The following is a 115,374-nucleotide window of genomic DNA, read 5'->3' as shown; positions in this document are numbered from 1 at the left end:
CTGCTGCCTGTGCGTTATGTGTGTTATAATGAAAAACTAAGATGATAAATATACTTCAATGACCCTTTTTCATGATGAAAACAAGACTGCAACTAAATAAGAAGTAGTCTTGGTAAGAGAATAATGAGGAAATGTATTGTTTTTATTAAATGTGAAAGATGGACGAATTAGGACAAATTATCTTAACGATCATTCAGCATATAGGACCACATTGTTTCCTCCTGACTAGTAAAACAGAATCCTTCACCTCAAAAAAATATTCTGAAGTTTATTTAGCTGCTTGACTTTTTTCACTATTGCATTTATCAACGTTGTATTTGCGGATGTTTGGAGACACAGCGGGCGTGGAGACCAGTGTTGGGACTAACGTTATTTAGTAACGGGTTACAGTAACGCCGTTAGTTTTGCGAAAACTAAAACTCTAACGCATTACTTTTTAAATTCAGTAACGCAGTTACCGTTACCAAACGGTGTGTTACTCCGTTATTTCTGGATACAGTGAAGCCTTTTTCCCCACACTCGGAGACCGGAGGAAACTTAGTGGGCGTGTGTTCTTTCTAAAACATGACGGTCATGAGCCAAAAGAAGGCGAGTTTTGCAACGTGGAATTACAGCAATCCCTGGTTTTTAGCAGGGGTTATGTTCCAAAAAGAACCCGTGATAAGTTAAATTCTTTTTACAATTATAGAGGGCTTCAAATTGCAGAGATCAGCACCGCCTCGCACGTATTCCACTGCTCTTCTGATGCTGCTGCATCCCGACTCTGTAGCGTCTTTTTATCCTAAACCCCGCGGTGCAGCTGTGTTTTTACCAGAGAAGAAAATAGTTATGAGTTGTTGTCTTCGCTATTTTTTCTTCTGGGCAAAAAGATTCTTATAAACCGACATGCCACCATTGGTTATTATATCTGAGACTGTAATGAACGATTCATCAAAGGTTCTTCAGCTGCTGCTGAAGCTCATTGGCCGTTCTCAGCTTGTTGTTAAGCGACCAACGTTATTGATACAGGAAGTGAAGAAGCGGGGAGACTGTTTAGCCAATCAGAATGTAGAACAAGATGCACAATGTAAATCCATACAGAACCTGCTGAAATGAAGGCTAGAGGGGCATTAATGGGAGCATTTAAAAGAACGTTTTTATTTAAAGTAACTAAAAAGTTACTTTTCATAGTAACGCATTACTTTTTGGTCTAAGTAGCTGAGTTACTGAGTTACTTTTTAATGAAGTAACTAGTAACGGTAACTAGTTACTATTTTTCAGTAACTAATACAACACTGGTGGAGACACGCAGCGCTGCTCGTCAATGCACTAATTCCCTGTCATCACACATGTAGGTGCTCGGGCTCGGGCAGGAGGATCGGTGTCACGGCTGCCTGGACAGCCCGGTCTGACAGCACGTCCAGGGGACTGAAGTGCTGACGCACGAATGCGTTCATGTAAACAGTTCTGCTTCACGCACGGCGACGTGGTTGATTTGCAGCGAGAACATGCTGTATAGCAGCCAAATTATCAAATAAATGATATTCATGATGATCGTTTTATTTGTGCGTAATGCATAAAGCATATACAGGAACACACTTGTTATTCCTTATTTTTCTTTTTTTCCCCCCTTTGCTGTGTTGAGGAATTTATCAAAACCAGCTCAGAAGTCCGCTTGTGAGTAGTGAGTTTTATTCAGTAGCCGGCGGTGAGCAGGACCAGCACAGATCGTGTCTGAGTTGGTGTGCCGACCCAGAGAGATTTTACAACAGGGTTTTTATACAAGAAGTTCAATCAACCAAAGACAGGAATAAACAAGCCAAGTGAGAGACAAAAAGTAATTTACAGTCAGGTGTGATCTTTCAGTTTGGGACTACCCCCTGAGGAGTCAGGAAGTCCATATATGGTATCCTCCGTGGATCAGGTCCTCGTCTCTGCAGGAGCTGGAAGTCAAAGCCACTTCCACGGTGCCATCTCAGCAGGGATTCAGGACGCCGGAACTTGCGTGACAATTAGGGATGCCCCGATACTGATACTGGTATTGGTATCGGGGCCGATATTGCCCTCATATACTCATACTCGTACTCGCAAAAATTCTCCGATACCAAACACCGATACTTGTAGTTACTGGTTAGCGCCGCTAGGGGGAGACGTTGAGCCGCCCCGCGGGTCCCCGGGCCTGGCAGCCTGGCTGAGCAGCTGCTCTGTGGCTGTAGCTGCTGTTCCATGTTTCAGTAAATTCTATCTTCCTTAATTATACAAACTGGACAAACCTTACTCACAGGGAACTTTATTAAACACTCCACGTAACTCACAGTACAACATAAACAATCCCATTGTTACATTCCAGTTAGCCGTTAGCCGCGTTAGCCGCGTTAGCCGCACCGACAGCCTGCAGTCTGTCTTGCTTCTGTCGTCGTCCCTTATTTTGAAATATTTCCACCTGCTGACGTCCTGCTTACATTAATTGTCACTATCTTGCCTGAAACGGCACTCTATATAACCGGACTGTAAGAATGAGATTGTTTATGTTCTTCTTCTTCTCTGTTTTATTGGCGGATCGTAACCAACTTTAAGGTTTATACCGCCCCCTACTGTACAAGAGTGTGTAACATCATTTCATTTAGCCTGTTTTTTAAATTCTATTTGATTGTTTATGTTGTTTCCAGAGGTGGGTAGAGTAGCCAAAAATTGTACTCAAGTAAAAGTACTGTTACTTCAGAATAATATGACTCAAGTAGAAGTAAAAAGTATCATCCAAATAATTACTTGAGTAAAAGTAAAAAAAGTACTTGGTGAAAAAACTACTCAAGTACTGAGTAACTGTTGAGTAACGTCTGAAGTACAAAATAATCATTTTCAGGCAAATTAAATCAATAAAATAAATAAAAAATAAAGAATAGCTAAATTAAATTAATCTTAAAGTAAATTCAAGAACTTTAATAAATAATAAAATAATAACAGAATAAAAAAAAAAAAATTAAGCACAAGTAGCACAAAATGTCCAGCCTTTGTACTTTTCTTTTTTAACCAGAACTAGAACAAACATGAACTCATAGAAACTCTGTGTGTGTTTGAGTCTGTTTAAATGTGACAAAACATGCAAAAACAAACATTTTTCCCAAAGAATCACTCAGTGATGTCATGAGATTGACGCGTACGTGGATAAAAGGGATAAAAGAAAAGTAACAGCTCGATGTAGCCTAGCTGGCCGAGTTTTGTTTAAAATTGAATTTCTGTCGCAAATAAAACCTGTCTTCCAATTCATTGCATTTTCCCTGCAGGGGCTGGAAGTCAAAGCCACTTCCAGGGTGCCTGTCTCAGCCGGGATGCAAGACGCAGGAACATGTGTGACAATGGGTCAAGCGGGGGTATGAGGCTGGGGCAACCTGCAAGGCATCGTTCCCCTGCAGGGTTTTCAGGAAACTGGAACTTGCATGACATTGCGTCTCGACAATTCACATTATTTCTTTCTTTTTTTTTGTGATGTTCAATTACAATCAATCTCAATTTTGAACAGAAAGTCTGAATTTTCCTCCTCCACTGATGGTACAGGTGGAGTTACCGTGGAGTACATAATTTTAGTAGTAGTTTGATTCATACATATTTTGACCATAAACATGTGATCAGAAGCCAAATAACAACATGCCAACAAAGCAAATTCAAATATCAAGTAGTATAATTGTCTCGTTTGTGGTATTTGTAAGGTTATCTGTCTTGTTCCTGTGACAGATGTGAGTGTCTTGGCATGTACAATGCTTCTGCTTCTGGGCCTCTTGTGGCCTGCGCTGCTCCTCTGCTCCTCTGCCAGTCGTGGATGTCTTGGGGTGTTGAAGTTCAGCTACTTCTGGGCTTTCCGAGTCTGCGTTGTTTCTTTCCCTGGCTCCGACGGTGGTGAGGACGAGGACCCCCAGGAAGAAGAGGGAACCAGCTGGTTTCCGGTGCATGGTGGAGGTGTTGTTTTCTTACAGTGGGATGCGTGGAACCAGGTTAGACGCCCTTCACACTTGACTCCAGTGTCGGTGGTGCAGGACGTGTTGAGCCTTGGACCAGCAAGGTTTTCTCTGACACAAAGTCTCCGGGTGGCATGGTTTGCCACTAGGAAGAGACTGGACAGCTTTTACTTTTCTGTGGATTGACTGAACAGCAGAGGTAAGAGCAGAGCGAAATGATATCATGGATTCATCCATGGCATGGAAGCCCATCTTCTTCATATATAGAACTGAATCGCTTGGTATAGTCATAAGTCTACCCGTAATCCTTTCATGAGGCGTGAGTTTGTGCTTCCTAATGGGTCTTGATGGGTGTTGACCTCATCGACATTAGGACCAAAGGCAACGACATTGTCAATTTAAGTCTGGTTAAAAATTATCTATACATACAAGAATATTTTCATTTTCATTTCATTTCATTTTCATATCCATATTCATTTTGGTATAGGAATAAAGTCTATTTGCAGAGCTTCAAAAAAAGTCACAGTGAGGGGAAGTGTTGATAATGTTTGCAATATTTTTTTATAGGATGCAAATCTTGGAGCTTATTATGTGTAAGCTTGTATGCTTACACATTCCATTTGCTCACATGTGATCAACTATGTGACATCCGTGCTAGTCACGAGTACAAGAATGTGGGTTTCACAACGCGGCCGCCGTTGCTGACCCACAAATTATTTACATTTTTACAACCATGGGAAAGCTACAATCTGTGCTTCTTCACATCAGTAGTCTCTTGTAGGAGGGCTACATCATTAGGAGAAACCAGGGGCCTCATCTATAAAGCTTGCTTGCGCAGAAAAGGCGCCTGAAAGTTGCGGAAGCCACCATCTACGCAAAGCCTCGGATCTAAAAAGAAAAAACTAACCGAAAAATCTGCGTATCCCTACGGCAACTCGGACCCTCCCGTAAGAATTTACTTAAGACACGGGGAACTGGCGACGCAGGCTGTGAGGTGGTGAAATGAAGCCAGATTCATGTCATACTCTTAATAATGTCATCACATATCACAACATATATCAGACTTATAATAATAAAATAATAAAATAAAATAAAATAAAATAGCTCTGATCGTGTCCTCTGTGTGTGAAGCTCAGTCAGTCAGGACTCTGGTGCTGCTGGAGCTGCAGCTGCAGTGACACGCCGGGAACCTCCTCACACCCACCGCTTTAGGACAGAACAAATGAGGGGCTGCGTTTAGGGAGCCCCACGGAGCCCCTAAAGGGACTCAGATTTTTTTTCATATGAGTTTTACGCGCGCGTGAAACCTTTAGGTGCGGGTGTATGGTGCCTAAATTAGGGTCCCGCGTTAAAACGACGCAGAGCCTACGGCGTAGGGTACGCGGCGACGCGCACCTACGCCGCGCACCTACACCTACACCTACACCTACACCTACACCTACACCTACGCCGTAGGCTCAGACGCAGAACCATAAACCCGCCCTGAGCAGCTCTGAGGGGAGGGAGGAGGAGGGGGAGCGGGGGGTGAAGCGGGGCTGCGGGTCCGTTCTCGTATCGCTTTCATACAGTGTGTTGATAATTTGCAATTTAAGGCTGAGCCTACCGTTAGTTTTTAAACTGTAAAAAGTAAGGGGAAAAAAACATGATTTTGAAAAGACGGGGGGACGTGTGTCCCCCTGTTGCGCCGGGGAACTCACGGCGTTTAGCGCAGCAACGGCGTGCTGCCACTCACTCGCTTTATTTTATTGTATACTATTTATATACTTATTCTTACTTTTACTGTGACCACCAAATAATGTGGTTTTCCTGTCCTCCACATCATTTACAACATCTCTTTCTCCGTGAAAGTCAGTGTCTGTTTGGCGTCATTCTGACGCCAAACAGGCTGCAGGAAGCCACTGCGCATGCTCAGTAGGCTCATCCATATGCATTTATGGGCGTGTAGAGGGCGGGATTAGAGGCGGATTCAGCTGCGCAGGTCTGTGATTCATAAAGGAACGTTGCGTGCAAATCTGCGTGCACATGGTTTTATTGATCCGGATATTTTTTTGCGCCCGGCATTTTCGGCTTTTGAGCGTACGTGCACTTTTAGTATGACTCCTACGCAGTCCATTTTAAATGAGGCCCCAGGTCGTTAGCGGGTATAGAAGGGCAGAGCTTTACAGGGACAGGTAAGCCAAATTTGGCAGTTTCCTTTGCTGCATGGTCAACTGAAGCATTGCCTAGTGACACAGGATATTTGGATTCGGCGTGGTTTTCACATTTAACAAAGCAATAAATGAAGGTAGTTGACAGGCTTCTAACAGTTCACCAATCAATTTACCACGTTTAACGGGTGTCTCCGAGGATGGGATAAATCCTCGGTTCACCCACAATATATAAATCGTGTACACAACCAAAAGCATATCTGGAATCTGTATAGATTGTAACAGTTTTACCTTTTGATCAGTGTATATAGTTTCATCTACTTGGGTGGAGCTGGAGGAGGGCAAGGCGGCGCTTTCCACAATTAAGAATTATCACAAATTGTATAACCTGCGTATGGTATTCCATTTTTATAAGCAGAGCCGTCAGTGAAGAAAACAGGAAAGTCAGGACGAGTAGTGTTAAAGACAGAGGTGTCAAAAGTATTCACATTCATTACTCAGGTAGAGGTATAGATATTAGAGTTCAAAAATACTCCTGTAGAAGTTGGTAGTTGATGTATCAACTCAAGTTTTTTTCCAGTAAAAGTATAAAGTACTGGTTTCATAACTACTTAAAGTATAAAATTAAAAGTAATATAAGGGGGGGAAAAGTCATTAAGGCTAAAAGCCATTGAAAATGAATGCGTCTTAGTATAATGCAAATATATTAAAGAACCGTATATGTGTACTATTGAGCATTAACATGTGTTTCAGAGAGCAGACACGTACAAACCAATAGGGTGTGGGAGTGGTATTATGTTTATACTTCTCATCCAACCACAACCAAATTCACTCTATCCGGATGGAGCAATTTAACTGGATAGTTTTTTAAAAAGGCCGAAATGAAATAGAGTAAGGCTGTTTTTAATATGTAAGGAGTAAAAAGTAAAGATAGTTGCTTGAAAATGTAAGGAGTAAAAGTAAAAAGTCGTCTGAAAAATAATTACTCCAGTGAAGTATAGATAACCAAAACTTCTACTTAAGTAAGGTAATTAAGTATTTTTACTTTGTTACTTGACACCTCTAGTTAAAGATTAGTTACTATAGTTGGCTCACAGACAGATTTCCATGCAATTACATGATGAAGTTACCATAGGCAGGAGAGAGATTATGTGGGCTCACCAGCAGTTCTCCTTTGTTTGAGAGGTGTGATGTGGGGCCTTTTGTTGATTGGTGTGAATTAATTAATTGGCTGGTTCCGCTGCGCCTCCCCTTTGTACTTAACCTGCTGTAAACACTTTTGACAAACATTAGTATTTTCATACATTTCAGATTCCCTTTTTTTACGTTATCCAGCCCTACCCTTTGTTGAGGGCAATTAGCAAATATATATTTTGCATGTACCCTGGAAGAAATCCATCAATCTGATCTTGTGACAGACCACAATTCTCTTTTGCTGTCAACATTATTTTAGCATAAAGTTCCCTGGGATTATCATCTACTTCCCTTTGAACTGTTAAGGCAATAAATATTGTAAAAAGGTCTGAGCTTGCTCTGGTGTGATTTTGGCAACAGCTGTGGGATTAAAGGGAATTCTACAAGCATCAAGTACTTTGCGCATCAAGTACTTTACTTTTCAAATCATGTGGCAAAGTTAGTTTAACAGCTGTTTCCTCTAGCCATTTTTGTTTATTTATTTAAAATCTCTTACTATTATTTGGCTCCAAATTTTGCAGGCAACAGATCTTGGATTTTTGTCAAATCTAGTCGTCATCAGAAGTGTCATCGTCACTTGATTCTTTAATCTGTTTCACCGGATAAAGGTTTTGATTTAATCATTTAACTGGTTCTCTAATTTCATCAGCGTTGTGTTTTAAAATCCTTCTAGTTGAGCCATCAGCTTTTTATTTTGATCAGTAAGCGAAGCTATTTGGGATTCTGCATTACGGCGTCTACTTTCATCCCTCCAAAAATCTGAGGGAGTTTGAAGTGCTTTTAGTTATTTTAACCATATTTAATACTAACTAAGTAACTAATAAAGCTAACAAATAAAACTATCGGTACCGTGATTACCATACATGTATTTAAAAGGACCAGTCAACTATTTCTCTGACTCTCTTACTGAAAAACTTCCCAAAAACTTTCAATTTTCTTTCTGTAAGATCCCTCCAAAAAAACTTTCAATTACACTTACTTTTACCCACAAATCACTTGCTAATTCTTCCAAATATCAGTCTACTTCAGAGCATTCAAATCATTCCTGTTGTTGCAAGGAGAGCGCATCAGATCCTTACTGAAATGAAATATACCTCAAGTATTTGGGAGAGTGAGTCATCCCCATTTATAAAATTTTAAAAAACAGTTCCTCTACATATATGTCCGTTTCCCACAAATATCTCAGTGTTCCAACACTTCTTTATGGACCTCAAGTTCTGCATATGCTTATAAGTCCCACTGGACTATTCTTTTGGTACTCAGACCAACCATGGCGTTCTGGCCATTTCTCTCTTTAATGTTACCCGAGATATTAAACCTTTTTAGGAGAGCGAGTCAAATTCTAAGATAAGCAAAGCATTCTCACAACACAATCAAATTCAAGTTTCATGAAATTGTCAGCATTCCTAAACATCTCTACAATAAGTTTTCCGAAAACCCCTTGCTCACAACCACACACAGCGGACTTACCTAAATTTCAGGATGATGTAAACCTTTTCTCTGGTACTCCAGTCCACAGACTTTCGACAACAACTCAGCAACAATAATTTGGGATTTTGCAAATGGATCCCTTACCTCTAAAATTTTAGATAGAGTCGCTGATTGTACCGTTCGTCTGGAAAAGGAGTTCCCTTCGAAGGTCTATTGTCATCCGGGTCACGGCACCAAATTGTTGAGGAATTTATCAAACCAGTTCAGAAGTCCGCTTTGTGGTATAGTGAGTTTTTATTCAGCAAGCCGGCGGTCAGCAGACCTACACAGATCGTGTCTGAGTTGGTGATTGTGTCATGACTTTTTATACAGTAAGCTTCAAGGTACAGAAGGCAGGAAATACACAAACCAAGTGAGAGACAAAAGTAATTTACAATCAGATGTGATCTGTGGCCAAATGTCATTATCTGACATTTGGCCTGACTGTCACTAACTTCTAAATTACCCCATAGGGTGTTCTCGTGATTCAAGTCTGTTTGAACCAACTTCCAGGTGTCGTCTGCAGGGGGGTGGGTAGGGAGCTGGGTAGGAAGTTGAAGCTAACACAAAGGTGTTGGGTCCTAGTGCAAAGCCCTGCAGGGGGCCACGTGCTGTCACAATGCTTCATCAAGTACAATCAATCAATCAATCAAAACTTTATTCATAAACTCTTTAACAAGCCTATAATAAGGCAACCAAAGTGCTGTATAGGTAAATTATAGATACAACAAATGAAACCACAAGATACAAATAAAAGCAGCAGAATCATCGTACTAATTTATTTATTTATTTATTTATTTATTTATTTATTTATTTATTTATTTATTTATTTATTTATTCTTTATTTCATTCATTGATAAAATAAAACGACAAACAATTTAATATAAACACAAACGTTCCTAAATTCTGAATGAAAGGGAGCAGAAAGAAGAAGAATCTTATTCCCAAGAAATCAATTTACAAAGAACTTAAATTAAAAAACAACAACAAGGTAAACTAAAAACTAAACTAAAATAACTGCCGGCGACACATTCCTTTTTAGTTTGCAAGTTACATTTCAGTTAATACTATTCAACAACAACAAAACAATGTTTAACCTTTCATGAAGATGGGGATGTCAATCAAACTAACTAACATATTTCATTATATTTCCTTAACATTCTGGCTTTCATTGTTCTTTTGAATGTAATTTTTGATTTGGATTCTTTGGTTTTTTGTTCAGATTGTTTCATAAACTGATTCCTTTCGCAGAAACACAACGTTCAGAAACGTGGGAACTATAGAACCCGGAGACGGTTCTCACACGAACCAGAACCGGTACCAGCCGGTACCAGCCGTTACCAGCCGGTACCAGAACCGGTACCAGAACCGGTACCAGCCGGTACCAGAACTGGTACCAGCCGGTACCAGCCGGTACCAGAACCGGTACCAGAACAGGTACCAGCCGTCCAAGCTTCATTCTGATTGGATGATCGCTGAAATGACGTGGGTTTGTAAACTGTCCATTGATTGTGTTGGTTGAGGTTGAGTGACAGCTGTCAATCATCCAGATGTTCCTGAGAATCGTCCACAGCTCAGCAACGGCTCCACATGAGACGCTAGAAAGTCCTGACGATGTCACTGATGCAAACTCACCCAAAGCTGTTCTATGAAGGTAATTAATACATTTGTATCAAACAAAAGCAGTTTTATCTTTTGCTACCTGAAAAACCTCAATGACACAAGTATGACCAAATGTACCAAAACATTCATCTTCAAAAAACCTCTAAAACCTCTCTGTTCCACATCAGGAACATCAGCAACATCAGTTCAGTCCAGTCGATGTTGTAGACGGATTTCTAGAGCGTTTTGGTTTAAAATACATGAATCTATAGAGATTTGAGCTCCAAAAGTGGAAGATTTACTCAGACGTCTGCTGTTTATCTTCATTTATTCTGATCTGATGGTATTTATACTTGATTTTACTCTTCTGGTGGAGTCTCACCTGTTTCCTTTAGGTAGACACCAGATTAGATTAGAACAGTATATACATTGGAATGAAAATAAAAGTAGTGCAGTACGGGAAAGAAAGAAAAAACTGTTTATTAAGATAAGATGAATCTTTATTGTCTCCCTTAGGAGAAATGTGTCTTGGACACGAGAGGCACAGGCGACAATCACACTCCAATAAACATAGAAACACAACCCCGAAGTCTTTACCCACATATACAATAAAACCACACTACAGTTAACACACATCAGTTCCCACTCCCAGTTCCCAGAAAACCTATTACACACTAACCCCTGAGAAGAAGAGAAAATTATTGCACAGAGACCAGTTTATTCACAGAAACCTGCAGGTGGAGATCAGGTTTTAAAGCGGGAACCTCAGAAACAGACCTGTACTTGTGATTACATCCATCTCGTCCGGGCTGGACTTGTATCTTACGAGCTCCTCTAAACATGAACGTTTACGTCTTTGGACGTACGTCTTCTAAGCACTTTGTGTGATACATCCTTTCTTCACTGAGAGGATGAAGAACGGAGAGAGGGGAGACAAATGCATCGTCAAAGGTACAAAAGACAAGATATATTAGTATTAATGATCCGTTAACTGGAGAACTAAGAGTCCTATGTACATGTGACTGATGCATGATTAGTTGGACTACAGAGGTGGAAACAGCAGACTTGTTTCATAAAAAAAACATATTTGATCTGTGAGTATTAATCAATTACAGTCTGAAACTATCTTCATACCAAATACACCACTCAGAAGTTATGCTGGTAAACCTCCGAGCCTGGGAATTATAGTGTTTCTCTCACTAAATATCAAATCCAGCCATGAACATGTGGTGTTATATTTTTGTCTGATATTCGCTTATATTGCTGTACAAAGAGAAACGTAATCAGTAAAGTTCATGTATATCTTGAAATATATTTGGATTGGCAACGCGGTGAAACAGCTGCTGTAACTCCAGTCGGCCACCAGATGTCGCTGTTCACCATCCAGACCGAGAAAACAATGTTTGAGGACCTTTATTGTTGTTTGTCCACAAACAGCTGACTCAAAAACACGTCCAAAGACGACTGAAATCAAACTTAATACAAACTATTTCTGTTTCCGGAAGTGTAGCGTCTGCAGACAATCAGAGACAAAGCTGTTATTTTTAACGAGAATTATAACCTGAGTTAATTTAAACATCCAGTGTTCATCAGTGTCTATGAAAGAGAGGGGGGGGGAGGGGGGTTAGCGATAAAAAAGGGAAAAAATAGGCTTTCTAAAAAGGGTTTCTTACATGAAGGAAAGGTTTGCAAAGGGACGGTAGGGACATAACACTACCAACTTTTCAGGAGGCTCAAATTGTCCCCACCAACTTTTAAGCAACCTTATTTGCATTATATAATGAGTTCAGATATAAAGGTAATTTAGATTGTCTTCCCAAATGCTTTAAGGATAGAATTGACCATTATTAAGTGAATTATTTTCATTATGTTCAGACTTACATTTACCCCTTTTCACTTGCTGAATTTGCCGGTACATTTTTTTTCCTCAATGGCACGTTTGATTGGCTGATGACTTGACCCCCGCCGGCGTAGGGTACGCGGAGACGTGCACCTACGGTGTAGGCTCTGCGTTGGTGTAACGCGGAACCATAAATCAGCCTTCAGTGTACGTCACTCATCTGCGTCCAGCGTTCCAGTACCTGGGGCCTTGAGTGGTCTTAAGACAAATGTTTATTTTTTGCATTCTGGATAGTTAAGAGACTGTAACAGCCCTTGGAATGACGATGCGTGAGATCGACTGATGCATAAGGTCCTTTATTTGTTTCCTCTCAGATGATCCTTATGGCACCGTGAAACTGTTTGTTTTTACAAAAAACACACATATACAAAACAGACATCAAGATACCATTTACACAACGAATTCATAAATCTTTACATTATTAAAACATTCCGTGCATACCTCGCTGCGCTCTCCAAGGAATGCAACTAAATCCATGAATGAATTGCACGCTCCGGTGATTGTCTACAAACAGCCCATGAATGAAACACACACTCCTGCGATTATCCATAAACAGCCCGGCCAGAGCGATGCGGCACCCAGCCGCAGCTGTCTTAGTGAGTGTGTAAACTACAGCTCACCTGTGCAGGAAACACTTAAACTCTCGGTGCGCACATACCTTCCGGGCCAGTTTACGTTTATAGAAAAAATAAATCCCATAACACAAACAAAACAAACAAAACAACAAAAAGAAAGCTTTACAACAATCCAGAACAAATTTGCCCCTTTGAATTTACCTTTTTAATTTGTTCTCTTTTTTCCACTTTACCTTTTGGATATTCACACACAACTCACATTATGGCCTTTTACAGAGACTATTAATAATTTTGTATTTATTGTGTATGTTAATATAATTTAAATTATGTTCAAATATTGCAATTTAAATTGCAATATTTCTTCTTTCTTCTTCTTCTTCCGGCTCTCGGCGAAGGCGGACGCTTCTCTGCTCCTCTCCCTTATCTATCTTCCCTGCTACTGCTTTTGTCCTGTCTCGTCTTCAGATTCTCTCCTTTTCACTCCTCCCAAACTCTACAATCATGGAATTGATTAACTGGTCTCTCAGCACAATTGACCACATTTTTGCGACCAGAAGTCAGGGGGTAAGGGAGCCCTCCTGCCCCGATGGGACATTTATTGCCTGATACACAATGGATTCCTGGAAACATTGGAAACCGTTGTGTTTGGTGATTCTGTCTGTCGAGGATGTTGAAGATGCTTCATAATTGGATTTATGATAGCAAGATTTCTGCTAATTGGAGGAGGGGGATTCCTGGTCTACCGACAAACGCGTAAGTGGTCGACAGCTGTTCTGGCTCTTTCAGAGCTGCCGGACGTGGCTGAAGGATCAAGCAAGGTGATCAACACTCAGACTTTAACGCTGGGGGAGCAAAACCGTAAACTGGATGTGATTCTTGAACAGAATCTCAGGCTGGCGGCGGTCTTTGAGCTCATTGGCAAGATGGATAAGACCTTGGAGAAGTTGGAAGCTCGGCTTGGCGGGAATTGATCACAAATTCGTCTGATTGGAGTCGCCATTGATGAATCAGAGACTAAAGGCAGACGGAAAATTACTGAGGCTGCCTGTTTTCAATATAATTGTTGATCCTATAATCTGACCTTGACAGAGCAGCCTAGCCGGCTGCTCCAGTCACAATCTCCCTGGTGGAATGTAAACAAGGGGCTCAGCCCCCACTAGCCCTCCCCTCTCAGGAACACCTGTGGACCTGGATCAGAACTGTACCGGGTCCTCTGATAACATCAAGGATATTGGCTGAGGAGCAGCTCTGAGCGAAGTTCACAGACTTACCGCTACACACACACTTGCTGATAACCACACCCCCCATCTCAACGCCTTCCCCGCCCCCCCTCTTATCAGCCCCCCCAGCGCAGTCTCCCGGTTTCGAGCGCCACGAAGCTGCGGCGATCACTTGGATGCACCGTGCCGGGACCCCTCCCCCTAGTAACCCACCCCCACACCCACATGCAAGTCTTGTTATGATGTTTGTTGCTTTGTGTGCCGAGGTGTTTTTGCACCTTGACACTGCGTATTGTACTCAGTGTGAAGATGTGTTTTCTCCTCCCCCCCCCTATCCCAGTGTTAACCTTGGAAAAATAGGCGCATAATACCATCGTGTCGTCGCCGGTGTATCCGAAGTCAAATACGTGTTTTTCGAAACTGCCAATAAAACCTGATTCGGATTCGGATTCTAATAAAATCCTGGAATATTCTGGAAGTTTTCCAAATGTTTCTTTAGTAGTTCTTGAAAACAAAGGTTTGAATGGAACCCTGTATCAGGTGAACCAATACACATTCAATTCAATTCAATTCAATTTTATTTATATAGCGTCTAATACAACAGAGTTGTCTCTAGACGCTTTACAGAGACCCATACCCAGAACATAAACCCCCGAGCAGTTATTACATAAACAATGGCAGGTAAAAACTCCCCTAGTGGGAGAAAAACCTTAAGCCAAACAGTGGCAAGAAAAACTCCCCTTTAGGAGGGAAGAAACCTTGAGCAGGACCAGGCTCGTAAGGGGGGACCCTCCTGCCGAGGGCCAGACTGGTGGGTCAGGGACGGCAACAGCACAGCAGGCAGGTGGAAGCAGCAACGGGATGACCGGGGGTGGGGACCGCAGGCCAGCACGCAGCTCCCGAAGCTCCGGCCCAATCAGCAAGTCCCAGGTTGGGGTGCAGGGTCAGGAAAAGACTTGTGCTCCGTAATGCAAGCTACAAGCCACCCACGACCACCTGCAGGACAAAAGAGAGAAAAGGGAGGAGAAGGGGGGGCCAGCAACGGGATGACCAGGGGTGGGGACCGCAGGCCAGCACGCAGCTCCCGAAGCTCCGGCCCAATCAGCAAGTCCCAGGTTGGGGTGCAGGGTCGGGGAAAGACTTGTGCTCCGTAATGCAAGCTACAAGCCACCCACGACCACCTGCAGGTTCCGGTGTCCGGCAAAGGATGCTGCAACATGGACAAAAGAGAGAAAAGGGAGGAGAAGGGGGGGGCCAGCACAAGAAACCACAGAAGCGACTCTGACACACTAAAGTTTACACTACCTAGAGATTTACCAACACCAGCTAGAGGTTTACTAAACACTAACTATAGGCTTTACTAAACAGAAAGGTTTTAAGTTTAGTTTTAAAGGTGGAGGTGGTGTCAGCCTCCTTAACCCAGATTGGAAGTTGGTTCCATAGTAGTGGTGCCTGATAGCAGAACGCCCGCCCTCCAAATCTACATTTAGATACTCTAGGAACTACGAGTAAACCTGCACTCTGAGAACGGAGAGCTCTGACAGGAACATAAGGCACTATCAGGTCTAATAATAATGCGGAGCTAAGCCGTTTTGGGCTTTATACGCAAGTAATAAAATTTTAAATTGGATTCTGAATTTTACAGGTAGCCAATGGAGCGACGCTAACACTGGAGAGACGTGGTCTCTCCTGCTAATTCCTGTCAGTACTCGTGCTGCTGCATTTTGGATCAGCTGGAGCCTATTCAGCAAATTACTTGGACATCCTGCTAACAACACATTACAGTAATCTAGTCTAGAAGATACAAACGCATGAACTAGTTTTTCTGCATCACTCTGTGAGAGGATTTTCCTAATCTTTGCAATATTACGGAGATGGAAAAAGGCTATTTTACAAACCTGATTGACATATGGTTTAAACGACAAATCCTGATCGAAAACAACACCAAGGTTTCTCACAGTTGCACTGGAAGCCATCACAACACCATCTAATCCCTTCCTAAGATGCTCTGGACCAAGAATGATAACCTCTGTTTTATCTGAATTTAGAAGCAGGAAATTTCTGGACATCCAGTCCTTGATGTCCCTAAGACATGCCTGAAGTTTAACTAACGGTTCTGTTTCATCCGGCTTCATAGACAAGTAGAGCTGCGTATCATCAGCATAACAATGAAAGTGTATGCCGTGATTCTGGATTATACTTCCCAACGGCTGCATGTATAAACTGAACAAGATTGGCCCTAGCACTGAACCCTGCGGAACACCATAACAGACCCTTGACTGTTCTGAAGAAACCTCATGTACATGAACAAACTGGAACCTGTCAGATAGATATGATTTAAACCAACGTAGAGCTGTCCCTTTAATCCCAACAACATGCTCTAACCTGTGCAGTAAAATGCCATGATCTATAGTGTCAAAAGCAGCACTGAGGTCCAGTAGAACCAGTATGGATACTAATCCCTTATCTGAGGTCCAGTAGAACCAGTATGGACACTAATCCCTTATCTGAGGTCCAGTAGAACCAGTATGGATACTAATCCCTTATCTGAGGTCCAGTAGAACCAGTATGGACACTAATCCCTTATCTGAGGTCCAGTAGAACCAGTATGGACACTCATCCCTTATCTGAGGTCCAGTAGAACCAGTATGGACACTAATCCCTTATCTGAGGTCCAGTAGAACCAGTATGGACACTAATCCCTTATCTGAGGTCCAGTAGAACCAGTATGGACACTAATCCCTTATCTGAGGTCCAGTATTTATTTATTTTTTTTATTTATTGGCTTTGTCTCGAACACAACAAAACCCAATCAAATTAAAAGCATCAGAATAAAAATAAATAAATAAAAGCAAAACAATTTAACAGTCTCATTCAAAAATAAAACACACAGCAAAACAATGTGTTCGAGAGGGAACAGGAGGAAGCAGAACGCTTATTTAGTCCTGTCCCTTCCTCACAATATCATATATAAACTATAAAAATTAAATAAAATTAAAAGAAAAGAAAAAGAAGAAAAGAAAAGAAAGTAAGGAAAAAAAACAAAATAACAAAAAATAAATAAATACAACACAAACAACCAATAAGCAATATCAGTAATTATAATCATAATTGAACCGGTCTCCTCAATATCCTAAATTCCAGAGTCCATCTCCCAGTCACCTCTACACTGATCCACAAACAGCCTTGAATGCTGGCAGTTATATTTGTATCATATATAATCCATTCACAATAAAACAAAATAATAATCAAAGAAATAAATATGTAATGTGAATTACTTTCCTTAGAGGTCCCCATTATTATACTTGTCAAGAATTGCTTTCTTGTATGTGTTTTTAAACTGTATAGAGTTAGTACTATGTTTGATTTTATCATCAAGACCATTCCACAAAGTTACCCCACAAACTGATATGCACATGGTTTTAAGAGTAGTGCGTACACATGGTTGTTTAAAATGTAATTTTCCTCTCAGACTATATTGTCCTTCTTTAGCTTGAAACATTTTTTGAATGTTTTCAGGCAGTGAATTATTTCTTGCTTTGAACATTATTATTGCTGTTCTAATTTTCACTAAGTCCATAAATTTCAAAGTCTGTAATTTAAGAAATAGAGGATTGGTGTGATCGAGATACCCAGCATGATTTATTATCCTTACTGCTCTTTTTTGCAATGTGCATATCCTTTGTAAGGTGCTCTTGTAAGTATTACCCCAGATTTCAACACAATATATCAGATATGGTAATATGAGTGCACAGTACAGATTGTATAGTGTTGTTTGGTTCAAGATGTCTCTACATTTATTCAGCACTCCAATACTCCTTGCCATCTTAGAACACAGATACCTAATGTGGGCCTTCCAGCATAACTTGTGGTCTATTAAGACACCCAAAAATTTGTTTTCATAAACTCTTTCTTATACAACATTATTCATTTCTATTTGAACATCTTCATTCATTTTACGATTTCCAAATAACATAAATTTAGTTTTCTTCAAATTCAATGATAACTTATTTGTATCAAACCAACTTTTTAATTTAACCAATTCTTTCGTGACCACTTCCACGAGCTGCGGCAAGTCTTCTCCAGAACAAAAAATATTTGTGTCACCCGCAAATACAACAAACTTAAGTACATTTGAAAGTTTACAAATATCATTGATATACAAAATAAAAAGTTTTGGGCCTAAGACTGACCCTTGTGGGACACCACAGGTAATATTAAGACTCTTAGACTTATGCTGACCCATCTGCACAAATTGACGCCTGTTTTTAATGTAGCTCTTAATCCAATCAAATGCAACCCCTCTTATGCCATGCCGCTCCAGTTTTTTTAGTAGTATCTCATGATCAATTGTGTCAAATGCTTTTTTTAGGTCAACAAATATTCCCATAGCATATTTCTTATCCTCTATACAGTTTGTTATTTCCTCTACCAACTCAATTAATGCCATGGAAGTTGATCTGCCTGACCTAAACCCATACTGACTGTCCATTAATATATTGTTTTTTTCAATGAAATTATCCAGTCTTGTAACAAAAAGTTTTTCGATTATTTTTGAGAACTGAGAAAGCAAGGATACAGGTCTATAGTTGGTGAACAGGTGTTTGTCACCATCTTTATACAACGGAATTACTTTAGCCACTTTCATTTTTTCTGGAAATGTTCCTGTTTTAAATGATAAATTACATAAGTGAGTTAGCGGTTTCACAATTCCATGTATTATTTTCTTTACAAGAAACATATCAATATCATTCCAATCTTTTGATGTCTTACTTGTACACTTATTTACAATATCTATAATTTCCTTACTTTCTACAGTTCCCAGTATGATTGAGTTTGGATTTCTCTCCACCCATTTTTCCTCAACAAATTTCTTCCCGGAGTTTTTTATTTCTTTGGCCAGTTCAGGACCCACATTAACAAAGAAATTGTTAAATCTATCAACCACTTCATTCCTATTGGTAATTGTTATGTCTTTGTCCGTAAACCATTCAGGGTAGTCTGGTTTGTTTTGTTTTTTTCTAATAATATTATTTAATATAGTCCATGTACTTTTTATGTTATTTTTATTATTATCTAATAATTTATTATAATAATCCTTCTTACATACCCTCATAATATTAGTTAATTTGTTTTTATGTTTCTTATATTTAACCTCCGCCTCTTTTGTTCTATATTTTATAAAATGCCTATACAGAGTATTCTTTTTCTTACAGGCATTTTGCAGTCCCTTCGTCATCCAGGGGTTTTCAGAATACTTTTTGTTACTAGTACATTGTTTGATTGGACAGTTTTTGTCATATGCATTTTTGAATATGTCTAAAAATAATTCATACGCTTTGTTAACATCAGTTTCTTCACAAAGTACTTTCCAATTATAATTCATTAAGTCATTTCTAAATGCTGTTATCGATTCCTCAGATCTTACTCTCCTGTACTCAACTTCTTTACACGACCAGTTCCTTTTGTAGCTACATTCATGAATCACAAAGACAGGCAGGTGATCACTAATATCATTAACTAATACTCCGCTTACAGTATTGTCCATATTGTTTGTAAAAATGTTGTCAATCAAAGTGGCAGAGTGAGATGTTATTCTGGTTGGTTTTATGATTGTTGGAAATAAACCCATACTGTACATTGCCTCAACAAAGTCATCTGTCATTTTATGCCTGCTGGGATTCAACAAGTCTATGTTAAAATCCCCACAGACATATTTGACTTTTTGCTTTTCTTTAGTGAACACCTTTTCCATATTTTCTATAAAGATTCCAATGTTTGACCCAGGTTTCCTATACACACAACTGACAATTACATTTTTAATTTTTTCCATGCATATTTCAATAGTAATGCACTCCATTACATCATCAATGGTAACCGACATATTGTCCACAACCTTATATCTGAGGCCTTTATCAACAAATAGAGCCACACCTCCTCCAACTTTGCTTTCTCTACTAATGTAATTCAGCTCATATCCCTGCAAAACAAAATCTGTGCCTCTTCCTTCGTTAAGCCATGTTTCTGAGACGGCGATAATATTAAAATGCGTTTTGAACTGTGATAAATATTCTTTTATACTTTGGAAGTTTGTATATAAACTTCTGCTGTTGAAATGAATAATATGTATCCCATGTTCAATAGTAATATTATTGTTAAACTGCTTCTCTGTATAATAACAGCAACTGGTGTTTATATTTTTAAAAAGATTATATTCTGGATCTATATCCTGTTCATATTCTATTAAGTTTTGTCCCAGGTTGAGATGTTCAATATACTGAAAATCATTTATGTTATCAGACATGTTTGTGGTAAAGATGAGAACAATAGCAAAACAAACAAAAAGAACATTTAAAAATATCTAAACTAAACATTACTACCTATTCACTAGGTTGTTCGGAATCATGAACATATTTGAACTAATGGTTACATAACTTATCCAGCTGCTCAGTGCTCCTAATACATATCACTTTGGCCTGTTCAGGACTACCATTTAATTTAACGAACACCTTGCAATTTGCAGTCCACGTGGACTGAATTTTCCCCTTCTTTTTCAGGAACCGTGCTTGTTTTGCTATATCAGCATTTACTTTAGTGAGATGCTCGTTAATATACACATTTGTGCCCTTCAATTTCCTGCCCTGCTTAAGCAGGTCAGTTTTGTTCTTTCTGTTAGCAAAACGGACAATGACAACTTGTTTGCCTTTTTGGACCTTTGATGGTATAATGTGACATGCTTCAATGTCCACCCTGTTTACCGAGATGTCATTGTCATGAAGGAAAGTTGTTACCTGTGCCTCTGTTGATTCATCATGTTCATCAGTGTCCTCTCGTTGCACTCCTTTCAGGGCCTTGGCATAAGATCGTGGCTTGATCGACAGTAGACAGTAGAACCAGTATGGACACTAATCCCTTATCTGAGGTCCAGTAGAACCAGTATGGACACTAGTCCCTTATCTGAGGTCCAGTAGAACCAGTATGGACACTAATCCCTTATCTGAGGCCATAAGAAGGTCATTCGTGACTCGAACAAGTGCTGTTTCTGTGCTATGATGCATTCTGAACCCTGACTGAAAGACTTCAAACAGATCATTTCTATACAAATAGTCACATAACTGGCTTGAAACTGCCTTTTCCAGAATTTTAGACACAAATGGAAGGTTGGAAATTGGTCTATAATTAGCTAAGGTGTCTGGGTCAAGAGAAGGTTTTTTAAGTAAAGGTTTAATTACTGCCACTTTGAAAACCTGTGGTACATATCCTAAACTTAGGGATAGGTTGATTTGGTCCAGTATTGTCGTACCAATAAGAGAAAAAATATGTTTGAATAGACGAGTCGGGATGGGGTCTAACATACATGTGGTAGACTTATCTCTATTAACGAGTGAAGTCAGCTCAGGGAGGTCTATAGGATCAAAACAGTCTAGAGTCAAGTCAGAGCCTAGGGAAGTCGCTAAAGCTGAAGAAACGCCCACAACCGGCTGGTTGATTTCTTCTCTAATTCTCGTGATTTTACTGTTAAAGAAGCTCATAAAGTCCTCACTACTGAGAGCTGAAGGAATGCACGGCTCAAGTTGTGACTCTTTGTCAGCCTGGCTACAGTGCTGAACAGAAAACGTGGGTTACTTTTATTATCCTCTATCAACGTTGAATAATAAGCTGTTCTTGCTTTGCGAATGGCTTTTTTATATACTATTAGAATATCTTTCCATTCACGATAAGAGTCTACAGACCTACAAGAATACCACTTCCTTTCCATTTTACGCACGCTTCGTTTCAACATGCGAATATCTGAATTATACCAGGGAGTTAAGCTCCTGTGGCTAGAAACCCTCCTTTTCAAAGGAGCAACTTCATCTAAAGCTGAATGCAACAAATTAGCAGTGTTACTAGCAAGAAAATCAACATCAACATCAGAGGGAGAACCCAGGTCACTGGCCTCTATTGCTTCAGTAGAGGCTTCACTATTTTCCACTGTCGCAAGATAAGCAATGGTCTCCTTAAATTTAGCAATAACTTCATCAGACAAACATCTGCTAAAATAATACCTCCTATTTTGCACTTCAACATCAACAACATTCAATTCAAACGTTATTAAGTAATGGTCGGATAAAAGGGAGTTTACAGGTGACACCAACAGACCATCAGTTTCAACACCGTAGGTGAGAACGAGATCGAGAGTATGATTAAAACAGTGCGTCGGTTTGTCCACTTTTTGTGAGATACCCATTGATTCTAGAAGAGAATTGAAAGCTAATTTAAGATTATCGCTTTCAACATCCATATGAATGTTAAAATCACCCACTATGATGAATTTATCTGTACTGATCAATAATCCAGAAAGGAAATCTGAAAATTCAGACAGAAACTCTAGATAAGCACCAGCAGGGGGCCGGTACACTACCACTAACACAACTGGCTTCTCTGATTTCCAGCTCGGAAATTTCAGACCAAGCATGAGGCTTTCAAATGTATTATAATTGCACTTAGGTTCAATTTTTGTTTGGAGACCGGAGTTATAAATTGCTGCGACTCCTCCGCCCGTTTTTCTAGGAATGTGATGATTAGAGGAGCCGGGCGGAGTTGATTCATTCAAACTAACATACTCTTCCTCCTGTAACCATGTTTCTGTTAAGCAGAAAACATCACTCCTGCTCTCTGTGATTATATCGTTTACTAACAGAGACTTGGAGCTTAATGATCGTATATTTAGTAGTCCGCATCTAATTTTTTGGTCTCTTACTGGTACCAAATGTGCATTGGTTTTAATTTTTACAAAATTATTTTGGTTAACGCCTCTATAACGCCGCACCTGGTGAACTTGTGGAGGGCGGGGAACTGCAACCACTTCTATTTTGCTAGGCACCTGGTTAGAGTTACCAGTTACATAATGCAATCCTACAGTTTTGTTGGCAGGCGTTGGTCCTCGAGAAGCAGCAGAGAAGTGTGTTAAACTACAGCTCTGCATCCTGGCCTGGACCCTGCAATGTCAGGGAGAGGGTCTAATGAAACAGGCCAAATTACTAGAGACAAGAGCAGCACCAGCCCGGGTGGGATGAATGCCGTCTCTTCTAATCAGACCGGGCTTTCCCATGAACGTTTCCCAATTGTCAATAAAGGCCACGTCGTTTTCTGAACACCACCGATACAACCAGCGACGGAGCGAGAGCACGCGACTAAACATGTCATCGCTGGTCAGATTGGGGAGGGGGCCATACTCTCACTTGTCATTTTATTTCTTTTATACCTTTGCTCCGTTTTGACTGTCATGTGAACCTCGCCTCAGCTACTCAGCCTTGTCCTCGATGTTTTTCATTCTTTTAGGGAGATTGTGGCAGCAGCATGGCAGGCCGCTCCGTCACCTCCTCATAGATCGTATTCGGGACAGGCAGACGCCAGTAGTTTTCCAACTGCCTTAACATTTCAACTATGTGATGCTGTGGTCCACACCACACCGACACCCCGCCTACTCACACCCTTTTCTTCTGTAATTCCACACCCACTTTCTATGTCTTAAATAAACCCTGCTGGGGGCGGACCGGTTGTAGTTCCTGGTGTCTACTCTTGCAAGAAATAAGTTTAGTCTCAGCGTCTTTCTTCAGATCACTGAGTGTTTTTCTCTCTAGCATCCATCCTCTGATCTGGGCTGTAGATGAAGCTGTGAGAGGAAGCTGGAGTTCCTGCAGAAACCATCAGCAGAACCAGGAGGTCATGTGACCTCCACCCAGGAGTTGGAGGTCAGAGAGGAAGAGGAGTCACCACTTCATCTTCACTCTGTTTCTAAAACAGATGGAGTTGGAGGTCAGAGAGGAAGAGGAGTCACCACTTCATCTTCACTCTGTTTCTAAAACAGATGGAGTTTGAGGTCAGAGAGGAAGAGGAGTCACCACTGTTGTGCTCGCCCATATGCCCATGTGAACTCTGGACTTATAAATGTATGAACATTTTGTGATTATGAAGACCAGTAAAGCCAGAGTTTGGCCTTTCTTCCTGAACTCAAAGTTTATGACCCCTAGAGGGGGGATCAAAACAGATCAAAGCAAGCAAGGAAAGTTTCTGCCAGGGAAACAGACTCCCTGGGGATTTACGACACCCCCTTGGGGGGGGTGCCGGACGCAGCGGAGCCCGAAAACCAGGCCTCAAATTGGTACTGCTTCTTAAATACCAGCAACCCCCCCAGCCTGAAACCCGCTTTAATGTGCCTCCTAAAATGGCCACCTCGCCACGAACTACAACCCCCAGCATGCCCTGCGTGGGGGGGCGGCGCCTACAAGCGGCGCGCATCCAATCACAAACGAGGCACTGATGACGTAATCGCAGCGCGCGGAAATACAAAACTCCGTGCTGCACCGAGATTTTGCCTCTTCTCTTCTCTTCAGCCACCGAGCCGGGACGCGCTTTGCTGTCCAGCAGCTTTTAAGAGCTGTGGGGGGGGGGTTTCAAGGAGCCGTCGGGGCCCGCACTGACCGGGCGCAAGGTCCGATCCCAAGGTCCGATCCCAGAGCACTGCGCTCTGGACTCTCTCTCCCTGTCTTAACTCCTTTCTTTTTTCTCCGAGCCCTGTCCTCCATTCAGGACGACCGCTCCGGGAGCCAAAACCCGCCAGAAGCTCCAGCCTTTGGACCGCGAGACCCTCCAGCAGCCCGGCGACACAACACAGGACGAGCCGACGTTCCGAAGGGAGGAACCGGCCCCCGTGCGCAGCGAGGCGGTGTGCTGAGGACGCGGTCAGGACCAGAGAGCCGGTGTGAGGTTACTCCAGCCACTGTTCACTTTTTCTGTGAAGTTAGGAGAGGAGAGAGACCGAGCGGCCGCAGAGATTGGGGATCCCCACCAGGAAACTCCTGCAGGACCGCACCCGCAGGCGAGGAGCCTGCAGCTTCAGATCCGGACATTCGAGGACGCGTGAGCTGCGGTCTGGGCGATCAGTCACTGGTGTAGACCTGAATTTATGTTTAATGAAATTACTGTGTGCATATTACGGTTATTTGTTCATTTGGTGGCGCCGTTTCGCCAGTTGATCACAGTTTAAAACACCGGGAGTAACATCCGGTCTAGATTTGCACGTGGCTTAAGAGGGTTTCGCAATCTTTAAATACCCCGGCTTCGTTAAACATTGCAGCCACGTTTGAACTGTAGAGGTTCTGTATCATCGTTATTATTGCTTTGATTTCTTTTTTTTCCATTCCATGCATTTAACTTTCATTTCATTTTTATTGATTGTTGTTTTTCTAGTTAGTTAATGGTTTTATAATACGTAGTGTGCCATCAGAATTATTTGGGTGTTGCGTTTATCATCTTTTGACACCTGTATGTAAATAAATTCTGATTGATTTTTAATGAGTGGTTTCAGTTGTTTCATGCAGTTTGGTCACAATTGATTTGTTTGACAGAGCCTAGAGTTCGGATTTCACGCCTTCAATTGTTATTCTGTAAGTGATAGTGAGATTTACTGTTATGCAGGATAATCCTAAATCATATGATACTGATTTTCTGCTGTTTAGTTATCATTTCTCCCCGGATTAAGGCCCTGGGGTGGTGCCCCTACAAGAATTATTATCATTTTGATAATTCAATTTGATAAATAGTCGACTTTATTAATTATTAATAATTCTTTAATAGAATTATCATTAGCCTTTGATAACTGGACAGCCAAGCTACCTGAGTTGCACAACACCACTTCATCTTCACTCTGTTTCTAAAACAGATGGAGTTGGAGGTCAGAGAGGAAGAGGAGTCACCACTTCATCTTCACTCTGTTTCTAAAACAGATGGAGTTGGAGGTCAGAGAGGAAGAGGAGTCACCACTTCATCTTCACTCTGTTTATAAAACCGATGGAGTTGGAGGTCAGAGAGGAAGAGGAGTCACCACTTCATCTTCACTCTGTTTCTAACACCGATGGAGTTGGAGGTCAGAGAAGAAGAGGAGTCACCACTTCATCTTCACTCTGTTTCTAGCACCGATGGAGTTGGAGGTCAGAGAGGAAGAGGAGTCACCACTTCATCTTCACTCTGTTTCTAAAACAGATGGAGTTGGAGGTCAGAGAGGAAGAGGAGTCACCACTTCATCTTCACTTTCTAACACCGATGTTGGTTTATTTCAAGAGTACTTGAATACTTTTAGACATGTTGTTGTTGAAGTTGTTTATTTATAGTAGGATAAACCCCTTGAGTTGTAACAACTCGTTTACGAGGGGGTCCTACACAAAACACATCAAGACATAACACAACTCAGCACAATACAGTGAAAGGAGACAAGGGTTAACCCTAACCCTTGAATACTTTTACACATGTTGCTGATGTTTTTACATGTTGGATGTTACATGAATATTTCTATCTTCTCACTTCATTTTTACATCAACAACTTTGAAAACTGAAGGAATCAAATTAAAACAATCAGATAAAGCAATCAAATATTATACAAACTGGAAAAGTTGAATGTAAAATGGAAATGTTTAGATTTGAAGCTCAAACTTTCCTTCAGTAAAGAAACAAGACTTTAAGAATCTAAACGTGAAGTCAAACATGAAAACATTTAGAGACAGAATCCAGAATAAAACAAGAATAATGAGATAAAAATCTAATTTATGATCAATCGTCAACAATCCAGTAAATGAAATGAAATGAAATGAAATGAAAATATATTTATTTCGGTCAGGTCATTCTTAATGTAGACACCAACTGAAAGCATTAGTTCACATAAAAAAAAACAGACCTAACCGAAAAGGAATAGGCTGAAGCTATTGCTTATTTACACCTACCCTTCTCACATGATCAACTTTTTCAGATCAAACATACAAAACATAATAAAATAAATCATATTGTTTACACAATCCCGTACATAATTCCGTAATAGTTTCATCTACTGGATCCTCATATTTTTCAAACACATTAAACTTAAACAAACGTTTGAAAGCATGAATCGACTGGCACATCTTCAATTTGTCATCAAGTGCATTCCATATATTTACAGCCCTGACAGTAATATTTACAGTAATACATTGATCTTTAATTTTAGTCCTAGACTTTGGTTTTTCAATCATACGTTTCCCTCGAAGCTCAAATCTACTTACCCTTATTTTAAACATGCTTACAATTTTACTAGGTAACAATCTGTTGAACACTTTGTACATTATCAATGCTATTTTGTATTCCACTAAATCCATGAACTTAAATGCCCTTAATTTAATAAATAATTCATTTGATGGTTCTCTATAAGTTGATTTTGTGATAATCCTTACCGCTCTTTTTTGAAGAATAAAGATCGGTTTAGTTTGGGTCAGATATGCACTCCCCCATATTTCTAAACAGTATGTAATGTAGGGAATAAACATAGTACAATACAAAATATATAAAGCACGCTGGTTCAACATATCTTTTACCTTGTATAATATGGCTATCGATTTAGCTAATTTAGATTTGACATGATTAATATGCATCTTCCAATTTAATTTATGCTCCATGATGACACCTAAAAATTTTGTCTCAAACACCCTTTCTATTTCTGTATCTTCTATTCTCTATTATTTAACTACCTTATCTATTTTACGGTTCCCAAATATCATAAACTTTGTTTTACTTATATTTAAAGATAACTTATTTACATCAAACCATTTCTTTACAAGTTTCATCTCATTTTCAACAGTAGCTATAATTTCAGTTAACTGGTCCCCAAAACAAAAAAAATTTGTATCATCTGCAAAAACGATACAGTTCATATTTTTTGACACTTTACAAAGCTCGTTCAGATACAAAATAAATAATTTTGGCCCCAGCACAGACCCTTGCGGGACCCCGCATGTAACCCTCAATAACACAGAATCAGTTTTATCACAAGATACATATTGCCATCTGTTACTTAGATAAGAACACAACCAGGAGTAAGCTACCCCTCTGACGCCATACTTATACATCTTTTGCATTAGTAATTCATAATCGATCGTATGAAAGGCCTTTTTAAGGTCAATAAAAATTCCTATCGTGTGTAATTTATTATCAATGGCGGTAGTTATTTCATCCATGAGTTTCATAAGTGCTAATCCAGTAGACTGATTTGCTCTAAAACCGTACTGATTCTCACTCATGATGTTATGCTTTTCTATAAAACTATCCAATCTTGTGACAAATATTTTCTCCAAAATGTTTGAAAATTGCGGAAGTAAAGACACTGGTCTATAGTTTGACGATAGTTCTTTTCCACCAGACTTATATAAAGGAATTACTTTTGCTGTTTTCATTTCATTTGGAAAGATTCCAGTTCTGAATGAAAGATTAAAGATATAGGTCAGAGGTTTAACCACACCTAAAGTAAAGTAAATTAGTCAATGTTTAAATGTGAAAAAGATCAAATAAAAATACAATAAACCAAAAAACTAAGAATAAATGGTGATCATCTCTTCATCATCATCATCATCATCATCATCATCATCATGGAGACACTGAGGAACCAGAACCAGAGTCCAAGTCCAGGATCCAGCAGAGACAGTTTCTCTGACAGGAGACTCTGGAGACTAAACTGGACACAGAGACACTGAGGAACCAGGACTGGACGTAAACCTAAACCCAGACCAGGACCAGAATCCAAATCCAGCACAGAGAGGTTCAGTGAAGGTGGTGTTGACGGTGTGGAGGTGGATCAGTCTGTCAGAGACAGAGACTTCATAGAAGGACAGAGTTCCAGCAGGAACGTCCACGTACACTGCTACTCTGTTAGAGCCTGGACGTGGAGATGAGGAGGTGATGAGTGTTCCTATGTTATTGTGACAGACATGGTACTGATGACCAGGAGAACAGTCCAGACTCCAGGAATGATCGTTTCCTCCAAACCAACAGTCACCAGAGTCTCCTTTCCTGCTGATTCTTCTGTAACTCACTGATACATGAACATGTCCGCTCCACTGGACCTCCCAGTAACAGCGACCCGTCAGAACTTCTCTACACAGAAGCTGCTCCCAGTAATCAAACCTGTCTGGATGATCAGGATATGACTGATACCCCCAATACGTCATCTTCCTGTTGTCATCAGACAGTTTGATCTTGTTGTTGACTGTGTTTATGTCGACGGTGAGTTGACAGGAATCTGATGGAGAGAACAAACAAGCAGCTGCAGTTATTATTGATCAGTTATTGATCACTGATGGACTCATGAACGAGTGAAGATGGTTGAATAAAAACACACTTACACTTCCTCAGACCTGGTGTCAGCCATCGTTGTCCAGCAGGCTCCACCCTGGAAGGAGGAGGAGGGTCAGACCAGCTCAGTCTCTCTCAGGGGAAGCAGCGATGTCAGAGCCCCCCCCCCCCCCCCATCACCTGTTGGACACTCCCGTATCCACTACACCCCCCCATCACCTGTTGGACACTCCCGTATCCACTACACCCCCCCATCACCTGTTGGACACTCCTGTATCCACTACACCCCCCCCCCCATCACCTGTTGGACACTCCTGTATCCACTACACCCCCCCATCACCTGTTGGACACTCCCGTATCCACTACACCCCCCCCCCCCATCACCTGTTGGACACTCCTGTATCCACTACACCCCCCCCATCACCTGTTGGACACTCCCGTATCCACTACATTCCACCACAGCCCTTATCAACCACCTGAGGTGGAGGAAGACCCCCACACCACCATGACCACCACCATATACCCCCCCCCCCAGCAGTGTGTCCTACCTGAGAGTGTCCTACCTGAGAGTGTCCTACCTGAGAGTGTCCTACCTGAGGGTGTCCTACCTGAGGGTGTCCTACCTGAGAGTGTCCTACCTGAGGGTGTCCTACCTGAGAGTGTCCTACCTGAGAGTGTCCTACCTGAGAGTGTCCTACCTGAGAGTGTCCTACCTGAGGGTGTCCTACCTGAGAGTGTCCTACCTGAGGGTGTCCTACCTGAGGGTGTCCTACCTGAGAGTATCCTACCTGAGGGTGTCCTACCTGAGAGTGTCCTACCTGAGGGTGTCCTACCTGAGAGTGTCCTACCTGAGGGTGTCCTACCTGAGGGTGTCCTACCTGAGAGTGTCCTACCTGAGGGTGTCCTACCTGAGAGTGTCCTACCTGAGGGTGTCCTACCTGAGGGTGTCCTACCTGAGAGTGTCCTACCTGAGGGTGTCCTACCTGAGGGTGTCCTACCTGAGAGTGTCCTACCTGAGAGTGTCCTACCTGAGAGTGTCCAGTCTCCAGCGGGGATCCTCCAGTCTAGACAGAAGCTTCCCTGCTGACTCTCCTGGATGGTTGTAGCTCAGGTCCAGCTCTCTCAGGTGGGAGGGGTTGGAGGTCAGAGCTGAGACCAGAGAAGAACTTCCTTCCTCTGAGATCAGACAGCCTGACAGCCTGCAGACACACAACACAGGTCTATGCATGTCCTCTGCTCAAGTGTCATGCTGCAGACACACAACACAGGTCTGCTGCATGTCCTCTGCTCAAGTGTCCTGTTGCAGACACACAACACAGGTCTATGCATGTTCTCTGCTCAGGTGTCCTGCTGCAGACACGTTTAGCAGCAGGTTCTCTGGACCTGAAGAAGACTTGAATGAATCCTGACCTGAGAGACTCCAGGTGACAGTGTGGACTCTCCAGTCCAGGACAAAGGTGCTCCAGTCCAGAATCCTGCAGGTCGTTGTTGCTCAGGTCCAGTTCTGTCAGACTGGAGGACTGAGAGCTGAGAACTGAGGACAGAAGTGGACAGATGTCCTCTGAGAGGTTACAGCCACTCAGTCTGCAGACGGAAGAAAAGAACAAAAACCAGGTTAATTCACTGTTGTGGAAGAAAATGCAGTTGTGTCTCCAACTGTTCTGCTACTGTCTCCAGCTCATCCTGCCCCCCCAGTACAAACAGATATGAAAGTGTTTTCTTGTCAGAGTTCATGCTTGTGTGTGATTTTAGGTCCAATCTGTCATTAAAGTCTCTGGAAATGAAAGAACCAGCGTAAACTCACTCATGTGAGGTTGTGCTGAAAAAAAGACCCAAACAAGTGAAGAAAACATGAAATGTGGAGGCCAGCTGACAGTCCTGCCGGGGCCCCGGACAAAATAATCTAAGATGGGCCCCCCTGCACCCGGATCTCTCCTTCTCCCTCTTCTTCTCCTCTCGCTCTGCTCTTCAGGTTTTTATACAAGCTAATGGAAGTTAACATTAGAGCTAGCCAGTTAGGTTAAGTTACAAGGTTGGTAAACGTAACTGTTTCTTGCCTTGCTCTACGCTGACTTTATTAATTCCAGCTTCACCGTCACCACCTTTTTAAAATATTGGTGTAGAGAATCTATGAGGCCTCTATTTTCTTCTTCTCTTCTTCTCTTTTCTCTTCTTTTCTGAGCACCAGACTTGTGCTGACCGGACATTTTGACCATTCTAATGGTTGAATTAAATGATAATATAAAATTTTGATCAGCGGCCAAACCATTTTAGTGTTGGGGGTTCTTGACCACTATTTTCAAGGACAATTAGGAAGAAAACAAATAACAATCTTTTATGTAACTTAAATACTACATATTTTTTCCACAAATAGGCATATTTTGAAACATTTTGAAAAATGATTCCATAATTTAATGAGAATTAAAAAAAGAAAAAATTGAGGGGCCAGTTCTGCCCCCCCCCTACCCTGGGCCCGGGACAATAGACCCGTTTGTCTCCCCCTATCGGCGGGCGTGTGTGGAGGTAAAACCAGACTTAATCAGAAACTAGCCTCCACTCCAGAGGTCCAACATGTGTCTGTTGGTACTTACAGAACTTTCTTGGAGGCTTTGACCACCGGCAGCAGCCTCCGTAGAGCCTCCTCTGAAGCTGAGAACTTCTTCAGGTCAAACACCTCCAGATCTTCTCCTGATGACAGTAAGATGAAGACCAGAGCCGACCACTGAGCAGGAGACAGTTTATCTGTGGAGAGACGTCCAGACCTCAGGAACCATTGGACCTCCTTCACCAGAGAACCATCGTTCAGTTCATTCAGACAGTGGAACAGGTTGATGCTTCTCTCTGCAGACAGATCCTCACTGATTTTCTTATTGATGTATTCAACTGTTTCCTGATTGTTCTGTGAACTTCTTTGTTTTGGTTCCAACAGACCTTGTAGGAGGTTCTGATTGGTCTCCAGTGAAAGACCCAGGAGGAAACGGAGGAACAAGTCCAGGTGTCCGTTAGGACTCTGTAAGGCCTTGTCCACAGCTGTCCGATAGAAATCAGTTGAAGAACGGTGAGTTGTTCGTTGATCCTCCAGCAGGTTGACCCCAGAGCTGTTGAAGGTCTGATGGACATGAAGAGCAGCCAGAAACTCCTGAACACTCAGATGGATGAAGCAGAAGACCTGGTCCTCGTACAGGTCGCTCTCCTCTCTAAAGATCTGGGTGAACACTCCTGAGTACACTGAGGCCTCTCTGACATCGATACCACACTCTCTCAGGTCTGATTCATAGAAGATCAGGTTTCCTTTCTGCAGCTGCTCAAAAGCCAGTTTTCCCAGAGACTCCACCATCTTCCTGTTCTCTGGACTCCAGTGTGAATCCGTCCCAGTTCCTCCATCATACTTGACCTTCTTCAGTTTGACCTGGACCACCAGGAAGTGGATGTACATCTCAGTCAGGGTGTTGGGCAGCTTCCTTCTCTCTCTGGTCTCCAGGACGTTCTCCAGGACGTTCTCCAGGACCGTAGCAGTGATCCAGCAGAAGACTGGGATATGGCACATGATGTGGAGGCTCCGTGATGTCTTGATGTGGGAGACGATCCTGCTGGTCTGCTCCTCTCCTCTGAACCTCTTCCTGAAGTATTCCTCCTTCTGTGGGTCAGTGAACCCTCTGACCTCCGTCACCATGGAGACACACTCAGGAGGGATCTGATTGGCTGCTGCGGGTCGTGTGGTGATCCAGAGACGAGCAGAAGGAAGCAGGTTCCCCCTGATGAGGTTTGTCAGCAGCACGTCCACTGAGGTGGACTCTGTAACATCAGTCAGGACCTCATTGTTGTGGAAGTCCAGAGGAGGTCGACACTCATCCAAACCGTCAAAGATGAACACGACCTGGAACTCTTCAAAGCTGCAGATTCCTCTGGTTTCGGAGAAGAATCGATGAATTAGTTCCACCAAGCTGAACTTCTCCTCTCTCAGCACATTCAGCTGTCTGAAGGTGAATGGAAGCAGGAACTGGATGTCCTGGTTGGTTCTGCCTTCAGCCCAGTCCAGACTGAACTTCTGGGTTAGGACTGTTTTCCCGATGCCGGCCACTCCCTTCGTCATCACCGTTCTGATTGGTCCTCCTCTTCCAGGTGGGGGTTTAAAGATGTCTTCCTGTCTGATGGCTGTTTCTGCTCCGTCTGGTTTCCTGGAAGCTGCTTCAATCTGTCTGACTTCATGTTCATCGTTGACCTCTCCGGTCCCTCCCTCTGTGATGTAGAGCTCCGTGTAGATCTGCTCTAGAAGGATTGTCTTTCCTGCTTTAATGATCCCCTCAAACACATGCTGGTGCTTCTTCTGCAGCCGAACTTTGAGTTTGGATTGACAAACAGCAGCGACGGTCTCTAAATAAAGATAAAGAAAACCACTTAATGCTTTAAAACCAGTCCACAACAAGTTCTACTTCCTCTAAAGAATCAACATTTCAACATTCACTGATCAGCTGTTCAATGAGGAGTATTGAAGCGTTTTCCTTCCAAAAACCCTCCGATCAATCAGAGGAACAACAACAGTGTTTCCTCTACGACTCACTTCAGACACACCAGTTGTGTTTGTTTTGTGTTTGCTGGAACTGAATATTGAATCCACGCGGTTCAACTCTTTAGAATAAAACTTTAATTTACTGGGATATTAATGACCCTATTAATGAGATGTTCCTAACAGAAGATGAGCTGAGTTGCTCCACCTTCCAGTGGGTTTAATGTTGTGTCTGATCTGTGAATGTTGGTCCTCTACTGAGACATTGGGTGTGGTTTATCCAGCAGCTCAGATGTTCAGAGAAACGTCTTACTGCTCTGCACGAGGTCGGCCAGCTCCTCCTGCTTCCTCCTCCTCAACAACTTCACTGTGATCTTCACAAGTGCCTCTCTGATGCTCTTCTGCTCTTCATCTTCATCTTCATCCTCCTCCAGACTCTCTAAGGATTCTGGGTAATCTGGACTCAGAACCTTCAGGATCTTCTTCAGCTCGTCCTTTACAAACATGATGATGTCGTCCTCCAGCAGCTGGAACAGAAGACCAAATGAAGGACACAACCAGACTGAAACCATGGAGACAAACATCAGGTCCATGATGGACAGACTGACAGTCCACTGGTCTCCAGAGACCAGCATGGAGACAAACATCAGTCCATGATGGACAGACTGACAGTCCACTGGTCTCCAGAGACCAGCATGGAGACAAACATCAGGTCCATGATGGACAGACTGACAGTCCACTGGTCTCCAGAGACCAGCATGGGGACAAACATCAGGTCCATGATGGACAGACTGACAGTCCACTGGTCTCCAGAGACCAGCATGGAGACAAACATCAGGTCCATGTTGGACAGACTGACAGTCCACTGGTCTCCAGAGACCAGCATGGAGACAAACATCAGGTCCATGTTGGACAGACTGACAGTCCACTGGGCTCCAGAGACCGGCATAGAGACAAACATCAGGTCCATGATGGACAGACTGACAGTCCACTGGTCTCCAGAGACCAGCATGGAGACAAACATCAGATCCATGTTGGACAGACTGACAGTCCACTGGTCTCCAGAGACCAGCATGGAGACAAACATCAGGTCCATGTTGGACAGACTGACAGTCCACTGGTCTCCAGAGACCAGCATGGAGACAAACATCAGGTCCATGTTGGACAGACTGACAGTCCACTGGTCTCCAGAGACCAGCATGGAGACAAACATCAGGTCCATGATGGACAGACTGACAGTCCACTGGTCTCCAGAGACCAGCATGCAGATGGACATCAGGACATATGGAGACAGTTGTTGTTCATGTACAGACCTGAAAGACGGAGTCCAGCTGGGTCTGATGCTGCTGGACAGACGGACCACTGGGGGACTCTGAGATCTGCAACCATCTAACAACGGCAGCAAAACAGAGAAATGTTCACTATAAACATGTTACCATGGAAACGTTTCAGTCTCAGTTACGTTTTTCAGAAACATTTATGTAAAACTCACCTCACTGAGGAAAATCGTTGGGTATCTTTAAAATCCCAAATGAAATCCTTGGATCTGTCACTCTTCAAGGACACACAGCTGGGACCAGATCCAGATCCAGATCCAGGTCCAGGTCGTCTCCTGTAATAAAGGTGTTTGGTGATGTGAGGTCATGTTCTGGTCTCTGGAAAGATCCTAGACACAACTTGTATTGTAATAGATGCTTTATATATAAAACTGAACTGAAAATGATAAAGACACATATTTTTAAAACAAAAATAATCATGTTACGATAAAAACATTTCAGTCTCAGTTACGTTTTTCAGAAACATTTATGTAAAACTCACCTCACTGAGGGAGAACGTTGGGTATCTTTAAACTCCCAAATGAAATCCTTGGATCTGTCACTCTTCAAGGACACACAGCTGGGACCAGGTCCAGGTCCAGGTCCAGGTCCAGGTTCAGGACCAGGACCAGGTCCAGGTCCAGGTCCAGGTCCAGGTCCAGGTCCTGGTCCAGGTCCAGGTCCAGGTCCAAGTCCAGGTCCAGGTCCAGGTCCAGGTCCAGGTCCAGGTCTCCTGTAATAAAGGTGTTTGGTGAGGTGAGGGCTGAACTCTGACGTGCAGAAGAGTCATGGACAGTTAGATCATCTCACCTCTCTTCTTCTCTCTCAGGGTTTCCCCTTGGGGAGGTTCTGGAGGGAAGGACTACCTCCTCTCTGCTCTGACCCAGACCCATGCTGCTGGATTCACATCAGCTCACACACCTTCTACCTTCACCTGCAGAGGAAACACACGTCATTGTAGATGTACAACCACCAGCTCTGACTGATCTTCTCTTCAGATTCATGTCTGACAGCAGTGAGGAAGCTGCTGCACTTCTACTATCCCACCACTAGATGGAGTCATGGAGCTGCAGCTCAGCTCACACCCTCAACCCACATTTACACTCCATTTAATCACACGTTTGCTCTTAGTTTCTGTCTCTGGGACAGAAGATCATCTTTGACTCTGAATTACTGAAACACCTTAGACCCTGTAAGTAAGAACAAACACAAAGGGCAGATGTTTATCCGTTTTAGGAGTAAAACTGTGGAACTCATTAGACCACGACCTTAAATTAGCAAACTCAATAAAAGCATACAAGATATTATTCAAAACAATTCAATTCAATTCAATTTTATTTATATAGCGTCTAATACAACAGAGTTGTCTCTAGACGCTTTACAGAGACCCATACCCAGAACATGACCCCCGAGCAGTTATTACATAAACAATGGCAGGTAAAAACTCCCCTAGTGGGAGAAAAACCTTAAGCCAAACAGTGGCAAGGAAAAACTCCCCTTTAGGAGGGAAGAAACCTTGAGCAGGACCAGGCTCATCAGGGGGGACCCTCCTGCCGAGGGCCAGACTGGTGGGTCAGGGACGGCAACAGCACAGCAGGCAGGTGGAAGCAGCAACGGGATGACCGGGGGTGGGGACCGCAGGCCAGCACACAGCTCCCGAAGCTCCGGCCCATTCAGCAAGTCCCAGGTTGGGGTGCAGGGTCAGGAAAAGACTTGTGCTCCGTAATGCAAGCTACAAGCCACCCATGGCCACCTGCAGGACAAAAGAGAGAAAAGGGAGGAGAAGGGGGGGGCAGCAACGGGATGACCAGGGGTGGGGACCGCAGGCCAGCACGCAACTCCCGAAGCTCCGGCCCAATCAGCAAGTCCCAGGTTGGGGTGCAGGGTCGGGGAAAGACTTGTGCTCCGTAATGCAAGCTACAAGCCACCCACGACCACCTGCAGGTTCCGGTGTCCGGCAAAGGATGCTGCAACATGGACAAAAGAGAGAAAAGGGAGGAGAAGGGGGGGGGCCAGCACAAGAAACCACAGGAGCGACTCTGACACACTAAAGTTTACACTACCTAGAGATTTACCAACACCAGCTAGAGGTTTACTAAACACTAACTATAGGCTTTACTAAACAGAAATGTTTTAAGTTTAGTTTTAAAGGTGGAGGTGGTGTCAGCCCCCTTAACCCAGATTGGAAGTTGGTTCCATAGTAGTGGCGCCTGATAGCAGAACGCCCGCCCTCCAAATCTACATTTAGATACTCTAGGAACTACAAGTAAACCTGCACTCTGAGAACGGAGAGCTCTGACAGGAACATAAGGCACTATCAGGTCTTGCAAATAATGCGGAGCTAAGCCGTTTTGGGCTTTATACGCAAGTAATAAAATTTTAAATTGGATTCTGAATTTTACAGGTAGCCAATGGAGCGACGCTAACACTGGAGAGACGTGGTCTCTCCTGCTAATTCCTGTCAGTACTCGTGCTGCTGCATTTTGGATCAGCTGGAGCCTATTCAGCAAATTACTTGGACATCCTGCTAATAACACATTACAGTAATCCAGTCTAGAAGATACAAACGCATGAACTAGTTTTTCTGCATCACTCTGTGAGAGGATTTTCCTAATCTTTGCAATATTACGGAGATGGAAAAAGGCTATTTTACAAACCTGATTGACATATGGTTTAAACGACAAATCCTGATCGAAAATAACACCAAGGTTTCTCACAGTTGCACTGGAAGCCATCGCAACACCATCTAATCCCTTCCTAAGATGCTCTGGACCAAGAATGATAACCTCTGTTTTATCTGAATTTAGAAGCAGGAAATTTCTGGACATCCAGTCCTTGATGTCCCTAAGACATGCCTGAAGTTTAACTAACGGTTCTGTTTCATCCGGCTTCATAGACAAATAGAGCTGCGTATCATCAGCATAACAATGAAAGTGTATGCCGTGATTCTGGATTATACTTCCCAACGGCTGCATGTATAAACTGAACAAGATTGGCCCTAGCACTGAACCCTGCGGAACACCATAACAGACCCTTGACTGTTCTGAAGAAACCTCATGTACATGAACAAACTGGAACCTGTCAGATAGGTATGATTTAAACCAACATAGAGCTGTCCCTTTAATCCCAACAACATGCTCTAACCTGTGCAGTAAAATGCCATGATCTATAGTGTCAAAAGCAGCACTGAGGTCCAGTAGAACCAGTATGGACACTAATCCCTTATCTGAGGCCATAAGGAGGTCATTCGTGACTCGAACAAGTGCTGTCTCTGTGCTATGATGCATTCTGAACCCTGACTGAAAGACTTCAAACAGATCATTTCTATACAAATAGTCACATAACTGGCTTGAAACTGCCTTTTCCAGAATTTTAGACACAAATGGAAGGTTGGAAATTGGTCTATAATTAGCTAAGGTGTCTGGGTCAAGAGAAGGTTTTTTCCAAAACAAAGGTAATGGACACATTTATAGAAGCGGAATTAGAAAACAAAGAAGAATGTACACGTGTGTGTGTGTGTGTGTGTGTGTGTGTGTGTGTGTGTGTGTGTGTGTGTGTGTGTGTGACTGCCCTGCACTGCTTGATTCAAATTTTAAATTGATATTCATTAACAGCAATACTGCTCAAAATTCTGATAATGAAACATGTACGAGCTCTTTATATGAAGATAGAAGTGGATCCTCCATAGAGAAGACTATTCAATGTAATATTCCGTTTCCCCACGATATGTTGTCAAAATCTACAAACTGCTCCTTTAATGTAATATACAGTATAATTATAATATAAGCGCTGGGAAAGTTCCACGATACTAAGCAGACCACAGCCTATCCATGCTCTACAAGTCGGAAGTTGTAATGGGAAATTTTGGGATAACAATGTTTTTATTCTTTTTTTTTTTTTTTTTTTTTTTTTTTTTACCTTGTCTGCACACATATTATTGTGTGTGTGTAAATGCATGTGACTAAGTGACTATATGTGTGTGTGTGTGTATGTGTGTGTGTGTGTGTGTGCGTGTGTGTGTGTGTGTGTGTGTGTGTGTGTGTGTGTGTGTGTGTGTGTGTGTGTGTGTTTGTGTGTGTGTGTGTGTGTGTGTGTGTAATAAAGTGTATCTATAGTGGGGGAGGGGGGGGAGCAACCCCGCCACCCGCGAGACCAGAGGCCGACACGGAAGAGCCCGGAACCCAGGCCACCGGCAACCCCACAGAGGGGAGAAGTAGGAGGAGGCAACCCACCGCCTGCGAGGCCCCCCCCCCCCCCGGCGGCGGCCGAGGGGGCCCGCGGGCGGGGCCCCCACAGCGCGGGAAGAAGCAGCCAGGGATCCCGCGGCGCCGGACCGCGACCCAGGCAATCCCCGGCCACCCGGTCCGGGCCGGACACGTGGCCAGGAGGCCCTCACCCTTCAGGCCAACGACCCCCACCGGGCAGGGGGCCAGCCTGCCCGGAGAGACAGAGCCGCCCCGGCCGCCGACGCGGGCAGGCGCACCCGTCCCCCACGAAAGTGGCCCTCCAAGACCAGAGGGGCGCTCCGCCGCAGAGGCAGCGGGGGGGACCGGAGACGGGCCCGGAGAGAGGGAACCCCCCAACAAGGCGACCCCCGTGCAGGCCCGACAACGGAGGGCCCCAGACCCAGGCATCCCATTCATTCATCCATTCACCTATCAGATACCTATACTAATAATAATATAATATACAATACATAATAATAATACTAATAATAATAATAATAATAATAATAATAATAATAACCATCTTTGTATAATATAATATTCATAAATTATTAAGTTTTGATGTCCTGCCAATGGAGGCTCAAATCCTCCATGGCAGGACCCTTCCATACCGCATTCTCACCGACACAGACATACAATCACGCAACGTTTCCCCCTCCCCGGGGGGGTCCAGCACCGCCAGAAGGCACCCCAGGCTGCACGGCGGGCCCCGCCAGGCCCGGGTAACCCGACCCACCTGTCCCAGGCCAGTGAGGGAACGCGGGTGATGTGGGACCCCCTCCCGCCCCTGGTGTTGAGTGCGTGTGATTAATGCCATAAAAACAGGGAGGGGGGAGGGCCAAGTATCGATTGACACCGACCCCCCCCCCTCCCGAACTACGTGTCCTTGTCAAATGTATTTATTAAGTGTTGAATGTGCAGTGTCTATTTTGCTGTTAAAACCGTGAGGCGGGGAGTGCCGGGCCCCGCAGGACAGTGCCCCCCACGACCCGGACCCCCCGCCCTTCGCCTATGTGCGTATGAATCGTGTAGGGGGGAAGGAGAGGGAGCGGAGGCCGAAGCCAGGAGGCAGGACCAGCAAAGCCGGCCCTGGTAAGACACCCGCGTCCCCCCACCGGCCGTCCAGTAGACGGGGGCCGGCCCTCCGAGCCGGGCCAGGGCCCCACCGTACCTCCAAGGGCGCCCCCGGCGCCGCCAGAGCCCCCAGACGGAGGGGGAAACGGTCCAACATCCTCCCATTCATACTGACAACATAAGACATAGATACCTGGGAATGGTGCCACCCCGCCGTTGCGCCCGCCCGTGCACCCCCCGGTCAGGGGAGGCCCCCCCCCCGCCCCCACTAGGTAACGAGGCCAATAATCGGGGACCACAGAGAGTGCAATTCAGCCAAATGTTGTTCAGTGGAGGCAGACATTATCTCACTACTAATATGATCTGATAAAAGACTCCTAAAATGGTTGATACATAAACTGGATTTTTGTTTCCAATTTACTAGAATGGTTTTCTTTGCGATACATAAGGCAGTGAGAACCCGGTGTGTCCAATTAGGATCTATTTGAGTGTCTCCCAGGTGACCTAATATACATACCGTGGGGCACACTGGGATTCTGTGGTTGATCCATGTGGATAAATCCTCCCAAATCTCCTTCCAGAACCTCTGTACCGGTGTACAGAACCATAAAGCATGCATATAATTATCAGGAGTGTTCTCTGTGCACTGTGAACAGATATTAGAGGTGACAAAGCCCATCTGGAACATCCTTTGTCCAGTATAATGTATTCTATGAAGAACTTTGTACTGTATAAGTTGTAAGTTTGGGTTCTTAGTCATAGTAAACGTATTTAAGCATATTTGTGACCAAGAAAACTGGTCGGTATTAAGAGAGAGATCCGCCTCCCACTTAGAGATCGGGAGAGAGACTGAATCGTCCAGTTTAGACACTAACCTGTAGAGTTTTGATAACAACTTTAAAGTGCTTAGATTCAATAAATCTATTATCTTAGCGGGAAGTTGTAAATCTAATTGGCTAATTTTGTATGTTTTATTTATTATTGCCTTAAGTTGTTGATACTCTAAAAATGTATTCCTGCTAACTCCGTATTGAACAATAAGTGTATTGAAAGGTACAAACTGTCCTCCTACAATTACGTGCTGTAAGTACCGTATTCCTGTTAATGTATTCCGTATTAATGTTTTTATTCTTTAACACTAATGTACAAATCATTTTGGTATAACAATGTTTTTTGCTTTAACACTAATGCACAAATCCTGTTTTCAAGTGAACATTCCTTGGCGAGGTCATGCTCCTTTGACACAGAGTCTAGCACGGTTGCCAGGGTGATATTTTGTCTAGTTGTTCCCGGCATGGCCACTATAAGATAGCGTGTGCTTAAACATTGCTAGGGCATTACTGGCTGACTGAGCGTCTGATCAGATCGGCACTGTGTGACCCTCCATTCATTGAATGTTTTTTCTTTTCATTAGAACTCCAGAAAGACAGCTGAGTGTGTCCTGACATTCATTTAGGGTATACAGTACAACAGTACATACAGTACAAGATCAAATAATGTAATATGTAATCATTTAAAACATGCTATATGTGTACATTTATGTATAAAGAAAACCCTGAAATAATATTTTAATTATTTACTATGTTCACAAATTATACTAAATTAGCATATTAAGAGGTTATAGGTGGATTTTTCAACTCTGTCAGCTTACGTGTCAACTCCGTCAGGTGTAGAACCTGGCAGAGTTAAAGTCTGACAGAGTTGACGTCTGACGGAGTTGACGTCTGACAGAGTTGACGCTGACGGAGTCGACGTCTGACGGAGTTGACAAAAGGGCATGTATTTTCCCGCCAAAACATGTATTGTTCACTGCAGCTAGCTGGTTTTTCCTCAGTTGCCAGCTGTCTCAATAACCTTACTAATATAATGACTTGGATTTATATAGCTCCTTCAAGGCACCGAGAGCTTTACAGAGATCATTATTCATTCATACACATTCTCACCGGTGGTGGTAGCTACGTTTGTAGCCACAGCTGCCCTGGGGCAGACTGACGGAAGCGTGGCTACCATATCACGCCTAACGGCAAAATACCTTAATTCAATCCACTTCTGTTTAAAAACATGAACATAACAGAGAGACGGGGTTGACATGTTCCAGCTGTGACCAGGGGAATAGCAACATTGTTTGTCTAAAATATCAAAAAATCTAGTATAGTATAGTATACTAAAAGCTACCAGAGTATGAGTGTTAGCGTAGCATTAAAGCTACCAGATTATGAGTGTTAGCGTAGCATTCAGAACAGGCAGGGAGAGAAAAGTCCTCAGGGAAATAGCTGATCATTCTATTTCCTGATTTAGTGAGGATTGTAAAAGAATCTGACGGAGTTGACACAAACTGAGGACAGAACTTTGATTGATTTTAGGGAAAATATTGTTTGAAGTTCACTTCATGTATTGTTTTATTTATTTAAGACCACTCTTTGTTATTTAATATATATATTTGCACACTCATAGAGTTTTTTAAAGGTTTTTAGGGTGGGTCAAACGCGTTATAAAAGAACATAGGTATACGGCTTCCGGTGTGAGAGGACGCTGGCGTGTATGTCGCCGCTTCTCCGCCGGTCTATTTTCTATTTTAACGTCTATTTTTAACGCTGTTTTTATTCGACATCGTTTCCACAATCCTGCCACAACAACTTGCAGATTGTGCATCTCAGTCTTTTTATTGTGCTACTCACGCTCCGGAGATCGAGGACTCTCTCATCTTCACGGGTCTCGGATTGGATTTCCTCCCTCCCTGCCACTCTGATTGCGCCCTAGGGGGCTGCCTGCGCCCTTTCTCCGGTCATTGCACCGCTGGCTGGCTTTATCCGTGGCGGGGCTCTCTGCTCTCTGCTCTCTGCTCCCGGCGCCCGGCTAGCTGGCTAGATCTCTCCATCAACATGGTGCTCAGATCTTACTCTTGTGTTCCGCGGGAGCTTTCAAGCTCCGCGGCTCTCATCTGTCTTGATGCCATCCGATCACTCGGTCTCCTAAAGCGCCCCCGCTACATACACAGAGCATCCCGGCACAAGTTTAGTCCCACTGCCATGAACGCCGTCCCGGTGTTGACATCCGCGGCGCACTTCCGTGTTGTGGGGCGACGTCATCACAACAACATGCGCGCGCAGCCGCGTGCCGGCTGTCTCAGGCCACTGGTCTGTGTTGACAGTGTCAGTTCTGTCACTCTGTCTTCTCCCTCTACTGCCTCATTCATGTTGCTTAACACTCGCTCTCTCAATAACAAAGCATTATTGATTAATGACATCATAACTGACCGAAAATTGGATTTTCTGTGCTTGACAGAGACTTGGCAAAATCAGCAGGATTTTTTGACTCTGAACCAAGCTACTCCCCCTGGTTACACTTATCTCCAGAAACCCCGCTCTGTTGGCCGGGGCGGGGGTCTGGCTGTCATCCACCGTGCTGATATCCGGGTTAAGGAAACTCCTACACCCAAGACCACTTCTTTTGAGTGTATTACATTTACACTCACTGGTTCTGCACAACAACAGTGTGTCCTCATTTACCGCCCCCCCAAGGCCTCCACCACCTTCATTGCTGAGCTTACAGAGCTACTGACCTCTGTTTGCTCCAAGGCTTCATCCACCCTGCTGTTGGGTGACTTCAACATTCATGTTGACTCCTCCAACTGCAGCTTTGCTGCAGAGTTCCTGTCAGTTCTGGACTGTCTTAACTTCACCCAGCATGTACGAGGCTCCACCCATGTCAAAGGTCACACACTGGACCTAGTGTGTTCCACTGGCACCCCTCCCTCCCATCTGCAGTGTCTGGATCTGGCAGTATCTGACCATCATGCTGTCCTGTTCGACATCCCGGTCTCCTCACCTGCACTGCATACCAGACGGACGATCTCCTTCAGGAGTGTCAAGTCGGTGAGTCCACCAGCTCTGTCTGACCTGCTTGAGGCCCACTTGGCCCGGGCCCCATCCGACACTTCGGCGGAGGACCTGGTCAACCACTACAATGTGGCTCTATCCAGCTGCCTGGACTCTCTGGCCCCCCTCAAACACCGGTCTGTCTCCTATGCCCGTCCAGCCCCCTGGTTCACCTCAGACCTCCGCATCTCTAAGACCACCTGTCGCCGGTTGGAGCAGCTCCACAAAAGAACTGGCCTGACCGTCCACCGGCTGGCTTTTGAAGAGCATGTGAGGTCATACAAGGACGAACTAGCCAGAACCAAGGTGAGGTATTACTCCACCCTCATTGGCTCTCAACAAAATCACCCCCGGACACTGTTCTCCACCATCAATCGCCTGCTCCGCCCCCCTGCTGCCCCCCCTACCACAGAGAACCAGGAGCGCTGCTCCAAGTTCCTGGAGTTCTTCGGTGCTAAGGTGGACACCATTCACCAGCAACTCCTCACACCTGACCCTCCCTCCCCCGGCGGTTCACTAAGTGGTGCGCCCCTGGAGCTTCCCTGCCCCCCCCACTGCTCTCTCTCTTCTTTCTCCCCTGTCACCACCACACTGGTCACCAAACTGGTCTCCAAAGCCAAAGCTTCCTCCTGCTCTCTGGACCCCATGCCAACTGCTTTGGTGAAAGCCTGCCTTCCTACCCTCTGTCCCGTCATCACCGACATAATTAACTCCTCCATAGGCTCCGGTTCAGTGCCCCCCAGTCTCAAAATCGCCTCCATCACTCCCATCCTGAAAAAGCCTGGTTTGGACCCGGAGGACCTCAATAACTTCCGGCCGATCTCCAACCTTCCTTTCCTCAGTAAGATCCTGGAAAGAGCAGTGGCGGCCCAGCTCCACCAGCATATGTCCAACCATGAGCTCTATGAACCCTTCCAGTCAGCCTACAGAACCCACCACAGTACTGAGACCGCTCTCATCAAGATCACCAACGACCTCCTCACTGCTGCAGACAATGGTAAAATCAGCATCCTCATCCTTCTCGACCTCTCCGCTGCCTTTGACACCATCTCCCACACCATCCTCCTCGAACGCCTGTCTGCTCTCCTTGGTATCTCTGGCTCTGCTTTATCTTGGTTCCAATCTTACCTCACCAACAGAACTCAGTTTGTCACCATCCTTGGCTCCTCCTCCCACCCTGCCCCAGTCAACCATGGTGTCCCCCAAGGCTCTGTGCTCGGTCCAACCCTCTTCACCACCTACCTGCTCCCCCTTGGCCAGATCATACGCCACTATGGTCTCAGTTTTCACTGCTACGCTGACGATACCCAGCTCCATCTCAGCACCTCACCATCCTCCCAGCTCCCCCCACAGTCTTTGGTTAACTGCCTCTCAGCCATAAAATCTTGGATGACAACTAACTTCCTCAAACTGAACAGCAATAAGACGGAGCTCATGGTTGTGGCCCCCAAGTCACTGCTCCGGAAGGTTGGAGATCTGCTCATCCGGGTGGACGGCTGCACCATTACACCATCCTCCGAGGTCCGTAATCTGGGCGTCATCTTGGACTCCACCCTCTCCTTCCAGTCACATATCAAGTCGGTCACCAAATCTGCCTTCTATCACCTCAGGAACATCGCACGTCTCTGTCCCTCACTCTCTGACTCTGTGGCAGAAACACTCATCCATGTTTTCATCACCTCCCGACTGGATTATTGTAATGGAGTCCTGTCTGGGGTTCCAAATAAAACCCTGGACAGGCTCCAGTATGTGCAGAATTCAGCTGCCAGGGTTCTCACCCACACCAAGCCCTGGCAGCACATCACCCCCACCCTCATCCACCTCCACCCTCATCACCCCCACCCTCATCACCCCCACCCTCATCCACCTCCACTGGCTACCTGTTAAGTTCCGCATTCAGTACAAACTCCTCCTACTCACCTACAAATCCCTTCACACTCTGGCCCCCCAGTACCTGTCCGACCTCCTTCATCACCACACTCCCTCCCGGAACCTGCGGTCTTCAGACACTGGTCTGCTCTCCATCCCCCGGACCAGACTGAAGACGTTTGGGGACAGAGCCTTCAGTGTTGCTGCCCCCACCCTTTGGAACTCTCTCCCCGCTGTAATCCGTGACTCCCCTTCTCTGGACAGTTTCAAAACCCAACTCAAAACCCACCTTTTCACCCTGGCTTTTCCCCATTAGTGCCCCCCCCCCCCCTTGTCGTTTTGTCCCGATGGTGTTTTGTTTTGTTTGTTCTTCCTTGGTTTTCCTTTTTCAAGGCATCCCTTGAAAAGGCCTATGATTTGTAAAGCGACCTTGGGTTCTTTGAAAGGCGCTATATAAATGCAAGTTATTATTATTATTATTATTATACACAGTTCCTTTAGATTTAACTTTGTAAGTTTGTAAACCATGATGAATTTCTTCATTTTTATAGATTATAAATTAGACTTTTCTATGTAGGACATGTTTTATCCCAACTCTCAAGAATCAATGAACAAATATTCTCGCTTAAAATGATCTTAAGACAACATTCTGTTCACATAAATGAAGTTATAACTTTATATTTACTCCTCTCTCTTCTTTTACTTTGGCTTGTTGGTGCAAAATGCATTCTGGGATACTGTGACGTCTCAGGCGCCCACGTCTCCCCGAGCACCAACCATCCGACCTCCAGGTTAAACTCATTAACCCTCCGAGACCAAAACCCACTGATTCCTCTGATAAATGTGATGAATTTACATTATACTTCAAATCTAAAATCCTGAACATTAGGAATAGTATTGCGTCTTCCTCTGCTGGGGGACGTGACGTCTCTCCCTCTGCTCAGCACCGTAGCGCCAGCACTCTTTCCAACTTCACCCTTACTCAGTGAAATTCAGGTAATAGTGCAGCAGCTGAGCTCTGCACTGCAAAAACTCAAAATCTTACAAGGAATATTTGTCTTATTTCTAGTTAAAATGTCTCATTTTTAGTCAAAAAATCTCATTACACTTAAAACAAGACTCATTACCAGAAAAATAACTTGTTATTCGACAATTTTCACCTGTTTCAAGTCAATTTTCGCTTGAAATAAGTAGAAAAATCTGCCAGTGGGACAAGATTTATCTTCTCATTACAAGCAAAAAAATCTTGTTCCTCTACTTGAAACAGGAGAAGATTGTTTTTTTCCCAGTGATGAGTCTTGTTTTAAAGGGGACATATTATGAAAAACAAGTTTTTTCTTGTTTTAACATATATAAAGTGTTCTCCCCTCACCCTGTCAGCAGAGGGGAGACACAATCCCATGAATTTCTGCAAGCTCTCTGACCCCCGCCGGACAGAATCCCCCAGTGTCACGTGATTTTTTTTGAGCCGATGAGAATCTGCGCCTAGGGTGACGTCACCCGAGGCGCAGAGGTTCGGCCTCCACTGCTGAAACCACGCCCACAACCAGCTCAGCCGGCCGGGGCTCCGCCATTGTTCAGCAGCGGTGGCTGTTTGAACAGCGAGGGAGAGTAGAAATGAGGTTTTGCATCGACATTTACCCTCATAAAAGGATCAGATCCCACAGCACGGACCCGGCAACTGCACACGAGTCAGAGGTAAGTTCCTTTTTTTTATGTTATTTATATTTGTATGATCTTTGCCTGGGCTAAGTATTTAGCTTAGCTCCGGAGCCCCGGCGCCGCATACGGAGCTACGGGGGCTGCTCACGGACCGGACCGCCGAGGAGCCCCGGGCTCGGGGCTCTATTAGTACTGTAATACATTTTTATTCTGTGGTTTCAGATCTTTCAAGCACCTGGAGCTGTTCACATTCAGAAGACGCGCGGTCCTTCCTGAGCCAGCAATAGTGCATACATTTTATTGATATATTTTAACAATAAAGTTGCCATTTGTGAAAATTCAGTGTTGTGATTTCTTTACCGTTAACATGATTCATTTGTCTTGTAACATAAGAAGTGAAATGATGAGGAATCGGAGTAAATAACCGTGGTGTAACTGTTTAGAATTAAATTCAATCTTCCTGTGTGAAGACGAGGTGACTAAAGGCTGATTTATGGTTCCGCGTTACACCAACGCAGAGCCTACGGCGTAGGGTACGCGTCGATTTAACGCAGAACTGTGGACACGCAGCAGCTGCTCTTCTCCCCGGAGCGACGCTTTGTTCCCTCCCCTGCTACACGTTATTCAGGCAGCCAATCAGCGCAGAGCCTCATTATCATAGCCCCCCCTTCCCTTAGAATGGAGCACAGAAAAAGGCTTTAGAAGCGGAAAAAATAAAAACATGGCCCAGAGACTGAATTTTTGATTTATGTAGAAAAAACAAGCTTTAGATTGTTTTTAAGACATTCAAGGCCTGTTTAAAATATACATTAAATGCCATAATATGTCCCCTTTAAGTGTAATGAGATTTTTTTGACTAAAAGTGAGACATTTTAACTAGAAATAAGACAAATATTCTTGTTAAGATTTTGAGTTTTTGCAGTGTGCGACCTGCCCTCTTGATCCCACTAAACTGTTCAAAGATGTTTTTAACTGTATCGGTGATGATGTACTCAAAATTGTGAATACCTCCCTACAGTCTGGGATCTTCTCCTCAGGTCTCAAACATGCTATTATAACACCATTGATAAAAAAGAGTAAGCTTGATCCATTCACTGTTGAGAACTACAGGCCCATTTCAAACCTTCCACTCCTGGGGAAGATTCTGGAGAAGGTTTTTTTTACCAGCAATTACACAGGTATCTGTCATATAATAGCCTGTTTGATGTTTACTAGTCTGGTTTTAGAAAAAACCGCAGTAAAGAAACTGCCCTGGTCAGAGTTATCAATGATCTGAAGATTAACACCGACAACCACAAAGTCTCTATTGTTACTTCTGGACGTTAGTGCAGCTTTTGATGCTGTGGAACTTGTCATTCTACTTCAGCACCTGGAACAGTGTTTGGGCCTCAGAGGAAACAGTTCTTAACTGGTTTTCTTCATATCTAAGTGGTAGATCTTTCTCTGTCTCGGTTGGCAGCTATGAATCTGATAATGTCAGCATTCAATATGGAGTCCCACAAGGGTCAATTCTAGGTCCTCTACTTTTCAATTTGTATATGTTACCACTTGGGTCCATCATTTGGCATCTTAATATTCAATATCATTCATTATGCTGATGACACACAATTATATGTATCTGTTACTGCAGATCATTTGAGCCAAAATGACCTCATTCAGTGCAGATATCTAGTATTGGATGGAAACTAACTTTTTACAGCTTGTTAGGATTTCATAAAATTGTTAAAGCTTAAAGAATTTAACACCCGCGGGCTCTCTCTTCATATTCAAAGTAACCTCGTATTGATTAAGCCACGGAGCCCCCTCTGGTGATTCGGGTAGACTAGATCAGATTGGAGGTTAAATACAATACAAATACGATTGTTGAAGAGGAGACAGTGGGGAAAAGCTGATTGTTTAGCTTTGGGGGGTCTGATCTGTGATCTAGGCTTGACCTCCAGGGAAAGCAAATGTAGAGTTGGAAGTGACACGTTAAGGTGTCTTCCCCGTAGCTGGATCCACCAATGAGATTCACGTGTAAAGAACACCCCCCTTTCTAGTATAAAAATGAACTGGATCGATGACCACGTGTGCATTTCTCTCCTACTCACCGAGGTCTGAGACAAATGAACCTTGTACTTTACAAATTAAAAGTTTGTATTAACCTGTGATTCTATTCCACTAGTTTTTCTTTTGGTTCACCAGACAAACGAACACGAATCTTTACAGCTGAATGAGGATAAAACAGAGATTCTTTTAGTTGGTCCGAGTCTCTGAGGAAACATATTCTCCCTTTGTTAACTCCTCTGTCAGTAAAAGACTGATAAAGCAAGTGTTACATAAACTCCAGCTTATACAAAATGCTGCAGCCAGAATTCTAACCAGAACCAGGAGGTTTGAACACATAGTTAGTTAGTTAGTTAGTTAGTTAGTTAGTTAGTTAGTTAGTTAGTTAGTTAGTTAGTTAGTTAGTTAGTTAGTTAGTTAGTCCACAAGTGTAGATTTGTCTTTTGTCTCATAATACAAAAACACCAGCAACAAACACTTAACATTTAAACGTAAAAACATCTTAGTGGCAGAAAAGGAGGAACAACAAGGACATGTAAATAAAAGACAGGTTTATCTACGAGACGTCCCTCATTCAGAGACTTAATGGCGTTGTTGGGAATGAATGAGTTTTTAAATATGTTACGTTAGCCTTCGGTCCACGGTACCGTCTACCTGAGGGAAGTATTTAAACATTTAAACTCTGCAGAGGCTGAGGACGATCATTTACTATCCTGGCAGCTTTGTTTCCAATCACTTCCTTATAAAAACCCACTATCACTATTCTTTGTACTTTTTTGTGTTAATGTTGCCGTACCACATGTTAAAGGTTCAGATTCCCTCTATGAGGTTCTTATAAAGTCTCCAGAATCTGCTTGATCACAGTTATTAAACTATTGACATTAAAAAGTAGAAAAAGGGAAATAAAACTCACACAGTCAGAAACACTTCATCCAGATGAGTCCTTGCTCCATTCTGAGTTGTATTCATGTACAGATGGTTTATTTTATGTTAGATAAATGTAATGTTTCTGGATGAGAGTTAGCCTGTAATCTGAGCTGTGAGGTCATAAAGTAGACTGATGTCTGCAACGGCAGAGACACTGAACTTTGTCCTCCAGAATACTGCAGTAAAACTTGTTAGATTAGATTAATATTTAACTCCCAGCAGGCATAAGCTGCTGCCACCACCTTTAGCTAACCGCTAACCGCTAAGGTCCCGGGTCAGGACTCTGAGATCACGGTTCAGAAAGAGATTTACAATATATGTGTTAGAAACTACTGAAGACAACAGCAGCTACTTCGTAGGCCAAAGAGAGGACTGGCCCTTTAACAGACCCTCATCACACAAATCTGCCCCAAATCTGCCCCCAAATCTGCCCTAAATCTGCCCCCAAATCTGCCCCCAAATCTGCCCTAAATCTGCCCCCAAATCTGCCCCAAATCTGGATCAAAGTCTGCCCCCAAATCTGCCCCCAAATCTGCCTCCAAATCTGCCCTAAATCTGCCCCCAAATCTGCCCTAAATCTGCCCCCAAATCTGCCCCAAATCTGCCCCAAATCTGCCTCCAAATCTGCCCTAAATCTGCCCCCAAATCTGCCTCCAAATCTGCCCTAAATCTGCCCCAAATCTGCCCCAAATCTGCCCCAAATCTGCCTCCAAATCTGCCCTAAATCTGCCCCCAAATCTGCCTCCAAATCTGCCCCCAAATCTGTCCCTAAATCTGTCCCTAAATCTGCCCCCAAATCTGTCCCTAAATCTGCCCCCAAATCTGCCCTAAATCTGCCCCCAAATCTGCCCCAAAATCTGCCTCCAAATCTGCCCCAAATCTGCCTCCAAATCTGCCCTAAATCTTCCCCAAAATCTGCCCCAAATGTGCCCCCAAATCTGCCTCCAAATCTGCCCCAAATCTGCCTCCAAATCTGCCCTAAATCTGCCCCAAAATCTGCCACAAATGTGACCCCAAATCTGCCTCCAAATCTGCCCCCAAATCTGCCCTAAATCTGCCCCAAAATTTGCCCCCAAATCTGCCTCCAAATCTGCCCTAAATCTGCCCCAAAATCTGCCCCAAATGTGCCCCCAAATCTACCCCCAAATCTGCCCCCAAATCTGCCCCCAAATCTGCCCCAAATCTGCCCCAAAATCTGCCCCAAATGTGCCCCCAAATCTACCCCTAAATCTGCCCCTAAATCTGCCCTAAATCCGCCCCCAAATCTGCCCTAAATCTGCCCCCAAATCTGACCCCTAAATCTGCCCCAAATCTGCCTCTAAATCTGCCCCAAATCTGCCCCAAATCTGCCCCCAAATCTGCCCCCAAATCCGCCCCAAATCTGCCCTCAAATCTGCCCTAAATCTGCCCAAAATCTGCCCCAAATCTGCCCCCAAATCTGCCCCAAATCTGCCCCAAATCTGCCCCAAATCTGCCCTAAATCTGCCCCCAAATCTGCCCCAAATCTGCCCCAAATCTGCCCCAAATCTGCCCTAAATCTGTCCCCAAATCTGCCCCAAATCTGTCCCCAAATCTGCCCCAAATCTGCCCCAAATCTGTCCCCAAATCTGCCCCAAATCTGCCCCAAATCTGCCCCCAAATCCGCCCCAAATCTGCCCTCAAATCTGCCCCAAATCTGCCCCCAAATCCGCCCCAAATCTGCCCTCAAATCTGCCCCAAATCTGCCCCCAAATCTGTCCCCAAATCTGCCCCAAATCTGCCCCCAAATCTGCCCCAAATCTGCCCCAAATCTGCCCCCAAATCTGCCTCTAAATCTGCCCCAAATCTGCCCTAAATCTGCCCCAAATCTGCCTCCAAATCTGCCCCAAATCTGCCCCAAATCTGCCCCAAATCTGCCCAAAATCTGCCCCGAATCTGCCCCCAAATCTGCCTCTAAATCTGCCCCAAATCTGCCCTAAATCTGCCCCAAATCTGCCCCAAATCTGCCCCCAAATCTGCCCTCAAATCTGCCCCCAAATCTGCCCCAAATCTGCCCCCAAATCTGCCCCCAAATCCGCCCCAAATCTGCCCCAAATCTGCCCCAAATCTGCCCTAAATCTGCCCCAAATCTGCCCCCAAATCTGCCCTCAAATCTGCCCCCAAATCTGCCCTAAATCTGCCCCAAATCTGCCCCAAATCTGCCCCAAATCTGCCCTAAATCTGCCTCCAAATCTGCCCCCAAATCTGCCTCCAAATCTGACCCAAAATCTGCCCCCAAATCTGCCCCAAATCTGCCCCAAATCTGCTCCAAATCTGGCCGCATCTGGTCAGATGAAACAGCGTCAAACTGATTTCCTCTCCACGTGTCATCACGCTCAGCCGTGCCCTCTCTAAAACTCCCCTTGTGGAGCAGCATATATTCGTCTGCTGATACAGCAGCGTCCGCAGCAGTGGTGACCTACTGCCCCCAAATCTGCCCCAAAATCTGCCTCCAAATCTGCCCCAAATCTGCCTCCAAATCTGCCCTAAATCTGCCCCAAAATCTGCCCCAAATGTGCCCCCAAATCTGCCTCCAAATCTGCCCCAAATCTGCCTCCAAATCTGCCCTAAATCTGCCCCAAAATCTGCCACAAATGTGACCCCAAATCTGCCTCCAAATCTGCCCCCAAATCTGCCCTAAATCTGCCCCAAAATTTGCCCCCAAATCTGCCTCCAAATCTGCCCTAAATCTGCCCCAAAATCTGCCCCAAATGTGCCCCCAAATCTACCCCCAAATCTGCCCCCAAATCTGCCCCCAAATCTGCCCCAAATCTGCCCCAAAATCTGCCCCAAATGTGCCCCCAAATCTACCCCTAAATCTGCCCCTAAATCTGCCCTAAATCCGCCCCCAAATCTGCCCTAAATCTGCCCCCAAATCTGACCCCTAAATCTGCCCCAAATCTGCCTCTAAATCTGCCCCAAATCTGCCCCAAATCTGCCCCCAAATCTGCCCCCAAATCCGCCCCAAATCTGCCCTCAAATCTGCCCTAAATCTGCCCAAAATCTGCCCCAAATCTGTCCCCAAATCTGCCCCAAATCTGCCCCAAATCTGCCCCAAATCTGCCCCAAATCTGCCCTAAATCTGCCCCCAAATCTGCCCCAAATCTGCCCCAAATCTGCCCCAAATCTGCCCTAAATCTGTCCCCAAATCTGCCCCAAATCTGTCCCCAAATCTGCCCCAAATCTGCCCCAAATCTGTCCCCAAATCTGCCCCAAATCTGCCCCAAATCTGCCCCCAAATCCGCCCCAAATCTGCCCTCAAATCTGCCCCAAATCTGCCCCCAAATCCGCCCCAAATCTGCCCTCAAATCTGCCCCAAATCTGCCCCCAAATCTGTCCCCAAATCTGCCCCAAATCTGCCCCCAAATCTGCCCCAAATCTGCCCCAAATCTGCCCCCAAATCTGCCTCTAAATCTGCCCCAAATCTGCCCTAAATCTGCCCCAAATCTGCCTCCAAATCTGCCCCAAATCTGCCCCAAATCTGCCCCAAATCTGCCCAAAATCTGCCCCGAATCTGCCCCCAAATCTGCCTCTAAATCTGCCCCAAATCTGCCCTAAATCTGCCCCAAATCTGCCTCCAAATCTGCCCCAAATCTGCCCCAAATCTGCCCTAAATCTGCCCCAAATCTGCCCCCAAATCTGCCCTCAAATCTGCCCCCAAATCTGCCCCAAATCTGCCCCCAAATCTGCCCCCAAATCCGCCCCAAATCTGCCCCAAATCTGCCCCAAATCTGCCCTAAATCTGCCCCAAATCTGCCCCCAAATCTGCCCTCAAATCTGCCCCCAAATCTGCCCTAAATCTGCCCCAAATCTGCCCCAAATCTGCCCCAAATCTGCCCTAAATCTGCCTCCAAATCTGCCCCCAAATCTGCCTCCAAATCTGACCCAAAATCTGCCCCCAAATCTGCCCCAAATCTGCCCCAAATCTGCTCCAAATCTGGCCGCATCTGGTCAGATGAAACAGCGTCAAACTGATTTCCTCTCCACGTGTCATCACGCTCAGCCGTGCCCTCTCTAAAACTCCCCTTGTGGAGCAGCATATATTCGTCTGCTGATACAGCAGCGTCCGCAGCAGTGGTGACCTACTTTTCATTATTGTATGTTGCCATTTGACCAGGGAGCACATTTTTGAACTGCTCCAAAATAACCAAATCACACAAGTCATCAAAAGTGGTTATCTCAAGTGCAGTTATCCAGCGCTTAAAATGACTAGCCAAGTCCCTAGCAAATTCAACATACGTCTGGCCATTTCTCCTCTCCCACGACCTGAATCGCTGACGATATGCCTCTGGCACAAGCTCATAAATCCTGAGCACAGCAGACTTTATCTTCTGATAGCTAGCGCTATCTTCAGAGCTCAAAGAAGAATATGCTTCTTGTGCCTTACCCGTTAGAACGGAGCAGTAATGCACAGTCCGCATCAGACCAGCTCCTCGCCTTGGCAACACGTTCAAACAACGCGAAAAAAACATCTGGGTCTCTCTCACTGAATTTTGGCACCAATCGCAGATTATTAATATCAAAAGGACGCACCTGTCTGCCCTGAACTCCAGACCCCTCACTATCTTTACCCAGAGACAGACGCTGTACCTCCAGATCTAATTTGATCTTTTCTGTTTGTTGGCGGATCACCTCCACCTCAATCTGCCTTTTCACCTCCAATTCATGTTTACGCTCATCAAATTGCAGTTGCAGCAAAAGAAGCTCTTTTTGTTGTTCAAAAGTTAGCCCATGCGTCTGGATAGGCATAGTAGTGGAAACTGGAGGAAATGCCCCAGGATCAAAAGTCATCACTCCTATCTCAACTAACTTCGCCTTCACAGCCGCTTTAATATTCTCCTTGAGACGTTTATCCCCAACAATAACCACTGAATAATGCTCAGCAATTCCAAGCAACTGCTCCTTTGTGCATTTTTCTAAGACGTCCTCAGACGGAGCAGCAAAAACCGCCTTAATTTCAGCCATTTCAACCCTGAATTCACAACTACGACCAGTCCACCAAACAACTCTATACGTAACAGGTGCAGCAAGCCAGTGAAATTATCTGTGCGCGCCGAGCAATCACATCCCCAGCTGGGTTTGGAGCTTCCCCGCTATTTTTTCAAAAACAAAGGGAAAAGGTTAACCCAAAAGTAATGAAACAAAAGGAGATGGAGATCCCGGCCAAAAAGAACAAAAGAAGGGTCAGCACAGGGCCAGCCACACAATGGGCGGTCGGACCATGCACTTTCCCCACTAAATAAGAAAACCCAGGTAAACCTATAACAAAACAAAACCGATAACAGGACCACCGGCAATCTCCAAACATGGTGCATTATGTAATAACAATTCTAAAGCATTTGTTATTGGCCTATATAATTCCAAACTTCAAATAGGCAACTAAAGTTATATTTGCAGTTTTATACATAGATTTATAGGGCTACATAGCTCTAAGGGCAATTGCATAAAAAACAACATAAGTCACTCTTGTATGAATTCATTGTTAAACAAACAACAATAATAGGTTTTATTACATAATGCACCATGTTATTACATTTCCTAGAAAATAAAAAAGTTGCAAGTGCATTTTATAATAATCTTCTCAAAATGCAATAACTTATATATATATAACACATAACGTGGCAAATTCTATTACAAGATGGGGCAGTTTATTACAAAATGAAATGAAAAAGTTATTACATTTTGGACATTTATTACAAAAAAATAAAATTATTACAAAATGTGGCTCAACACCACTTCACACCGTAGGCTAGCCAGCACAGGCATTAGCCTGCAGGTAAACACACCTTGATCCCTCCCAGCCTCCTCCCTGAGAGCAAACAACCATCCTGATGGATCTCCATGGTCCTGATGGATCTCCATGGTTCTGATGGATCTCTCCATGGTCCTGATGGATCTCTCCATGGTCCTGATGGATCTCTCCATGGTTCTCATGGATCTCCATGGTCCTGATGGATCTCTCCATGGTTCTGATGGATCTCTCCATGGTTCTGATGGATCTCCATGGTTCTGATGGATCTCTCCATGGTTCTGATGGATCTCTCCATGGTTCTGATGGATCTCCATGGTTCTGATGGATCTACATGGTTCTGATGGATCTCTCCATGGATCTGATGGATCTCCATGGTCCTGATTGATCTCTCCATGGTCCTGATGGATCTCTCCATGGTCCTGATGGATCTCTCCATGGTCCTGATGGATCTCCATGGTTCTGATGGATCTCTCCATGGTTCTGATGGATCTCCATGGTCCTGATGGATCTCCATGGTCCTGATGGATCTCTCCATGGTTCTGATGGATCTCCATGGTCCTGATGGATCTCCATGGTCCTGATGGATCTCCATGGTCCGTCCCTCACTCTCTGACTCTGAGGCAGAAACACTCATCCATGTTTTCATCACCTCCCGACTGGATTATTGTAATGGAGTCCTGTCTGGGGTTCCAAGTAAAACCCTGGACAGGCTCCAGTATGTGCAGAATTCAGCTGCCAGGGTTCTCACCCACACCAAGCCCTGGCAGCACATCACCCCCACCCTCATCCACCTCCACCCTCATCACCCCCACCCTCATCACCCCCACCCTCATCCACCTCCACTGGCTACCTGTTAAGTTCCGCATTCAGTACAAACTCCTCCTACTCACCTACAAATCCCTTCACACTCTGGCCCCCCAGTACCTGTCCGACCTCCTTCATCACCACACTCCCTCCCGGAACCTGCGGTCTTCAGACACTGGTCTGCTCTCCATCCCCCGGACCAGACTGAAGACGTTTGGGGACAGAGCCTTCAGTGTTGCTGCCCCCACCCTTTGGAACTCTCTCCCCGCTGTAATCCGTGACTCCCCTTCTCTGGACAGTTTCAAAACCCAACTCAAAACCCACCTTTTCACCCTGGCTTTTCCCCATTAGTGCCCCCCCCCCCCCTTGTCGTTTTGTCCCGATGGTGTTTTGTTTTGTTTGTTCTTCCTTGGTTTTCCTTTTTCAAGGCATCCCTTGAAAAGGCCTATGATTTGTAAAGCGACCTTGGGTTCTTTGAAAGGCGCTATATAAATGCAAGTTATTATTATTATTATTATTATACACAGTTCCTTTAGATTTAACTTTGTAAGTTTGTAAACCATGATGAATTTCTTCATTTTTATAGATTATAAATTAGACTTTTCTATGTAGGACATGTTTTATCCCAACTCTCAAGAATCAATGAACAAATATTCTCGCTTAAAATGATCTTAAGACAACATTCTGTTCACATAAATGAAGTTATAACTTTATATTTACTCCTCTCTCTTCTTTTACTTTGGCTTGTTGGTGCAAAATGCATTCTGGGATACTGTGACGTCTCAGGCGCCCACGTCTCCCCCGAGCACCAACCATCCCAGATCCCAGCTCCAGGTTAAACTCATTAACCCTCCGAGACCAAAACCCACTGATTCCTCTGATAAATGTGATGAATTTACATTATACTTCAAATCTAAAATCCTGAACATTAGGAATAGTATTGCGTCTTCCTCTGCTGGGGGACGTGACGTCTCTCCCTCTGCTCAGCACCGTAGCGCCAGCACTCTTTCCAACTTCACCCTGACTCAGTGAAATTCAGGTAATAGTGCAGCAGCTGAGCTCTGCACTGCAAAAACTCAAAATCTTACAAGGAATATTTGTCTTATTTCTAGTTAAAATGTCTCATTTTTAGTCAAAAAATCTCATTACACTTAAAACAAGACTCATTACCAGAAAAATAACTTGTTATTCGACAATTTTCACCTGTTTCAAGTCAATTTTCGCTTGAAATAAGTAGAAAAATCTGCCAGTGGGACAAGATTTATCTTCTCATTACAAGCAAAAAAATCTTGTTCCTCTACTTGAAACAGGAGAAGATTGTTTTTTTTCCCAGTGATGAGTCTTGTTTTAAAGGGGACATATTATGAAAAACAAGTTTTTTCTTGTTTTAACATATATAAAGTGTTCTCCCCTCACCCTGTCAGCAGAGGGGAGACACAATCCCATGAATTTCTGCAAGCTCTCTGACCCCCGCCGGACAGAATCCCCCAGTGTCACGTGATTTTTTTTGAGCCGATGAGAATCTGCGCCTAGGGTGACGTCACCCGAGGCGCAGAGGTTCGGCCTCCACTGCTGAAACCACGCCCACAACCAGCTCAGCCGGCCGGGGCTCCGCCATTGTTCAGCAGCGGTGGCTGTTTGAACAGCGAGGGAGAGTAGAAATGAGGTTTTGCATCGACATTTACCCTCATAAAAGGATCAGATCCCACAGCACGGACCCGGCAACTGCACACGAGTCAGAGGTAAGTTCCTTTTTTTTATGTTATTTATATTTGTATTATCTTTGCATGGGCTAAGTATTTAGCTTAGCTCCGGAGCCCCGGCGCCGCATACGGAGCTGCGGGGGCTGCTCACGGACCGGACCGTCGAGGAGCCCCGGGCTCGGGGCTCTATTAGTACTGTAATACATTTTTATTCTGTGGTTTCAGATCTTTCAAGCACCTGGAGCTGTTCACATTCAGAAGACGCGCGGTCCTTCCTGAGCCAGCAATAGTGCATACATTTTATTGATATATTTTAACAATAAAGTTGCCATTTGTGAAAATTCAGTGTTGTGATTTCTTTACCGTTAACATGATTCATTTGTCTTGTAACATAAGAAGTGAAATGATGAGGAATCGGAGTAAATAACCGTGGTGTAACTGTTTAGAATTAAATTCAATCTTCCTGTGTGAAGACGAGGTGACTAAAGGCTGATTTATGGTTCCGCGTTACACCAACGCAGAGCCTACGGCGTAGGGTACGCGTCGATTTAACGCAGAACTGTGGACACGCAGCAGCTGCTCTTCTCCCCGGAGCGACGCTTTGTTCCCTCCCCTGCTACACGTTATTCAGGCAGCCAATCAGCGCAGAGCCTCATTATCATAGCCCCCCCTTCCCTTAGAATGGAGCACAGAAAAAGGCTTTAGAAGCGGAAAAAATAAAAACATGGCCCAGAGACTGAATTTTTGATTTATGTAGAAAAAACAAGCTTTAGATTGTTTTTAAGACATTCAAGGCCTGTTTAAAATATACATTAAATGCCATAATATGTCCCCTTTAAGTGTAATGAGATTTTTTTGACTAAAAGTGAGACATTTTAACTAGAAATAAGACAAATATTCTTGTTAAGATTTTGAGTTTTTGCAGTGTGCGACCTGCCCTCTTGATCCCACTAAACTGTTCAAAGATGTTTTTAACTGTATCGGTGATGATGTACTCAAAATTGTGAATACCTCCCTACAGTCTGGGATCTTCTCCTCAGGTCTCAAACATGCTATTATAACACCATTGATAAAAAAGAGTAAGCTTGATCCATTCACTGTTGAGAACTACAGGCCCATTTCAAACCTTCCACTCCTGGGGAAGATTCTGGAGAAGGTTTTTTTTACCAGCAATTACACAGGTATCTGTCATATAATAGCCTGTTTGATGTTTACTAGTCTGGTTTTAGAAAATCTGCTCCAAATCTGCCCTAAATCTGCCCCCAAATCTGCCCCCAAATCTGCCCCCAAATCTGCCCCAAATCTGCCCCAAATCTACCCCAAGTCTGCCCCCAAATCTGCCCCCAAATCTGCCCCCAAATCTGCCCCAAATCTGCCCCCAAATCTGCCCCCAAATCTGCCCCAAATCTGCCCCAAATCTGCCCTAAATCTGCCCCCAAATCTGCCCCAAATCTGCCCTAAATCTGCCTCCAAATCTGCCCCCAAATCTGCCCCCAAATCTGCCCCAAATCTGCCCCAAATCTGCCCTAAATCTGCCCCCAAATCTGCCCCAAATCTGCCCCCAAATCTGCCCTAAATCTGCCCCCAAATCTGCCCCAAATCTGCCCCAAATCTGCCCTAAATCTGCCCCCAAATCTGCCCCAAATCTGCCTCCAAATCTGCCCCAAATCTGCCCCCAAATCTGCCCCAAATCTGCCCCAAATCTGCCCTAAATCTGCCTCCAAATCTGCTCCAAATCTGCTCCAAATCTGCCCCAAATCTGCCCCCAAATCTGCCCCAAATCTGCCCCAAATCTGCCCCAAATCTGCCTCCAAATCTGCTCCAAATCTGCCCCCAAATCTGCCCCAAATCTGCCCCAAATCTGCCCTAAATCTGCCCCCAAATCTGCCCCAAATCTGCCTCCAAATCTGCCCCAAATCTGCCCCCAAATCTGCCCCAAATCTGCCCCAAATCTGCCCTAAATCTGCTCCAAATCTGCTCCAAATCTGCCCTAAATCTGCCCCCAAATCTGCCCCAAATCTGCCCCAAAATCTGCCCCAAATGTGCCCCCAAATCTACCCCTAAATCTGCCCCTAAATCTGCCCTAAATCCGCCCCCAAATCTGCCCTAAATCTGCCCCCAAATCTGCCCTAAATCTGCCCTAAATCTGCCTCCAAATCTGCCTTAAATCTGCCCCCAAATATGCCTCCAAATCTGCCCCAAATCTGCCCTAAATCTGCCCCAAATCTGCCCCAAATCTGCCCCAAATCTGCCCCAAATCTGCCCTAAATCTGCCCCCAAATCTGCCCCAAATCTGCCCTAAATCTGCCCCAAATCTGCCCCAAATCTGCCCTAAATCTGCCTCCAAATCTGCTCCAAATCTGCCCTAAATCTGCCCCCAAATCTGCCCTAAATCTGCCCTAAATCTGCCTCCAAATCTGCCTTAAATCTGCCCCCAAATATGCCCCCAAATCTGCCCCAAATCTGCCCCAAATCTGCCAATTATATGTATCTGTTACTGTCAATCATTTGAGCCCAAATGACCTCATTCAGTGCAGATATCAAGTATTGGATGGAAACTAAGTTTTTACAGCTGAATGAGGATAAAACAGAGATTCTTTTAGTTGGTCCGAGTCTCTGAGGAAACATATTCTCCCTTTGTTAACTCCTCTGTCAGTAAAACCTGGTGAACTTGTCAAAAACTTGGGTGTTATTTTAGATGCTGATCTTAACTTCCAGAAACACATAGCTAATGTTTCCAGGAACTGCCTTCTATCATCTCAGAAATATATCTAAAGATGCTTTCTGTCACAATCAGACTCTGAAAAGCTGCTTCATGATTTTATCTCCAGTAGATCAGATTATTGCACTTTTTGCAGGACTGATAAAGCAAGTGTTACATAAACTCCAGCTTATTCAAAATGCTGCAGCCAGAATTCTAACCAGAACCAAGAGGTATGAACACATAGTTAGTTAGTTAGTTAGTTAGTTAGTTAGTTAGTTAGTTAGTTAGTTAGTTAGTTAGTTAGTTAGTTAGTTAGTTAGTTAGTTAGTTAGTTAGTTAGTCAGTTAGTTAGTTAGTTAGTTAGTTAGTTAGTTAGTTAGTTAGTTAGTCCATAAGTGGAGATTTGTCTTTTGTCTCATAATACAAAAACAACAGCAACAAACACTTAACATTTAAACGTAAAAACATCTTAGTGGCAGAAAAGGAGGAACAACAAGGACATGTAAATAAAAGACAGGTTTATCTATGAGACGTCCCTCATTCAGAGACTTAATGGCGTTATTGGGAATGAATGAGTTTTTAAATATGTTACGTTAGCCTTTGGTCCACGGTACCGTCTACCTGAGGGAAGTATTTAAACATTTAAACTCATTTTAACATTTAAACTCTGCAGAGGTTGAGTAGATCATTTACTATCCTGGCAGCTTTTTTCCCAATTACTTCCTTATAAATACCACTTAAGTTTCTCTGTGTCTTCCCTATTATTTTTGAGGCTAGATTCACTATTCTTTGTACTTTTCATCTATTTTTTGTGTTAATGTTGCCGTACCACATGATAAAGGTTCAGATTCCCTCTATGAGCTTCTTATAAAGTCTCCAGAATCTGCTTGATCACAGTTATTAAACTACTGACATTCAAAAGTAGAAAAAGGGAAATAAAACTCACACAGTCAGAAACTCTTCATCCAGATGAGTCCTCGCTCCAATCTGAGTTGTATTCATGTACAGATGGTTTATTTTATGTTAAGTTAATGTAATGTTTCTGGGTGAGAGTTAGCCTGTAATCTGAGCTGTGAGGTCATAAAATAGACTGATGTCTCCAACTGCAGAATCACTGAACTTTGTCCTACAGAATACTGCAGTAAAACTTGTTATTAGATTAATATTTAACACCCAGCAGGCACAAGTTGCCACCTTTAGCTAGCCGCTAACCGCTAAAGGTACCGGGTCAGGACTCTGAGATCACGGTTCAGAAAGAGATTTACAATATATGTGTTAGCAACTACTGAAGACAGCCGCAGCTACTTCGTAGGCCAAAGAGAGGACTGGCCCCTTAACGGACCCTCATCACACTAATCTGCCCCCAAATCTGCCCCAAATCTGCCCCAAATCTGCCCCAAATCTGCCCCAAATCTGACCTAAATCTGCCCCCAAATCTGTATCAAAGTCTGCCCCCAAATCTGCCCCAAATCTGCCCAAAATCTGCCCCCAAATCTGCCCCAAATCTGCCCCAAATCTGCCCCCAAATCTGCCCCAAATCTGCCCCCAAATCTGCCCCAAATCTGCCCCCAAATCTGCCCCCAAATCTCCCCCCAAATCTGCCCCCAAATCTGCCTCCAAATCTGCCTCCAAATCTGCCCTCAAATCTGCCCCCAAATCTGCCCCCAAATCTCCCCCCAAATCTGCCCTCAAATCTGCCCCCAAATCTGCCCCAAATCTGCCCCCAAATCTGCCCCAAATCTGCCCCCAAATCTCCCCCCAAATCTGCCCTCAAATCTGCCCCCAAATCTGCCCCAAATCTGCCCCCAAATCTGCCCCAAATCTGCCCCAAATCTGACCTAAATCTGCCCCCAAATCTGCCCCAAATCTGCCCCAAATCTGCCCCAAATCTGCCCCCAAATCTGTATCAAAGTCTGCCCCCAAATCTGCCCCAAATCTGCCCAAAATCTGCCCCAAATCTGCCCCCAAATCTGTATCAAAGTCTGCCCCCAAATCTGCCCCAAATCTGCCCAAAATCTGCCCCCAAATCTGCCCTAAATCTGCCCCCAAATCTGCCCCAAATCTGCCCCAAATCTGCCCCCAAATCTGCCCCCAAATCTGCCCCCAAATCTGCCCCAAATCTGCCCCCAAATCTGCCCCCAAATCTGCCCCCAAATCTGCCCCAAATCTGCCCCAAATCTGCCCCCAAATCTGCCCCAAATCTGCCCCCAAATCTGCCCCCAAATCTGCCCCAAATCTGCCCCAAATCTGACCTAAATCTGCCCCCAAATCTGCCCCAAATCTGCCCCAAATCTGACCTAAATCTGCCCCCAAATCTGTATCAAAGTCTGCCCCCAAATCTGCCCCAAATCTGCCCAAAATCTGCCCCAAATCTGCCCCCAAATCTGTATCAAAGTCTGCCCCCAAATCTGCCCCAAATCTGCCCAAAATCTGCCCCCAAATCTGCCCCAAATCTGCCCCAAATCTGCCCCCAAATCTGCCCCCAAATCTGCCCCCAAATCTGCCCCAAATCTGCCCCCAAATCTGCCCCCAAATCTGCCTCCAATCTGCCCCAAATCTGCCCCCAAATCTGCCCCAAATCTGCCCCCAAATCTGCCCCCAATCTGCCCCAAATCTGCCCCCAAATCTGCCCCCAAATCTGCCTCCAAATCTGCCCCAAATCTGCCCCCAAATCTGCCCCAAATCTGCCCCCAAATCTGCCCCAAATCTGCCTCCAAATCTGCCTCCAAATCTGCCCTAAATCTGCCTCCAATCTGCCCCCAAATCTGCCCCAAATCTGCCCCAAATCTGCCTCCAAATCTGCCCCCAAATCTGCCCCAAATCTGCCTCCAATCTGCCCCAAATCTGCCCCCAAATCTGCCCCAAATCTGCCTCCAATCTGCCCCAAATCTGCCCCCAAATCTGCCCCAAATCTGCCCCCAAATCTGCCCCAAATATGCCCCCAAATCTGCCCCCAAATCTGCCTCCAATCTGCCCCAAATCTGCCCCCAAATCTGCCCCAAATATGCCCCCAAATCTGCCCCCAAATCTGCCCCAAAATCTGCATGTTTTAGATGTTTCCCTGCTTCAGCGCACCGTGATACAAGTGCCTGTGTCATCAACAGACTTGTGCAGACCTTGGTGACGAGCTAATGAGGACCTTTAATTAGAATCAGGTGTGTTGGTGCAGGGAAACATCTAAAACATGCAGGACAGGGAACACGAGCACCAGGATTGAGAAACACTCTAGTCTGCTTTTAAATCTCATCTTTCGCTGTCGTTTTGGTGCCAGATGCATTCTGGGATACACTGTAGCACACTGCTGTGTGAACGGTCTGCTGGAGCAGCGTACTCAATCGTTCATTCAGTAGGCAGTATTCAGTGCATACTTTGCAGTATGTAGCATGTAGTGCGGTAGTGTCTGAATTCGGAAACGGCCAGTATATACAGTACATTGCCATGGAAATATATGGGCTTTTATTTTGAAAATATATCATGTTTCAGACTTCTTTTTCAACTGACATCTGGTTTTTTATTTTTTTTCCCCATAACATCATACTTTCTAAATAATTTATAAACTTTCTGTAAGTTCCATATGCTTTTATTTTGAAAATCCAATCTAGAAGCTGATCCTGTTAGCCTTAAATAGTGAATAGTGACAACTGTGAATTCAGCTTCTCTTCCTCCCAGCCGGTCTCATTTATGAGTTTGGGGAGGGATGACGGCCATGACATTCATATATGACCTTTCTAAGGAAAAGATAAGATAAAAAAAACACCATATTTCCCTCTTTTACTTCTTTAGTTTTTTAGCAACTAATCTAACTTAGTCTTTTAGTATTTTAGTTGTAACAGTGAAGAGAGAAACCACGGATGTCAATCATTGTAAGACATTAATGTCCCAGGAAACAGAGGAACGCAGCAATGTGTGTTTTATCTTTTACTTGTAAAAAATGAGGGCACAGCGCTGAGATTTAAACAAAAGTCTAATTCAGGATTTGTACAACTTTCTTTGTTTTGTGTGTTTGGACGTTTGTGAGTTACAGAGTTCTGGTAGTTACATTCTCAGGTAAAACTCACGCTTTATGTTTTAAGATACTGAAGCAACTTAGAATATGTTTTTATAGATTTTAGAGGAATTATGAATGTGGCAGGAATAAAGGGACCTGAAATTAAAGAATAAAATAAAATAAATGAAAATCTCCATTTTAAAAATTCATTAAATCCCTTATCCCTTAAAAATTCAACTTTTAGATCACAATATTTAGAAAACAACTAAAGTTCCCAAACCTTCCTTCCGAACTCGATAATTTCACAGAGTTCCTCACAAGCTTGATACGTCACAGTTTGATGAGAAAACAGTTTCAGAATGAGTTTCTCCTAAAAGGACCCGCGTTATCTGGTTTGTTATTAACTCATTAAGTCACATAAAACAAAGTGAAGGTTGGAAAGTACCAGAAAAACCCGACTCACATGTACACATGCACTCACACCTGTATATATATATATATATATATATATATATATATATATATATATATATATATATATATATATATATATATATATATATATATATATATATATATAAATGTTTGACTGTCAAAGAGGAGACACACACTCCTTCACCCAGGTACAGAGCAGTAACGTCTGTGTAACTCAAACACAAAGTTGTAAAGAAAAGAAACAGAACAGTGAAAAGTTTCCTGAAACAGATAATCAGGCGAGGAAGGTTCTTACCTGTTTGGAAGCGTTGCCGATGAGTTTGATGAGAAAATGATTTCTGGATGAAGGTTTTATAGTTACAGCATGTTTTATAGTGATCACACATGACGAGTTATCTGGTCTGTGATTGGCTAATTCAATCAAAACAAACTATTCAACGTGAAAGTGAAAGCCATGTACCATGTAATAAATTACCAATAATGTAATAAGGTATTACGTTATCGGTAAAAATTATATTACACTATCCGTCAGGATATTTTATTACATTATTGGTGAAGTTATTACATTATTGGGTTTTATTACATTTTCGATTGAGTTAAGTGCAAATTTTATTACATTTTCAGGAAATTATTACATTATAGGAAATTAATACATTATAGGAGATTATTACATTATAAGAAATTATTACATTATAGGAAATTATTACATTATAGGGTGAAATTATTACATTATAGGAGATTATTACATTATATGAAATTATTACATTATAGGAAATTATTACATTATAGGAGATTATTACATTATAGGAGATTATTACATTATAGGAAATTATTACATTATAGGAAATTATTACATTATAGGAGATTATTACATTATAAGAAATTATTACATTATAGGAAATTATTACATTATAGGAGATTATTACATTATAGGGTGAAATTATTACATTATAGGAGATTATTACATTATAGGAAATTATTACATTATAGGAAATTATTACATTATAGGAGATTATTACATTATAGGAGATTATTACATTATAGGAAATTATTACATTATAGGAAATTATTACATTATAGGAAATTATTACATTATAGGAGATTATTACATTATAGGAGATTATTACATTATAGGAAATTATTACATTATAGGAGATTATTACATTATAGGAAATTATTACATTATAGGAAATTATTACATTATAGGAGATTATTACATTATAGGAAATTATTACATTATAGGAAATTATTACTGTGGCAGGGTGGAGGAGCTGCAGCCACTCAGGTTGATTGGGGCACAGGTGGCCCCAATCAACCTCTCCACCCTGCCTGGCTTGATAAGTCATGGCTGCACAGCAGAAAGGGGCTGCTGCTGCTGGGAGAAGGTTCTGCACGTGTGTCTTGGGTGTGTCTGGAGAAAATAAACAGAGTTCCTGCACTGAAACCTGTGTCCTCTGTCCTGTCGGTCGGCCCCGTAGCACTCGCCGTGCTACACTGGCGCCCAACGTGGGGCGCGAAGGATGGAGGAGAGAGGCATGGAGCGGGCCCTGGACACGCTCGCCCGGGCCATGGCGGGCATGGCGGCCGCCTTCCGGGACCAGGGCGAGCGGCAGATGGCCGCCATAGAAGCCCTGGTGGCCGCGGGGCGACCCACCCCTGCACCCGGTCTGAGGGCCGCCGCAGCAACGCGGGAGGAGCTGGCGGCGCCGCAGCTGAGAGGCCGGGAGGCAGAAGCTGCGGGCCGCCAAGCGACGGCTCCCGAGGCGGCGGGACCCGCGGAGCGACCCATCCCTGCACCCCGTCTGAGGTTTGCCGCGGCAGCGCTGGTGGCGCTGCAGCCGACCGGCCGTGAGGCAGTGGCTGCAGGCCGCCAGGCGACAGCTCCCGAGGCGGAGTTGGCGGGGAAGGCGGCTTCGGAGGCGCAGCCGCCAGCGACGGCGGGTCCCGCGGAGACAGGGCCGGACCTGCGGCCAGAGCAGAGTGTGGGGGAAGAGGCGGTCCTGGAGGCGAACCAGCAGCCCGCGCAGGGCTGCGTCGCGGAGGTGAAGGAGGCAGTCGTGCGCGCACCGGGTGGCCCGAGGCCACAATGGGCCCGGCCCCGAGCGCATCCTCCACGGCGGGCGGGCCGACGCCGGGGGCGACCACCCCGACCATTCTGCGGCTCAGGCCGACGCCGGGGACGACCTCCCGACCGGTCTCTGTGGTCGGCCCGTCGCCGAGGGCGACCTCCCGACCAGCCTCGTCAGCCGGCCAAACCGGGAAGGCCCGGAGGCGCAGTCTGCGGTTCCTGGCTTCCTCTCCCGCTCCGAGGGGGGCGGGGGGGAGTTGGCTCGGCCGGATGGTCCCCGGCCTGAGGTTGACGATGGGGGTGTGTGGCAGGGTGGAGGAGCTGCAGCCACTCAGGTTGATTGGGGCACAGGTGGCCCCAATCAACCTCTCCACCCTGCCTGGCTTGATAAGTCATGGCTGCACAGCAGAAAGGGGCTGCTGCTGCTGGGAGAAGGTTCTGCACGTGTGTCTTGGGTGTGTCTGGAGAAAATAAACGGAGTTCCTGCACTGAAACCTGTGTCCTCTGTCCTGTCGGTCGGCCCCGTAGCACTCGCCGTGCTACAATTACATTATAGGAAATTATTACATTATAAGAAATTATTACATTATAGGAAATTATTACATTATAGGAAATTATTACATTATAGGAAATTATTACATTATAGGAGATTATTACATTATAGGAGCAACATTAAAGGACCCAAATACATGAGAGACTTGTTGCCACAGAAACCGTCCAGACCGCTCAGGTCTCCTGGTTCCAGTCTGCTCTCTGTGCCCAGAACCAGAACCAGAACCAGAACCAGAACCAGGACCAGGACCAGGACCAGAACCAGAACCAGAACCTGAACCTGAACCAGAACCAGAACCAGAACCTGAACCTGAACCTGAACCTGAACCAGAACCAGAACCAGAACCAGAACCAGGACCAGGACCAGAACCAGAACCAGAACCTGAACCAGAACCAGGAACCAGAACCAGGAACCAGAACCAGAACCAGGAACCAGAACCAGAACCAGGAACCAGAACCAGAACCAGGAACCAGAACCAGGACCAGAACCAGGACCAGGACCAGGAACCAGAACCAGAACCAGAACCTGAACCAGAACCAGAACCAGAACCAGGAACCAGAACCAGAACCAGAACCAGGACCAGGACCAGAACCAGGACCAGAACCAGAACCAGGACCAGGACCAGAACCAGAACCAGAACCTGAACCAGAACCAGAACCAGAACCAGAACCAGAACCAGGAACCAGAACCAGAACCAGAACCAGGACCAGGACCAGAACCAGGACCAGAACTAGAACCAGAACCAGGACCAGAACCAGAACCAGAACCAGAACCAGAACCAGAACCAAACACGGAGAACTATCGTTCAGCTTTTATTCTCCAGAGATCTGAAACAAACTACCAGAAGAACTCAGAAGAAAAAAAGCAGGCACTCTGGTGGATTGAAAAAAGTTAAAAACAACTTTATTTTACATGCGTTACGTCTAGAAAAACCAAAGCGTGTCGGCTCGCTCCGTCCTCAGGGCGTTTGGAGACAAGAGACAAAAACAAACATAATTCTAGGGGATTCAGTTCAGCTGTGGCTCCTCAGGTTGGTGCAGTTCTCCTCCAGGCCTGAAGGGGGCGCTGCCAGAAACACCCCCGTATTCTGCTGAGTTCAGCACTCCTCAGGTCAGTGCAGTTCTCCTCCAGGCCTGAAGGGGGCGCTGCCAGAAACACCCATATATTCTGCTGAGTTCAGCACTCCTCAGGTCAGTGCAGTTCTCCTCCAGGCCTGAAGGGGGCGCTGCCAGAAACACCCCCGTATTCTACTGAGTTCAGCTGTGGCTCCTCGGGTGGTGCAGTTCTCCTCCAGACCTGAAGGGGGCGCTGCCAGAAACACCCCCGTATTCTGCTGAGTTCAGCACTCCTCAGGTCAGTGCAGTTCTCCTCCAGGCCTGAAGGGGGCGCTGCCAGAAACACCCCCGTATTCTGCTGAGTTCAGCACTCCTCAGGTTGGTGCAGTTCTCCTCCAGGCCTGAAGGGGGCGCTGCCAGAAACACCCCCGTATTCTGCTGAGTTCAGCACTCCTCAGGTTGGTGCAGTTCTCCTCCAGGCCTGAAGGGGGCGCTGCCAGAAACACCCCCGTATTCTGCTTCCTGAACAATGAAACACAATCAATTGACTGTTATGAAGATACACAGTGTAGCAGTATAACGTAAATCATGGGTGCCAAAATGAAAACCACACAAAGAATAATAAAACTAAAGCTAAAGCTGTTGTTATTACGGCCTTCACACTTACAGTGCTAGGGCCCTAATGTATCTGTAGAAATTATTCTTTCTTTATTCTTTCTTCTGACGAAATTAGGGCCTTTTTTCCCCTAAACGTGCCCCAAAAGGCACCAAATTCTGCACCAATCCAGTCCTGGTGATAAATGTGATATTTAATGGTTTGCATTAATGGGCGTGGCCTAACGACTCAACAGCGCCCAGTGTCGCTACCTGATTTGAGTCCCTACCCTATTTGAGTCACACATGCGCAGTCGCGTCCAACATCGTCGGCCATCTTGGAAAGCCAAATACGGCAACACCACTTGGACAAACTATGTACATAAAAATAAATGGAAAAACAGCAAACCCTCCATAGTATGTTTTAAAAACGAAATAAAAAAATATATAACATCTATAAAGGTACTATCAAAAGAAAATCAGTCTAAGTTACAATCTTGCTACGCTTAAACACTTTTGTTGAAATGTCAACCCCTGTGATTAATTTATTTTGTGATTATTTTATTTTATTTTTTATTTTTTTATTTAATCTTAGACTCTACTCACAATAAGTTAGGGATATAGCTATACATTTTTTCCGAGATAATCTTCTAAGATTAAATAAAAAATAAATAAATAAATAAATAAATAAAATAGTCACAAAATAAAATAATCACAGGCATTGACATTTTAAAACATAAATGGTTTCACATAAATCATTTATAGACTGATTTCCTTTTGATAGTACCTTTATAGATGTTATATAATTATTTATTTCGTTTTTAAAACATACTATGGAGGGTTTGCTGTTTTTCCATTTATTTTTATGTATATAGTTTGTCCAAGTGGTGTTGCCGTATTTTGCTTTCCAAGATGGCCGACGATGTTGGACGCGACTGCGCATGTGTGACTCAAATCGGGTAGGGACTCAAATCAGGTAGCGACACCCCCTAGAAAACTTTGTTCCTCAAGCCCCATAATACGGTTTGACGTACATGCACGAAAATCACTACACACCTGTATCATGTCACAACTTAAAGAATGGGGTTTCTTCTGATTGGTTGTCCCTATTTTCTGTTATAATTTTTGAATGGTTTGACGCGAGGCCGGTTCTAGGGGGGGGGGGGGGGGGGCTGTGCCCATCCAAACGTGCGTCCTGCCCACCCAATCAAAGTTATGGGGATCCTTTATTTTTTTTATAAATTTATTTTTTTTATATATAAAAAAATATCACAAAATATCTGTACCGTTTCTGATTGGGTCGGCATTGCGCATCATTTTTAGACAGAACAATGAACGCATACCGCAAAAGTTGTGTCTCGGCGACGTGAGACGTGTTCAGAACAGCAGACACACTGAAGGCTGATTTATGGTTCCGCGTTACACCAACGCAGAGCCTATGGCGTAGGGTACGCGGCGACGTGCACCGTTCTTTGCGCGTCGCCGCGTAACCTACGCCGTAAGGCTGATTTATGGTTCCGCGTTACACCAACGCAGAGCGGTGCGCGTCGCCGCGTACCCCGAGACGCATCTCTCCATCCCGGCGAGGGCGGAGAGCGCCGGTGCAGGTGGCGGTGCTGCAGTGCCCTACAGGCTCTGGAGCCGCCAGCCTGCCGCGGGACCTTTTAAATCGACACAGAGCCTACGCCGTAGGGTACGATTGATTGATAAAAAAAAAAGAAAAAAACATTAAATAAATGCAGCCTCAACAGGGCACAAGCCAGTGTCCTGTTTGTGCCGGTGTTCTGCCATTTTTTGCTGCTTTGCCAAAAAATGCTACCTAATGGTTTTCTACCTTTGTAGAGCTACAATTTTACTGTGTTTTACTCCCTAAACCACTTCCTTTCCCCCCAAGTGGTCCTTGTCTCTTGCCAGGCCGTCATTGTAAATAAGAATGTTCTTAATGACCTGCCTGGTTAAAGGAGCTTGAGGCAGGATTGTGGCAGGATTTATGAAAAAAATTCGTATACGTTTTAAGTTTTCTAGTAATAATGTCAGATGAAGCGTTCCAAACCCAAAAGAATGTTTCCTCTAGTGTATCTCTCCTTTGCCTTGAACAGGCTGTTGCTGCAAAATGTGCTGCAATTCGGTCCCGAATTTCCCGCTCTGTCCTGCGGATGTGACGTCACATGACGCTGCATGCGCGTTCTCCCCGTTCTCCCGTGCCGGCTTCGCTGTTGGCTGCAGTACCCCCGACGGCCGTCGTGGTGAAGGGCGGCGCTAGAGAGTCTCATTTCTTAAAAGGAGCCTCAAGCTCCTTTAAATAAAGGCGAATGACTGAATGAATATCAAATAAAGTGGTATATTTATTTTTTTTGTCTCTCTTTATCGTATAATTTTCACAAAGTGTAATGCAATTCATGTCATGGGTCGTGTATTTTGAAGGATCAAATACTCAACATCCCATATTATCATCGTTCTACATCGTGCAAGAAATGATTGACGTGGCAATCAAACTTTGAAAATGGACTGTGCGCATGCGCAGAACCACAGAGTAGCATTTCTCTAACAAGGATTGGCAGAACACCGATCCCAATCCTGGGTAAATGCAGAGGGAAGTGTCAGGAAGGGCAATTGGGTTAGCATACTGTGGAGAAGATAGATGAACTGATATGATGATGGCATAGTTTTCTATGCATTTCGGGGGTTTGACCCCCCAAAATGTTTTCGCCCGCACCACGTTGCAGGAGATCCATCAGCACCATGGAGATCCACCCTACATTTCAGTCTGCCCACCATAGTGGGCCTCGCTAAATCCGGCCCTGGTTTGACATAGGAAGTCGTGGGTGGTGTCATTTCTGATATGCTTATGGGGGACGGTGGCCGTGAGTGCGAGGGCCCGTTCATCGCTGCTTGCAGCTTTAATTGTTGTTGCTGTGGATTTGGATCCAGGAAGAAGAAGCAGAAATGAGGAGAATTGTGTCATGACGTTCTCCGTGCCTCGCTGGTTTGATCCAGATAAATGATTAATCACCATGGATACAGGGATAACCCTGTTACCATGGATACAGGATAACCCTGTTACCATGGATACAGGGATAACCCTGTTACCATGGATACATGGATAACCCTGTTACCATGGATACAGGGATAACCCTGTTACCATGGATAAAGGGATAACCCTGTTACCATGGATACAGGGATAACCCTGTTACCATGGATACAGGGATAACCCCGTTACCATGGATACAGGGATAACCCCGTTACCATGGATACAGGGATAACCCTGTTACCATGGATACAGGGATAACCCCGTTACCATGGATACAGGGATAACCCCGTTACCATGGATACAGGGATAACCCCGTTACCATGGATACAGGGATAACCCTGTTACCATGGATACAGGGATAAGCCTGTTACCATGGATACAGGGATAACCCTGTTGCCATGGATACAGGGATAACCCTACCACCTGAGGGTCTGACTAATACCTGGAACAATCACTACCGTCCCATAAGAATACCGTCCCGGTCCAACCAGGACCGGGACTAGACTGGTAAGATTAGACCGGCCCCAGGATCTAGACCGTTCCCAGGATCCAACCAGGAACTAGACCAGTCCAACCAGGAACTAGACCGTTCCCGGGATCCAACCAGGAACTAGACCTAGTACTATAATTGGTACCCCCCTTCATGAGACTGTCAGGACCATGGAGAGATCCATCAGAACCATGGAGAGATCCATCAGGACCATCAGAACCATGGAGAGATCCATCAGAACCATGGAGAGATCCATCAGAACCATGGAGATTCATCAGAACCATGGAGATCCATGAGAACCATGGAGATCCATCAGAACCATGGAGATCCATCAGGACCACGGAGATCCATCAGGACCATGGAGATCCATCAGGACCATGGAGATCCATCAGAACCATGGAGATCCATCAGAACCATGGAGATCCATCAGGATGGTTGTTTGCTCTCAGGGAGGAGGCTGTGAGGGATCAAGGTGTGTTTACCTGCAGGCTAATGCCTGTGTTGGCTAGCCTACGGTGTGAAGTGGTGTTGAGCCACATTTTGTAATAATTTTAATTTTTTGTAATAAATGTCCAAAATGTAATAACTTTTTCATTTCATTTTGTAATAAATTGCCCCATCTTGTAATGAAATTTGCCACGTTATGTAATAAGTTATTGCATTTTGAGAAGATTATTATAAAATGCACTTGCAACTTTTTTATTTTCTAGGAAATGTAATAACATGGTGCATTATGTAATAAAACCTATTATTGTTGTTTGTTTAACAATGAATTCATACAAGAGTGACTTTTGTTGTTTTTTATGCAATTGCCCTTAGAGCTATGTAGCCAATAAATCTATGTATAAAACTCCAAATATAACTTTAGTTGCCTATTTGAAGTTTGGAATTATATAGGCCAATAACAAATGCTTTAGAATTGTTATTACATAATGCACCATGTTTGGAGATTGCCGGTAGTCCTGTTATCGGTTTTGTTTTGTTATAGGTTTACCTAGGTTTTCTTATTTAGTGGGGAAAGTGCGTGGTCCGACGGCCCATTGCGTGGCTGGCCCTGTGCTGACCCTTCTTTTGTTCTTTTTGGCTGGGATCTCCATCTCCTTTTGTTTCATTACTTTTGGGTTAACCTTTTCCCTTTGTTTTTGAAAAAATAGCGGGGAAGCTCCAAACCCAGCTGGGGATGTGATTGCTCGGCGCGCACAGATAATTTCACTGGCTTGCTGCACCTGTTACGTATAGAGTTGTTTGGTGGACTGGTCGTAGTTGTGAATTCAGGGTTGAAATGGCTGAAATTAAGGCGTTTTTTGCTGCTCCGTCTGAGGACGCCTTAGAAAAATGCACAAAGGAGCAGTTGCTTGGAATTGCTGAGCATTATTCAGTGGTTATTGTTGGGGATAAACGTCTCAAGGAGAATATTAAAGCGGCTGTGAAGGCGAAGTTAGTTGAGATAGGAGTGATGACTTTTGATCCTGGGGCATTTCCTCCAGTTTCCACTACTATGCCTATCCAGACGCATGGGCTAACTTTTGAACAACAAAAGGAGCTTCTTTTGCTGCAACTGCAATTTGATGAGCGTAAACATGAGTTGGAGGTGAAAAAGCAGATTGAGGTGGAGGTGATCCGCCAACAAACAGAAAAGATCAAATTAGATCTGGAGGTACAGCGTCTGTCTCTGGGTAAAGATAGTGAGGGGTCTGAAGATCAGGGCAGACAGGTGCGTCCTTTTGATATTAATAATCTGCGATTGGTGCCACAATTCAGTGAGAGAGACCCAGATGTTTTTTTTTGCGTTGTTTGAACGTGTTGCCAAGGCGAGGAGCTGGTCTGATGTGGACTGTGCATTACTGCTCCGTTCTAACGGGTAAGGCACAAGAAGCATATTCTTCTTTGAGCTCTGAAGATAGCGCTAGCTATCAGAAGATAAAGACCCCGTCCACACGTAGCCGGATATCTGCGGATATCTGCTAAACCGGAGATATTTTCCTACGTTTGGACCTGTCATCCACACGAAAACGCAAATAAACGAAGGTTTAAAAAAACTCCGGGCAAAGTGAAGATTTTTGAAAACTCCGTTTATGTAGATGCGTGTAGACAGAGACAACCGGAGTTTTGCGTTTTCGAACGTCACATTATGCGCCAAAACAACAACAAATCTGCTCTGACGTGCGACTTTTGTTTACTACAGAACTACAGATGATCCAGCATCTGTTCTCCAAGCTATTTATTAAATAAATTGTCTCTGGTCTTGACCACCACTTACTGCGTTACACCGACGCAGAGCCTACGCCGTAGGGTACGCGGCGACGCGCACCCTGCGGAGCCGCGGAGGCGCAGCTTCCCCGGGAGCCGCAGATGATTTACAGGTTAGAATGCTTATGAATGTGGTCGAAAACGCAGATCTTCGGTTATGTGTGGAAGGGTTTTTTTTTTAAAACGATGTAATGTGGATACAAATTTTTTTATAAACGGAGGGGGGAAATATTCGTTTTAAAAAATACCCGGCTACGTGTGGACGGGGTCAAAGTCTGCTGTGCTCAGGATTAATGAGCTTGTGCCAGAGGCATATCGTCAGCGATTCAGGTCGTGGGAGAGGAGAAATGGCCAGACGTATGTTGAATTTGCTAGGGACTTGGCTAGTCATTTTAAGCGCTGGATAACTGCACTTGAGATAACCACTTTTGATGACTTGTGTGATTTGGTTATTTTGGAGCAGTTCAAAAATGTGCTCCCTGGCCAAATGGCAACATACATTAATGAAAAGTAGGTCACCACTGCTGCGAACGCTGCTGTGTCAGCAGATGAATATATGCTGCTCCACAAGGGGAGTTTTAGAGAGCGCACGGCTGTGCATGATGACACGTGGAGAGGAAATCAGTTTGACGCTGTTTCGTCTGACCAGAGGCGGCCAGGGAAAGCTGGCTCGTTGAAGTTTGACCCTAAACCACGAGGTAATGTCAATAAGGGTACAAGCTGTAACTGTTGCCACAAGACAGGCCACTGGAAAGCTGAGTGTCCTGTGTTACAGACTAGGAAAGAGGGGGTGAAGCCTAATATTAAACCAGCTGCGGCTGCTGCACCTGTTGCTACAGGCGGTGTCTCTGATGCGCTTCTCTCTGGTTGTGAACCTGAGGTTCTAGCTGCCTATCATCCTTTTATAAGAGATGGTTTTGTGTCACTAGTTGGAAGCAAGGCAAAAGTTCCCGTAAAAATCTTGAGGGATACAGGTGCTTACGACTCGTACATAGTGGACTCTGTGTTGCCTTTTTCAGGAGAAACTGACACCGGTGACCGCATCCTCAGTCGGGGGATGGGTTTAACCATTCTGCCTATTCCCTTGCACAAAATTATCCTTGACTGTGAGCTGGTGCAAGGCGAGGTGGCTGTAGGGGTGCGGCCGAGGCTGCCCATTGAAGGGGTGCAAGTTATATTGGGCAATGGCTCGGCTGGTAGCCGTATTTGGGCTGACACTCCCCCATCACCGGTAGTTACACTTTGTCCGATTGACTCTGTTCCTGATGGCTCCAGGGAGGTCTCTTCACATGAGGTCTCTTCTGCTTGTGTTGTCACACGTGCCATGGCTAAATTTTCCACTGTCTGTGTCACACAGTGAACTGCTGCAGGAGCAGCAGGGTGATTCATCCTTAAAAGAAATTCGTGATCATACTTCATCTGTTTCTGTGATAAGTAGTGTGGCAAGTGGCTACTTCTTGCAAAATGGACTGTTGTTCAGAAGATGGGTCGATCTGGGTGATGACGCTGTGGGTGGTGCCGTTTACCAGTTGGTTGTGCCAGCTAAATTTCGTCCCTTGGTTTTAAAAATGGCCCATGATGAGAGTGGACACTTTGGTGTGAGAAAGACTTATCTCAACATCTTGACGCATTTTTTTTGGCCGCGCGTTAAAAGGGATGTCGCAGGTTTCATAAAAACTTGTCATGTGTGTCAGTTAACTGGAAAACCAAACCAGAGTATCAAACTTGCTCCACTGCAGCCTATTCCTGCTGTAGGAATAGGCTGACCTTCTTACAATCCCTAAGATGCCCGGATAAAAGGCTACTGAGGTGGTGCCTGTGTTTGCAGGCCTATGATCTTGACATCAGCTGAATTATTGAGCTAGTGTATACTGCTTCATACTGCATGCTAGACTTGTTTTTGCTCTGCCTATCGTCTTAAATTGCTTCCTCAGGTACCGAGGTTGCTGAGGATGGGTGGGGGGAGTAGCAGGTTGGGGTTGCAGGGGGAAGTTAAGTGTACATTTGTTTTGTTTTTTTTCCCTTTTGATGTTTTGAGTAATTTAAATTGTTTATATTTTGTATTTTAGGAGCGGGTGTTGGAGTGCCGGTGATCCCTTTGGGACCCCGACTTTATGGGGGGGGTGTGACGACCCTGTCTAATTGTGGGCATGCCTGACTTTCTCTCTGTTTTGTTTTGAGGAGTCTGGAGTGAGCTGAGCTGATTGGGCTGATTTGGAGCACCTGGGCCCAGTACTACAGTAATACAGTACTACAGTACTACAGTACTACAGTACTACAGTACTCAAGTACTACAGTACTACAGTGTTCCAGTACTACATTACTACAGTACTACAGTACTACAGTACTACAGTACTACAGTACTACAGTGTTCCAGGCTATAAAACCTCCCTGCCTTCAGTGTGGCTCTCTCTTCCCTGCCAGCCCCATTCATTTGTTTGGTTTTGATTCTATTTTTCTTAACAACACACACCACACATTTTCCACATTCACACACACTGACACTACTGATGCTGACCTCCACACCTCACAAGTTGGTTTGTTTTGCATTTGCCGTATTTTTCTTTAAAATAAATAGCATATTTTTATTTGCACTGTGTTGTTGTCCATTTTTGTCATGGCCTACGGGCCAGGTTATGACAATAACTAATAATAATGTCATAATCCGTGTATATATCACGACCACGGATCCCATTGACTTTGCATGGTACAATATCCGTGGTGCTCACACGGAATTATACAATTTTCCGTGTTTATACCACGGAAAATAGTGGTGAGAGGTCGTGGGCATTTCACGGATTTTTGTGGGATCAGGTTGCCTTGTTGTTCCTCCTTTTTTGCCACTAAGATTTTTTTGCGTGTAAATGTTAAGTGTTTGTTGCTGTGTCATGTTACTGTTGTTAGGAGACAAAAGACAAATCTATACTTGTGGACAAACTAACTAACTAAGTAACTAAGTAACTAACTAACTAACTAACTAACTAACTAACTAACTAACTATATGTTCAAACCTCTTGGTTCTGGTTAGAATTCTGGCTGCAGCATTTTGAATAAGCTGGAGTTTATGTAACATTTGCTTTATCAGTCCTGCAAAAAGTGCAATAATCTGATCTACTGGAGATAAAATCATGAAGCAGCTTTTCAGAGTCTGATTGTGACAGAAAGCATCTTTAGATATATTTCTGAGATGATAGCAGGGACGGACTGGGACTAAAAAACGGCCCTGGACTTTGACTACGCCCGGCCCAAAGCAATCGGCGTGTGGAAACTCAACAAAAACAACAACAATAACGCCTGGCATGAGTGTCACAATACTTAATTGTGGCTCATGATACTATACCAGGGGTCGGCAACCCGCGGCTCTAGAGCCGCATGCGGCTCTTTAGCGCCGCCCTAGTGGCTCCTGGAGCTTTTTCAAAAATGTTTGACCTTTTTTTCATCTTTCTTTCTTTTTCTTTTTTTCTCTTTTTTTCTTCCTTTTTTAATCTCGACATTTTGACTTTTTTCTCGACATTTCGACTTTTTTTTCGAGATTGTACTTCAACATTAATCTCGAAATTTCGACTTTTTTCTCGACATTTCAACTTTTTTCTTGAAATTCTGACTATTTCCTCGACATTTCGATTTTTTTTCTCAGCATTTCGACTTTTTTCTCGACATTTCGCCTCCGCCATTTGCCTTCATTCTTATACTAGACTTTTAATTTTTTGCGGCTCCAGACATATTTGTTTTTTGTGTTTTTGGTCCAATACGACTCTTTCAACATTTTGGGTTGCCGACCGCTGTACTATACCATCCAAATTATAGCAATAGCACTGATTTGAGTAGATGTGTTAAGAGCATAGTATTCTAGTTTAACTTGAATACTCTCACATAGAAATGAAGGTCTCACTGCAGTCCCTCTGGTTGAACCAATACAAAACACCTATCTGAAATACACAACACTGTATGACTTATGATAAATCACAATGTAAAGAGGGTGTAAATATACAGTTTAACTTGAATACTCAATGCTAACCTAAAAAAACAAACCAGCAATGCCATTTTTCCGCGTTAAATCGACGCGGAGCCTACGGTTACGCGGAGACGCGCGCCGTACGTGCGCGTCGCCGCGTGACCTACGGCGTAGGCTCTGCGTCGATTTAACGCAGAACCATAAATCAGGCTTCACAGCGCGACTCACTGTCAGCCGCGCAGCTTCTCACCACGCCGACTCCACGCTCATATATTTAATACATTTGTAAAGCCCATATATTTATAAATATTTATAAAGCCCCGCCTGGCCGAGCCCTAACTGTGACCGGCCGCCGTTCTGTGATTCTCCAGATCACACAGATGGCCAGTCCGCCCCTGGATGATAGAAGGCAGTTCCTGGAAACATTAGCTATGTGTCTCTGGAAGTTAAGATCAGCATCTAAAATAACACCCACGTTTTTGACAAGTTCACCAGGTTTTACTGACAGAGGAGTTAACAAAGGGAGAATATGTTTCCTCAGAGACTCGGACCAACTAAAAGAATCTCTGTTTTATCCTCATTCAGCTGTAAAAACTTAGTTTCCATCCAATTCTTGATATCTGCACTGAATGAGGTAATTTGGGCTCAAATGATTGACAGTAACAGATACATATAATTGGCAGATTTGGGGCAGATTTTGGGGCAGATTTGGGGCAGATTTGGGGCAGATTTGGGGCAGATTTGGGGCAGATTTGGGGCAGATTTGGGGGCAGATTTGGGGCAGATTTGGGGCAGATTTGGGGGCAGATTTGGAGGCAGATTTAGGGCAGATTTGGGGCAGATTTGGGGCAGATTTGGGGGCAGATTTGGGGCAGATTTGTGTGATGAGGGTCTGTTAAAGGGCCAGTCCTCTCTTTGGCCTACGAAGTAGCTGCTGTTGTCTTCAGTAGTTTCTAACACATATATTGTAAATCTCTTTCTGAACCGTGATCTCAGAGTCCTGACCCGGTACCTTTAGCGGTTAGCGGCTAGCTAAAGGTGGCAGCAGCTTGTGCCTGCTGGGTGTTAAATATTAATCTAATAACAAGTTTTACTGCAGTATTCTGGAGAACAAAGTTCAGTGTTTCTGCAGTTGGAGATATCAGTCTACTTTATGACATCACAGCTCAGATTACAGGCTAACTCTCATCCAGAAACATTACATTAACTGAACATAAAATTAACCATCTGTACATGAATACAACTCAGAATGGAGCGAGGACTCATCTGGATGAAGTGTTTCTGACTGTGTGAGTTTTATTTCTCTTTTTCTACTTTTTAATGTCAGTAGTTTAATAACTGTGATCAAGCAGATTCTGGAGACTTTATAAGAACCTCATAGAGGGAATCTGAACCTTTAACATGTGGTACGGCAACATTAACACAAAAAATAGATGAAAAGTACAAAGAATAGTGAATCTAGCCTCAAAAACAATAGGAAAGACACAGAGAAACTTAAGTGGTATTTATAAGGAAGTGATCGGAAACAAAGCTGCCAGGATAGTAAATGATCGTCCTCAACCTCTGCAGAGTTTAAATGTTTAAATACTTCCCTTAGGTAGACGGTACCGTGGACCAAAGACTAACTGTAACATATTTAAAAACTCATTCATTCCCAATAACGCCATTAAGTCTCTGAATGAGGGACGTCTCGTAGATAAACCTGTCTTTTATTTACATGTCCTTGTTGTTCCTCCTTTTCTGCCACTAAGATGTTTTTACGTTTAAATGTTAAGGGTTTGTTGCTGTTGTTTTTGTATTATGAGACCAACTAAAAGAATCTCTGTTTTATCCTCATTCAGCTTTAAAGATTCACGTTCATTTGTCTGGTGAACAAAAATAAAAACTAGTGGAATAAAATTACAGGTCAATACAAGCTTTTAATTTGTAAAGTACAAGATTTGGGGCAGATTTGAGGGCAGATTTAGGGAAGATATGGGGGCAGATTTAGGGCAGATTTGGAGGCAGATTTGGGGCAGATTTGGGGGCAGATTTGGGGCAGATTTGGGGGCAGATTTGGGACAGATTTGGGGGCAGATTTGGAGGCAGATTTGGGGGCAGATTTGGGGACAGATTTGGGGGCAGATTTGGGGGCAGATTTGGAGGCAGATTTGGGGGCAGATTTGGGGCAGATTTGGGGGCAGATTTGGGGCAGATTTGGAGGCAGATTTGGGGGCAGATTTAGGGCAGATTTAGGGCAGATTTGGGAGCAGATTTGGGGCAGATTTGGAGGCAGATTTGGGGGCAGATTTAGGGCAGATTTAGGGCAGATTTGGGGGCAGATTTGGGGCAGATTTGGAGGCAGATTTGGGGCAGATTTAGGGCAGATTTAGGGCAGATTTGGGGGCAGATTTGGGGCAGATTTAGGGCAGATTTGGAGGCAGATTTAGGGCAGATTTGAAGGCAGATTTAGGGCAGATTTGGAGGCAGATTTGGGGGCAGATTTGGAGGCAGATTTAGGGCAGATTTGGAGGCAGATTTGGGGCAGATTTGGAGGCAGATTTGGGGGCAGATTTGGAGGCAGATTTGGGGGCAGATTTGGAGGCAGATTTGGGGGCAGATTTGGGGCAGATTTGGGGGCAGATTTGGGGGCAGATTTGGGGGCAGATTTGGAGGCAGATTTGGGGGCAGATTTGGGGGCAGATTTAGGGCAGATTAGGGGCAGATTTGGGGCAGATTTGGGGGCAGATTTAGGGCAGATTAGGGGCAGATTTGGGGGCAGATTTGGGGGCAGATTTGGGGCAGATTTAGGGCAGATTTGGAGGCAGATTTAGGGCAGATTTGGAGGCAGATTTAGGGCAGATTTGGAGGCAGATTTGGGGGCAGATTTGGGGGCAGATTTAGGGGCAGATTTGGGGGCAGATTTAGGGCAGATTTGAGGGCAGATTTGGGGCAGATTTGGGGCAGATTTGGGGGCAGATTTGGGGGCAGATTTGGGGGCAGATTTGGGGCAGATTTAGGGCAGATTTGGAGGCAGATTTGGGGCAGATTTGGAGGCAGATTTGGGGGCAGATTTAGGGCAGATTTGGAGGCAGATTTAGGGCAGATTTAGGGCAGATTTGGGGGCAGATTTGGGGCAGATTTGGGGGCAGATTTAGGGCAGATTTAGGGCAGATTTGGGGGCAGATTTGGGAGCAGATTTGGGGCAGATTTGGAGGCAGATTTGGGGGCAGATTTGGGGCAGATTTAGGGCAGATTTGGAGGCAGATTTGGGGCAGATTTGGAGGCAGATTTGGGGGCAGATTTAGGGCAGATTTAGGGCAGATTTGGGAGCAGATTTGGGGCAGATTTGGAGGCAGATTTGGGGGCAGATTTAGGGCAGATTTAGGGCAGATTTGGGGGCAGATTTGGGGCAGATTTGGAGGCAGATTTGGGGCAGATTTAGGGCAGATTTAGGGCAGATTTGGGGGCAGATTTGGGGCAGATTTAGGGCAGATTTGGAGGCAGATTTAGGGCAGATTTGAAGGCAGATTTGGGGGCAGATTTGGAGGCAGATTTAGGGCAGATTTGGAGGCAGATTTGGGGCAGATTTGGAGGCAGATTTGGGGGCAGATTTGGAGGCAGATTTGGGGGCAGATTTGGAGGCAGATTTGGGGGCAGATTTGGGGCAGATTTGGGGGCAGATTTGGGGGCAGATTTGGGGGCAGATTTGGAGGCAGATTTGGGGGCAGATTTGGGGGCAGATTTGGAGGCAGATTTGGGGGCAGATTTGGAGGCAGATTTAGGGCAGATTTGGAGGCAGATTTGGGGCAGATTTGGAGGCAGATTTGGGGGCAGATTTGGAGGCAGATTTGGGGGCAGATTTGGAGGCAGATTTGGGGGCAGATTTGGGGCAGATTTGGGGGCAGATTTGGGGGCAGATTTGGGGGCAGATTTGGAGGCAGATTTGGGGGCAGATTTGGGGGCAGATTTAGGGCAGATTTAGGGCAGATTAGGGGCAGATTTGGGGCAGATTTGGGGGCAGATTTAGGGCAGATTAGGGGCAGATTTGGGGGCAGATTTGGGGGCAGATTTGGGGCAGATTTAGGGCAGATTTGGAGGCAGATTTAGGGCAGATTTGGAGGCAGATTTAGGGCAGATTTGGAGGCAGATTTGGGGGCAGATTTGGGGGCAGATTTAGGGCAGATTTGGAGGCAGATTTGGGGCAGATTTAGGGGCAGATTTGGGGGCAGATTTAGGGCAGATTTGAGGGCAGATTTGGGGCAGATTTGGGGCAGATTTGGGGGCAGATTTGGGGGCAGATTTGGGGGCAGATTTGGGGCAGATTTAGGGCAGATTTGGAGGCAGATTTGGGGCAGATTTGGAGGCAGATTTGGGGGCAGATTTAGGGCAGATTTAGGGCAGATTTGGGGGCAGATTTGGGGGCAGATTTGGGGCAGATTTGGAGGCAGATTTGGGGGCAGATTTGGGGCAGATTTGGAGGCAGATTTAGGGCAGATTTGGGGGCAGATTTGGGGCAGATTTGGAGGCAGATTTGGGGCAGATTTAGGGCAGATTTAGGGCAGATTTAGGGCAGATTTGGGGGCAGATTTGGGGCAGATTTAGGGCAGATTTAGGGCAGATTTGGGGGCAGATTTGGGGCAGATTTGGGGACAGATTTGGGGGCAGATTTGGGGCAGATTTGGGGGCAGATTTGGGGCAGATTTGGGGCAGATTTAGGGGCAGATTTTTAGGCAGATTTGGGGCAGATTTTTAGGCAGATTTGGGGGCAGATTTGGAGGCAGATTTGGGGGCGGATTTGGAGGCAGATTTGGGGCAGATTTGGAGGCAGATTTGGGGGCAGATTTAGGGCAGATTTAGGGCAGATTTGGGCCAGATTTGGGGGCAGATTTGGGGGCAGATTTGGGGGTAGATTTGGAGGCAGATTTGGGGCAGATTTGGGGCAGATTTGGGGGCAGATTTGGGGGCAGATTTGGGGGTAGATTTGGGGCAGATTTGTGTGATGAGGGTCCGTTAAAGGGCCAGTCCTCTCTTTGGCCTACGAAGTAGCTGCTGTTGTCTTCAGTAGTTGCTAACACATATATTGTAAATCTCTCTCTGAACCGTGATCTCAGAGTTCTGACCCGGGACCTTAGCGGTTAGCGGCTAGCTAAAGGTGGTGGCAGCTTGTGCCTGCTGGGTGTTGAATATTAATGTAATAATAAGTTTTACTGCAGTATTCTGGAGGACAAAGTTCAGTGATTCTGCAGTTGCAGACATCAGTCTACTTTATGACATCACAGCTCAGATTACAGGCTAACTCTCATCCAGAAACATCACATTTACTAAACATAAAATAAACCATCTGTACATGAATTAAACTCAGATTGGAGCGAGGACTCATCTGGATGAAGTGTTTCTGACTGTGTGAGTTTTATTTCCCTTTTTCTACTTTTGAATGTCAGTAGTTTAATAACTGTGATCAAGCAGATTCTGGAGACTTTATAAGAAACTCATAGAGGGAATCTGAACCTTTAACATGTGGTACGGCAACATTAACACAAAAAATAGATGAAAAGTACAAAGAATAGTGAATCTAGCCTCAAAAACAATAGGAAAGACACAGAGAAACTTAAGTGGTATTTATAAGGAAGTGATTGGAAACAAAGCTGCTAGGATACTAAATGATCTATTCAACCTCTGCAGAGTTTAAATGTTTAAATGAGTTTAAATGTTTAAATACTTCCCTCAGGTAGACGGTACCGTGGACCAAAGACTAACGTAACATATTTAAAAACTCATTCATTCCCAATAACGCCATTAAGTCTCTGAATGAGGGACGTCTCGTAGATAAACCTGTCTTTTATTTACATGTCCTTGTTGTTCCTCCTTTTCTGCCACTAAGATGTTTTTACGTTTAAATGTTAAGTGTTTGTTGCTGTTGTTTTTGTATTATGAGACAAAAGACAAATCTACACTTGTGGACAAATAAACTATCTATCTAACTAACTAACTAACTAACTAACTAACTAACTAACTAACTAACTAACTAACTAACTAACTAACTAACTAACTAACTAACTAACTAACTAACTGGCTAACTAACTAACTAACTAACTAACTAACTAACTAACTAACTATGTGTTCAAACCTCCTGGTTCTGGTTAGAATTCTGGCTGCAGCATTTTGAATAAGCTGGAGTTTATGTAACACTTGCTTTATCAGTCCTGCAAAAAGTGCAATAATCTGATCTACTGGAGATAAAATCATGAAGCAGCTTTTCAGAGTCTGATTGTGACAGAAAGCATCTTTAGATATATTTCTGAGATGATAGAAGGCAGTTCCTGGAAACATTAGCTATGTGTCTCTGGAAGTTAAGATCAGCATCTAAAATAACACCCAAGTTTTTGACAAGTTCACCAGGTTTTACTGACAGAGGAGTTACCAAAGGGAGAATATGTTTCCTCAGAGACTCGGACCAACTAAAAGAATCTCTGTTTTATCCTCATTCAGCTGTAAAGATTCATGTTCGTTTGTCTGGTGAACCAAAAGAAAAACTAGTGGAATAGAATCACAGGTTAATACAAACTTTTAATTTGTAAAGTACAAGGTTTTCCGGCCGGAAGTTCATTTGTCTCAGACCTCGGTGAGTAGGAGAGAAATGCACACGTGGTCATCGATCCAGTTCATTTTTATACTAGAAAGGGGGGTGTTCTTTACACCTGAATCTCATTGGTGGACCCAGCTACGGGGAAGACACCTTAACGTGTCACTTCCAACTCTACATTTCCTTTCCCTGGGGGTCAAGCCTAGATCACAGATCAGACCCCCCAAAGCTAAGCAATCAGCTTTTCCCCACTGTCTCCTCTTCAACAATCGTATTTGTATTGTATTTAACCTCCAATCTGATCTAGTCTACCCGAATCACCAGAGGGGGCTCCGTGTCTTAATCAATACGAGGTTACTTTGAATATGAAGAGAGAGCCCGCAGGTGTTAAATTCTTTAAGCTTTAACAATTTTATGAAATCCTAACAAGCTGTAAAAAGTTAGTTTCCATCCAATACTAGATATCTGCACTGAATGAGGTCATTTTGGCTCAAATGATCTGCAGTAACAGATACATATAGTTGTGTGTCATTACCATAATGAATGATATTGAATATTAAGATGCCGAATGATGGAGTTTTGCGTTTTCGAACGTCACATTATGCGCCAAAACAACAACAAATCTGCTCTGACGTGCGACCTTTGTTTACTACAGAACTACAGATGATCCAGCATCTGTTCTCCAAGCTATTTATTAAATAAATGGTCTCTGCTCTTGACCACCGTTTACTGCATTACACCGACACAGAGCCTACGCCGTAGGGTACGCGGCGACGCGGCGACGCGGCAACACCGTAGGGTACGCCGTATTACTACTACTCCGGCGTACCCTACGGAGTAGGCTACGGCGTACCCTACGGAGTAGGCTACGGCGTAGGGCTGCGTCAATAACGCGGCAGCTCCGTGGCGGGACACGGGGGGACTCGGGCTCGTTACTTACCAAGACTACTTCTTATTTAGTTGCCGTCTTGTTTTCATCATGAAAAAGGGTCATTGAAGTATATTTATCAACTTAGTTTTTCATTATAACACACATAACGCGCAGGCAGCAGGGAATTAGTGCATTAGGTAGCAGTGCTGCGTGTGAAAATGCGCTGATAGTGATCGGTGATCGATTTGCCTGGCATCGATTGATTTGGTTTCAGAACCGGACAGCTCCTCCAAAGAGCTTCTGAAAGAGCGAAACTAAAGAGCGGTGTTAAGAAGTCATCTGAGAAACACCCGTATCTAAGGGCCCCTTCTTAGTTGAAACCTTCTTTGAACCTCTCTTAAATCCTTAAGAGAGGTCGGATCTGGGAAACCCGGCCAATGTTTTTAACAGTAGTGGATTGAATTAAGGTATTTTGCCGTTTGACGCGATATGGCAGCCACACTTCTGTCAGTCTGCCCCAGGGCAGCTGTGGCTACAAACGTAGCAGCTGTGGCTACAAACGTAGCTACCACCACCAGTGAGAATGTGTATGAATGAATAATGGTCTCTGTAAAGCTCTCTGTGCCTTGAAGGAGCTACATAAATCCAAGTCATTATATTAGTAAGGTTATTGAGACAGCTGGCAACTGAGGAAAAACCAGCTAGCTGCAGTGAACAATACATGTTTTGGCGGGAAAATACATGCCCTTTTGTCGACTCCGTCAGCGTCAACTCCGTCAGACGTCAACTCCGTCAGGTTCTACACCTGACGGAGTTGACATGTAAGCTGACAGAGTTGAAAAATCCACCTATAACCTCTTATTATGCTAATTTAATATCATTTGTGAACATAGTAAATAATTAAAATATTATTTCAGGGTTTTCTTTCTACATAAATGTACACATATAGCATGTTTTAAATGATTACATATTACATTATTTGATCTTGTACTGTATGTACTGTTGTACTGTATACCCTAAATGGATGTCAGGACACACTCAGCCGTCTTTCTGGAGTTTTAATGAAAAGAAAAAACATTCAATGAATGGAGGATCACACAGTGCCGATCTGATCAGACGCTCAGTCAGCCAGTAATGCCCTAGCAATGTTTAAGCACACGCTATCTTATAGTGGCCATGCCAGGACAACTAGACAAAATATCACCCTGGCAACCGTGCTAGACTCTGTGTCAAAGAGCATGACCTCGCCAAGGAATGTTCACTTGAAAACAGGATTTGTGCATTAGTGTTAAAGCAAAAAACATTGTTATACCAAAATGATTTGTACATTAGTGTTAAAGAATAAAAACATTGTTATCCCAAAATTTCCCATTACAACTTGTGACTTGTAGAGCATGGATAGGCTGTGTCTGCTTAGTATCGTGGAACTTTCCCAGCGCTTATATGATAATTATACTATATATTACATTAAAGGAGCAGTTTGTAGATTTTGACAACATATCGTGGGGAAACGGAATGTTACATTGAATAGTCGTCTCTATGGAGGATCCACTTCTATGTTCAAATAAAGAGCTCGTACATGTTTCATTATCAGAATTTTGAGCAGTATTGCTGTTAATGAATATCAATTTAAAATTTGAATCAAGCAGTGCAGGGCACATACACACACACACACGCACACGCACACGCACACGCACACGCACACGCACACACACACACACACACATGCACACGCACACGCACACGCACACGCACACGCACACACGCACGCACGCACGCACGCACGCACGCACGCACGCACACGCACACGCACACACGCACGCACGCACGCACGCACGCACGCACGCACGCGCACGCGCACGCACACGCACACGCACACGCACACGCACACGCACACACACACACACGTGTGTCATTCTTCTCTGTTTTCTAATTCTGCTTCTATAAATGTGTCCATTACCTTTGTTTTGAATAATATCTTGTATGCTTTTATTGAGTTTGCTAATTTAAGGTCGTGGTCTAATGCAGTGGTCCCCAACCCCCGGGCCGCGGCCCGGTACCGGGCCGTGGGTCATTTGGTACCGGGCCGCACAGAGAGAAAAAAAAAAAAAATATATATTTTTTTTTTTTATTAAAAATTAATTTCTGTAGCATCCCCGACTGATGATGGATGACTCTCAAACTGATGGTTCACAATGTTTTTATTCCTTGGATGTAAATACACTGCAAACACACCGTAAGAGCTATAAAGGAATAAAATAAAATAAAATAGTTAGTCTTTCTACATTCATATAAGTTTAACTTAAATACAGACCGACGCAGCTGCTCGCTCGGTTGGCAATAAAGCTACCACAATACATGAGCGACCAAACTCAAGCTGGACATAAATACGGTATAAAATTTGCACAAATCCTGATCAGCAGGTGCTTTTTGTGTCAGTTAGGCTCCACTTCAGCATTCCTGATACTAGTTTAGTCTTTCAGACAAACTTTCTACTGCCGTTAAACTTTTACCGTTAAAGTCCGAAGCGCCGGATGTTTACGAGGTCTCGGTGAGACGCCTTCAAAATAAAAGCACTAAATATCGGTCTACTTAATATATAACAATAAAATAAAAGCCTGGCTTTAAATAACGTTAATGAGAAAACAAACATAAAAACACATTTATAGAAACACTGATATTATAGGTAATTTACAATTTCCATTATTTCCTTTTATTTCTTCAAAAATGATGTTTTTTATTATTATTATTAATTATTATTAATATTATTATCATTACTACTACTATAGCGAAAATACCACAGTTTTTAATGCCGGTCATTTTATTTAGTTTTTATCAGCTACATCTTTACATTGGGCCGTGAAAATATTGTCAGACATTAAACCGGTCCGCGGTACAGAAAAGGTTGGGGACCACTGGTCTAATGAGTTCTACAGTTTTACTCCTAAAATGGATAAACATCTGCCCTTTGTGTTTGTTCTTACTTACAGGGTCTAAGGTGTTTCAGTAATTCAGAATCAATGATGATCTTTTGTCCTGGAGACAGAAACTAAGAGCAATCGTGTGATTAAATGGAGTGTAAATGTGGGTTGAGGGTGTGAGCTGAGCTGCAGCTCCATGACTCCATCTAGTGGTCGGATAGTAGAAGTGCAGCAGCTTCCTCACTGCTGTCGGACATGAAGCTGAAGAGAAGATCAGTCAGAGCTGCTCGTTGTACATCTACCATGACGTGTGTTTCCTCTGCAGGTGAAGGTAGAAGGTGTGTGTGAGCTGATGTGAATCCAGCAGCATGGGTCTGGGTCAGAGCAGAGAGGAGGGAGTCCTTCCCTCCAGAACCTCCCCGAGGGGAAAACCTGGGAGAGAAGAAGAGAGGTGAGATGATCTAACTGTCCATGACTCTTCTGCACGTCAGAGTTCAGCCCTCACATCACCAAACACCTTTATTACAGGAGACCTGGACCTGGACCTGGACCTGGACCTGGACCTGGACCTGGACCTGGACCTGGACCTGAATCTGAACCTGAATCTGAACCTGAATCTGAACCTGGACCTGGACCTGAATCTGAACCTGAACCTGGACCTGGACCTGGACCTGGACCTGGACCTGGATCTGGTCCCAGCTGTGTGTCCTTGAAGAGTGACAGATCCAAGGATTTAATTATTCATTTTAAAGATACCCAACGATCTCCCTCAGTGAGGTGAGTTTTACATAAATGTTTCTGAAAAGCGTAAAAGAGACTGAAATGTTTTTATCGTAACATGATTATTTTTGTTTTAAAAATATGCGTCTTTATAATTTTCAGTTCAGTTTTATCTATAAAGCATCTATTACAATAAAAGTTGTGTCTAGGATCTTTCCAGAGACCAGAACATGACCTGACGTCACCAAACACCTTTATTACAGGAGACAATCTGGACCTGGTCCTGGACCTGGACCTGGACCTGGACCTGGACCTGGACCTGGACCTGGACCTGGACCTGGACCCAGCTGTGTGTCCTTGAAGAGTGATGCATCAAAGGATTTAATTTGGGAGTTTAAAGATACCCAACGATCTTCCTCAGTGAGGTGAGTTTTACATAAATGTTTCTGAAAAACGTAACTGAGACTGAAACGTTTCCATGGTAACATGTTTAAAGTGAACATTTCTCTGTTTTGCTGCCATTCTTAGATGGTTGTTGATGTTTCCAGAAACACAGCAGATTATAAAGGGGGTGTTGGAGTCTCTTCTGAGTGACTGTAGTTCAGCGGTTTGTCCAGCAGGGGCATCTTTCTGCTGAGGTTGCAACATCATTTAGGGAGGAAGTTCTCCTCAGGTGGACGGTGTTGCTGGATGCAGGAGGACAGATGGTTCCTGGAACCATGTGGACATTGATCTGTTGAGAATAGAATAGAATAGAATAGAATAGAATAGAATAGAATAGAATAGAATAGAATACTTTATTGTCAATGTACCTGGTACAGTGAGATTGAAAGCAGCATCACTTCTCCAGTGCAAGACAAATAAGAAATAATAGTGCAAACAATAAGAAATATAAGAATATAAGAAATATAAATAATATAAAAAAGGTTAAGGTGCATTTGAATAATGAAGACCAAAGATTCTATTTACAGATGATAGTATATAGTTACACATGTAGTGGATTATTGCACAGATAGAAGTTTTGCACGGTAAAAACAGTAACGAAGACATTCACATGTTGTTCAGGGTGATTATGGCTTTGGGGGAAAAGCTGTTTTTAAGTCTGTTAGTTTTTGACCTGATGACTCTGTAGCGTCTACCTGAAGGTCAAACAGGTCGGAGCCGGGGTGGGAGCTGTCTTTGATGATGTTAGTGGCTCTGCTGAGGCAGCGGGAGGTGTAAATGTCCGTGAGGGGGGGAGGGGGCATTCGATGATCCTCTGCGCTGCTTTCACCTCTGCAGCCTTCCTCTGTCCGCAGCAGTGCAGCTGCCGTACCAGACTGTAATGCAGTAAAGCAGGCTCTGGATGGATGAGAGGTAGAAGGTCAGCAGCAGGCTGGGGTCCAGCTTGTATCTCCATAGAACTCTCAGGAAGAGCAGCCGCTGCTGAGCCTTTTTGGTGATGGCGGTGATGTTCTCAGACCAGGAGATGCTCTCAGAGATGAGGAGACCAAGAAACCGTAAGGAGTGGACCCTTTCCACTCTCTGGCCGTTGATGTAGAGGGGGGCTGGGTCGGTGTTCTTGTTCCTGAAGTTGACAATGTTCTTGTGGCAGGGTGGAGGAGCAGCAGCCACTCAGGTGATGGGTCACAGGTGTGTCCCATCAACCTCTCTACCCTGCCTGCCTTAATAAGGTGTGGCTGCTCCTGGAGAAGGGGTTGGTCTGCTGTGAAGGAGCCGAAGCACGTGTGTCCTGGGTGTTCTGGTCAATAAAGAGGTTTTTGCACTGAAACTCCGTGTCCTCTCTGTCCTATCGGTCGGGCCCCCATAGCACTCGCCCTGCTACACTGGCACCGGGGTGGGTCGCTCCGCGGGTCCCGCAGCCTCTGCCTCCCGCCCTGCCGGCTGCGGTGCCACCAGCGCTTCCAGCGCCGCGAGCTGCTGCTCCCCTGGCCCTGAAGCACGGCTGCCAGGTCCGCCAGGGCATGGGCCAGCGCCTCCAGGGCCCGCTCCGTGCCTCCCTCCTCCATCCTGTCGGGCCCCACGTTGGGCGCCAATGTAGCAGGGCGAGTGCTACGGGGGCCCGACCGACAGGACAGAGAGGACACGGAGTTTCAGTGCAAAACCTCTTTATTCACCAGAACACCCAGGACACACGTGCTTCGGCTTCAGCAGCCTCTCCAACAGCGCTTGCTGCTGTGCAGCCACGCCTTATGAAGGCAGGCAGGGTGGAGAGGTTGATGGGACACACCTGTCCCCAATCAACCTGAGTGGCTGCTCCTCCACCCTGCCACAGTTCTCCTTGGTTTTCCCGGTGTTCAGAGTGAGGTTGTTCTCTGAGCACCAGGCTGTCAACTTCAGGACCTCCTCTCTGTAGGCTCCTCGTCCCCCTTTGAGATGAGTCCAACCACCGTAGTGTCGTCAGCAAACTTCACTATCAGGTTGTTGTGGGTCGGACTGCAGTCATTGGTGTAGAGGCTGAACAGGAGGGGGCTCAGCACACAGCCCTGTGGGGAGCCGGTGCTCAGCATGTGGGTGGAGGACAGGTGGGGGCAGAGTCTCACAGTCTGGGGTCGGTTGGTGAGAAAGTTTTTGATCTAGGCACATGTGAGAGGGGGCAGGCCGATGGAGGTCAGTTTTGTGATGAGGATGTCTGGGATTATCGTGTTGAAGGCGGAGCTATAGTCCACGAAAAGCATCCGGACGTAGCTCTGCTGCTGCTCCAGGTGAGTCAAAGCAGAGTGTAGAGCTACGGCGATGGCGTCCTCAGTGGATCTATTAGCTCGAGCTGGTGGGCGGAAGCTGGTCTTTGTGGACACTTGCTGGACCTTCTTGTACCACCAGATTGAGAGCTGGTACTGGGAGAAAGATGTGGACGTCCTCAGTCTCAGGAGGACCAGAGAACCTTTACCAGGACAGGAAGTCCTCTGGTGGACTGTCCTCTTCCAAACATGACTCCATGGACCTTCAGACATCATGTGACCTAGTTCTTCATGATTCCTCCACAGAGTGGACCAGCAGATCTCAGAGTCCCCCAGTGGTCCGTCTGTCCAGCAGCATCAGACCCAGCTGGACTCCGTCTTTCAGGTCTGTACATGAACAACAACTGTCTCCACCTGTTGTCCTGATGTCCATCTGCATGCTGGTCTCTGGAGACCAGTGGACTGTCAGTCTGTCCATCATGGACCTGATGTCCATCTGCATGCTGGTCTCTGGAGACCAGTGGACTGTCAGTCTGTCCAACATGGACCTGATGTTTGTCTCCATGCTGGTCTCTGGAGACCAGTGGACTGTCAGTCTGTCCAACATGGACCTGATGTCCATCTGCATGCTGGTCTCTGGAGACCAGTGGACTGTCAGTCTGTCCATCATGGACCTGATGTCCATCTGCATGCTGGTCTCTGGAGACCAGTGGACTGTCAGTCTGTCCATCATGGACCAGATGTTTGTCTCCATGCTGGTCTCTGGAGACCAGTGGACTGTCAGTCTGTCCATCATGGACCTGATGTTTGTCTCCATGCTGGTCTCTGGAGACCAGTGGACTGTCAGTCTGTCCATCATGGACCTGATGTTTGTCTCCATGCTGGTCTCTGGAGACCAGTGGACTGTCAGTCTGTCCATCATGGACCTGATGTTTGTCTCCATGCTGGTCTCTGGAGACCAGTGGACTGTCAGTCTGTCCATCATGGACCTGATGTTTGTCTCCATGCTGGTCTCTGGAGACCAGTGGACTGTCAGTCTGTCCATCATGGACCTGATGTTTGTCATGGTTTCAGTCTGGTTGTGTCCTTCATGTGGTCTTCTGTTCCAGCTGCTGGAGGACGACATGAAGGTTGAGCTGAAGAAGATCCAGAAGGTTTTGAGTCCAGATTACCCAGAATCCTCAGAGAGTCTGGAGGAGGATGAAGATGAAGAGCAGAAGAGCATCAGAGAGACATTCATGAAGATCACAGTGAAGTTCTTGAGGAGGAGGAAGCAGGAGAAGCTGGCCGACCTCCTGCAGAGCAGTAAGACGTTTCTCTGAACATCTGAGCTGCTGGATAAACCACACCCAATGTCTCAGTAGAGGACCGACATTCACAGATCAGACACAACATTAAACCCACTGGAAGGTGGAGGAACTCAGCTCATCTTCTGTTAGGAACATCTCATTAACAGGGTCATTAATATCCCAGTAAATTAAAGTTTTATTCTAAAGAGTTGAACCGTGTGGATTCAATATTCAGTTCCAGCAAACACAAAACAAAGACAACTTGTGTGTCTGAAGTGAATCGTAGAGGAAACACTGTTGTTGTTCCTCTGATTCAGTGGTGTAAAGTAACGAACTACAAGTACTTCGTTATTTTACTTAAGTAAGATTTTTGAGAATTTGTACTTTTATTGATACTTTCATTTTTCTGTACTTTTACTTTTACTTCGTTACATTTTCAAGGAAAAAATCGTACTTTTAATCCGCTACATTTAAAATTGGACACGTCGTTACTCGCTACAAATTAAAGAACAGCACAGCGGGGGCTGATTTATGGTTCCGCGTTACACCGGCGCAGAGCTACAGCGTAGGGTACGCGGCGACGCACACTCTACGCCGTAGCCTACGGCGTAAGGTGTGCGTCGATTTAACGCGGAACCATGAGGCGGACGGGAAGAAGGGGGGCGCGTGAATATACCGAGAAGGAGCCGCAGCTCCCGGGAGAGTTGCGCCGCAGAGGCGGGCCGGAAGGCCGGAGGAGCCGCCGTCGCGTCGAGTACCGAGGAGGACTGAAGCCTGAATTATGGTTCCGCGTTAAATCGACGCAGAGCCTCGCCGTAGGGTACGTTGGTGTAACGCGGAACCATAAATCAGCCTTGAGCGGCAGCCGACGCGTGTCCATGCGCACCATTCTTTGATTCCACCCCTTCTAAGGTGGTTTTGGCATTTAAAAGTTCAAAAGTCTCATCCTTTATCAGCTGGGGTTGCTTAATGGTGTCACTGCATATACAGGCTGGGGGTGGACCTGTCAGCGGGGCCACTGGGGTACAGCAGCAGTGATGAGCAAAGGGAGAAATTAAAAAGGGGTAATGGAAACAAACACTAAAGGGGTCAGAATAATATCACCATTATTTAGAGTTGTAAGCAAATTCTTGGATTCTTCATTTCTTTGCAATCCTTTTGAAAATAATTTTGTACTTTGAATTTTGTACTTTGTACTTTGTACTTTGTACTTTTTACTTTTGTACTTAAGTACATTTTAACCCATGTACTTTTTGTACTTTATTATATTTAAGTTGAGGTACTTTTATACTTTTACTTAAGTAATTTTCTTAATGGGTACTTTTTACTTTTACTTAAGTAATTTTCAAGCAGAAAATTTGTACTTTTACTTAAGTACAATATTTTTGTACTTTTTCCACCTCTGCTCTGATTGATCGGAGGGTTTTTGGAAGGAAAACGCTTCAATACTCCTCATTGAACGGCTGATCAGTGAATGTTGAAATGTTGATTCTTTAGAGGAAGTAGAACTTGTTGTGGGCTGGTTTTAAAGCACTAAGTGGTTTTCTTTATCTTTATTTAGAGACAGTGGCTGCCGTTTGTCAATCCAAACTCAAAGTTCAGCTGCAGAAGAAATACCAGCATGTGTCTGAGGGGATCATTAAAGCAGGAAATAAAACCCTTCTGGAGCAGATCTACACGGAGCTCTACATCACAGAGGGAGGGACCGGAGAGGTCAACCATGAACATGAAGTCAGACAGATTGAAGCAGCTTCCAGGAAACCAGACGGAGCAGAAACAGCCATCAGACAGGAAGACATCTTTAAACCCCCACCTGGAAGAGGAGGACCAATCAGAACGGTGATGACGAAGGGAGTGGCCGGCATCGGGAAAACAGTCCTAACACAGAAGTTCAGTCTGGACTGGGCTGAAGGCAGAACCAACCAGGACATCCAGTTCCTGCTTCCATTCACCTTCAGACAACTGAATGTGCTGAGAGAGGAGAAGTTCAGCTTGGTGGAACTAGTTAATCGATTCTTCTCTGAAACCAAAGGAATCTGCAGCTTTGAAGAGTTCCAGGTCGTGTTCATCTTTGACGGTCTGGATGAGAGTCGACTTCCTCTGGACTTCCACAACAATGAGTTTATGACTGATGTTACAGAGTCCACCTCAGTGGACGTGCTGCTGACAAACCTCATCAAGGGGAACCTGCTTCCTTCTGCTCGTCTCTGGATCACCACACGACCCGCAGCAGCCAATCAGATCCCTCCTTACTGTGTTTCCATGGTGACGGAGGTCAGAGGGTTCACTGACCCACAGAAGGAGGAATACTTCAGGAAGAGGATCAGAGGAGAGGAGAAGACCAGCAGGATCATCTCCCACATCAAGACATCACGGAGCCTCCACATCATGTGCCACATCCCAGTCTTCTGCTGGATCACTGCTACGGTCCTGGAGAACGTCCTGGAGAACGTCCTGGAAACCAGAGAGGGAGGAGAGCTGCCCAAGACCCTGACTGAGATGTACATCCACTTCCTGGTGGTCCAGGCCAAACTGAAGAAGGTCAAGTATGACGGAGGAACTGGGACGGATCCACACTGGAGTCCAGAGAGCAGGAAGATGGTGGAGTCTCTGGGAAAACTGGCTTTTGAGCAGCTGCAGAAAGGAAACCTGATCTTCTATGAATCAGACCTGAGAGAGTGTGGCATCGATGTCAGAGAGGCTTCAGTGTACTCAGGAGTGTTCACCCAGATCTTTAGAGAGGAGAGCGGCCTGTACCAGGACCAGGTTTTCTGCTTCATCCATCTGAGTGTCCAGGAGTTTCTGGCTGCTTTTCATGTCCATCGGACCTTCATCAACTCTGGAGTCAACCTGCTGGAGGAACAAAGGAACACAGAGACTGACCTCTATCAGACAGCTGTGGACAAGGCCTTAGAGAGTCCCAACGGACACCTGGACTTGTTCCTGCGCTTCCTCCTGGGTCTTTCACTGGAGACCAATCAGAACCTCATACGAGGTCTGATGGAATCAAAACAAAGAAGTTCACAGAACAATCAGGAAACAGTTGAATACATCAAGAAGAAGATCAGTGAAGATCTGTCTGCAGAGAGAAGCATCAACCTGTTCCACTGTCTGAATGAACTGAACGATCGGTCTCTGGTGGAGGAGGTCCAAGAGTCCCTGACGTCAGGACGTCTCTCCACAGATAAACTGTCTCCTGCTCAGTGGTCGGCTCTGGTCTTTATCTTACTGTCATCAGGAGAAGATCTGGAGGTGTTTGACCTGAAGAAGTTCTCAGCTTCAGAGGAGGCTCTACGGAGGCTGCTGCCGGTGGTCAAAGCCTCCAAGAAAGTTGTGTAAGTACCAAAAGACACATGTTGGACCTCTGGAGTGGAGGCTAGTTTCTGATTACACACATACCTCCACACACGCCCGCCGATAGGGGGGGACAAACGGGTCTGTTGTCCCGGGCCCAGGGTAGGGGGGGGGCAGAACTGGCCCCTCAATTTTTTCTTTTTTTAATTTTTTATTTTTTATTTTTTATTCTCATTAAATCATGGAATCATTTTTCAAAATGTTTCAAAATATGCCTATTTGTGGAAAAAATATGTAGTATTTAAGTTACATAAAAGATTGTTATTTGTTTTCTTCCTAATTGTCCTTGTGGTCAAAAACCCCCAACACTAAAAGGGTTTGGCCGCTGATCAAAATTTGATGTTATCATTTAATTCAACCATTAGAATGGTCAAAATGTCCGGTCAGCACAAGTCCGGTGCTCAGAAATCTTAGATTATTTTGTCCGGGGCCCCGGCAGGACTGTCAGCTGGCCTGCCTCCACATTTCATGTTTTCTTCACTTGTTTGGGTCTTTTTTTCAGCACAACCTCACATGAGTGAGTTTACGCTGGTTCTTTCATTTCCAGAGACTTTAATGCCACATTAGACCTAAAATCACACACAAGCATGAACTCTGACAAGGAAACACTTTCATTTCTGTTTGTCCCGGGGGGGCAGGATGAGCTGAAGACCAGCAGAACAGTTGGAGACACAACTGCATTTTCTTCCATCGCATGGAAATAACCTGGTTGTTGTTCTTTTCTTCCGTCTGCAGACTGAGTGACTGTAACCTCTCAGGGAACATCTGTCCACTTCTATCCTCAGTTCTCAGCTCTCAGTCCTCCAGTTTGACAGAACTGGACCTGAGCAACAACGACCTGCAGGATTCTGGACTGGAGCAGCTGTGTCCTGGACTGGAGAGTCCACACTGTCACCTGGAGTCTCTCAGGTCAGGATTCATTCAAGTCTTTTCCAGTTCCAGAGAACATGCTGCTAAATGTGTCTGCAGCAGGACACTTGAGCAGAGAACATGCATAGACCTGTGTTGTGTGTCTGCAACAGGACACTTGAGCAGAGGACATGCAGCATACATGTGTTGTGTGTCTGCAGCAGGACACCTGAGAAGAGCACATGCATAGACCTATGTTGTGTGTCTGCAGGCTGTCAGGCTGTCTGATCTCAGAGGAAGGAAGTGCTTCTCTGGTCTCAGCTCTGACCTCCAACCCCTCCCACCTGAGAGAGCTGGACCTGAGCTACAACCATCCAGGAGAGTCAGCAGGGAAGCTTCTGTCTAGACTGGAGGATCCCCGCTGGAGACTGGACACTCTCAGGTAGGACACTCTCAGGTAGGACACACTCAGGTAGGACACTCTCAGGTAGGACACTCAGGTAGGACACTCTGAGGTAGGACACTCTCAGGTAGGACATTCTCAGGTAGGACACTCTCAGGTAGGACACTCAGGTAGGACACTCTGAGGTAGGATACTCTCAGGTAAGACACTCTCAGGTAGGACACTCTCAGGTAGGACACTCTCAGGTAGGATACTCTCAGGTAGGACACTCTCAGGTAGGACACTCTCAGGTAGGACACTCTGAGGTAGGACACTCTCAGGTAGGACACTCAGGTAGGACACTCTGAGGTAGGACACTCTCAGGTAGAACACACTCAGGTAGGACACTCTCAGGTAGGACACACTGCTGGGGGGGGTATATGGTGGTGGTCATGGTGGTGTGGGGGTCTTCCTCCACCTCAGGTGGTTGATAGGGGCTGTGGTGGAATGTAGTGGATACGGGAGTGTCCAACAGGTGATGGGGGGGGGGGTGTAGTGGATACGGGAGTGTCCAACAGGTGATGGGGGGTGTAGTGGATACAGGAGTGTCCAACAGGTGATGGGGGGGTGTAGTGGATACGGGAGTGTCCAACAGGTGATGGGGGGGGTGTAGTGGATACGGGAGTGTCCAACAGGTGATGGGGGGGTGTAGTGGATACAGGAGTGTCCAACAGGTGATGGGGGGGTGTAGTGGATACGGGAGTGTCCAACAGGTGATGGGGGGGGGGGGTGTAGTGGATACGGGAGTGTCCAACAGGTGATGGGGGGGTGTAGTGGATACAGGAGTGTCCAACAGGTGATGGGGGGGGGGGGGTGTAGTGGATACAGGAGTGTCCAACGGGTGAGGGGGGGGGGGGGGGGTGTAGTGGATACAGGAGTGTCCAACAGGTGATGGGGGGGGGGGGGGGGTGTAGTGGATACAGGAGTGTCCAACGGGTGAGGGGGGGGGGGGGGGTGTAGTGGATACGGGAGTGTCCAACAGGTGATGGGGGGGGGGGTGTAGTGGATACGGGAGTGTCCAACAGGTGATGGGGGGGTGTAGTGGATACGGGAGTGTCCAACAGGTGATGGGGGGGTGTAGTGGATACAGGAGTGTCCAACAGGTGATGGGGGGTGTAGTGGATACAGGAGTGTCCAACAGGTGATGGGGGGGTGTAGTGGATACGGGAGTGTCCAACAGGTGATGGGGGGGTGTAGTGGATACGGGAGTGTCCAACAGGTGATGGGGGGGTGTAGTGGATACGGGAGTGTCCAACAGGTGATGGGGGGGTGTAGTGGATACAGGAGTGTCCAACAGGTGATGGGGGGGGTGTAGTGGATACAGGAGTGTCCAACAGGTGATGGGGGGGGGGGGTGTAGTGGATACAGGAGTGTCCAACAGGTGATGGGAGGGTGTAGTGGATACAGGAGTGTCCAACAGGTGATGGGGGGGGTGTAGTGGATACAGGAGTGTCCAACAGGTGATGGGGGGGGGGGGGGTGTAGTGGATACAGGAGTGTCCAACAGGTGATGGGGGGTGTAGTGGATACAGGAGTGTCCAACAGGTGATGGGGGGGTGTAGTGGATACAGGAGTGTCCAACAGGTGATGGGGGGTGTAGTGGATACAGGAGTGTCCAACAGGTGATGGGGGGGTGTAGTGGATACAGGAGTGTCCAACAGGTGATGGGGGGGGTGTAGTGGATACAGGAGTGTCCAACAGGTGATGGGGGGTGTAGTGGATACAGGAGTGTCCAACAGGTGATGGGGGGGTGTAGTGGATACAGGAGTGTCCAACAGGTGATGGGGGGTGTAGTGGATACAGGAGTGTCCAACAGGTGATGGGGGGGTGTAGTGGATACGGGAGTGTCCAAAAGGTGATGGGGGGGGGGGGGTGTAGTGGATACAGGAGTGTCCAACAGGTGATGGGGGGGTGTAGTGGATACAGGAGTGTCCAACAGGTGATGGGGGGGGGGGGTGTAGTGGATACAGGAGTGTCCAACAGGTGATGGGGGGGTGTAGTGGATACAGGAGTGTCCAACAGGTGATGGGGGGGTGTAGTGGATACGGGAGTGTCCAACAGGTGATGGGGGGGGGGGGGTGTAGTGGATACAGGAGTGTCCAACAGTTAATGGGGGGGGGGGGGTCTCTGACATCTCAGAGACTGAGCTGGTCTGACCCCCCTCCTCCTGTCAGGGTGGGATGGTATTTAGAGGACCAGGGTCCTCTAAATAACATCCCACCCCTGAGAGAGACTGATCTGGTCTGACCCTCCTCCTCCTTCCAGGGTGGAGCCTGCTGGACAACGATGGCTGACACCAGGTCCATGGAGGTGTAAGTGTGTTTTTATTCAACCATCTTCACTCGTTCATGAGTCCATCAGCGATCAATAACTGATCAATAATAACTACAGCTGCTTGTTTGTTCTCTCCATCAGATTCCTGTCAACTCACCGTCGACACAAACACAGTCCACAAACGCATCAAACTGTCTAACAACAACAGGAATATGATGTGTGTGAGGGAGGATCTGTCGTATCCTGATCATCCAGACAGGTTTGATCACTGGGATCAGCTGCTATGTAGAGAAGTTCTGACGGGTCGCTGTTACTGGGAGGTCGAGTGGAGCGGAGGAGTTTCTGTATCAGTGAGTTACAGAAGAATCAGCAGGAGAGGAGACTGTAGGTTTGGAGGAAACCATCATTCCTGGAGTCTGGACTGTTATCCAGGTAATCAGTACCGTGTCCGTCACAATAACATAGTAACATCCACCACCTCCTCATCTCCACCTTCAGCCTCTAGCAGAGCAGCAGTGTACGTGGACGTTCCTGCTGGAACTCTGTCCTTCTATGAAGTCTCTGTCTCTGACAGACTGATCCACCTCCACACCTTCAACACCAGCTTCACTGAACCTCTCTGTGCTGGATTTGGACTCTGGTCCAGTTCTGGTTCCTCAGTGTCTCTGTGTCCAGTTTAGTCTCCAGAGTCTCCGGTCAGAGAAACTGTCTCTGTTGGATCCTGGACTTGGACTCTGGTTCTGGTTCCTCAGTGTCTCCATGATGATGATGATGATGATGATGATAACAAAGTTTCTAGGGGGCGCTGTTGAGCCGTTAGGCCACGCCCATTAATGCAAACCATTAAATATCACATTTTTCGCCAGGCCTGACTTGGTGAAAAATTTGGTGACTTTTGGTGCACGTTTAGGGGAAAAAAGACCCTCCTTTGGTCGGAAAAATTGCTACAGATACAATAGGGCCGTAGCACTGTCAGTGCTCGGGCCCCAATAATAGTAATTATAATGATACTATCATATTCTGTAAAAATGCACCTTTCTACCTCATACTGCTGTACTTTTCACTTGTTTTAAAATTGTATAAATGTTAATAAGAGCTGTCATTGGTCTATTTCCTGTACAGTGAGCGAAAACAACCGAGTCAGATTCCCCGTCTTGTTTCACCTGACGTGGCCAAATAAACATGATTGTTATTGTGAGAAGTGAAGATTATTTTACTGTCACACTCACCTGTTCAACACTCACCTGTCTCAACCTCACCTGTCTCAACCTCACCTGTCTCAACCTCACCTGTCTCAACCTCACCTGTCTCCACTTCACCTGTCTCCACCTCACCTGTCTCCATCTCACCTGTCTCCACTTCACCTGTCTCCACCTCACCTGTCTCCACCTCACCTGTCTCAACCTCACCTGTCTCAACCTCACCTGTCTCCACTTCACCTGTCTCCACCTCACCTGTCTCCATCTCACCTGTCTCCACTTCACCTGTCTCCACCTCACCTGTCTCCACCTCACCTGTCTCCCCCTCACCTGTTCAACACTCACCTGTCTCCACCTCACCTGTTCAACACTCACCTGTCTCCACCTCACCTGTTCAACACTCACCTGTCTCAACCTCACCTGTTTCCACCTCACCTGTCTCCACCTCACCTGTCTCCACCTCACCTGTCTCCACCTCACCTGTCTCCACCTCACCTATTCAACACTCACCTGTCTCAACCTCACCTGTTCAACACTCACCTGTCTCCACCTCACCTGTCTCCACCTCACCTGTTCAACACTCACCTGTCTCCACCTCACCTGTCTCCACCTCACCTGTCTCCACCTCACCTATTCAACACTCACCTGTCTCCACCTCACCTGTCTCCACCTCACCTGTTCAACACTCACCTGTCTCAACCTCACCTGTCTCCACCTCACCTGTCTCCACCTCACCTATTCAACACTCACCTGTCTCCACCTCACCTGTCTCCACCTCACCTGTCTCCACCTCACCTGTCTCCACCTCACCTATTCAACACTCACCTGTCTCCACCTCACCTGTCTCCACCTCACCTGTCTCCACCTCACCTGTCTCCACCTCACCTGTCTCCACCTCACCTGTTCAACACTCACCTGTCTCAACCTCACCTGTCTCCACTTCACCTGTCTCCACCTCACCTGTCTCCACTTCAGCTGTCTCCACCTCACCTGTCTCCACCTCACCTGTTCAACACTCACCTGTCTCCACCTCACCTGTCTCCACCTCACCTGTCTCCACCTCACCTGTCTCCACCTCACCTGTCTCCACCTCACCTATTCAACCTCACCTGTCTCCACCTCACCTGTCTCCACCTCACCTGTCTCCACCTCACCTATTCAACCTCACCTGTCTCCACCTCACCTGTCTCCACCTCACCTGTCTCCACCTCACCTGTCTCCACCTCACCTGTCTCCACTTCACCTGTCTCCACCTCACCTATTCAACCTCACCTGTCTCCACCTCACCTGTCTCCACCTCACCTGTCTCCACTTCACCTGTCTCCACCTCACCTGTCTCCACCTCACCTGTCTCCACCTCACCTGTCTCCACCTCACCTGTCTCCACCTCACCTATTCAACCTCACCTGTCTCCACCTCACCTGTCTCAACCTCACCTGTCTCCACCTCACCTATTCAACCTCACCTGTCTCCACCTCACCTGTCTCCACCTCACCTGTCTCCACCTCACCTGTCTCCACCTCACCTGTCTCCACCTCACCTGTTCAACACTCACCTGTCTCCACCTCACCTGTCTCCACCTCACCTGTCTCCACTTCACCTGTCTCCACCTCACCTGTCTCCACTTCACCTGTCTCCACCTCACCTGTCTCCACCTCACCTGTCTCCACCTCACCTGTTCAACACTCACCTGTCTCAACACTCACCTGTCTCCACCTCACCTGTCTCCACTTCACCTGTCTCCACCTCACCTGTTCAACACTCACCTGTCTCCACCTCACCTGTTCAACACTCACCTGTCTCCACCTCACCTGTTCAACACTCACCTGTCTCCACCTCACCTGTCTCCACCTCACCTGTCTCCACCTCACCTGTCTCAACCTCACCTGTCTCCACCTCACCTGTCTCAACCTCACCTGTCTCCACCTCACCTGTTCAACACTCACCTGTCTCAACCTCACCTGTCTCCACCTCACCTATTCAACACTCACCTGTCTCCACCTCACCTGTCTCCACTTCACCTGTCTCCACCTCACCTGTCTCCACTTCACCTGTCTCCACCTCACCTGTTCAACACTCACCTGTCTCCACCTCACCTGTTCAACACTCACCTGTCTCCATCTCACCTGTCTCCACTTCACCTGTCTCCACCTCACCTGTCTCCACCTCACCTGTTCAACACTCACCTGTCTCCACTTCACCTGTCTCCACCTCACCTGTCTCCACCTCACCTGTCTCCACCTCACCTGTCTCCACCTCACCTGTCTCCACCTCACCTGTCTCCACCTCACCTGTTCAACACTCATTCTTCATGGTCTTCCGGTAAAGTTCCTGTCACCGATCACTCACCTGGTGTCACATTGGAAAGAGACATATTGTGGAATAAGCGGGATAATGACCCACGAGGTGGACATTATAAATATAAAATCAAAACGGGGCACCACCTGAATTATCAGGAAATAATAACTAAACAGTACAATCAGTTTTAAAGAAACTGTTATTCTATGTGTGCTAGCCTGTTGCCAAGGGTGGCGCTATAGAGTAACAGTTAAGGAAGGAGTCCGAGCACAGGCCTTTGCAACCAGCAAATGTTATAAATATGATAGAATATGATAAAATATGATACCTAAACTACACATAAACAACTAACTAAACATGAAAAAGACTGATTATATATGTGTGTCAGTGCGTATGGGTGTGTTTACCAGGATGCCTGGCAAAAGAAAAGATGGCTGACGAGATCACATGGTGTAAAAAAACCAAATGGCGAAGATCAGGTGATGTGAGCCAAGAGGAAAATGGCGGACAACGTGACGTGAAACACAAAGGAAAGATGGCGGATGAAGTCACATGGTGACGGTTTTCAAGAACTGGGGGGAAGATTTCCTCTTCCTCTGGTAACCAGAAGTATTGGAGGCCCGATGGCCGGGATACTCATTTCTCTGTGTGCAGGAAAAGGAAAAACTGGCACGATCTCTCACCACCGGTACCTTTAACATTCTGTGTGTGAAGTGGACTCGCTCTAAGATTTAAGCGATGAAACAGGAGCACAAACGGCTTTGGTGGTGAGGGAAGACGTTATATGGGTCCCCCTACCCGCCTGTAAAAGTATAATAACACACGAGTAACGGCCGTCGGTTCGCTTAAGAGACTGTTTGTCATTACACAGAAATAAACAAGACAGAACCACAGCAAATAAACTTAACCCTAATCGCTCAAATCAACTCGGAGACGGAGAATGCGGCGTTGCTGACAGCTGGGCTGTCCCCTTTTCCTCGTCGTCTCGTTTGCACACTGATGCCCGTTCTGCTCGTCTAGGCGTCGGAACGTTTGCAAGTCACTCCGTTATAACGCGGGTGGACAAAGGATGCGGTCACTGGTTGTTGGTAACTGGTGGGCGGGGCCGGTTGTATAAAATGATGACTAGGCATCTCAGATCAGAGGGGGGGCACATGCCTGGCACCTTATTCAACACTACATTATGCATTTTCCTATAATTTCAAGCGGAATGATGCTAGCAAAACAAGAAAATATTTAAAGTGTATTTAAAATGCTTTATTGCAGCAATATTGCTGCAGAACAAAGAAAATGCTACATTTAGTCTGGGCTACCTCACCCATCACACAATCTAGCAACAGATGTTTCTTACCCTGAAAATAAAACATAGAAATGTAAACTAATTTTATCTATACAGCTCAAAACCATCACTAAACATGACAGTCATTTCAAGTGGAATGATACCAGTCAAACAATAATATTTAAAGTGTCTTTCAAGTGCATTTTTGCAGCAATATTGCTGCAGAACAAAGAAAATGCTACATTTAGTCTGGACTACCTCACCCATCAGACAATCTAGCAACAGAAAACAAAACAAAGAAACACAAATAAATATAACCATAAATATAAACTTGCTGGCGTCGTTTTGCTTGAACCACTTCTGAATATCCATGTAACTTTGTGTTAACAGCAGAATATCCATGTTACTTTGTGTTAACAGCAGAATATCCATGTAACTTTGTGTTAACAGCAGAATATCCATGTAACTTTGTGTTAACGGAGCAGAATATCCATGTAACTTTGTGTTAACAGCAGAATATCCATGTTACTTTGTGTTAACAGCAGAATATCCATGTTACTTTGTGTTAACGGAGCAGCAGAATATCCATGTAACTTTGTGTTAACAGAATATCCATGTTACTTTGTGTTAACAGAATATCCATGTTACTTTGTGTTAACAGCAGAATATCCATGTTACTTTGTGTTAACGGAGCAGAATATCCATGTAACTTTGTGTTAACAGCAGAATTCAATTCAATTCAATTCAATTTTATTCATATAGCGTCTAATACAACAGATGTTGTCTCTAGACGCTTTCCAGAGATCCAGAACATGAACATAAACATAAACATAAACATAAACATAAACATAAACCCCCGAGCAATTATTATATAAACAATGGCAGGTAAAAACTCCCTTAGTGGGAGAAAAGCCTTAAGCCAAACAGTGGCAAGGAAAAACTCCCCTTTAGGAGGGAAGAAACCTTGAGCAGGACCAGGCTCATAAGGGGGGACCCTCCTGCCGAAGGCCAGACTGGGGGAGTCAGGGACGTCGACAGCACACAGCAGGCAGGTGGAAGCAGCAGCGGGATGACCAGAGGTGGGGGGGGGGGGGCGTCAGCAGCACACAACAGTCATGTGGAAGCAGCAGCGGGATGACCAGAGGGGGGGGGGGCGTCAGCAGCACACAACAGTCATGTGGAAGCAGTAGCGGGATGACCAGAGGGGGGGGGGGCATCAGCAGCACACAACAGTCATGTGGAAGCAGCAGCGGGATGACCAGAGGGGGGGGGGGGGTGCAGGCAGGCGGAAGCAGCAACAGCAGACATCCACGTAGGCAGGTGGAAGAAGCAATGGGATGACCAGAGGGGGGGGAGGGCCGGGAACACAGGCCAGAACGCAGCTCCTGAGGCTCCGGCCTGCAAACATACACAAAAGAGAAAAAAGGGGGGCCGGCACAAGAAACTACAGGAACAATGGACAAAAATGATAGCTATGAGATATTTATAATAAATAAAAATGGTAATGGAGAAGAGAGGCAGGGAAAAGGAGAGGAGAAGAAGGGTGAGAGGCACCGCCCAGCGGATCATGTCGGTGCCCCCCTGCAGCATAAGCCTATAGCAGCATATCTACCACCAAGCTATATTTGAGACTAACTATTATAGTCTTGTTCTATAGCTGCAACTATGACTACTGACTCTAACACACTAGAGTTTACACTACCTAGAGATTTACCAACACCAGCTAGAGGTTTACTTAACACTAACTATAAGCTTTACTAAACAGAAAGGTTTTAAGTTTAGTTTTAAAGGTGGAGGTGGTGTCAGCCTCCTTAACCCAGATTGGAAGTTGGTTCCAAAGTAATGGTGCCTGATAGCAGAACGCCCGCCCTCCAAATCTACATTTAGATACTCTAGGAACTACGAGTAAACCTGCACCCTGGGAGCGGAGAGCTCGGCCAGGAACATAAGGCACTATCAAATCTTGTAAATACTGCGGAGCTAAGCCGTTTTGGGCTTTATATGCAAGTAATAAAATTTTAAATTGAATTCTGAATTTTACAGGTAGCCAATGGAGCGACGCTAACACTGGAGAGACGTGGTCTCTCCTGCGAATTCCTGTCAGTACTCGTGCTGCTGCATTTTGGATCAGCTGGAGCCTATTCAGCAAATTACTTGGACATCCTGCTAACAACACATTACAGTAATCCAGTCTAGAAGATACAAACGCATGAACTAGTTTTTCTGCATCACTCTGCGAGAGGATTTTCCTAATTTTTGCAATATTACGGAGATGGAAAAACGCTATTTTACAAACCTGATTAACATATGGTTTAAACGACAAATCCTGATCGAAAACAACACCAAGGTTTCTCACAGTTGCACTGGAAGCCATCGCAACACCATCTAATCCCTTCCTAAGATGCTCTGGACCAAGAATGATAACCTCTGTTTTATCTGAATTTAGAAGCAAGAAATTTCTGGACATCCAGTCCTTGATGTCCCTAAGACATGCCTGAAGTTTAACTAACGGTTCTGTTTCATCCGGCTTCATAGACAAGTAGAGCTGCGTATCATCAGCATAACAATGAAAGTGTATGCCGTGATTCTGGATTATACTTCCCAACGGCTGCATGTATAAACTGAACAAGACTGGCCCTAGCACTGAACCCTGCGGAACACCATAACAGACCCTTGACTGTTCCGAAGAAACCTCATGTACATGAACAAACTGGAACCTGTCAGATAGATATGATTTAAACCAACGTAGAGCTGTCCCTTTAATCCCAACAACATGCTCTAACCTGTGCAGTAAAATGCCATGGTCAACAGTGTCAAAAGCAGCACTGAGGTCCAGTAGAACCAGTATGGATACTAATCCCTTATCCGAGGTCCAGTAGAACCAGTATAAACACTAATCCCTTATCTGAGGTCCAGTAAAACCAGTATGGACACTAATCCCTTATCTGAGGCCATAAGAAGGTCATTCGTAACTCGAACCAGTGCTGTCTCTGTGCTATGATGCATTCTGAACCCTGACTGAAAGACTTCAAACAGATCATTTCTATACAAATAGTCACATAACTGGCTTGAAACTGCCTTTTCCAGAATTTTAGATACAAATGGAAGGTTAGAAATTGGCCTATAATTAGCTAAGGTGTCTGGGTCAAGGGAAGGTTTTTTAAGTAAAGGTTTAATTACTGCCACTTTGAAAACCTGTGGTACATATCCTAAGCTTAGGGATAGGTTGATTTATCCATATCCAGAATATCCATGTAACTTTGTGTTAACAGCAGAATATCCATGTAACTTTGTGTTAACAGAATATCCATGTAACTTTGTGTTAACAGCAGAATATCCATGTTACTTTGTGTTAACAGCAGAATATCCATGTTACTTTGTGTTAACAGCAGAATATCCATGTAACTTTGTGTTAACAGCAGAATATCCATGTTACTTTGTGTTAACAGCAGAATATCCATGTTACTTTGTGTTAACAGCAGAATATCCATGTAACTTTGTGTTAACAGCAGAATATCCATGTTACTTTGTGTTAACAGCAGAATATCCATGTAACTTTGTGTTAACGGAGCAGAATATCCATGTAACTTTGTGTTAACGGAGCAGAATATCCATGTTACTTTGTGTTAACAGCAGAATATCCATGTAACTTTGTGTTAACGGAGCAGAATATCCATGTAACTTTGTGTTAACAGCAGAATATCCATGTAACTTTGTGTTAACAGCAGAATATCCATGTTACTTTGTGTTAACAGCAGAATATCCATGTTACTTTGTGTTAACAGCAGAATATCCATGTTACTTTGTGTTAACAGCAGAATATCCATGTAACTTTGTGTTAACGGAGCAGAATATCCATGTTACTTTGTGTTAACAGCAGAATATCCATGTAACTTTGTGTTAATGTGGTGGCAAAAATTGTTGTTCAAAAAGAATGTCAGGACATTTCAGCTGTCTTTCGAAGATTTAATGGAAAGAGGACAAACATTCAATTGAACGGAGCCACACAGTCCAACCGGTCACATGAACCGACAGTCCTGAGTGAGCTGAAGAAGATTAGGGACAGGTTATTTTATACTCTGGACCTGGAATAGACAAAACATCACCCATCACCCTGGCAACCGTGCCAGGCTCTGTGTCAAAGGAACATGACCTCAGCATAGGAATGAAAACAGGCAACAGACAGTGTTATACCAAAATTTTCCATTACATTCCACCCCTTTTAGCATTTTTATGCTAAACCATAATAAAATAGGAAATTTTGCAATAACCTATCCCGTGACCTTTATGCTCTGTCTCGCACCAGCCAAACGCTAGCACACCCATTCTCCAACGCGGGAGTTACAGAAACCCCGACAGAGGATCTTAGGTCACGGGTACAGAAGAGCCAAAACCTCTCCCCCCACTAGACAAAGGGGAGAGTCAAAAGACTCAAACTGTCTAGCTACCCTATCATAGATAAGGAAGGAAAAAACCCCCGTAGGGGAAAAAACCCATCATGGAATATAAACTAATCTACTTCAAACAATACCAAAACAAATCACATTCAGCACAATAGTCCATGAAGGGAAAAGGAGAAGAGAAAAAATAAAGGCACTGTGTGACTATGCAGTTCAAGGATAAAAGGAGATAACATGTAAAATAATAATAATAATAATAATAATAATAATAATAATAATAATAATCAAAAAAATGACAAAATTCTCCACATGTCCTGGCAAAACCCTCCATGTTTTAACCCACCGTACCACGGGGCTAATGCTTGATTCCCTCACAACCTGTCAACAGGACATAACAGCTCATAATCAGTTCAAAACAGCATAAATGAAAAAAAACATCATCAACCTGAGGAAGGATTAATGCAGAATATAAATTAAAGTAGCCCTGGATCCTCCATGGAAGGAGGAACCCACTCATCATTGTGGTCCATCTCCTGGGCAAACCGTCGAGGTGCGGTGGGAATGGCAGAAGCTACTCGTTTCTTCACCCATGGCACAATAAAATACAGAAAAACACACAAACCCAAAAGAATAGTCAGTTCAGGGGCAAAGAGGTTGAACAGTGCAGTTTTCCACCCTGAAATGGAAAACCAGGACCTCCTCTGCAAATGCAACAATTCATTCAGGTGTCCGACAACATGTGTCACATCGATCTCGTTGGTCAGCTGCCTCGTCACAGTGGTCATGGTACGGAACCATATGTTGTCCTGTAGCTGCAACGCCGTGTTGGTCGTGTTGTTCGTGTAAACAGCAGCCCTTCTCACCAGCCAATGAGGGGCAAGTGCCGCCTCAGAATCGTGGTCTGGGGGAGGTGAGATTGTTGTGCATTTGGTCTGTGACGTGTGATCGTGCAGGCTCTCCAACAGCAGCAGAAGCAACCTCACCCCTAAGGAGACGACCAGCAGGACGCTGGTCGCCACCCTTAGGCCGCATCCGAACTGCCTAAGGGGATGCCATCGGCTGTGGCCTCTCGATCAGGTGCATGGCGTGCGCGTGGATCAGGAACCCGGCGGCAGTGGCTGGCGTGGATCCACGTGGTACGTCCCTCTGCAACCTCGACTGCTGTCTCCGTCACCAGAAGCACTTGGAACGGTCTGTTCCACCTCCGAGCTTTCCAGTGTTTACGTCTGAAGTCTTTCACCACGATGTAGTCTCCACTCCGAGGTCATGGAGTTTCGTCTCTGCCAGTTTGGGGAGGGCCGCCTTAACCTGCTTGTTAATATCAGACAAAACAGACGACAAGGTTGCACAATATCGTAACATTTCGTCTTCACAAAGGACAGTCTCTTGCTGCTGCCTCTTAAACGGGCCCAATCCCTGTTTAAAGGTCTCTTGAAACAGGATTTCAAAGGGGCTCAGGCCATTTTTTGCTTCTCTGGCGCGCCACATTAGCACCACATTAAGCTGGGTGGTAGGAGCAATGTTGTCTTATATCCATGCCCATGTACTCACCGACCTGTTTCAGTGCCGCGCTCACAAATGGAGCGCCATTGTCTGAACTGATTTTTCGCCAGAATCCCCCGGGAATCCCTGGGAATTATCAGGTGCATCAAAGCCTTGGCCACTGCGGCGGAGTCCTGTCTTGTTGTGGGAAAAGCTTCAATCCATTTAGAAAACATGCAAATGATAACCAAAAACAAACTTTTTGCCTTCACTGGGTGTAAGTTCAATGAAATCCATCTGCAAATGTTGAAATGTCTGTCTGGTGGGGGCGAGTTGTGTCTTCATATTCACTCCTATTGCGTATTTCACTCACCATCCCCCACCCCTTGACACATGAAACCGTGTGTCAATTAAGCAAAGTGAGGGAAAAAATTCTTGGGGAGACATGGCCGGCCGTCGGGCCCCATTCACACCCTGTTAATTACCCTGCAGTCCGCATCCTCCCAGGACCATATTTCAGTGTGCAAAGCCCTTAGTTACAATTCACCAATCTCAACCGAGGTCACAGCCGAGGACGGAAGTAGCAGGGAGACAGATCATATTTTGAGAGACAAAGGTTGTTTGGACGCAGTTTCTTTTGCAGCTGCGTCAGCTTGAACATTTCATTGAGAGACAAAATCAGATTGTTAGTGTGATCATCACATTTACACACAGCAATTTGTGTAGGCAGGAACATTGTATCCACGTGATGCGCTATGGGTCTACCTGTGGAAAAAATAAAAAAAACGTATCGGGGACAAAAGCCCCAAAAGCAAAACCTGCAATGTTAACTCACGTAGCAGGAGCCCTGGAAGCAGAACCAACAACAAAAAGATCAAAGTCAGCATTGTCAATTGCAACATCACTCAAATTCAGGTCTTGGGGAACAAATGGATGTTAGCGTTGCGAGTGGTTCTCCATCATCCGCTGTTGGCAAAAGGGTAAGGGTTAAGAACTTGCTGTAGCACTTGAAGTCATGTAACCCCCCTTTCCGTCCACAGTCTGGACGAAAAGTCGTGAACAGTCAGGCAGTCCAGGTAGTGGAGGCGTCTGTAACGTCAGTTTCAGGTCAGTGAAGGCGTCGTCAGCCTCATCAGTCCAGGTACCAGGGTCTGATGTTTGTAGGCCTTCTCCATGGGCAATTGCTGCCAATGGTGCCTCAATTTCCGCATAATGCGAGACCCACTGTCGACAATACCTCGTGGAGCCCAGAATTTACATAATTTGTTTCTTAATGACCAGTTCTGGCGTTTCTCCTTTTGAATGGCCTTAATCCTGCCAGGTGAGAGGGATCTGCCCTCCCCCGAAATGACATGACCCAGAAACGCAACCCTTGTGGCAACAAACTGCAGTTCGGACAGGGGTTGATGCCCCTGTTCAGCCAAAATGGGTCAACAGGTCCAGAGAAGCTTTAACGCACTCGTCTCAGGACTCACTCGCAACCAAGATAACAACAACATACTGCAATAAGCACTTCCAAACTGCCCCTCAGAGCCAATGACAGTAGGCTCATGAACACTATATGGGTCAACGACATGGCATGCATATTTTGGTGTCCGGGTGCATTATTTCCCTTTAAAATAATGTTAATCAATTTATGACATATATCACTTTATTCTATAAAACCCATTTAGTTTGAATACCTTCCAGGTACATTCAGATAATATATGTTACTTTACATTTTGGCATCTCAAACCCCCAAAATGTCAAATGGTACAACCAATGTAAAACCAGGAAAATGTGATTTTATCATAAAACTCTCTATTCTATTTAAAAATGATATGTATGAACTTGACAGCCAAGGTAGCCAATACAGGTGTCCAAGTAGAAGCCCGTCTAATTTAAAATTAGCTGTAAAAGTCAGGTGGTACAACTGATGTCAGGTGGTGCGACCACATAAAACATTCATTTAAACCAATAAATAATAGGTGGAAGTGAACGAATGGTTGACAACTATGATGTGAATAGATATCGTATTAAATGCATTCATTTGTATATTTGTATAATTATTATTCCGTCTTTAAATGTAAAATTGGACGCTAAAGATACTAAATACCTGGCCACTGGAATGCAATAATCTTAAAATATTGTAGATACAACAGAGTTCTTTTAAAAATACCTTCTGCGGAAGCCTTATTTGTCATTGACCCATATCCAAAAAAAAAAACACAGGGCACTCATTTTACGGGACGAAACCCACTCCTGACGAAACCGTCAATCAACAGTATGTGACTTTACGACAGACAAAATAAGGAAAATGATTGATATGTAACATGCTTTTCACAATCATACACAGCTCAACGGCAAGAATCCAATTTCCATACAACAAAAACCAGGGTCGTTGCCCTATAGATGTAGGTTTAAAAACACTAAAATACCTTTGTTTGAAGCTTTCACATACATGTACGTGTACACTACATTTCAAATGTTTGGAAAATGGCCAAAAATATCTTTATTTTAAGTATTTTAAAAAATGGGCTACTCAAAGGCCTTATACGTCCTTGACCCACAATCCGGTTCAAATACAGTATCACAAAAGTAACCTGCAACCATTCGAACAGTAAATCAACCCAATTCTGACAATTCCACATCATCAATTCCCCACACAGGGAAAAGAACGAGTAAAAAACTATTT

General features: G+C 45.0%; 2 protein-coding genes across 5 annotated transcripts; one reads left to right on the top strand and one right to left on the bottom strand.

The window, feature by feature from the left end:
• Window positions 1–26,175: 26,175 nt before the first annotated feature.
• Window positions 26,176–62,731, bottom strand: LOC133440575 (NLR family CARD domain-containing protein 3-like). Of its 4 annotated transcripts, none has more exons than XM_061717887.1 (11): window positions 62,605–62,731; window positions 35,806–35,929; window positions 35,498–35,728; window positions 35,172–35,291; window positions 34,993–35,068; window positions 33,993–34,206; window positions 31,764–33,546; window positions 30,583–30,756; window positions 30,201–30,371; window positions 29,223–29,269; window positions 26,176–29,119 (listed from the first exon to the last, which is right to left on the bottom strand). In XM_061717887.1, exons 2-11 carry the CDS (start codon window positions 35,886–35,888, stop codon window positions 28,551–28,553), a joined length of 3,468 nt encoding a protein of 1,155 aa, XP_061573871.1. In that variant the 5' UTR covers window positions 35,889–35,929; window positions 62,605–62,731; the 3' UTR covers window positions 26,176–28,550. The 4 variants fall into 4 exon arrangements, with proteins under 4 accessions (XP_061573871.1, XP_061573874.1, XP_061573872.1 ...); XM_061717890.1 differs by lacking the exon at window positions 62,605–62,731 and adding an exon at window positions 56,482–56,604; XM_061717888.1 differs by lacking the exon at window positions 62,605–62,731 and adding an exon at window positions 50,664–50,798.
• A 22,596-nt stretch (window positions 62,732–85,327) lies between these two features.
• On the top strand, window positions 85,328–103,234 carry LOC133424113 (NACHT, LRR and PYD domains-containing protein 4-like). The gene is made up of 11 exons (XM_061714545.1): window positions 85,328–85,462; window positions 90,760–90,885; window positions 90,963–91,211; window positions 91,418–91,579; window positions 94,142–94,220; window positions 94,945–95,140; window positions 96,686–98,459; window positions 99,214–99,387; window positions 99,599–99,769; window positions 102,034–102,080; window positions 102,184–103,234. The coding sequence occupies exons 2-11, from the start codon at window positions 90,803–90,805 to the stop codon at window positions 102,720–102,722; spliced, it is 3,474 nt and encodes a 1,157-aa protein (XP_061570529.1). The 5' UTR covers window positions 85,328–85,462; window positions 90,760–90,802; the 3' UTR covers window positions 102,723–103,234.
• The last annotated feature ends 12,140 nt before the right edge of the window (window positions 103,235–115,374 follow it).

The sequence above is a fragment of the Cololabis saira genome, chromosome 3 (genome assembly GCF_033807715.1).
Source record: "Cololabis saira isolate AMF1-May2022 chromosome 3, fColSai1.1, whole genome shotgun sequence".
Classification (NCBI taxonomy): Eukaryota; Metazoa; Chordata; class Actinopteri; order Beloniformes; family Belonidae; genus Cololabis; species Cololabis saira.
The sequence above is the reverse complement of the archived record's forward strand: the minus strand, read 5'-3'. Positions and strand labels throughout refer to the sequence as shown.

What these genes read in the sequence shown, in the direction of transcription:
- LOC133440575 (XM_061717887.1), bottom strand. Translation starts at nt 35,888, where the DNA reads ATGGGTCTGGGTCAGAGCAGAGAGGAGGTAGTCCTTCCCTCCAGAACC. An exon ending in CCTGAGAGAGAAGAAGAGAG is followed by an intron (nt 35,729 to 35,805) that starts GTGAGATGATCT and finishes CCTTTATTACAG; the next exon opens with GAGACCTGGACCTGGACCTG. An exon ending in AAAGCCTCCAAGAAAGTTCT is followed by an intron (nt 30,757 to 31,763) that starts GTAAGTACCAAC and finishes TTCCGTCTGCAG; the next exon opens with ACTGAGTGGCTGTAACCTCT.
- LOC133424113 (XM_061714545.1), top strand. Translation starts at nt 90,803, where the DNA reads ATGGGTCTGGGTCAGAGCAGAGAGGAGGGAGTCCTTCCCTCCAGAACC. An exon ending in TGTCACCTGGAGTCTCTCAG is followed by an intron (nt 99,388 to 99,598) that starts GTCAGGATTCAT and finishes GTGTGTCTGCAG; the next exon opens with GCTGTCAGGCTGTCTGATCT. An exon ending in TGGAGACTGGACACTCTCAG is followed by an intron (nt 99,770 to 102,033) that starts GTAGGACACTCT and finishes TCCTCCTTCCAG; the next exon opens with GGTGGAGCCTGCTGGACAAC.